General features: G+C 39.6%; 2 protein-coding genes and 1 long non-coding RNA gene across 6 annotated transcripts; all 3 read left to right on the forward strand.

Annotated features, from left to right (window-relative positions):
- The first annotated feature begins 27264 nt into the window (after window positions 1-27264).
- ZNF875 (zinc finger protein 875) lies at window positions 27265-53258 on the forward strand. Of its 2 annotated transcripts, XM_043600607.1 has the most exons (5): window positions 27265-27404; window positions 27799-27887; window positions 40549-40675; window positions 41356-41451; window positions 50062-53258. In XM_043600607.1, the coding sequence occupies exons 2-5, from the start codon at window positions 27855-27857 to the stop codon at window positions 51822-51824; spliced, it is 2019 nt and encodes a 672-aa protein (XP_043456542.1). In that variant the 5' UTR covers window positions 27265-27404; window positions 27799-27854; the 3' UTR covers window positions 51825-53258. The 2 variants fall into 2 exon arrangements, with proteins under 2 accessions (XP_043456542.1, XP_043456543.1); XM_043600608.1 differs by lacking the exon at window positions 27799-27887.
- Window positions 53259-66366: 13108 nt separating this feature from the next.
- ZNF527 (zinc finger protein 527) lies at window positions 66367-98919 on the forward strand. 3 transcript variants are annotated; one of them, XM_043600637.1, is made up of 5 exons: window positions 66367-66598; window positions 70041-70115; window positions 74844-74970; window positions 76537-76632; window positions 96753-98919. In XM_043600637.1, exons 2-5 carry the CDS (start codon window positions 70083-70085, stop codon window positions 98324-98326), a joined length of 1830 nt encoding a protein of 609 aa, XP_043456572.1. In that variant the 5' UTR covers window positions 66367-66598; window positions 70041-70082; the 3' UTR covers window positions 98327-98919. The 3 variants fall into 3 exon arrangements, with proteins under 3 accessions (XP_043456572.1, XP_043456573.1, XP_043456574.1); XM_043600638.1 differs by lacking the exon at window positions 66367-66598 and having other exon boundaries at window positions 74844-74960; XM_043600639.1 differs by lacking the exons at window positions 66367-66598; window positions 70041-70115; window positions 74844-74970 and adding an exon at window positions 93512-93624.
- A 13310-nt stretch (window positions 98920-112229) lies between these two features.
- On the forward strand, window positions 112230-139970 carry LOC122495078. Its single transcript, XR_006300329.1, has 2 exons — window positions 112230-113919; window positions 138260-139970. It is a non-coding gene; the product is annotated as an uncharacterized LOC122495078 (long non-coding RNA).
- The last annotated feature ends 4209 nt before the right edge of the window (window positions 139971-144179 follow it).

The following is a 144179-nucleotide window of genomic DNA, read 5'->3' on the forward strand; positions in this document are numbered from 1 at the left end:
CCATTATCTGAGCTGTCCGCACAGAACCTGACAAGGACTGTATCTCATGAACCATGAGATCATGACCTGAGCTGAAATCAAGAGTCAGAGTTGGACACCCAACTGACTGAGCCACCCAGGTGCCTGAAGTATTCTTTATTTCTTCATGTGGATTGAGTTATTGTGTAGTGACATTTTGGTTAAGCCTAAAGGACTTCTCCCCTTATAATTTTTCGTTAAAAACCAGAACTCCTGACTATTATGACAACGCTAGAGATTATATTTGCCCCGTTCCCCAGGTTTACTTTGGTTGCTTGTTATAGTTGTTGATATTTGTTCATTTACTGGCTTTTCTGAACTAATTTTGTAAAGTCTAAATTCATTGTTGTATGGGGCCATAGAAGTCTCTTGTTCTACTGGTGAACTAGTGATTCAATAGAAATTTTCTTTCCCTGGAACCAGAAATAATGCCCTAGTCTTTGCAGATGGTGTGTGTGTGTGTGTGTGTGTGTGTGTGTGTGTGTGTGTGTGTGTTGTGGCACACTTTCAACACTTAGGCATTTGGCAACTATGCCTTTACCTTCACTTCCTGGTTGGATAGAGCCTGAAGGTAAATCAGAGGTGAATCTTAGGGCCTTCTCTAGTAAAAACTCATAAAGGGGTGCCTGGGTGGCTCAGTCGGTTAAGCGTCTGATTTTGGCTCAGGTCGTGATCTCACAGTTTGTGGGTGTGAGCCCCACATCGGGCTCTGTGCTGACAGCTCAGAGCCTGGAGCCTGCTTTGGATTCTGTGTCTCCCTCGCTCTCTGCCCCTCCCCCACTCACGCTCTGTCTCTCTCTGCCTCTCAAAAATAAAGAAACGTAGTAAAAAATTAAAAAAAAAACAAAACTCATAAAGATACAAGTAAAAATAATTTATTGAAGCTTTAGTTTTAGTGACAAAAGTATTTCAACATCTTAAATTATTATTATCCTATTATAGCCTATCATATAATGGAGGATACTTTAACTCTTACAAGGGATGAGTTTGCTCATTATCTACTGTTCTTTTTGTTTGTTTGTTTTATCTACTGTTCTGAAGTGATAGCCACGGTAAATTATTATATGAAAAAACTGAAATCATTTATAATAAAATAATGAAAACACAAAACTTTATGTATACTTTTGAATGTTTTCAAATACTTATATGAATCCTGGAGAACATTGTGGAAAGATGTTCATCATCTTGTTAACATTGGAATTGAGTTAGAGGATGAAGTGGAGGGGAAATACTGACTTTTCCATATATAATTAAACAGGGAAAGGTGAAGAAAACTGATTAAAAATGCCCAAAGGGAGAGGGAAAAATACAGCAAAATTTTAAAAAGAGTATAAAAGTAGCAGTATAGGGGCACCTGGGTGGCTCAGTCATTTAAGTAGCTGACTCTTTATTTCAGCTCAGGTCATGATCTCAATGGTTCATGAGTTCAAGCCCCACATCAGACTCTGCGCTGACAGTGCTGAGCCTGCTTGGGATTCCCTCTCCTCTCTCTCTGCCGCTCCTCCTGCTCGCACACGTGCTCTCTCTCTCAAATAAATAAACTTAAAAAAAAATTAAAAATGTAGCAGTATATCATGGTGACCAAGCTTGTGGACTCAGAAGCCAGTCTTTGTGGGTACAAATCCATTCTTTCCATTTGTTGTGTTACATGAGGCAAATTCTTCTAATGCCTTTTCTGGTCTTATTTTATACATTTAAATAATAGGAGTAATTGTATCTCTCTCTCTCTCTCTCTCTCTCTCTCTATATATATATATATATATGTATATATAGAACATATATGTTCTCTCTCTCATATATATATAATATATGTTTATTTATTTATTTAAGTGATCTCTACACCCAACATGGGGCTCAAACTTATGACCCCGAGATCAGGAGTCACACACCCTTCTGACTGAGCCGGCCAGGTGCCCCTATATATATATTTTAGCATGGAATGGCATAGTCCTTTTTTTTTTTTTTACAATCCATGTAAAATCTGTACATGAGCCTGCTGTGTAGTAATAGCTTAACATTGCTTTAAAAAAAAACTATTACTTTTGATTCCTTAGAAGAATGTTGAATTATTGGATGAAAAGAGAAAGACTCTAACATTGGAAAAGAAATTTCCAGCTACATCGTGTTTATAAGAGACAGCCAAAACAGATTCATACACGCTGAAAATAAAAAGATGTTTTAAAATGGTATCACAAGAAAGTGTTAACAAAATAGTTTCAAGTGTAGCAATAATATCAGACAAATAGGAAGCAAGGAATAATATTAAATAAGGCAAAGGGATTAAAATTCTGTATCACTATATGGGAAGAAACTAAAATGAGTGGAACAAAAGTCAGGAATAAAAGAACAAGAAAGCAAAATAAATAGGATTTCTTGAATATGAAGGGAGCAGTGAGTTTATTTTTTTTTTTTAATTTTTTTTTCAACGTTTATTTATTTTTGGGACAGAGAGAGACAGAGCATGAACGGGGGAGGGGCAGAGAGAGAGGGAGACACAGAACCGGAAACAGGCTCCAGGCTCTGAGCCATCAGCCCAGAGCCTGACGCGGGGCTCGAACTCCCGGACCGCGAGATCGTGACCTGGCTGAAGTCGGACGCTTAACCGACTGCGCCACCCAGGCGCCCCAGGAGCAGTGAGTTTAAATATTAAGCATACAAATATGTTAAACATAAATACCCTAATAGGAAAAAGCTACTTATTGTTGTACAATGTTAATTTTTTGGTTTTGATAATTATACCGAGATTCTATAAGATGTTAATATTTAGGGGAAGATGTTAACACACAGAAGGTCTCTATACTATTTTTGCGTCTTCTATGGTAGATTGTAGTTAAAAAGTTAAGCACTTACAGAACCAAGGCAGATGGCTAATAAAGAAAACAGGGCAGAATATTAGAATGAGTCTAATTACTCTGATCAGTGAAATATGAGAAGTTACTACTTTAAAATAACTTGGAAAATAAAAATGAACTTGTTGAAATTAAAAGCGTAATAAATGGGCTGGATGGAAGAATGAATACAGTTTATTTAAAAATTTTTTTTAATGTTTATTTATTTTTGAGAGAGAGACAGAATGCAAGCGGGGGAAGGGCAGAGAGAGAGGGAGACACAGAATCTGAAGCAGGCTCCAGTCTCTGAGCTGTCAACACAGAGCCCCATGAGGGATTTGAACCCATGGACCACGAACCCATGGACTGCGAGACCATGACCTGAGCCTAGATTGTGACCTGAGCTGAAGTAAGCTGCTTAACAGACTGAGGCACCCAGGCTCCCCAAAATGAATACAGTTTAAATGCATATGTTGAACAGGAAGATAGATCTGAGGAATTTTTCTGGATTCAGTGCAATTGACAGCTATGAAGCAACAAATGAAGGGCATGGAGGATTCTGAAGGTCTACTATGTTCTCAGAGAAATTCCAGAAGGAAAGAGCAGCCAACACAAGGGGAGGAAAACACAGAAGCCTGTTCTTCATCCCCCGCCCCCCCACCTCTGTCCCCAGCTACAGACCAATGGGAGTCCACTAGTCCAAGGTGCCACAAATGCTCCTGAGTGGTCATGTTGGCAGCTGTGGTAGAAACAGACACCCTAATAGGTGGCTTCTGGGAAAGAATATTTGACCAGACAGTCTCACAGTGCCTATGAAAAGTCAAAATGCACAGACTCTTTGGTGAGCAATTCCAACCTAAAGCAAAAGTCACATCACATAAATGAAAAAAGGTAACACTTTAAAAATACTCATTACAGTGTTGCAGTGAAATCAAAACACTGAAAATAATTTAAATATCCACCAGTAGGGAATGGGTAAATAACCATGGCTCATCTTTACTGTGAAACTAAGCAGTTTAAAACAAATTTTTTAATGTTTATGAGAGAGAGAAAGCGCGTGCAGGTGGGGGAGGGGCAGAGAGAGGGGGGAGACAGAATCTGAAGCAGGTTCCAGGCTCCTGAGCTGTGAGCACAGAGCCCCACACGGGCTCAAATTCACAAACTGCAAGATCATGACCTGAGACCAAGTCGGATGCTTAACCAACTGAACCACCCAGGCGCCCCCAAACTAACCAGTTTAAAAAAAAACTGAAATACTTGTATGTACTAAGATGGAAAAATTCCCAAGAAATAATGTTAACTAACTAAAACAAGTACAAAACAGTATGTGTAATTTATTTAAGCAAAGCAAAACTACGTATTTCTTTTATTTATTTATTTATTTATTTATTTATTTAATTCCTTTATTTATTTTAGAGAGTGAGAGTGTGGGAGCAGGGGAGAGGGGCAGAGGGAGAGAGAGAGAGAGAGAGAGAGAAAGAGAGAGAATCTTAAGCAGGCCTCACACTCAACACGGAGCCTGACATAGAGCTCAGTCCCACAACCCTGGGATCATGACCTGAGCCAAAATCAAGAGTCAGGCGCTCAACCGCCTGAGCCACCCAGGCCACCCCCAAAACTACCTATTTCTACATGTTTTATACTCAATATAAATAAGTTCAACTCTTAAAAATGTACACACTAGTAACAATCACTTAGAAAATGTAGTATATAATCACAATATAAACTATCATACAAATAAGACCTTAGACAGGTCTAAAAATAAGTCTTGGAATAAAGCCTGAGAAAAGTCTAGAAAGAATAATGGTAGACCTGTATAAATAAAAGTATAAAATTTTACTGAAGGACATAAAAGACCTGAATAAAGGGAAAGAGATATCCCAATTCTAGATAGGTAGGTTTAGTGTTAAAATGTCAGTTCTTTCTAAGGTAATCTTTAAATTCTAGGCCATCGCAATCAGAATGCCAGCATCAATTTTTAAAAATAGAATTCACTAGGGGCGCCTGGGTGGCGCAGTCGGTTAAGCGTCCGACTTCAGCCAGGTCACGATCTCGCGGTCCGGGAGTTCGAGCCCCGCGTCGGGCTCTGGGCTGATGATGGCTCGGAGCCTGGAGACTGTTTCCGATTCTGTGTCTCCCTCTCTCTCTGCCCCTCCCCGGTTCATGCTCTGTCTCTCTCTGTCCCAAAAATAAATAAACGTTGAAACAAAAAAAAAAAAATTAAAAAAAAAAATAGAATTCACTAGCTCATACCAGTTCTCAGTTGGAAGACAAAATGGGCCAGAAGAGCCAGAAACGTTTTGGAAGGTAATTACATTAATGGAAAGACTTGCCCTATCAGGAGCCAAATATTCCATAAAGCTTCAGAGTGGTATTGGGATAGGAACACAAACATAAAGAGAGCTGGAAAGAATGGCTGTTCTGTAAATGGTGTGTGGACAGTTGTTTATCTGGGGAAAAAAAAGTTACATCTCTACCTCACACTGTGCTCACTTCAGCAGCACATAACTAAAATTGGAATGTCAGGCTCCGTAGCTCAGGAGTTAGAACACTGGTCTCATAAAATTGGAATGACAGAGATCAGCATGGCCCCTGCTCAAGGATGACACCCAATTTCATCTCTACCTCACATGGTACCCCAAAATCAACTCCAAAAGAAATTTAAGAATCAGAACGCTAACATAATTAGAAGAAAATAAAGGGTTTTAAAAAAATTTTTTATTTAATGTTTATTTATTTTTGAGAGAGAGGGAGATACAGAATCTGAAGCAGGCTCCAGGCTCTGAGCTGTCAGCACAGAGACCCACAGGGGGCTAGAACTCATGAATGAGGAGGGGCTCATGACCATGAGCTACCCAGGCGCCCCTAAAGGTGTTTTTTTTTTTTAAACGAAGGATGAAAATACCTTTGCATGTAAGAAGCGAAATTCAGAATCCATAAAGGAAGAGAGTGATAAATATAACAGCAAAAACTGAATATTTTAAAAGTTCAAAGACGCCACCCCTTCCACCCAAGATGTGTAAATTGAGATTGAAACCTCTGGGATCAATTCCAATCCAGTCAAGGGAGGAGAGACTGGGGACTAATATCCCCCTCAGATCCCCGTAGAAGAGAGAGGTGTGCCTAGTACAGACTGGGAAACCTGACTAGGCAAAGGTATGGTGTAAAATAAAGATAGCGGAATAAAGACACCGCCTTAGTTGGCGCATCTCCCACCCTTCCATGCTCCCTCCTCCCCAGTTCCTACTAGGCTCCAATTCTGCCCTCTCCCCAGGTATCTCATATTTAAAACCTTCCGGAAAAGACAATGATTCTTCTGTCACAGCCTGGGGATCCTGCGTGGGCAAAGGTGTGGAGAAGCCCGTTCCCCCTCCTCCCCTCCTCCCCCACAACAGGTACCCCGGACCTGCCCCCTCTTCCAAAATCCCTCTGAGAAGCGAGCGAAACAGCCAATCTAGCTGGGACAAGAGCCAGCACGCGACAAATACTTGCGGTAATCAGAGGCAGACGAGTGAGATTAGCGCAGTGATTTAGGAAATAGTCCCGAGACTAGAGAAAACTCCACTGCGGAAATCGGCACACTGGGACCTCATAGGGAGATGAGCCAGTAACAGAAAAATTCTGGGAGAAAGGATCTAATCAAGACCTGAAAGGCCCTTGGTTCCCAAAGCAACGCTTCAGCGTCCCTTGGTGCGGTGGATTCCTCCCAGGGACCTTTTGCTGTTGCGAAGACCTGCCCCCACCGGTCATTCACAGCCTGATTGGCCCGGCTTCGCAGGACTCCCCTTAGCGCCTTTGTTGTTGGAAGGTCCAGCCTTAGGAGCGCTGGTCTGTCAATCATGGTCTCTTTCCGTCCTCCTGTCCCTCAAAACCACCGTCCACGTGCATGGCACTGTCTGGGCTTGAACGCAAATGCCCAGATCAGAACCAGAGAGCCAGTCTGCATAATACTGTTCCCTCTATTTGGAAAACAGTCGCGGAGCAGAATAGGGCTCTGAATTCTGTGGGTGGAGATTGGAGTCGACTGGCTCGCGGGTCCCAGGGGAGGAAACAAACAAACGCAAGAAGGCTACAGACCCTTCGAAATGGAAATTTTAAACTGTTCCCTCCAAAGAGAGTTCCAGATACCTACATAAGAGGAGTTTGCTGAAATTAAACCCGTTGGTCATGGCTTCCTATAAGCGAAGCGCAGCGCCCAGAACTGAGGCAAACTGGAGAACATTTAAAATGGCTGCAAACCCTGGGACTTTACTGACAAGTTATTTGAATCAAATGCAAAGCCCTGCTACCTGCGCCCTCTGTACTCTGATTGCTGGTTAGAAACCTGCAACTTGCCCCTGGATTTGGTTTTTGCAGAGAAGGGGCCCTTCACCGCAATAGTCTGATTTTATTCATTAATATCTTCTCTGTCCATTTCCTTTATTATTTATGATTTATTAGTCCATTGGTAAAGAGACCTGCCGTGTACCAAGTCGAGTCTCGGAGTTTACGGGTCGTAACAAGGCCAGAGGGTCTCCTGCGCCGAGTGCAAATCTCCGAGAAGATGAAGCCAAAAGCGCGAAACATGATTGCAAGCCGAGATGCTGCGCCCAGGGCAAGCGTTCCTGCCCAGGGTCCCGCAAGAAACTTTTGTTATTGTTTGTAGGTGGGCGTCCGCAAACGCTTTTTATTTGTCAAGAAGAGGAGAACCCCTCTTCCCTTGCACATCCATTGGCTAAGGACTCTTATGTTTGAGATACCTTCATTCTTCCCTTCTTCGGTGTTGCCTTGAAACCGAGTACAGTTATTAACATTTAATCGGGTTTCCCTTTGACCACCGTTTCCGAAAGCCCGTCCCCACGCGAAGGCACAGGCGAGCGCGGGGCCGGAAGAAGCCGTACTGGCAGATGGCGCTGAGCGTTGTTCCACATTTTTGCGTTGTCCCGGCAAGAGACCGCCCGACGAGGGACGCAGCCACCCTGAAGTCCTCCGGGTGCGTAGTGCGTGCCTAGGATTTCAGCAGTCGCTAGGGTTCCAAATCCCAGAGGTAAACCTTCAGCTCTGCCTGCTCCAACCGGATTTGGGCGCCGTCGCAGGGACTGCTCCACGTGGTTTCCCGACCACCGACTGGCAGGGTCTTGATATTAAAGGTAAAAGCGAGCATTTTTCAGTCCACCCGGGTAAAGGATGCTTTTATTTTTCGGCAGGTGTTTTTTGCAGGACACCCTTCAGGAACAGTTGGCTAGTGGGTTCAAGTTTATTAAACAAATTCCTGGTTTAGAATGTATTGATACTATAGCGCCCAACCTTTAAAAAAATTCCATTCTCGTTAGCTCTATTATTTAGTGGAATGTCTGTGATAAGGACAGCCAGTTATAGCGGCTTGGGGGATTTTATGTTAAAACCAACTCTTAGTTTTGGGGCGCCAGGGTGGCTCCTTCGGTTAAGCGTCCAACTTTGGCTCAGGTCATGATCTCGAGGTTTTGTGAGTTCGAGCCCCGCGTCCAGCTCTGTGCTGACAGCTCAAAGCCTGGAGCCTGCTTCCGATTCTGTGTCTCCCCGTCTCCCCGTCTCTCGGCCCTTCCCCTGCTCGTGCTCTGTCTCTCTCTGTCTCTCAATAATAAATAAATGTCAAAAAAATTTTTTTAAACCCAACTTTTAGTTTTGACTGTCCTAGGCTTCATAACATTTATTTTGAGAAATTGCTGTGAAAGGCACAGCAAGTTACTCTGGAATTTTGTTTGTTTGTTTTAAGGGAAAATAAGTTACTGATTTTTATATTTTAGTAATAATTCCCCAATTTCTTTAAAACCTTATTTTTTGGGAAGAGATATATAGAGTGGTTTTTGTAAAAGGAACAGCTAGTTAAGGAGGTTTAGAGATTTTTGTTTTGTTTAAAAAACAAAAACAAAAACCCCTGGTTTGACTCTTTTAATAATAGGTAATAGCACTACCTTCCCAAATTGACCTTCCCACTACCTTCCTTTAAAATATTACTCAGTGGATCTCTTATTTTGGTAGGATTTATTTCATGACTTTGGGTGAGAGACCTCATATATTAGGTCCCTATGCCAAATGAAATTTTTTCCTTGGGAATATTGCATTTTCTTCTTTGACCATGCATCAGTTTAGAAATGTGTTTACTGAGTTTTCATTTTCTCCTTTTTCTTCTGCCTTGTCTAGCTCACAAAGCAAATACTAACCAAAAAGAATAACTTGATGGATTTGGAGAGATATTTTGATTGTACTTATCACTATGCGAGGCTGATTTTTACTCATTGAGCATTGGGCACAGTCCTGGGAGGCCAACAGCCTCATTCAGATCGCTTATCCAGTCTTTATTACCTGTCTGACCTTGAACCTACCAATGAACCTCTCTGTGGCTTTGATTTGTCATAGGGAAAATGGTAGCATTCAGAGTGACTGGCTGCCAGGTTCACATTGATGATCCAGGGGAAGTGCCTGCTCCTTGCTGCCCCAACCTTTGCCCTGTTAATTGAAGAAATACTGCTATAAACACTTCCTGGAGGTGCATTTACTCTCCTAATGGCTTATGGAGAAACCCCTTCACATTTTCAGTTGCTTCCTCTGCTTTTTGTCATTCTTAACCCACCTCACTTGACCTCGTGTGATCTTAATTGTGTGTGTTTGCACTGATAGAATTTTGGCTTACCTTTCTCTTCAAAGCCTGATTGCCCACCTCCTACCTCTGCCAGAATGTGGAATTTCTCAGGACCCACTTGCAGCCCATCCCTAGAGTCTTGTATGACTCCTCCCCCATCCCCATCACTGCAACTTTATTGATTTAATATTTCATGGTGGGCATCCCTTCCTGACTTTGTATTATGTTAAATTATATTGAGTTTCTGTGCTGTGTTACAGTTCATGGAGGTAGGTGGGCCTGGGTAAGATTTTGCCTTCTGCTCCTGAAGGAGGGTCACAAGAGTTGTTGAGAGAGATGGGAAGACACTGGACTGATATTTATTTATTTATTTAAATTCCAGTTAGTTAACATATAGTGTAGTTGGTTTCAGGAATAGAACCCAGTGACTCATCACTAGCATATAACACCCAGGGCTCATCCCAAAAAGTGCCCTCCTTAATGCCCATCACCCATTTAGCCCATCCTCCCACCAACATCCCCTCCAGCAACCCTCAGTTTGTTCTCTATTTAAGAGTCTCTTATGGTTTGCCCTCTTCTCTGTTTTTATCTTATTTTTCCTTCCTTCCCCTATGTTCATCTATTGTGTTTCTTAAATTCCACATATGAGTGAAATCATCTGATACTTGTCTTTCTCTGACTGACTTATTTCGCTTAGCATAATACACTCTAGTTCCATCCACATTATTGCAAATGGCAAGATTTCATTCTTTTTGATGACTGAGTGGTATTCCATTCTATATATATACATCTTCTTTATCCATTCATAGTCGATGGACATTTGGGCTCTTTCCATAGTTTAGCTATTTTTGATAGTGCTGCTATAAACATTGGGGTGTATATGCCCCTTTGAATAAGCATTTTTGTATCCTTTGAATAAACACCTAGTAATGCAATTGCTGGATCGTAGGGTAGTTCTATTTTTACATTTTTGAGGAACCTCCATATTGTTTTCCAGAGTGGCTGCATCAGTTTGCCTTCCTACCAGCGGTGCAAAAGAGATCCTCTTTTTCCGCATTGTCACCAACATCTGTTGTTGTCTGAGTTGTTAATGTTAGCCATTCTGACAGGTGTGAGGTGGTATCTCATTGTGGTTTTGATTTGTATTTCTCTGATGATGGGTGATGTTGAACATCTTTTCATGTGTCCATAAGTCATCTGGTTATCTTCTTTGGAAAAGTGTTTATTTGTGTCCTCTGCCCATTTCTTCACTGGATTGTTTGTTTTTGGGGTGTTGACTTTGGTAAGTTATTTATAGATTTTGGGTAACCCTTTATCCGATATATCATTTGCTAATATCTTCTCCCATTCCGTCAGTTGGCTTTTAGTTTTGTTGTTCACTTTGCAGTGCAGAAGCTTTTTATCTTGATGAGCTCCCAATAGTTCTTTGCTTTTGTTTCCCTTGCCTCTGGAGACATGCCTTGTAAAAAGTTGCTGCAGCTGAGGTCAAAGAGATTGTTGCCTGTTTTCTCCTCTAGGATTTTGATGGTTTCCTGTCTTACATTTAGGTTTTTCATTCATTTTGAATTTGTTTTTGTGCATTGTGTAAGAAAGTGGTCCAGTTTCATTCTTCTCTATGTCACCATCCAGTTGTCCCAGCACCATTTGCTGAAGAGACTGTCTTTTTTCCATTGGATACTCTTTCCTGCTTTGTCAAAGATTAGTTGGCCATACGTTTGTGGGTCCGTTTCTGGGTTCTGTATTCTGCTCCGTAGATCTATGTGTCTGTTTTTGTGCCAGTACCATCCTGTCTTGATGATTATAGCTTTGTAGTACAGCTTTAAAGTCCAGAATGTGATGCCTCCAGCTTTGGTTTTCTTTTTACTTTGGCTATTCGGGGTCTTTCCTGGTTCCATACTAATTTTAGGATTGTTTGTTCTGGTTCTGTAAAGAATCCTAGTATTATTTTTAAAATTTTTTAAATGTTTATTTATTTTTTTTTTAATTTTTTTTTTCAACGTTTATTTATTTTTGGGACAGAGAGAGACAGAGCATGAACGGGGGAGGGGCAGAGAGAGAGGGAGACACAGAATCGGAAACAGGCTCCAGGCTCTGAGCCATCAGCCCAGAGCCCAACGCGGGGCTCGAACTCCCGGACCGCGAGATCGTGACCTGGCTGAAGTCGGACGCTTAACCGACTGCGCCACCCAGGCGCCCCTAAATGTTTATTTATTTTTGAGAGAGAGAGACAGAGCGTGAACAGGGGGAGGAGCGGAGAGATAAGGAGGCAGAATCAGAAGCAGACTCCAGGCTCTGAGCTGTCAGCACAGAGCTGGATGTGAGGCTCAAACTCACAAACTGTGAGATCATGACCTGAGCTGAAGTTGGACGCTTAACCGACTAAACCACCCCACCTAGGTGCCCTTTGAATGCTAGTATTACTTTGATAGGGATTGCATTAAATGTGTAGATTGCTTTGGATAATATAGACATTTTAACAATATTTGTTCTTCCAGTCCATGAGCATGGGATGCTTTTCCATTTCTTTGTGTTTTCTTTCATTTCTTTCATAAGCTTTCTATAGTTTTCAGCGTACAGATCTTTTACCTCTTTGGTTAGGTTTATTCCTAGGTATCTTATGATTTTTGGTACATTTGTAAATGGGATTTATTCCTCAATTTCCCTTCCTGTTGTTTCATTATTGGTGTATAGAAATGAATCTGGTTTCTGTACATTGATATTATATCCTGTGACTTTGCTGAATTTATGTATCAGTTCTAGCAGTTTTTTGGTGGAGTGTTTCAGGTTTTCCATGTAGAGTATCATGTGACCTGCAAAAAGTGAAAGTTTGACTTATTTGCCAATTTGTATGCCTTGTATTTCTTTTTGTTGTCTGATTGCTGAGATTAGGAATTCCAGTACTATGTTGAACTAAGTGGTGAGAGTGGACATCCCTGTCATGTTCTTGACCTTAGGGGGAAAGCTCTGTTTTTCCCCATTGAGGATGATATTAGTTGTGGGCCTTTCATATATGACTTTTATGATGTTGATGTATGTTCCTTTTATCCCTACCTTCTTGAGGGTTTTTACCAAGAAAGGATGCTGTATTTTGTCAAATACTTTTTCTGCATCTATTGAAAGGATCATATGGTTCTTATCCTTTCTTTTATTAATGTGGTTTATCATATTGATTGATTTGTGAATATTGAACCAGCCCTGCAGCCCAGGGCATGATCAGGATCCCACTTAATCATGATGAATAATTATTTTAATGTACTGTTGAATTCAATTTGCTAGTATCTTGTTGAGAATTTTGCATCCAGGTTCATCAGGGACTGTAATTCTCCTTTTTGGTGGGGTCTTTGATTTTGGAATCAAGATAAATCTGGCTTCATAATATGAGTTTGGAAGCTTTCCATCCATTTTTATTTTTTAAGAACAGTTTGAGAAGAATAGGTATTAACTCTTTTTTAAATATCTGGTAGAATCCCCCTGGGAGCCATCTGGCCCAGGACTCCTATTTGCTGGGAGATTTTTGATAACTGATTCAATTTCTTTGTTGGTTATGGGCCTGCTCAAATTTTCTATTTCTTACTGTTTATGTTTGGTAGTGTGTGAGTTTCTAGGAATTGTCTATTTCTTCCAGATTGTCCAGTTTGTTGGCATATAATTTTTCATACAATTGTTTGTATTTTTGTGGTGTTGGTTGTGATCTCTTTCATTGTGATTTTTATCTATTTGGGTCCTCTCTTTTCTTTTTGAGAAGTCTGGCTAGGGGGTTATCATTTTATTTATTCTTTAAAAAACCCAGCATTTTAGTTTCATTGATCTGTGGTATTTTTTGTTTGTTTGTTTCTATATTGTTTATTTTTTGCTCTAATCTTTATCATTTCCCTTCTTCTGCTGGCCGTGGGCTTTATTTGCTGCTCCTTTTCTAACTCCTTTAAGTGTAAGGTTAGGTTGTGTATTTGGAACCTTTCTTGCTTCATGAGATAGACCTGAGTTGCAATGTACTTTCCTCTTAGGACTGTCTTTGCTGCATCCTAAAGGGTTTGGACTGTCATGTTTTCATCTTCTTTTGCTTCCATTTTCTTCCTTAATTTCCTGGCTAACCCATTCATTCTTTAGTAGGATGTCCTTTAACCTCCATGTATTTGGGGGCTTTCCAAATTTTTTTGTGTAATTGATTTCAAGTTTCATAGTGTTGTGATCTGAAAATGTGCATGAAATGATCTCGATCTTTTTGTACCTGTTGAGGGCTGATTTGTGACCCAGTATGTGATCTGCTCTGGAGAATAATCCATATACACTCGAGAAGAATGTGTATACTACTGCTTTAGGATGAAATATTCTGAATATATCTGTTAAGTCCATCCAGTCCAGTATGTCATTCAAAGCCATTGTTTCCTTGTTGATTTTCTGCTTAGATGATCTGTCCATTGTTGTAAGTGGGGTATTAAAGTCTTCTACTATTATGGTATTATTATCAATGAGTTTCTTTGTGATTAATTGATTTATATATTGGGTTCTTCCAAGTTGGGAGCATAAATATTTACAATTGTTAGCTCTTCTGGATGGATAGACCACTTAATTATGATATAATGCCCTTCTTCACCTCTTGTCACAGCCTTTGTTTTAAAATCTAGTTTGTCTGATATAAATATAGCTACTCCATCTGTCTTTTGACCTCCATTACCATGATAGATGGTTCTCCATCTCCTCATTTTCAATCTGCAGGTGCCCTTAGGTCTAAAACAAGTCTCTTGTAGGTGGCATATAAATGAATCTTACTTTTTATCCATTCTGATACCCTATGTCTTTTTTTTAACGTTTATTTATTTTTGAGAGAGAGGCAGAGTGTGAGTGGGGGAGGGGCAGTGAGAGAGAGGGAGACAGAATCTGAAGCAGGCTCCAGGCTCTGAGCTGTCAGCACAGAGCCCGACACAGGGCTCAAATTCACACACTGCAAGATCAGGACCTGAGCCAAAGTCAGCCGCTCAACCAATTGAGCCACCCAGGTGCCTCCCTTCCCCCCCCCCCCCCCGCCCCGGTCTTTCAATTGGAGCATTTAGTCCATTTACATTCAGAGTGGTTATTGACAGATATGAATTTAGTGCCATTGTGTTACCCGTGGAGTTGGTGTTTGAGGTGGCGTTCTCTGGTCCTTTGTATTCTTTCATTGCCTTAGCCTTCTTTTTTTTCCTCCACTCAGTCCCCCTTAAAATTTCTTACAGGGCTGACTTAATGGTCATTAATTACTTTAGTTTTTGTTTGTCTGGGAAAGTCTATATCTCTCCTTCTATTCTGAACGATAGCCTTGCTGGATAAAGCGGTCTTGGCTACATATTTTTCGTATTCAGCACATTGAGTCTTTCCTGCCACTTCCTTCTGGCCTGCCAAGTTTTCAGTGGACAGGTCTGCTGCTACCCTTATGTGTCTACCCTTCTAGGTTAAGGACCTTTTGTCCCTAGCTGCTTTCAGAATTCTCTCTTTATCTTTGTATTTTGAGGGGAGTTGATTTTGAAGAGAGTTCTCTGTGCCTCTTGGACTTGAATGACTGTTTCTTTCCCCAGATTAGGGAAGTTCTCTGCTATAATTTGCTCCAATAAACCTTCTTCCCCCATTTCCTGCCCTTCTTCTAGAATTCCTATGATACGGATATTATTTTGTTTCATGGAATCACTTAGTTCTCTAAGTCTCCCCTCATGATCTAATAATCTGCGTTCCCTCTTTTTTTCAGCTTCATTATTTTCCATAATTTTATCTTTTTTCACACATTCTCTCCTCTGTTTCTTCAGTCCTTGTTGTCAACTGTGTCCAGTTTATTTTGCATCACAGTTACAGCATTTTTTAATTCATTCTGACTAGTTCTTAGGTCTTTGATCTCTGCATCACGGGTGTCTTCTATGCTTTTTCCAAGCCCAGCTAGTAGTGTTATGACTATTGTTCTGAATTCTTGTTCAGATATATTGCTTATATCTGCTTTGAGCAAATCCCTGGCTGTGATTTCTTCTTGACTTTTCTTCTGGGGAGAATTCCTCCCTCTTGTCATTTTGGCTAAGTTTCTGTCTTTTGCATATTTTAAAGGTTTGTTATGTGTCCTGCACCTGAGAGTACTACCATATTAAAAAGCGGTCATACACTGTCCAGGGCCTGGCACTTCAAGAAGGGTTTCTGGTGTATGTTGCATGCACTCTGCTGTTGCATTTTTGGCTTCTCTTCCCCACTGGTGAGTCCCCTGCAAAACTCCTCCTTGCTTGTAGTGATGGAATGTTTGGACCTTAAAGCAGGTGTGCTTTGATTTGTTTGTTGAAATAACCCTGGAAACAAAGGAAAAAGGGGGTCAGGGAGACTGATCCCATATAAAGAGAAAAATGAAAGGGGAGAAAAGAAGACCAAACAGAGAATCGAAAAACTATAAAACTGATTCCAAAAAAACAGAAAGGGAAAAAAAAGTACAAGGAAAGAAAAAGAAGGAAAAATAAAAGAATAAAAAAGACTGATCTGCCCCCCAAAAAAGAGAAAAGAAAAATGAAAAAAATAAAAAAACAGATAAGAAACTATGAGCCTGAAACCAAAAGAAAAAAAGGAGCAGGAGACAAAAAAAGAGTTGTCTTTTGGCGCATGTGGAGTGCTGGCTGTGATGGTCTGTAGGAGAGGCTGGCTGTGTTGGCTCAGAGTCAGTCTTGCCCCAGTAAATAAACAGTTGCCAGGCACAGAGTGGCAGGGTTTGGTGTTAAGCGATCCCGCCTCCACTGGGGGCTTCTGTGTTGCTCTCTGAGGTCCCACAGTGTTGATTTGGGGGGGGGAAATGGCACCACGCAATGTCTCGTCCCTGCCCAGGGATCTCAACCCCTGCTTATTCATACAGCCCTAAAGGAATAGCGAGGGCAGTTAGCTTGCCCTGCACCACAGTTCTGCAATTTTTTATTTGGTGTGTGGCTGGGATTCAAAACCCAAAGTGTTTCTTAAAAATTTTTAATATTTATTTATTTATTTTGAGAGGGGGGTGCAGACAGAAAGAGAGAGAGGGAGGGAGGGAGGGAGAATCCCAAGCAGGTTCTGCACTGTTGTGTAGAGCCCGACACAGGGCTCGATCCCATGAACCATGAGATCATGACCTGAGCCAAAACCAAGATCTGGAGGCTTGACTGACTGAGCCACCCAGGCACCACCAAAACCCAAAGTCTTAAAGGACCCAGTAAGGCACGGATCTGCTCCCCTTATCTGGAGTAGAGCCTCTCCACCCTGCTCATGAAAGGCCTTTGGCTGGCACCTCCAGGGTCTCTTGTCCTTGGGGAGGCAATATATCCTTTTCCAAAAATACTCCAGGAAGGGGACTGTTCTCTCCCAGTGCACCCTGGAGATCTCTACACCACACTATGCACTGTGGGGGCAGCTCCCTCCTCCCCAGGAGCACCCGCCACAGCTCTGCTCTGGAGAAAATCATGCACTTTCTTTTTTTTTTTTTTTCAACGTTTATTTATTTTTGGGACAGAGAGAGACAGAGCATGAACGGGGGAGGGGCAGAGAGAGAGGGAGACACAGAATCGGAAACAGGCTCCAGGCTCTGAGCCATCAGCCCAGAGCCCGACGCGGGGCTCGAACTCACAGACCGCGAGATCGTGACCTGGCTGAAGTCGGACGCTTAACTGACTGCGCCACCCAGGCGCCCCAATCATGCACTTTCAAAACCCCAGAGTTTGAGCTCCAAAAGCTGTTTGTAAAAAAGATCTGGGACACTCAGTACTTCTTTCTCCCCAGTCTGTGGTCCAGAAAAGTTTGCCTGTTGTGCTAACTTGATGCCACACTAACTCAACTCTTTCTCTCTTTTTTGACTTTCCATGGAAAGGGTTCCTTCCCCCTCTGTGGCACTGCCATTTTTTTCTCCCAGTTCACATCCACGCACTTCACATCTGCCAAGCTGTCTCCCTCCAACTGTGGAGATCTTTCTGCCACTTTCAGTTCAATTTCTTGAGTGTTCCAAGTGATCTGACCTCAATAGAGCTATATTTGAGAGACAAGGAAAGCCTAGGGTGCCCCTACTACTCCGCCATGTCAACTCCTTGGACTAATAGTTCTTTAAAGGTTCCTCTAAGAAGGAAGAGACTGAACCTTCTCAAGCAAATCTTGTTTTTTATTCTTTCAGGTCGGAATTTTGGGCAAATCTTGTAGAGATTGAAGAGGTAAGGCTAAGCTTTCAAAATTCACACCAAGAAAGGCCCAGGAGATTACTTGGGCTGTAGTTCGGGGTGGCAAAATGGTAGATGAGTGGACAACAGGAGGATTTAAACATAACCCAGAGGGAGAAGAGAAAATGCCCTTCAGAAATCAGGGCAAAATTCCAAAGTATCTCTTTCCCCATGGTATTGCTAGGATGTGGATTTCCCTCCCAGCTCCACCCTTGCAGTGCCAGTGAGGGACAGAGGAGCTGTGGGGTGAGAGTTTGATCCTTCTGTTCAAATGCACACCTAGATGCATGTGTGGCACCTCCTGGTGTGCTGCCCCAGTGGATAAGTTCAGTTGCCTCATCAGGCACAGCATATATTTATTTCAGTTGGGACATCCAGTTTATATGGCACCTGCTGATTTGGTTTTGATCTCAGGTCATGGTGATAATCGAGACAATGACCCTACCAGTTTAAAATTCTTCAGCTTGTGGGTAGGTGAGTGGGAGATAGTTTTTATGTCTTAGTCACCTGTGATAGTTGTTATTTTTTACACAAACTATTGAGAATGTTTTTATAACTATAGATAATAAAGAAAGCACTAATCATGTTAAAATTCTCCCATTTTTTGGTCCAGAGCTGGGACTGGACCCCTCATCAGTGAGGAGCCCTGAAAGTTGGAGTAAAAAAGCAAGTGTTCCTTTAAACCTCTCATCTGTCTTTCTCTCCCAATGCCTTCTTTAATTTTATTCACATCATTTTAAGGGGTTATATTTGGCTTGTTTAGACTCCAGGATAGAAAATGTCCCAGCTGAAGACTTCATTTTTTTTTTAAGTTCATTTATTTATTTTGAGAGAAAGAGAGCAGGGGAGGGCCAGAAAGATAGGGAGAGAGAAAATCTCAAGCATTCATAGTGGAGAGCCATAATGGGGCTTGAACTCATGAATTGAGATCATGACCAGAGCCAAAATCAAGAATCAGACGCTCAACAGATTGAGCCACCCAGGCACCTCTGAAGACCTCAGATTCTAACCATATTACAAGAGTTGTCTGGTTTTGTTTTGTTTTGTTTTGTTTTGTTTTATTGTTATTGCTAGGTTCCCATTGTGGGTATGCCATGAAGGAGCAATACAGATTCCTTGAGTAGTTTCCAGATCTGTAGGCCTCTTCTGTTCTCAGGAGCAGTTCTATCAGAGTAGGAAAACCTGATCTTGGATATTTAGTTTCAATCTTTTGTGAGAAGTTATAAAGATAATTTTCCACCTCTAGCTGTAAAGTGCTCTTGGTGCGTAGGAAATTAAGTCCTTCAGGGGGATTAAAATCTCATCTGGGTTACCCTAATTCCAAAAGTTTCGGTTGTTAGAATTTTCTTGAATTTTCATGAAAAAGTATTTCATATTTCCCATGAAGATTCATTCTCCTTAGCAGTGAATTTTGAACTTTGTTTTCTTAAACATCCAAATTAGGTTTTCCCCTAGTTTTTCTGTTACTGATTTCTAACTCAACATTAGCGGTAACTTCGTCAAAAGGGCACAGTGCAGAGATCACAGTAGAAGGCACCTTCAACGCCACTGGGGAAGTGAGATTCCTGCTCCAAACAGAAACATTCTCACAATCTCAGCTTATTGGTTTGGAGCTTCAATTCTCTTATAATTTAATTGAATTGGAGGGGGGCGGTGTGGAGAAGTGGGACTCTGTTTTTACCCAGATAGTTTTGATGCTGTGTATGTATATATTATTTATCCTAAGTATTTCTTGTTTCAATTATAATTTTTTCTGTGAGCTGTCATTGATATAACAGTATTTTTTAAAAAGTTTTGTAAAACTAGGTAGTTTCGTATGTCAGCCTAGCACCCATAGGTGCCACCCATGCTAACCCTGCTGCTATGCATAAATGAGGCATGTCCACACCTGAATCGCCAGTGTCCCCCAGTGCCAGCAAGTGAAGCTGCTTCCCAGGGGTGTCTCTGTCACTTCCCTCCACCCACCTCTCCTATGTCCCTATGACCCTACCCTGCTAGAGACCATTTCTCTCCAGAACAGTACTTATAAATAGATATATAATGCAAGCTGCATATGTATTTTTAAATTTTCTAGTAGCTACTTTTGGGAGATTAAGAAGAAACAGGTGAAATTAATTTTAACATTTGAATAACCCAATGTTTCCAAAATAGTATGGTCTCAACATTTAATTGATATAAAACTTATTAATGAGTTAATTGACTTTTTTTTGAGATTTTATTTTTAAGTAACACGCAACGTGGGCTCAAACTCACAACTCCAAGATCAAGAGTTGCACACTCCACGGACTGAGCCAGCCACGTGCCCCTTAATTAGCATCCTTTTGTGTCTTCAACATCTGGAGTGTATTTTGTACCTATACCATTTCTCAATTCGGCCTAGCCATGTTCAAGTGCTCAGTAGCCACGTGTGATGAGTGGCTACATTATTGGACAGCACAGCTCTAGAGAATGATTCTATGTACACACTCCACCTCTCTTGCAGTGTCCGTTATTCTCATGGACCTCTACATCCCTGGAGTCTGTGAGCAACATCCCTGTTTCTCCCTCTTTTCTCTCTTTTCATTTGTCGTGTTTCTTTTCTGATCTGGAGACTCATTTCCAGTTCCTTAACATTTTGGCCTGATTTATTCTGTCTTGCTTTTCTTTGAGGGTCATAGTTTTTTCCTGTAACCCTCATTTCAGCCTTTTCCCATAGGAGGTGACATGCTTTTTTATCTTGGTTGGGTATTTATTTGCAGTTACTTACTAATGATTATTTTCTTTGCCCCATTAGTTGAGTTAGACACTTTCCCCATTTTTTTTCAATATATGAAGTTTATTGTCAAATTGGTTTCCATACAACACCCAGCGTTCATCCCAAAAGGTGCCCTCCTTAATACTCATCACCCACCCACCCCTCCCTCCCACCCCCCGCATCAACCCTCAGTTTGTTCTCAGTTTTTAAGAGTCTCTTATGCTTTGGCTCTCTCCCACTCTAACCTCCTTTTTTATTTTTCCTTCCCCTCCCCCCATGGGTTTCTGTTAAGTTTCTCAGGATCCACCTAAGAGTGAACACATATGGTATCTGTCTTTCTCTGTATGGCTTATTTCACTTAGCATCACACTCTCCAGTTCCATCCACGTTGCTACAAAGGGCCGTATTTCATTCTTTCTCATTGCCACGTAGTACTCCATTGTGTATATAAACCACAATTTCTTTATCCATTCATCAGTTGATGGACATTTAGGCTCTTTCCATAATTTGGCTATTGTTGAGAGTGCTGCTATAAACATTGGGCTACAAGTGCCCCTATGCATCAGTACTCCTGTATCCCTTGGGTAAATTCCTAGCAGTGCTACTGCTGGGTCATAGGGTAGGTCTATTTTTAATGTTTTGAGGAACCTCCACACTGTTTTCCAGAGTGGCTGCACCAATTTGCATTCCCACCAACAGTGCAAGAGGGTTCCCATTTCCCCATTTTTTTTAATGTATCTTTCTTGACAGATCTCCAAATTAACTAGCGTTAAACTGGACAACTGGAATGCATAAATTTAGAGGTGTGTAGCACCCCTTATGTTTTTGCCTTGATTAAAAAAATTTTTTTAATGTTTATTTATTTTTGAGAGAGAGAGACACACAGAGTGTGAGCAGGGGAGAGGCAGAGAGAGAGGGAGACACAGAATCTGAAGCAGGTTCCAGGCTCTGAGCTGTCAGCACAGAGCCAACATGGGGCTTGAACTCACAAGCCGTGAGATCATGACCTGAGCCAAAGTCAGATGCTTAACCGACTGAGCCACCCAGGCGCCCCTGCCTTGATTTTTAAAATATCATATGTAGCTATATATAATTTAGGATGTATAAGACCTCACTCTTAAGTACTGCTTTGCCTCGTTGAGTATTTTTGATAATCATTTTTATATCTTTTCTATGTATTTTAGGATTTCCATTAAACTGATATGAAATTTTGTATTCTTTTATATGAAAAAGAAAATTTTATTTTTAAAAATTTCTACATGAGTGGTATTTTTACCTAAGAAAGTCCATAAATACCATAAAATGGGCATATCAATGATGTTCTTTCCTGTGCTGTGATGGGATGTTATCAGCGAACAGAGTATCAGATCTCAATGAGAGAGGGTGGAAAGTAGGATTTCTCAGAGCACCAGGGTCACAGGTTTTGGGGAAGGTTTACATAGGTACATTGCTTGGGCCTGTCACTCTACCTGACAGAGCACTCCCTCCATGGTACCTTTTATTGTAGACATGATGCTGTAAATGCTCTTTCAGCGTCTTAAAGGTTTTTACGTTTGAGGAGTTTACAGAGAAGCCCCTCCACGTAGTCTTTAAGTTCCTTCTGTTGCTTCTTTTATCTTTAGTACCTCCTCCTGACCTGGTGTTAGACTAGATCTATTTTTTTTAATGTTTATTTATTTATTTTTGAAAGAGAGAGAGAGAGCAGTAGCGGGGATGGGGCAGATAGAGATAGAAAGAGGGAGATACAGAATCCGAAGCAGGCTGCAGGCTCTGAGCTGTCAGCATAGATCCAGATTTGGGGCTCAAACTCACAAACCGTGAGATCATGACTTGAGCTGAAGTCGGACACTTAACTGACCAACTGAGCCACTCAGGTGCCCCTAGTGTTAGACTAGATCTTAGTATGGTCCTTGGACCAGCAACATCAGTGTCATCTGGAAACATGTTAGAAAAGCAGATTTTTAGGCCCCACACAGACCAGTGAATTAGAAACTCCGGGTGAGGCCCAGCAATCTGTGTTTAACAAACCCTCCGGGTGGATCTGTTGCACCGACATTTGAGAAGCACTATAATTAGATGATGTTTGAGTTCATGCTCACGTACTAGTCACATATGTCTGCTCACTGCTTGGCCCTTGCACAGGCATCTGGATCCTCTTGGAATCACTACTCCCCAGTGCCTTCTCCTGGACTTTGTAGTCCCTCTTACTTGAAGTCTGTCTTCCGCAGTCTCTGCACTTCCTGGCTTTAGTTTCTAGTGAGGTCTGTGGTATGTATATCCATGTTTATGACATTGTAGAAGTAGCCCGGGCTGGAATTGGCCTCTAGTGCTGCAGGCAGTAGTGGTGTTCAGAAGGCAGGTGAGAAGCTGTGTTTGTGTGTGTCTCACAAAATAGACTGATGCTCTCTAACCGCTTTGCTTTTACTTCATCTTCTGTTGACTTCACAGTGTGAGTGCAGTTTGTGTGAACATCTCTACTGGTTTATGCATCTCTGTGGTGCATAAATATAAGTATTTATGAACATATAAAGCCTGCATATGTGGATAAACTCTCCTTACATATAATTTATTTATCCATCATTACACATCTGTGGTGTCTGATTCCTCTGTCTTATTTTCTGCCACTGTACCCACCTCTACTTGAATGTGTATGAAATATTTTATTATAAAAATATACAAATTCTGTGTTTACTTCGTGTTTTTTCTCTCACTGTGGAGCCTCCTCCCCGCTGGGGAGTCACTGTGGCACCAGCGGGTCTCCAAGCCCTTTGGGAGGCCCTGGCTTCTCCCTGACTTCTGCTCTAACTGCCTTCTCTGGCCAACTCTGTTGGAACAGAAGGTGTTGCCTGCTAGCCTGTGGCTGCAGGGACATAGCAGAGGTGTGGGCAGCCATCTCTTACCCTCGAACCCCAGAGTTCCCACATGAGTATTTTACTGGTGTTTCTTTCCGAGGACAGGATTGTGCACATTTTCCTCATCTCACTCTTTCTTTTTAAGAGTTTATTTATTTATTTTGAGAGAGACGGAGATGGTACAAATGGGGGAGGGGCAGAGAAAGAGAATCCCAAGCAGGCTCCTCACCATCAATGCAGAGCCCAACATAGGGCTTGAACCCATGAAGAAGCTGTGAGGTCATGCCCTGAGCTGAAACCAAGAGTTGGACATTTAACCCACTGAGCCACTCAGGTGCCCCCCTCATCTCACTCTTGAAGGCTGTTTCCTCTACTTATTTATTTACCCCATTTGCCCATCATGTGCTGATGTCACTCATGCCACCCTCCCATCTGTGCATAGGATGGGAAAGGCTCTACACTTGACTCTTTCGTAGGTTGTTTTTTTTTTTTTTTTAACAATCTGATATCAACCCCTGAATATACCTTCCAGGGGTAACTGTCATCTTCCACATCTAGTATGATCCTTTGTGTACCCCCCCCCCCCAAGGACTGTCTCTGTAATGACTTTACGCACAAACTGCACTTCTGCCTCCTACATTCCCATAAGTGCCCCCACCCACCCTCATCTGATTATTTCTTCACTCTCTCATATCCTTGTTTTCCTGTTCATTTTCTGACCTAAGAGGTGATTGCTAGCTCCTTAGTTTTCTGCCTCTGCCTTAATGTCTAAGTCATAGATTACTTTCAGGCTAAAAACTTCCCTCTAACCATCATTTTTACTCATGATCATTCACTGGAAATTAATTTTTAATGATTTGACTTTTTGGTGATTTAGACTCACCCACACCCCCTCACTGTCCAGTTATGGAGTTTTGTCCTTCCCTTTTTGTGATCAGTTTTATTTAAACTTTCTGAGTTTATTCCAACTAGAAATTCCTCCTATAGTGCTTTTGGGGAGGCACTGTTTTTAAGATCTCTGGGTGCCAAAGTAGCCTTATTCTAGTATTTTCACCATTGTTTCTTCCAGTGATTTAATAGATTGCAGGTCAATTTCTTCTTTGTCATCAGTGACACAGTAGTTTGTCTGGCTTTTAATTTCAAAGAATATTTCTTCAATTTTTTTCTTCTTAATTGATTTTCCTAGATGGGCATGACTAGTTTTTTTTTCCCCCACTGTGTTTATAATTTAAATGGATTTTCACATCTCTGAGCCTCAGAGTGCAATTAGGAGTATGGGAAATAGGACTCCTCAAAGCACAGAGATTAAATCTCAAAGCTCTGAGATTTATTAAGGAAACTCAGGTTCAAGATAAAGGGGTCCTGCAAACTGAGGGTTGATGGGGGGTGGGAGGGAGGGGAGGGTGGGCGATGGGTATCGAGGAGGGCACCTTTTGGGATGAGAACTGGGTGTCGTATGGAAACCAATTTGACAATAAATTTCATATATTGAAAAATTTTTTAAAAAATTAAAAAATAAATAAAGGGGTTCTGCACCTTAATTCCAACTGTGGGTCCCCCCCCACACACACACATTCAAGAAAGTCTCAGACACCAGCTGGGTGTCCTACATTTCAACTCCATTCTGACATTGCCTTCCTGGAGACAGTATCACATGGCACAGGTTAAGGGCTCAGTCCTACAAGACTCCCTCCCATCCCCCCATTTAAGATGCCAATTACAAGTCCACGTTGTCACCTGGGCTTTGACCAACTGGCTATAGATTGGAGGCTCCCACAACTCCCTCTTCAGGTTTATTTAATTTGATAGAAGGCTCACAGATTTCAGAGAAACATTTTACTTACTGGATTACCAGTTCATTATAGAAGGATATAGCTCAAGAACAGCTAGATGGAACAGCCACAGGGCAAGGTATGGATAAGGGTCACAGAGCTTTCATGCTCTGAGTGACCACTCTTCCTGAATCTCCACCAACCTGGAAGCTCTCTGAACTCCGTCTTTTTGGCTTTTTATGAAGGCTTTTTGGGTTTTTGCACAGGCAGGCATGATTGATTAAGTCATTGGCCACTGGCGATTGATTCAACCTCCAACCCCTTTCCCCTCCCTGAAGGAGAGAAAGGGGTATGAGTAAGTTTGCAGAGTCACATCATCACCTGACCTGCTTTTTTTTTTTTTTAATGTTTATTTATTTTGACAGAGAGAGAGAGAGAAGAGAGAGCAGTGTTCATCTGATCAGGGGAGGGGCAGAGAGAGGAAGAGATAATCCCAAACAGGCTCCACACTGTCATTGCAGAGCCCAACAGGGGGGTTCAAACTCATGCATCGTGAGATCATGACCTGAGTAAAATCAAGAGTCAGATCCTTAACTGACTGAGCCACCCAAGTGCCCCTCACCTGACCTGCTGTGTTATATTATGTTTGACTTATTACAGGTAGCCTATCAGCCTAGGTTTCTCTTCACTGACTGTGTACACACATGTCTACACATAGGGATCTGGATAATCTCAGAATCTTACCTCCAGTCACCTCCCCCCACCAGCACCCCAATCCTTTCTCTAAAGCTTTCAGTCCCTCCATTTCATGTATGCTCTTCACAGCCCCATGCCTGACTTTGGTTCGTAGTGAGTTGTTAGCAAGCATTTCACATTCATGGATACGAAACTCTTGGTGAGGTATGCCACCAGGACTGGAATAGGTCACTGGGCCGATCCTCATTCCTAAACACCATCCAATGGGGAAGGCTGATACTAACATGCAAACTTTGTTCTTTTACTCCTTCAGGTAAAGAGATATTGGAAGATATTCTGGAGTAGGGTGTGAAGATTCAAGAGTAGTCTTCGAATACGTGCACCATGATAGGTCGTGGAGGTGTTTTGTGGGTGGGGCTTTGGAAGGTTCAGTTATCAGGAAATTGTAGATACTAAGGAAATCAAGAAAGAGAAGATAACCCAACTCAACCATTCAGGGTAAGCTCCCAAAGGGCTCTTTCTGGCTACTTAATGCCCAGAAGCCAGGCCTTCATCTCCTATCAACTCTACAAGCCAGTTAGGTGCCAATGAGGTTCATATAGTGTCAGATCTATTCATGCCTTTCCCTACAGCCAGGACTTTGGGGGAAAAATATAAGGGGCACCATAAAAGTTCAGTATTCAAGATAAATATTTTAAGGTAGTATCTTTGAAAATCAGAATTCATGCAAAAAAATCATGATGAACAAAACTGTCAAATTATGCTTCCTCTTCACTCCTCATCCCCCTCGACCTCCCAACCACAACCCCTGTAAATTTATTCTAAGTGTCACCTGTCACCTAGCTACCAATTAAAAAACAAACAAACACCAAAAACAAACAAACAAACAAAAACAAAAAAACCCAGGGACTACGTCTACCACCAGGGGGCCTTGTGCTCTTGGCCTCAAGTCCGGCCTCCCTATCTACCAAAACCCCGGGGACACAAGACCAAAGCTTGGAGTTAGCCCAGCCAATCCCGCTCTCCTCAAAAATAGCCTTGGCGTTCCCTGTCCATACTGGCGCCCCTCCTACCTCCGGGGACCAAGGCGGTGTCGCTCTTATCCCCGAGTCCCAACAAAGCATCACTCCACTGCTTCATCCCTCAAGTGCTCTGCCGTGACCGGCGCCCACTCGCGCCAATCTGGACCCTGGTTTCTGCTACGGGAAGGGCACACGGGGCGGCGCCTTGGCATGAGTTACCCCAGTTCGTCCGCGCCGCTGACCGTCAGTGCACAGCCTGGCCACCCGCCTCCGTAGCACCGGCGGGAAGCCAGGATCACATATCCTAAAATCCTCGGGCACTTCTGCGACTCTCTCGTGGTCCGCAAGATCTCACTGCCCTTCGGAGGAGAAATATGTGCACCTTGCGGTCTGGGCATCTTAACAGTGGGCTCCTAAACTTGGTTGTATGAGAGGTGCAGAAGTCAAAGTCACCTTGCAGTTAGCAAGCCTACTCACCCACCACCTCTCTGTCTCAAAGACTACACAGTCCAGAAGCCCCTGCGGCCACTTCCGCCCTCCCTTCCGCTCCCCCTGTTTTTGAGTTGACGTAGCAGGAGCATTTCCGGTCCGTGGGATCCGCCACTCGCTGTTTGGAAGTGGCGTCGGCACTTCATTCGGGATTTTCCCGTAGTTCTGCACTTCGTTCCCGAGTCTCAGCCTCAGGATCGGCAACGTGCACCCCGCGTTCCGTGAGTGCCCTATAACCATTGCCTCGTCCAGTCAGCGCATCCCTCTGCTTGTCCCTGTTTTACTCGTGGGGGAACAGGCTGCCTCTGTACTCGGGCGTTCTTCTGTAGGCACCTCCAGGCCTTTATATTTTCATTCCAGCCCATAAGGTTAGAGACGGACCCCCCACGCCTCTGCAGGGGGCCATGGGCTCCACTCCCTGGCCAGAGCTTGGGGCTGAACGTGAGGGTGCTCGGTCACCCTGGACCCTTTTCCCAGGGCTCTGGATGGGAATTGGGTTGTGCTGGTGATTTCTGGACACTCTCAACCCGCAGTTGTGGGGCTCCGGAGCCGACCCCCCCCCCCGACTCTTGGGGAGGGGTTTCTCCATAGGGGCATTTCTCTTCACATCCCCAGATCTGTCTTCTGAGACTTTGCCCTTCTCCAGAGAGAGCATTCAGGAGACCAGGAAAATGGCCACGGGGCTCCTGAAAGCCAAAAAAGAGGTGAGAATTTTCATCAAATTCCATGCTGGCTGCCAACAGAATGGCTCTGTTCCTTTTTCTTGCACTGCAGACTGCCTTGTTGGTATTGGGCCAAGTTCGCTCCTGTTCGTGGAGGCGTGGTGGCTCATCTTACATAGAATCCCCCCTTCACCATTCCTTTCTGTTTCTTCCATACCTCGGCCATCCTCGAAATGGTCAGTTTGAACAGCACAGGTAGAACAGTTTAAATAAAAATACAGGAACATCCAAGCTTAATTGTCCAGTGATAAGGATGAAGGGTAGGGACAGCAGAGATGCTTGTGACCTGAGGTGGTTAGGGAGGGTTTCCAGAAGAAGGGCTGTCAGAACTGCCCCTGAGGGTTTGGCAAGTTGGAGAGTTGGCAGAGCAGGGAGGAGAGCAGGAAGCATGGTTAGTCTGAGGCAGGGCACACTGCCCTCGCCACAGTGTGGCAAGGTTGTAGTGGTTAATGGAATGCTTTCAGGTTGATTTTTATGTGCTGGTGAAGATACAGACGTATGGAACAGAGAGGAGTTTGATGGTCTGACCTGAATTTTACATTGAGAGCCTTTTCAGCATTTGGAGATTTCACCAAAAATTCTGGATTGCCTGCGTCTCTGAAAATAAACTGCACTTAACTCTGGTGTCAGGTAATTCACACTGAACAGTGTCTTCATCATTTGGACAGGTCCTGCCGAGTTTATTTGCTGCACTTTTCACAATATCTTCCAAACTGAGGTTGAAACTATTGACCAGCTATCATTTTGCCTGCCTCTCTCATTTATTACCTATCTTGCCCCTGAAGGATTTTCATTTTTCACCTCTGAGTCTGGGTGTCTAGGTTGAGTGCCAGACTGAGGCGTGTAGATTTTGTCTTTGAGTAAGCTAGGTTTTGAAGGATGTTGAGAAGGAATTTGACATACAGAAATCAAAGGCATGGATGTATAGGGATTTAAGGGGAAACTTTCTAACCCCTGTCAATGGTAGCTATGATGACCTTCCCTTAATTGAATGTGATTAACATTTATCGAGCACCAACACAGTTGCCAGGCTGGTTTACTGTGATTTTCGACACACATTACTTGGTTATTTCAGATCTGCTTTGACTATCCATATAAAAACAAATCAGGAAAATTTAAACAGAAAATGAGATGTTGATTTAATCCTGAGCTTCTGTGGTAGTGATTTACAATTTCCTGGATGTGATCAGAACAACTATGAGAGTTCTGTGTTTCTCATTTGTAAAATATTTCATTCATTTGAAAGTGTTAGTACCAAGAATGCATAATAAATCTAACTGAGGACATTACCTAATGTAACATTGAGTCTTTTGTGTGTATTTTCTTCACCACTCGTAATGTTAATAGGAAAGCGTTATGATTTCTGGGAAAAGCTAGATATTTGTGTGGGCTGATTTTTCCTGCCCCTAATACTTAAAAAAAAAAAAAAGTATTAGGAAAAATTGATCAAAGGGTACAAGCATTTGAATGGATAAGTTGTTTAAGATGAAACTTCTGTGCCTAGAGGAGTACCTGACACATAAATGTTTGGTGCATAGAGGAACCACAAATTTAAATAAATTTATTTGAAGGAACTAAGTAACAAAGGAGTTTCTGTTGTTTGTATTGTTATGTTATTTGGGGCGCATAATTAACTACATGTTTCAGGGGGTTTGGGTAGACCATGCAGGTACTCCGATATGCATGACATCTGAATTATGCAAACCAATTTAAACAAATATGCAGCAGGATATTGGGTGTCACTGCCAGGGACCTTTGCCTGAGAGAACAAATGAGAATTTGTAACAAATGAGATGGGCTGGCAGGCACAGGGTATTGCTAAGCTTCAGCATTTTTTCGTTGATTTCATTGAACAAATTTGCTGAATGTCTGCTGTGTGCAGAGTACTTGGTGGACAACATTCAGTAATGTGGAGGGGCACAGCCTGCACACTAATGAGTCTTCCATTTTGTTTTGGGATTCTGTTACCATTGGGGTTTTTGTTTAGTTTTACACACACACACACGCACGCACACACGCTCGCACATACACATTTTGATAGACCTTAATGATAAAATCACTATATTAAAGCTAGTACAGTGTATCTATCCAGACGAATTTTTCATAGGTGGAGGGTTAGGGTTACCAACACTTATCCCACTGGATGTGATTTATATAATAGTGCAATGAGTGGATGAACCCATCCACTATTAACCAAGTTGGGGGAACGTTTTTATTATTATTTTTTAATTGTAGTATAGTTAACATACAGTGTTACCTTAGTTTCAGGTGTACAATATAGAGGTTTAACAATTCCATACATCACCCAGTGCTCACCACCAGTGCAGTCCTTAATCTCCATCACCTAGTTTACCCATCCTGCCACCCACCTCCCCTCTGGTAATTATCAGTCTGTTCTCAGTAGTTAAGATTGTGTTTCTCGGTTTCTCTCTCTCTCTCACTCTCTCCTTTGCTTGTTTGTTTTGTTTCTTAAATTCCACATATGAGTGAATCATACGGTATTTGTCTTTCTCTGACTTATTTTGCTTAGCATTATACGCCCTAGTTCCATCCATGTTGTTGGAAATGGTGTGATTTCATTCTTTTTATGGCTGAATAATATTCCATTATATATTTATACCACATTTTCTTTATCCATTCATCTATGATGGATACTTGGGCTGCTTCCATTATTTGGCTCTTGTAAATAATGCTGCTATAAACATAGGAGTGTTTGTATTCCTTTGAGTTCATGTTTTTGTTTTGTTTTATTTTGTTTTGTTTTGTTTTGGGTAAATACCCAGTAGTGTGATTACTGGATGGCATGGTAGTTCCTATTTTAACTTTTTGAGGAACCTCCATATTGTCTTCCACAATGGCTGCACCAGCTTGCTTTCCCACCAACAGTATAAGAGGGTTCCGTCCACTTTGGGGGAACATTTAACTTGTTCGCAGTTATTTTAATTATTGTAAATTTTGCTTCTATGATCAATCTTGTGCATGCAGTTCTTTTTATAGATTTGTATTTACTCTCATAACAAGAATATGATAAGGTAAATGGAAATGACTGTTTTGAAGCAGTGGGGACTCACACCAGTTGGAGCTTTGGAACTTTGCCTGTTCTAAAACATTTGATACTGTGGATTATTTCTTCCATTTTTGAGGCCCCCTTCTTCCATCACGAGGTCTGCTTCATGTTGTGCAGTTTTCTTGTTTTTGTTTTTATTGTTATACTGTGTAGTTTTACATCCCCAGGGTAGACCTGCTAGTGCAGATCTTTTTTCTCATGTGAATGTTCAGAGTCGTGTCCCAATTTGTTTCCGCGTGTTGATATAGTCCTTTGCTACCCACTGTGTGTTTCTATGATTCTCATTTTCCCCAAACATTACGGTAACATCAGTTTTCTGTTCAGAAACCCTCCTTCAGTGGCTCATGACAGTGTCTTAGATATTCAGGACACTCTTCATTTCAAATGTGTGGTCCTTTTCTGACATGTTCTGATTATTAGTTCTGTAAGTGTGTTTATTGTCAACACAGTGGAGCCATCATATATACTTTTAACTTAGATTAATTCATTTTTTAGGCACTTGGCTGAAGAAAGGGAAAAAAATAACTGTTCAGGTCATTCAGATGAATCTGTCCTCTTTTCCAAGTAATGACTTCATGCTCCAGGGTGAGAGAAAAACAGGAGGACTGAATCTATTCCTTGCCAAATCTAAGGAGTTTCTGACAGCGTTAGCATCACAGCAAGTCAAGGATGATATTAGTTGTAAAGTATTTTTCATCTAACATGACATTCCTTTATCAGGTTATCAGTGAGCCTTTGCTGCGTAACAGACCACCCCAAAGCTTATGGACTTAAGACAAAATAATTTATTTGCACACAATTTTCTAGGTCAGCATTTTGAACTGGGCACAGATGGGTGTTTTGCAGGTTTCACCTGGGCTTGCTCATGTTGCTGCAGGCGGGGGGCAGTTTGGGACTGGAGACCATCCATGCATGACCGTTACCAGGCTAGTTGATTAGGGTGCTCGGTTTGTTTTTTCCCCACGGGTCTGTATTTTCTCTATGTTATACTTATAAACTGCTTAGTTGCTTCTTTAGCTCTTCTCTTTCTATAGGTTATCGTATGTAGCTAGGAACATCCAACGGAAGCCTATAATGGGGTTCCCAGAGATCTCTTTAGCCAGATCTGAAAATCATGAAGTGTTTTTTTCTATTTTCCAAACTAGCACAGGTGACATCTTTGCCAGCATGTAGAATGCATTCCCTTTCTCAAGCCGCCATAGTGGTTTCCTCGCTACGTTTCTAGTCTGCACTAACAGTTTGTTTACTACTTTTCCAACTTTTGCTAATAGCCTGGTTTTTTTTATATTAAAAATTTTTTTTTAATTTTATTTTTTTAATTTACATCCAAATTAGTTAGTATATACTGCAACAATGATTTCAGGAGTAGATTCCTTAATGCCCCTTACCCATTTAGCCCATCCCCCCTCCCACAACCCCTCCAGTAACCCTGTTTGTTCTCCATATTTAAGAGTCTTATGTTTTGTCCCCCTCCCTGTTTTTATATTATTTTTGCTTCCCTTCCCTTATGTTCATCTGTTCTGTGTCTTAAAGTCCTCATATGAGTGAAGTCATATGATATTTGTCTTTCTCTGACTAATTTCACTTAGCATAATACCCTCTAGTTCCATCCACATAGTTGCAAATGGCAAGGTTTCATTCCTTTTGATTGCCAAGTAATACTCCATTGTGTGTATATATACCACATCTTCTTTATACATTCATCCATTGATGGACATTTGGGCTCTCTCCATACTTTGGCTACTGTTGACAGTGCTGCTATAAACATTGGGGCACATGTGCCCCTTCGAAACAGCATACCTGTATCCCTTGGATAAATGCCTAGTAGTGCAACTGCTGGGTCGTAGGGTAGTTCTATTTTTAGTTTTTTGAGGAGCCTCCATACTGTTTTTCAGAGTGGCTGCACCAGTTTGCATTCCCACCATCAGTGCAAAAAGATCCTCTTTCTTCGCATCCTCGCCAACATCTGTTGTTGCCTGAGTTGTTAATGTTAGCCATTCTGACAGGTGTGAGGTGGTATCTGTGGTTTTGATTTGTATTTCCCAGATGATGAGTGATGTTGAGCATTTTTTCATGTGTCGGTTGGCCATCTGGATGTCTTCTTTGGAGAAGTGTCTATTCATGTCTTTTGCCCATTTCTTCACTGGATTATTTGTTTTTTGGGTGTTGAGTTTGATAAGTTCTTTATAGATTTTGGATACTAACCCTTTATCTGATATGTCATTTGCAAATATCTTCTCCCATTCTGTCAGTTGCCTTTTAGTTTTGCTGATTGTTTCCTTTGCTGTGCAGAAGCTTTAAAAACAATTTTTTTAATGTTTATTTATTTTTTGAAAGAGAGAGACAGAGGATGAGCGGGGGAGGGGCAGAGAGAGAGGGAGTCACAGATTCCGAAGTGGGCTCCAGGCTCCGAGCTGTCAGCACAGATCCTGACACGGGGCTCTCAAACTCAGGAACCATGAGATCATGACCTGAGCTGAAGTCGGATGCTTAACCAACTGAGCTACCCAGGTGGCCCTGCTAATAGCCTCTGTTGTTCCTGTTCCCAAAGCTAATGCCATGTGTTTTCGGTATTTGTTATGGTAGTTCATTTCTATCTATTGGTTCTTCATTTCTTCATTTCTATGGGGCTTAAAACAAAAATCATTTGTTAGCTCACAATTCTGTGGGTAGCCATTAGGCTTGGCACAGATGAGTGGCTCTTCTGTTGATTTACCTGGCCTTACTCATGTGGCTGTGGTCAGCCGGCTGCTCAGCTAGAGCTGAATGGCCTTCCATGTCTGGTGGTTGACAAGCTGAGGTACCTGAGTTCTTGGTTCTCTCTGTGGTCTCATTAGCAGGCAAGCTCAGTTTATTTACATGGTAGCCTCAAGGTTTACTGCAGAGAGAGAAACAAAGCTAACCCTGAACCCAAATGCTTTTCAAACCTCTACTTACATCATGTTTGCTAATGTCTCATTGGCTAAAGCATGTCACATGGCCAAGCCTAGAACTAGTTCAGGCTGAAAATGCATAAAGGTTAGAAAAAGAGAGGCATGAGTGAGTAGGGGGCCATCCATACAAGATAGGATGTTATACCTTTTTGGCTCTAGGCAACAGGAAACCCTACTTAACTATTCTAAACAATAACTGAGCCCACCTAAAATAAAACCCAGGGGTAGGGGCACCTGGGTGGCTCAGTCAGTTAAGTGTCCGAATTTGGCTCAGGTCATGATCTCACAGTCTGTGAGTTCAAGCCCTGTGTCAGGCTCTGTGCTGACAGCTCAGAGCCTGGAGCCTGCTTCAGATTCTGTGTCTCCCTCCCTCTCTCTCTGCCCTCTCCCACTCGTGCTCTGTCTGTCTCTCTCTTTCTCTCCCTCAAAAATAAATAAACATTAGAAAAAAAAAAAAGAAAGTCCAGGGGCGCCTGGGTGGCTCAATTGTTTGAACCTCTGACACTTGATTTTGGCTCAGGTCATGATCCCAGGGTCGTGCAATCCAGCCCCATCGGGCTCTGCACTGAGCGTGGAGCCTGCTTAAGATTGTCTCTCTCACCCTGTCTCTCTCTGCTCCTCTGTCTCTCTCTGCTCATGCACTTGCACACACTCTCTCTCTCCCTCTCTCTCTCAAAATAAAAAATAAAAAGAAAGTTCAGAGCCAGGGTACACTTGGAGGGGTTGGTTCTCTCGCTTCATAAGCTTATCAAGGACTAGGAGTCTTTCATTCCTCTCGTCAACTCTGCTCACAGTGTCAGCCTCATCCAGGCTGGTTCCCCTCACAGTCATAGGATGTTTATTAATAGCAACTTTAAACTTCACGACAACCCTAAAAGTAATATTATTTAAATACCCATTTTTAGAAAATTGAGACACAGAAATGTCATGTTACTGGTACAAAGTCATGGGAGAAGGAGGGCTGTCATTTAAACATGGTTGTCTCCAAAGTGTGCTTGTAGCTACTATTTCTCAAACTTTTCTGTGAATCAGAGTCACTGAAAAGGCTTGTGAAAGCAGATTGCTGGGCCCCACACCCTAGAATTTTTGATTCAGTGGTTCTGATGGGGCCTAGGAATTTGTATTTCTAACAAGTTCCTCAGGGGTGCTGGTGCTGTGGGTTCAGGGACCACACTTAAAGCCAGTGCACTTATCTCTACTGCCTCAGTTGGGTCATCTGTGCCCACCTTTGTGAGCATCACGAAAAGGATGGACTCCCCGTCACTCCATCTGAAAAATGAAGTCTGCTAGGATCCAGCAGCAGGCTACTTGTGTCTTGTCAGGTAGCATCAGCCTCAGATCCATTTTCCAGCTGACAAAGGGACAGATTGCTTTTACACCAGTCTGGCCTCCCCTTGATTTGGCTTTAGTGCCCCACGCTGCCAGCTGAGTTGCTAGCCAGTGAGAGAGGTTTGGAATAGGTCATGGAGTGTCATCCATTTAGAGTTAGCACACTCCCTATGTGTATGGTTCTCCGACAGAGAAACCACGAATTTTTCCAGGGTTGCAGGAATACCAGTTGTGTTAAACTTGTTGAAAAAAATGTGAGTTGGTCTCCAGTGTAGCTACTTTATCGGAGATTTCAAAGTATTTGTGTGTGTATGTGCGTGTGTGTGTGTGTGTGTGTGTGTGTTCATTCTAAGAAGGGGTTGTAAAATCGAATCACCAGAAGGACTAGGCAGGTATCTGAAGGAGTGAGTAGTCTTTTTCTTTCCAATATTTAATTATGAAAAGTTTCAAATCTACAGAAAAAATACAAAGACTTTAACATTGACTCACACACCCACCACCTACATTCAATAGTATTTTTTTTTAACGTTTCATTTTTGAGAGACACAGAAAGACAGAGCATGAATGGGGGAAGGGCAGAGAGAGAGGGAGACACAGAATCCCAAGCAGGATCCAGGTTCTGAGCTTTCAGCACAGAGCCTGACATGGGGCTCGAACTCATGAACCATGAGATCGTGACCTGAGCCGAAGTTGGATGCTTAACTGACTGAGCCACCTAGGCACCTCTAGATTCAATAGTATTTTGCTAAATGTACGTTACCACCTGTCTATCCACATGTACACTCCTCTACCATCAGTTCAAGGGTATTACTCAAATACTACCTTAAATGCACAGTACAGGATAGGATTTTATATTCCTTTGGCCTTTCAAACCCTCTGTAGTCTGTTACAAACTACCCACTGTCTTTTCCAGCTAGCCACTTTTCTTTTTTTTTCTTTAATTTTTGTTTTAAATTTATTTTTGAGAGAGAGACAGAGCGTGAGCAGGTGAGGGGCAGAGAGAGAGACAGAAACACAGGATCCGAAGCAGTCTCCAGGCTCTGAGCTGTCAGCACAGAGCCCAGTGTGGGGCTCGAACTCGTGAACTGCGAGATCATGACCTCATCCGAAGTCAGATGCTTAACTGACTGAGCCACCCAGGAGCCCCATAGCTAGTCACTTTTCATTCTTTATTTCCTCCCATCCTATATGTCTTTTCTGGAGTGCCCACCTCTGTTCTTTCTCTTTGACCCTTCAAAATACTGTGTGCCCTTTAAGACCAAGATCATACCTTCCTCTCATAAAACCTGGTCTCATCTCTCTATCCTGAGATTCCTCTGCCCCAGTGATTTTAAGCCATGGCTGTACTTAAGATCCTTTATTCATTCATTCATTCATTCATTCATTCATTCATTTTTAAGTTTATTTATCCATTTGAAAGAGAGAGAGAGCAGGGGAGGAGCTGAGAGAGATGATCCTAAGCAGGCTCCATAACACCAGCACAGAGCCTGACAGTGAGATTCAGACTCATGAACCTTGAGATCATGAGACCTGAGCCAAAACCAAGAGTCAGACACTTAACTGACTGAGCTACCCAGGTGCCCTTACTTAGGCACCCCTATGGAACTGGGTGAGTCAATCGGTTGAGCGTCTGACTCTTGATTTGGGCTCAGTTCATGGTCCCAGGGTCTTGGGATCAAGTCCCACATTGGGCTCCATGCTGAGCATGGAGCCTGCTTAAGATTCTCTCTCTCTTTCCCTCTGCCACTCTCCCCTTACTCACACTCTGAAGGAAGGAAGGAAGGAAGGAAGGAAGGAAGGAAGGAAGGAAAGAAGGAAAGAAGGAAAGAAGGAATGGAGGGAAGGAGAGAGAGGGAGAAAGGGAGGAAGGAGGGAAGAAAGGAAGAAGGGAGGGAGGGAATGAAGGAAGGAAGAGCTAGGGATGAGGGGTAAGAACCATGGCTCTCATTCATCCTGTCTGTGTTTTATTTATAATCATTAGTTTGGTGGAGGGCTGGTTCTGGGATTACTGTAGGTGGGGGACAAAGTGGGGTCCTGTCTTAAAGCCATTCTACAACCAGTATAGAACAGTTGCACTGATAGGGGACAGGAAATTTGGGGAAGGGTCCCCTGAGAGGGGAGAGACACAGTATCATCCCTCAAGGAGTGATGATGTTCTGAGAAAGGATGCAAAGTCAAATCACCAAAGGGAACAGGCAGGTAGCTAAATGAAACAGATAAGGTAGGAGTTGCAGCAACCTGCCAATAACATGCCTAGGGTAATGGACCCCCAGTGTGAGTCACGTTCAGCCAACTGTGGCCCTGCAGCAGTGCAAAGCCCAGAGTAGTCAGATTTATGAATTTTTTTTTAACAGGACTCATAAGTTGATATTTTCATGTGAAATCATCCATTATATAAGTAATCTAAATAAAACTTTTAATGCTTTGTATGGCTCAAACTAACCCTATCTGTGGACTGCAGGTTTTGCCCTCTTTTAAATATTTATTTTAGGGGCGCCTGGGTGGCTCAGTCGATAAAGCATCTGACTTCAGCTCGGGTCAGGATCTTGTGGTCTATGGGCTCAAGCCCCACGTCGGGCTCTGTGCTGACAGCTCTGAGCCTGGAGCCTGCTTCAGATTCTATGTCTCCCTTTCTCTATGCCCCTCCTCTGCTTGTGCTTGGTTTCTCTCTCTCAAAAATGAATAAACATTTAAAAATTTTTTAAATAATAATAATAAATAAATATTTATTTTAGAGAGAGAGCATGAACGCTGATGGGGGTGGGGCAGAGAGAAAGGGAGACAAAGGATCCAAAGCCAGCTTGAGCTGACAACAGAGAGTCTGATGGGAGACTCATGCCCCGAGCCAAAGTTGGATGCTTAACTCACTGAGCCACTCAGGCATCCCTTGCCATTTTTTAAAAGACAGAAAAACTGATGGGGTAGGAAGAATCTCAGAACTGGATACCTAGGCTCCTTGGAGCTTGGTTTCTGCACACCTCCAAGCCAAGACACCTCACCAGTACTTTCATGCCAAGGGCCATTATATATTCCCACTTTCCAAAGTACAGCGTTCTAGGTAGTAGAAGGCCATTTGAAACTTTGTTCAGGGAATAATAATAATAAATGCACATTCAGTCATCTAAAAATATTTGACTGCTTAGTGTTTGCAGGCTCTGTTCTGGGCACCAGGGCAATAGCCCTGTGAACAATGCATATGGAACTTAGAGTCTAGCACAGAGTCAGAAAATAAATATGAGTAACATGTGCGTTATCTAGAGTGAAGGGGATACATTAAAGCAGGAGAGGGGAATAAGAACCTGAATGAGAAGGAAGAATTTTCATAGAATGGCCAGGGAATTCCTCTCTGAGCACTCACTGTGTGCAGCAGACATTTGTCTTGAATCCTTACATTTACCAACTTCTCTGATCCTCAGCATAATCCAGTAAGATAAATGCTGTTTTTCTTGGTTCACAGAAGAAACGGAAGTGCTGATAGGTTAACTAATTGGCTGAAGAGTACTCTAGTTGGGGACAGGTGAGTTCCAAATCTAGTTGGGGACAGTGTGATCTGAGTCCACAGTCTTCCCAACCACCCACTTGCACTCTTCAGGCCACATCAGGGCAGTGGCAGTGTGAGGGAGAGGGAGGGATGGGTCCTGCTACAAATACCCAACCAATACCCCTGTTGGTTGGTATTCACCCCCTCAAGACACTCAGCTGCTTCAAGCAGGTAGAACATAAATGCTTAGATCAAGTAGTCTCTAATATCCTTCAAACTCAGTAAGATGATTATTTTTTATTGTTTAAGTTTGTGCCTGTGATGGCTTCCTCTTCTTTCTACCTAGATTTAAAGCTCTCAATGTGGGGCGCCTGGGTGGCGCAGTTGGTTGAGCGTCTGACTTCAGCCAGGTCATGATCTCGCGGTCCGTGAGTTCGAGCCCCGCGTCAGGCTCTGGGCTGATGGCTCGGAGCCTGGAGCCTGTTTCCGATTCTGTGTCTCCCTCTCTCTCTGCCCCTCCCCCGTTCATGCTCTGTCTCTCTCTGTCCCAAAAATAAATAAAAACGTTGAAAAAAAAATAAAGCTCTCAATGTGAAGGGACTTGTGTTTTACTTTTATTCCCCATAGCAGCTAGTCTAAGATGTTGGCAGTAATAGGTGCACAAATGGTGCCAGCTGGATAAAGATAGGAGAATAATGGTCTTTTATTTATTTATTTTGAGAGAGAGAGAGAGCACAAGCAGGCGAGGAACAGAGAAAGAGGGAGAGAGAGAGAATCCCAAGCAGGCTCCACACTGTTAGTGCAGAGCCTGATGTGGAGCTCGAATTCACAAACCGTGAGATCATGACCTGAGCCAAAATCTAGAGTCAGAAGCTTAGCTGAGCCACCCAGGTGTCCCCAGAATAATGGTCTTTTAACCCTTGGCACTAAGGTCATATAGGGGAAGAAAAAAAAAATCAGTTTTCCTCTACCTGTTTTGAGTTCATTGGCCAGGGCCTTGTAAATTACACTGACAAAAAGACAGATTAACAAGAGAAAAACAGAAGTTTACTAATATGTACCTCATACCTACCATGGGAATTTCAGTGTTGAGTAACTCAAAGGGGTGGTTAGAACTTGGGCTCATATAGCATCTTAACAAAAGAACAGTAACTTTTTAGAGATGTGACAAGACAAAGGAAAAGGATTTTGAGTTTCCAAGGTGGCAAGTTGTGGGGAGGTAAATACATGGGAGAACTGATGGAAGGTAGGGGCTAGTTAGTAGGGTTTGTTGTATAAATTCCTCCGGTGCCATCTCCTGGCTGATAAATTGTTTCCAGTGACTAACTTCTATTCTTCCTGGTTGAAGGGAGGGAGGGGAATACCCTCACAAATTTATGTTCTTCTTTTAGGCAGATAGGAGGAGTGCAGAGAACTTTTCTTGTGTCTGCTTCTGCTCAGTTTCCTTCAGCTCAAAATAATACTTATTTCAGGGGCTCCTGGGTGGCTCAGTCGGTTGAGCACCCGACTTCGGCTCAAGTCACGATCTCACAGTGGGTTTGAGCCATGCATCCGGCTCTGTGCTGACAGCTTGGAGTCTGGAGCCTGCTTCGGATTCTGTCTCCTTCTCTCTCTGCCCCTCTGCTCACATTCTGTCTCCCTCTCTCTCAAAAATAAACATTAATAAAAAATAATACTTAGGTCAAAATGGCGTAGTGGCATATCCTGTTACCCTTCATTTACAAAGTAGGGTTTAGAAATGTCTGCCTCCCACAGGGAAGCCTTTTCATTCCTCATCCTGAGTTGTGAGCAAGGCGAACTCCTGGATGAGCAGCAGTGTGTTTTGTGTTAAAGGCATTCGTGGCATTCAGGGATGTGGCTGTGGACTTCACCCGAGAGGAATGGAGTTTGCTGAGCCCTGCCCAGAGGACCCTGCACAGGGAAGTGATGCTGGAGACCTACAACCACCTGGTCTCACTAGGTAAGGATGGCTTCCCTTAGCACTTAAAATCTGTCCCACAGAGTATTTTCTACACACCATGAGGAAAGCCTACCATGAAGCAACTGGCCTAGGGTTGGGCTTAAAAACAATAATTTACATTTTCCCTCAGGGTAAATCTGGATTTATTAGAATTAGAAACAGGCGGATTTACTCATGTTGCATATAATACTGTGTTTCCAGTCCTCTTTCTCAAGTCTGGGGGCTCTCCTCTCTTTTTACTTTACCTTGTTTGAAACCTAGGAGATTTTCATTCACCAAGTATTAATATGCTGATTTTCTGATTAGAGTCACCTTTACTTACTCAACTCTTCTTCTGTAGAGAGTTCACTATTTTTTTAATGGGTTTTTTTAATGTTTGTTTATTTTTGAGAGAGGGGGAGCAGGGGAGGGGCAGAGAGAGAGGGAGACAGAGAATCCCAACCAGGCTGTCAGTGCAAAGCCCAATGTGGGGCTTGAACTCACGAACCGTGAGATCGTGACCTGAGCCGAAGTTCGATGCTCAAACAACTGAGCCACCCAGGCACCCTGAGAGTTCACTGTTATAGGTCCTTTGTACCACCCTTTGGGTTTCCCTCCCCATTTTGGCTCTGAGTTCTGGAATGGCCCCTTGAACCCATAACCAAAAATCTCCTTGTTTGTTTTTTTCCCCCTATGAACAGAAATTCCATTTTCCAAACCAAAACTCATTTCTCAGCTGGAGCAAGGAGAAGAGCCCTGGATTGAGGAGAAACGATGTCCGCTGGTCCTCTGTCCAGGTAAGTATGACACAGGGAAGATGGGACCATCTGCAGCTTGACAGATAGGGAAGGAGGACGCATCTCTCAGGTACAGGAAAGAAGCTCTTCTCGGGTCTCCTAGGTCGTTGGTAAGTCTGCCTGGCATGAGTTCCCTTCCAGAATATCATTTTCAGTTGAGGGAGGGACTTTCTTGGTTTCCTTGTCTCTTTCCTCTACCAGGAAGCCTCCCTTCCTCTTACTTGGCTTGCCTTCTTCATCATGTTTAGTCTTTCCTCATGCGTGGGCTTCTTTCTCTCATCGTGATCTTAAAAACTGTACCTGCCCCATGGATATGAAGTCTGCTACTCTTCAGATACTTTCCAGTTTCTCTTAGGCAAAACATAATCGATTATCTCTACATGTCCAATTCCCATAGTTTAAAAAATGCATTACTCAGTAATGAAGATTAAGTTCCCATGAGCCAACATCCAAGCTTAAAAAATAAAACATTACTTAAACAATTGAAGTTCCTATTTCCCTTTCCCAGATTCTACCCTATACCTTCCCACACCTCTGCCCAAAGAGTAGTGTTTTTCAAAATTAGGGATTTATAATTTTATGCATGGCTTTTTGTTTTGCTTCATAAATATGAATCCCTCAACTATCTATAGTTGTTTGGCATATTTTTAAACTTTACATTAACGTCATCATAATATGTATATCCTTCTGTAGTTTGCTCTCTTGACTGACACTGAGTTTATAAGATTCATCCATGTTGATATAGGTTGTTCTGGTTCATTCATTTGCACTACTATATCGTGTTTATTGTAGTCTATGCATAATTAAAATACAAAATTCATTTATCCATTTTCTTTTGTTGGACATCTGTGGTTTTACCAATTTTGGCTATTAAAGAATGCAACTATAAACATTATCATACAGGTGTCCTTGGGCATAGAAGCATTTGTGTCTTTAAGATATGTGCCCAGGAGTAGAGTAGCTGAGTCAGAGAGCATGCACTTGTCCATCTGGCCTAGGCAATGCCAGCTGGCCCTCAACAATTGTTTCATTAGTCTGCAGGGTTGCCATCACAAAAGGTTTTAGTTTTTGACCATCCTTTGGGTATGAAATGGCCTCTCACACTAGTTTTAATTTGCTTAGCACGGAGTTTGAGCATCTTTTCAAACGTTCATAGGTTGATTAGCATTGAATTCTGTGAATTGCCTGTTCAAATCTTTTGCCTGCTTTTCTCTTTTCTTGTCCATTGGCAGAAGTATTTAAATAAATCCTGGAAATGAATCCTTGGTTAAATGTATTATGTCCATCTTCTTCCAGTCTGTGGGCTGCCTACATGCTTTTCAAAAAGCTGTTTAATTTTGAAATAATAGAAGTCTCAATCTAAAAATAATGCAGAAAGTTCCCATCTACTCTTCTCTCCGCTTTCTCCGATTTCAAAACCCAAGAAGTTGACATTGGTACAGTACTATTAAATAAACTGCAGACTTTAATCAGATTCAGATTTTGTCAGTTTTTACAGGTACTCTTTTTTTTTTAAGTTTATTTATTTATTTACTTAGAGAGTGTGCAGGGGAGGGGCAGAGAGAGAGAGGGAGAGAAAGAATCACAAGCAGGCTCTGTACTGTCACTGTCAGCCTGGAGTCCGACATGAGATCATGACCTGAGCCAAAATCAAGAGTCAAATGTTCAACCAACTCAGCCACCCAGGTGCCCCTCATTTCCTACAGCTTTACAGTAAGTCTTAGTGTTTGGTAGGTTAAGTCCTCCCATCTTATTCTTCACGTGTCTTTGTAGCTTTACCCATTGAACTTTTACAATCAACTTGTCAGATTTCATAAAGTATCCTGTCAGGATTTTGTTGTAGTTGCATTGAATTTATATATTAATTAATATACATGTATTAATATATTAATTTGGAGAAAATTGACCTCTTTTACAATATTAAGTCTTTCTCTTAGTGTGGTATATTCCTTCACTTATTTATTAATACATCTTTATTGCTACCTTTTGGTAGGTTTTATAACTTTCTGTAAATGTACGTCTTTAAATTTATACATAGGCTTATTTTTTTTTTTTTAAAGACTTTTTTTTTTAATGTTTATTTATTTTTGAGACAGAGAGAGACAGAGCATGAATGGGGGAGGGGCAGAGAGAGAGGGAGACACAGAATTGGAAGCAGGCTCCAGGCTCTGAGCCATCATCCCAGAGCCTGACGCGGGGCTCGAACTCACGAACTATGAGATCGTGACCTGAGCCGAAGTCGGACGCTCAACCGACTGAGCCACCCAGGCGCCCCTACATAGGCTTATTTTTTTGGAGAGTTATATTTTTACAAACTAAATTTGTATAATTTATTTGTTAAAATATGTAACTAAAATTCATTTCATCATAATGATCATATACCCAGTGGCCTTGTTGAGTGGTTTAATTAATTCAATAATTTGTCCTGTGTATATTCTTTGGAGTTTCATACGTAGACAACTGTTTTACCTGTTTATTTTGCCTTTTGTTGTTGTTTTTTTTTGTCTTTGTTGATCATGTCTATTGTATGTTTTATGTCTGAACTTCTGTTTAATATTTCTCTTCTTACTTTGGGCTTATTTTATTATTCTTTTTCTGTTTTTGAGATAGATGCTTAACATTATTACGTTTCAGCCTTCCTTCTTGTCTAGTATAAGGATTTAAGACTATAGATGTCCTTGTATCCCTAACACATATTTGCAGCTTCTGTTCCACCTCTGAATCCTTACCTCTGGTACCTTGAGCCCATAAGGCTTTGGTGTTTCATCACTATTTCTCCACTGCTGTGGTTGTGTGTGTCAGGAGTGCTCTTTAGCAAGAAACTCACAAATGAAATTCTTACCCTTCCCTTTCCATTGCTTTTTTAGTGTAAACTCTCTCCTCCAACCAGTTTCTGGTTGCTTTTGAGTGTTTTCCAGTGACTTTAAGTAATTATTTCTTGTATTTATCCAGTTTCATCATTGTTTTCTGTAGGGGATTCTTGTGACCAATTCAATATATATATATTTTGGACTTGAGATTTGGAAATTACTTCAAAATTACAGAAAATTTGCAAAAATAAAATTAGTACAGGGGCACCTGCGTGACTCAGTTGGCTAAGTATCCAACTCTTGATTTCGGCTCAAGTCATGGTCTCACAGCTTGTGAGATCGAGCCCCACATCAGGCTTGCTGATAGTGCAGAGCCTGCTTAGGATTCTTTGTTTCCCTCTCTCTCTGCCACTCTCTCTCTCTCTCAAAATTAAATAAAAATTAAAAAATAAAATTAGTACAAAGAATACCTTATATCCTCTACACACACATATGTGTAAATATATATGGCATATATGTTATAAAATAGCATCATAAAATTACCTATTAATATTTTACATTTGCTTGTGTGCTATCTTATGTACTTGTTCTCCCATCGCCTTCTCCCCTCTCCAGATGTATGTGGATATATTTATGTATATATATGTGTGCATGTAGGTTCATATGTGCATTTTGTTAAAAGATTTTTTTAAGGAGGGCAATGTTGTCATATAACCATGGTAGTTATCAACGTCAATAAATTTAACTTTGATACAGTAATGTTATCTACTATCTACTTCTCATATTATAATTTTGTCAGTAGAAGCAGTAATATCTTTTTTTACTCTCCAGAACATCCAATCCAGGTTTAGGTAGCACATTGACATGTCATGTCTATTTAATCTCCCTTAATACAGATCATTTCAGTAACCTTTCCTGTCTTTTGGATACTGACATTTTAGAAATACACAGTCTTACAGTTCCTGTTTTTTTTAAACTTCATTGAGATATAATTTATATACCATAAAATCTACTTACTGTAAGTTGCATTATTTTTGGTAAACGTTTATTGTTGTATGATCATTTCTTCCATTTAACTTTAGAATAGTCCATTGTTCCAAAAAGTTCCTTTCTGCCCATTTGCATCTATTCTTCCAGTGGTTCCTCCTAGGGAACCACTGATATGCTGTCTCTCTAGATTTGCTGTTTCTGGACTTTTTCTATAAATGGTATCATAAAATATATAGCTTTTTGTATCTGGCATAATGTTTTTGAGTTCATCCGGGTTGTGGCATGTATCAGTAATCCATTCCTTTTTATTTCCATATAATATTCCATTGTGTGAATAGAGCAATTTTGTTTACCCATTCACAGATTGATGGATATATGGGTGGTGTCTACTTCTGACTATTGTGAATAGTGCTGCTAAGAACAATCATGTACCAGTCTCGATGTGGGCATACATTTTCATTTTGGGGTAGATAAGTAGCTATAAAATTTCTGGATTGTATGCTTTGTTCACATTTAACTTTTTAAGAAGCTGCAAATTGTTTTCCAAAGTGGCTGTACATTTCTATTAGCATTTCTATGTTACATTTCCGTTTTCTATTTTTACATTTTCTGTTAGCAGGATGTTAGAGTTTCACTTTCTCTGCATCCTTGTCAGCACTTGGAATTGTCTCTAATTGTGATTATAAACATTCTGGTGGATGTGTAGTGGTATTTCACTGTGGTTTTAATTTGCATTTCCCTAGTATTGATGATGTTGATCTTTTCATGTGCTTAGAACCATTACATATCTTCTTTAATGAAATAGCTATTCAGTTCTTTTGCCCATTTTTCAATTGGATTGTTTTGTCTTCTTTTTCACTTGTAAGAGTTGTTCATATATTTTAGACACAGTCCTATATCAGATATACGATTTTCACATACTTTCCACTCTGTAAAATGAAGTTTCAGAAGACAAGTCTGTGGCTTGGCTTTTCACTCTCTTTAATGGTGTCTTTTCTTTCTTTAAAAAAAAATTTTTTTTAATGTTTATTTATTTCTGAGACAGAGACAGAGCATGAGTGGGGGAGGGGCAGAGAGAGAGAGGGAGACACAGAATCCGAAGCAAGCTCCAGACTCTGAGCTGTCAGCACAGAGCCCGACATGGGGCTCGAACTCACAAACCATGAGATCATGACCTGAGCCGAAGTCGGTTGCTCAACTGACGGAGCCACCCAGGCACCCCAATGGTGTCTTTTCAAGCATAAGTTTTACACTTTAGTGATGTCCAGTTTTTAAATGGATTGTGCTTTTGGTGGTGTAACTAAGAACTTTTTTGCCTTTTGTTTGGAGTGTTCGGTTTGTTCATATTTAATACAGTTATTGATTGCATTAAGTCTGCCATTTAGCTATTTTTTTTTTTACATGTCTCATGGTTTTTTTTATTCCTCTCCCTTCCTTTTGGCACAAATATGGAGTTTTTGCAGTTATTTTCTTAGTGCAGCTCTAGGAATTAAAATATGCATCTAATTTATCACAATCTAGTTAATAGTTTCAGTAAAATAGATATTTTTTAAAGCCCACAATATGGTGTTATAGGCCTTTTATGATAATCTTAGGCACTTTAGAGAAGTTAAGAGAAGAAAAGAGAAAAATATACAGACATAGTCTTTTATATTCACTTACATATTTACCAGTGTTGATGGTCCTCATTTGTTCCTGTGGATTTGAGTTAGTGTCTGGTGTCATTTCTTTTCAGCCTGGAGGACTTACTTAGTATTTCTTGTAAGGCACATTTGCCAGCAATAGATACTTTCTGAGTACTTTTTAATCTGTGAATATCTTTGTATCAATTTTTTTCTTCTTTTTTTTAAATTTAAATTTTATTTTTAAGAGAGAGAGAGAGCGAGCATGCACATGAGTGGGGGAGGGGCAGAGAGAGAGGGAGACACAGAATCCGAAGCAGGCTCCAGGCTCCCAGCTGTCAGCACAGAGTCCGATGCAGGAGTTGAACTCATGAACCGTGAAGTCATGACCTAAGCTGAAGTCGGACACTGAACCCACTGAGCCACCCAGGCACCCCTATCAATTTCATTTTTGAGGGATACTTTTGTAAGAATAGAATTCTCCCTGGCTAGCTTTTCTTTCTTTCTTTTTTTTTTTAAATTTATTTTGATAGACAGTGTGCACATACATGCACGTGGGGTAGGGGCAGAGAGAGAGGGAGAGAAAGAATCCCAAGCAGGCCCCTATACTGTTAGCTCAGAGCCCAATGCAGGCTCGAACTTATGAACCATGAGATCATGGCCTGAGCAGAAATTGGAAGCTTAACCAACTGAGCCACCCAGGTGTCCCCTTCCTTGTTAACTTTTTAACCTTTATTTCAGCACTTTGAATAAATCACTCCACTGCTTTTTGGTCTCCATTACTCTGATGAAAAGTTAGCACTAATCATACTGTTTCTTCCTGTGCATGTTGAATCATTTTCCTTTTACTGGTTTTAAGATTTTCTCTTTGTCTTTTTTTTCTGATAGTCAACCATCTGGCTATGATGTGTCTCTCTAGGACTTTATGTTTTTCTTGGGGTTTGTTGAGCTTCTTGGATTTGCAGATTAATGTTTTTCATCAAATTTCAGACTTTTTAGTTACTATTTCTTTGGACATTTTTTTCCTGTTCTTTCTCTCTCTTGTCTCCTTCATGTGTCCTCGTTGTGCGTAGATTGGTTTATTGGATGGTGTCCCACAGGTTTCTGGGGCTCTTTGCTTTTCTTCGATCTTTCTTTCACCTGTTCTTCAGTTTAGGTAATTTCTATAGATTTATCTTCAACTTCATTGTTTCTGTTACCAACTCAAATATGCTGTTGGATCTCTCTAGTAATTTTGTAATTTCAGTTATTTGACTTTTTAATTCCAGAATTTCCTTTTACTCCTTTTTAATAGTTTTTATTCTTTATTGAGATTTTCTATTTCTTAAGTGGTCATACTTTCCTTTAAGTTTTTACACACTGTTTCTTTTAGTTCTTTAATTATATTCATAATACCAGCCTTGAATGCTCTTTTTCCCTCATACATCAACATCTGGGCCACCCAGCAGAGTTTCTGTTGGCTACATTTTTTCCTCCACATAGGTCACTCTTTCCTGTTTCTTTGAAAACTGGATATTTTAGATACTGCATTGTATCCCTTCTGGTATCTCATGTTTCCTGCCTAGATGTTGTTGCTGTTTTTGGTTTAGAAACATTTCTAACCTTAATACAAGGAATATGCTTTTTCTGTGAAGATGATGTTTCTGTGTGATTTGTTATTTTATTCTTGTGTTTATTTTTAATCCTGGCTTCCTGTTTTCAACCTTGTGTCTGCAGAGCTTAGTGAACTGTGTGACATTAGCAATAGGTTGTGTTCAAAGATTTTGAGCCAGTAAGGCTTCCTGCCTCTGCCACTGGATGAGTGTGTGGGGTGGGGAGCTCAAAGTTCAGATAGCTTTCAAGCCTTTTCTGGCCTTTTACTTTCCACTGACCCCTCTGATGTTTTCCTCTTTACTTGGTTGTAGCCTCTGTATCAGGAGGGTTATGTGCATCAGTCACATCAGTCTTCCCTGCTTTTGCAAACAGCCTTTCAGTCAGCCAGGATTGTGTGGAGAGTTTATCAAGCCCTTCCCTGGCTCTCTCACTTTCAGGTTTCCCTTGCTACATTTCTGGATGGTCTACCAGTCTTTTTTTTTGTTGTTGTTCCCAACCAAGACTGAACCTCAGACAGCAGTCCCTGGTGGCCTTCCACCTAGATCACATTTATGGACAGTTCCACTGGGCATTGGTTTTTCACCTCCCGCTCAAATCAAGTGACTGCCCCTCTGGCAGCAGCAGCACTGATCCTTCTATGGCCTGTCCTAGTATAACGACCACACCAACCAAGCTGGGGGATTGGAAGGGTGAGAGCAGCTCCAGGCAACAGTGCTGCAGATTCCCACTTTTCTTATCTGGAGTTCAGTATTTTTCGTGAATAAACACTTCTCAAGTTATTGTAGGTTTTTGATTGATTTCTGGAATTAAACTTTGTAGTCTGTCAGGTATTGTGAAAATAAGTTTTTAGTATGAGTTTTCCACATTGCCATAGAACAAGGGTCAAAAACTTTTTCTGTAAGGGGCTACATTAGTAAATATTTTAAGCTTTCCAAGTTATGTGCCCCATTGGTTGGTTGGTTGGCTTGCTTTTCTTTCTTTCCTTTCCTTTCCCCTTCCCTCTCCTCCTCTCTTCTCTCCTCTCCTCCCCTTGCCCCTCCCCTTCCCCTCCCTTGCCCCTCCCCTTCCTTCTCTCTTCTTTCTTTCTTTTTTCTTTTCTTTCTTTCTTTCTTTCTTTTTCTTTTTCTTTTATCCTTCCTTCCTCTTTCTTTCTTTCCTTCTTTCCTTCCTTCTTTTTCTTCCTTTCTCCCTCCCTCTCTCTCCCTGCCTCCCTCACTCTCTCCCTCTTTCCCTCTCTCCCTCACTCCCTCTCTCCCTCTCTTTTTCTTTCCCCTTCCTTCCTTCCTTCCTTCCTTCCTTCCTTCCTTCCTTCCTTCCTTCCCCTAGAAAGGTAAAATCCATTTTTAGCTGGTGGGTCATACCAAAACAGGTTGCAGGCTGAATCTGGCTTACTAGACAAGTTTGCTAACTCCTGTACTTAAAAATGTAATGTTTAAATTCAAATGAAAAATAGCCATTTTTTATGGATGCAAGGATGTCTGAGTGGGAGACATGCTGTGATATAAACATATTATGAATGACCAACAGGCAGAGTAAAATGGCCCAGGCAACCCTATCTATGGCTACTCTGACTAAATATATTCTTTTTTCACCAGGATCAAAGCTAGAAATTCAACCTTATCCCCCCTGTCCGCTGGCATTCTCTAGTCAGCGAGGCCTCAGCCAACATGTGTGGCTCAGGCATCTTCCTCAGCTCTTCTCAAGTTACTGTGCAGGAAATCATCTCCGTCCGGGGAAACCCTATCCAGAAGATCAGAAACAGCAGCAGAAACAACTCTTTGATCAAGCCTGCTTGAATGACAAAGCAGAAATTCAAGAGACAGAAGACTCCAAGCCCTTGTTCAGGAGAGTAAGCAGAAGAGGCACTTGGGAGGTGTTGTCCAGCCCACTGCAAGAACAGCCAGTCAGGTCCAGGGAAGACAACACGGTGCTGGATATAGGGCCCAGCCTAGGCCAGAGGACAGACCTTGAGGAATCAGACAAAGGATCGCGTGGTGTAGAAGTCTCAAGATTTGGGGCAGTCAAATGTGGGGAGTTTGGGCGAGGCTTTTTGAGGGAGTCAAACCTGCTCAGCCTCCAGAAGATGCATACAGGGGAGACACCTTACATGTACACTGAGTGGGGACAGGGCTTTAGCAACATGTCAATCCTCATCAAAAACCAGAAGAAACACTCTGGGGAAAAACCTTATGTGTGCAAGGAGTGTGGACGAGGCTTTACCTGGAGGTCAAACCTCATCACACACCAGAGGACACACTCAGGGGAGAAGCCTTATGTGTGCGAGGAGTGTGGACGAGGCTTCACCTGGAAGTCAAACCTCATCACACACCACAGGACACATTCAGGGGAGAAACCTTATGTGTGCGAGGAGTGTGGACGAGGCTTTACTTGGAAGTCAAACCTCTTCACACATCAAAGGACACATTCAGGGGTCAAGCCTTATATGTGCAAGGAATGTGGGCAGAGTTTTAGCCTGAAGTCAAACCTTATCACACACCAGAGGGCACACTCTGGGGAGAAGCCTTATATTTGCAAGGAATGTGGGCGTGGCTTTCGCCAGCATTCACATCTCATCAGACATAAGAGGACACATTCGGGAGAGAAGCCTTATGTGTGCAGGGAGTGTGAGCAGTGCTTTACCCAGAAGTCACATCTCAGTAGACACTTAAGGACACACACAGGAGAGAAGCCTTACGCGTGCGCGGAATGTGGGCGCCGTTTTAGTTGGAAATCAAACCTCAAGACACACCAGAGGACTCACTCCGGGGTTAAACCTTATGTATGCCTGGAGTGTGGGCAGTGCTTTAGCCTGAAGTCAAACCTCAACAAACACCAGAGGTCACACACGGGGGAGAAGCCATTTGTGTGCAGAGAATGTGGGCGAGGCTTTACCCGGAAGTCAACCCTTATCACACACCAGAGGACACACTCAGGGGAAAAGCCATTTTCGTGCAGGGAGTGTGGACGAGGCTTCAACGATAAGTCAACCCTCATCTCACACCAGAGAACACATTCAGGGGAAAAGCCTTTTGTGTGCAGGGAGTGTGGTAGAAGGTTTAGCCAGAAGCCAAACCTCTTTAGGCACAGGAGGGCACACTCGGGTCATATGCCCTTTGTGTGCAAAGAGTGTGGGCAGGGCTTCTGTGATAAGTTAACTCTCGTCACACACCAGAAGGCACACTCCGGGGGAAAGCCTCACGTGTGCAGGGAGTGTGGGCAAGGCTTTAGCCGGCAGTCACACCTCGTTAGACATCAGAGGATACATTCAGGAGAGAAGCCTTACATTTGTAGGAAGTGTGGGCGAGGCTTTAGTCGGAAATCAAACCTCATCAGACATCAGAGGACACACTCAGGATAGACACCTTGGGTGTACAGCGAGTGTAGTGAAATCTTCAGTCAAGAGTCCTATTTCACAAGATGCCAGAAGTCACACCTAGTGGTTTTAGTAAGAAGTCAGCCATTACCAGACACCAAAGTGGAGACAGCTACTTACGTGTGACAGGAATGTTCACGAGCCCAATGGGAAGAGTCAACCTCTCCAGTCCGCCTGAAGGAGAACTACTGGCTCATTTTCAGGAGCTCTGGCTTCCCCTAGTGGGGATGGTGGGTTGTGGAAGATCAGGTAACTTGATGGAGGGAGCACTTAGAAGTAGATTGAAATAAAGGAATGGAGACTATTCTAATGTCATTTCCTGAGAATATTTAAACCCTCCTTACACAGTAGCCTGGATGTTAGAGATAACAGCAATAATAGAGCTCGCCCCTTAAAATCTGTCCGACTTTCTGAGAACAAGGGACGTGACAGAGACCATTGCTGATTTAATCTTGCTTTCCCAGAGCAGGACCCAGCAGCAGTCAGCTTCAGGGAAGTTTGGGAAATGATGAATTCATGGAGACAGAGGTAGTACGTGGGTAGAAGAAGGTTTTATTATGCAAAAGGGCTTACAAGTGAGGAAGACCATGACTGTCCTAGCTCTAGGTTTTGGGAGGAAGTATCCATTTTTGCTTGCTTCCAGGGGCTGTCTCTGGTTTCCAGGTTGAATCCATACTGAAGATATTCTTATTTACCGATGTATTTAGACTAGAAATGTATTATATGCTTTTATGAAGAAAACTGGTAGTAATTTTTGTGAATTTGACTTTCAAACCAAAAGTTAGAATATTGAAAAACAACTGTCGCCATGAACTTGACAGCTTTCCACTACTTAGTCTTTTGTGACAAGATTGCTGATGATATTAATGAATGTGATTTTGTAATACCATATAATGAAATACGTAAACATTTGGAAGATCTGCCTAACTATTGAACAAGTATTTTCCAAATGATTAGTGTGTGATGCTACAAAATCATCCATGGTGATATTAAAGTATAAGATAGGCAAATGGATTTCAGTTTAAAAGATAAAGGTACCTGGCTGGCTCCGTCAGTAGAGCATGCAGCTCTTGATCTTGGAGTTGTGAGTTCGAGCCCCACCTTTAGGGATAGAGTTTACTTTAAAAAAGAAAAGAAAAACCAAAACCAAAAATTAAAATTAATACCAATCTTTAAAAAAAAAAAAGAGAGATAAAGGCCAGATTCCACATTACAGTAACCTTTAAAAAATTATCACTTGTTGACTTTTGGTATACTTTGGTATAGTCAAAGAATAATATTAACAAATATCTGAAAAGGTCATTAAGATACATCTCCATTTTTTAAATTTGTACATGTGAGGTCATATTATTTATCTCAGCAAATTAAATGCAAGAGTACATATAAAATACTAGCTATATTAAGATTAAAGAGATTTTCTTTTTTTTTTTTTTAATTTTTTTTTTTCAACGTTTATTTATTTTTGGGACAGAGAGAGACAGAGCATGAATGGGGGAGGGGCAGAGAGAGAGGGAGACACAGAATCGGAAACAGGCTCCAGGCTCTGAGCCATCAGCCCAGAGCCCGACGCGGGGCTCGAACTCCCGGACCGCGAGATCGTGACCTGGCTGAAGTCGGACGCTTAACCGACTGCGCCACCCAGGCGCCCCAAGAGATTTTCAAAAATACAAGATAATGCCACTCTTCTCACTGATCTATTTTTTTTTTTTTTTTGGTGGAAAATATTCAAACCCAAGTGAAAGTGAAGCACTTTACTTCTCATTTAAAGTGCATTGTTTCTAGATGTTTATGGTTTTGGGGTACCTGGCTGGCTCAGTCGGTGGAGCATGTGATTCTTGATCTCAGGGTTGTGAGTTCAAACCCCACACTGGGTGTAGAGATTACTTAAAAATAAAGGTTTTTAAAAAAAACCAAACAGGTTTGGGGTTGCCTGGCTGGCTCAGTTGGTGGAGCATGCGACTCTTGATCTCAGGGTCATGAGTTCAAGTCCTGTGTTGGGTGTGGAGCTTAACAACAAAACGTTTAGATGTTTATGGTCTATATCTCACAGCAAAAAATACTTCACACACACTTAAACACCAAAAAAAAAACAAAAACAAAAACGTTACCTAACATACTATTATACTTAATATAATTTAAACTAGGCATGGGGCACCTGGCTGGCTCAGTTGGTGGAGCATGAGAATATTCATCTCTGCATCATGATTTCGTCCCCATGTTGGGTGTAGAGATTACTGAAAAAAAAATAATAAACTTAAAAAAATTTAAACTAGACATAGAAGAAAATTACCAAATAACACAAATGCAAAGGAAATGCTTGTTAACACCCACTGGCAGATGTAAACCTACAATTGAAGTATGCTGCTCTATCTAGACAAAACACACAAATCTTGGGGAATGCTCATTGCTAGAACTAAATTATATAATTACTTAATCTCTGTGCCTGTCGCTATGTCTCTTCCTAAATATTCTTGCCAATTTTTCTATTTTTTATTAAAATCTATTCTTTTAATCTTTTCAATGTGTTTTTAACTTATATTTTGTTAATTTTTGTTAATATTTACTAATATCTTGAAGCTAGTTTTTATTAATTGCTTTTTGAAGCTTATTTAATCATACTTCAGGGTTTTTTTACCTTTTCCTTTTTATTTTCTTCTGAAAGTCAAATCAGTTATAATTTTTATCTTTATTTTCTCTTTTAGCCAAGAATTACTATTTCTACAAATGGCTAGATGGATGTATTCATTTTTACACTCTCCTAGTATTTAGGTTTTTTTTTAATGTTGTAGCATTATAGTCAATATATTTTTGTAGTTTCTTCCATTTATTTTATTAATGTATTTATTTAAATTCAAGTTAGTTAACATACGATGTAGTATTGGCTTCAGGAGTAGAACCCAGTGATTCACACTTCATATGACACCTAGTGCTCATCCCAACAAATGCCCTCCTTAATGCCCATCACCCATTTAGCCCATCCTCAACCCACCTCCCCTCCAGCAACCCTGTTTGTTCTCTGTATTTAAAAGTCTCTTATGGTTTGCCTCCCTCTCTGTTTTTGTCTTATTTTTCCTTCCCTTCTCCTATGTTTATTTGTTTGGTTTCTTAAATTCCACATATGAGTGAAACCACATGGTATTTGTTTTTCTCTGACTTATTTTGCTTAGCATAATACACTCTAGTTCCATCCACATTGTTGCAAATGGCAAGATTTGATTCTTTTTGATCGCCAAGTAGTATTCCATTGTATGTATGTATGTATCTTCTCTATGCATTCATCTGTGGATGGACATTTGGGGTCTTTCCATACTTTGGCTATTGTGGATAGCGCTGCTTTATAAACATTGGGTGGGGTATGTGTGTCCCTTCAAATCAGCGTTTTTGATTCCTTTGGATAAATACCTAATAGTGCAATTGCTGGGTCATAGGGTAGTTCTATTTTTAATTTTTCGAGGAACCTCCATGCTGTTTTCCAGAGTGGACTTCCAGTTTAATTCATAAAGTTTAGTTTTGAATCTAATCAAGCTCTGAATTTTCATGTATATCTTTTTTTTTTTTTTAGTTTATTTATTTTGAGAGAGAATAGGGGAGGGTCAGAGAGACAGTGAGAGAGAGAATCCCAAGCAGGCTCCACACTGTCAGTGCAGAGCCCAATACAGGGCTTGAACTCACAAAATGAGATTATGACCTGAGCTGAAACTGAGAGTCAGATGCTTAACTGACTGAGCCACCCAGGCACCCCAGTTTTCATGAGTATCTTAAAAAGCAAGTATGTAACATGAGTATGTGTATTTTAACAATATTATACCAAAATTAACACAAAAGGTTATAAATGTTGATGTTTTCCTATATCGTTACCTTATTCTCCTGTTGTTTTGTATTAATTTCATATTTATTTCTATGTTAACATGTGAAATTAGATTTGTAATGTAAATATAGATACAAGTAATATTAACAGAATAAGCACCATTGTACTCACCCCAGAAGAAGTAGTAAGCCTTAATTATTTTTAAAAACTTAGCACTTCCATTTCTGTAAGTGAAATAGTCAATAAATTTATGATCATGTTAAGAAACATTTCTCCATGTATTGCCATCAAATTTTGCTTAATACATTTCAAGGCTATTTTATTTAGATCTATAGAAATTAATAAAATTTCTTCTTGATGGGTTTTCTCTTTTAAAACCATTGAGCAACCCCAGGTCCCATTCAGTGCTTCTAATTAGTCCGTTCTCAATACTGTTTGCATTTGCCTTTTTTGGTAGTATTTGCTATACTCACTTTTTCATTTTCATCTTGATATTCTTGTTTTGTGAATAGAGCATCCTATTCAAGTACTGGAAGCCACAGTCAGAACAATTAGGTAAGAAAGATAAATAAATACAAAGCATCTAAATTGGAAAGGAATAAGTGAAACCATCTCTATTTACAGACATCATTTTATATATAGAAAATCCAAGTGAACTCAAACTGATAAAGCTAGTCAACAAATTGAGCAAAGTTATAAAGTACAAGATCAACAAACAAAAATCTGAGAAAATAGAGAATTCTGTTTTCTTTAAAAAAATTTTTTTTTCAACGTTTATTTATTTTTGGGACAGAGAGAGACAGAGCATGAACGGGGGAGGGGCAGAGAGAGAGGGAGACACAGAATCGGAAACAGGCTCCAGGCTCTGAGCCATCAGCCCAGAGCCCGACACGGGGCTCGAACTCGCGGACCGCGAGATCATGACCTGGCTGAAGTCGGACGCTTAACCGACTGTGCCACCCAGGCGCCCCTGAGAATTCTGTTTTCTTGAGGGATCTTGGCTGATGGGTTGCCACTGAGTAATGAATTGGGTGACCATGGAGGTATGAGTACTATATACCCTTTAACTCAAAGTTTCTCAGATTTGGCCAATGGGAGCCCCTTCAAGCTGGCCTCTTGTGTCTTTCTGACATGTCTCCATTCATTAAGCATCTCCTTAATTTCTGACAGATAGTAAAGGCTCATTTTGTACTTTCTCAGCCCCGGCCCTGGAATTCACCATTTCTCTAAGAAATTATAGTTGCTTTCAGTGGAGAATGATATTTAGGAACCAAGACCTAGGTAATAGGTGTGCTCATTGGTCTTAGACCATCTCTGCTGACAGAGCTAGGAAATTTACGTGTGTGTGTGTGTGTGTGTGTGTACACAAATACCTGTTTATATCTGAAAAAAAAAATCAGTTCATATGGATACTTCCAATTTCAATCCAACATCACAATGTTTATTCTAACCTTCCTTTCCACATCTGTAACTCCCTTTTCTTTCTTTTTTAACGTTTGTTTATTTTTGAGAGAGACAGCATGAGCGGGGGAGGGGTAGGGAGAGGGGGAGACACAGAATCTGAAGCAGGTTCCAGGGTCCTAGCTGTCAACACAGAGCCCAATGCAGGACTCAAACCCACAAACCATGAGATCATGACCTGAACCGAAGTTGGATGCTTAACCGACTGAGCCACCCAGGTGCCCCTGTAACTCCATTTTCTTATAGTGAAAAACCTGGTTCTCATTATCCATCATATATTTACTTATTTGCTCATTCTTGGAATACATATTAAGTAGTTTCAGAATTGCTAATGCATACAATTGTGATAAGCATACCTACTCATTGGAGTTCATTATTTTTGTAGATCTTTTTGTCTTTGGCCTGAGGACAAATTACTTACTACATTTGAATTACTTGGGTTAGTTCTTTTTCCACCCTTCACTGTGGTTATGTTATTCATTTGATTTCTGTTTGTGTTTAGTTTTAGGGTTCTCTTCATCTTTGCTGTTGTGAACACATTTAGGGTGTCTCCCATGATTCTCACTCCTAATAACCACACTGTTGAGTAATCCCCTCCCCTTGAGTGTGGGTGGGACTATGAGCAGCTTCTAACCAAAAGAATATGGTAAAGATTATGGGATATCACTCTTGTTTTTATGTTAAATTGTATGGCAAAAGTGAAGGGATTTTGCAAGTGTAATTAAGGTTCCTAATCAGTTGACTATGTAGGAGAAAGGGAAATTATACTAGGTGGCTCACCTAATCTGGTAAACACTTTAAGAGGGCCTCAGTCAGGGCACCTGGTGTCTCAATCAGTTAATCGTCCAACTTCTGGCTCAGGTCATAATCTCATTGTACATGAGTTCAAGCCCCACTTTGCTGACAATGCAGAGCCTGCTTGGGATTCTCCCCCTCTCTCTACCCCTTCCCCACTCACTCTTTCTCTCTTTCTTAATAAATAAAAACTTAAAGAAAAGAGCCCTGAGTTGGGCTCTGTGCTGACAGTGTGGAGCCTGCTTGGGATTCTCTCTCTCCCTTTTTTCTGTCCCTTCCCCCACTCTCTCTCAAAATAAATAAGCATTTAAAAATTAAAAAAAAAGACTCTGAGAATCAAAGATTTTCTCCTTATTGCTAGCTCTGAAGAAACAAACTGCCATAAATTATTTTTTCTTTTCTATTCTTTTTAAAAGTAGGTTTCACATCCAGCACAGAGCCCAATGTGGGGCTTGAACTCACGACCCTGAGATCAACACCTGAGCTGAGATCGAGTCAGATGCTTAACCGACCGAGCCACACAGGCACTCCAAACAGACTGCCCTGAATTCTATAGTCACAAAGAAACTATTTCTGCCAACTACCTAAAAGAGCTTGGAAGCTAACCCTTTACTTGTCAAGTCTACTGATGAGACTGCAGCCCACCTGACAGCTTAACTTCAGCTTTGTAAGACCCTGAGTAGAAGAGCCAGCTAAGCCCAGATTCCTGACCCACAGAAATTGAGATAATAAATGGGTCTGTAGTAATTGGTTGTATAAGAACAGAAAACTAATATTTGTTAATTTTATCTACTCTTTTAATATGTGAAACACTAACATTTCTAAAAGTCTAAACTACCCAAAACAGTTCACTCAGGGAAGTATAACTCCCTCAATCACTTCTATTCTCTCCCCTCCCCATATGCTCTTCCCCTTCTGGATTTGGACTCAAGGCATCAGAATGTCTGGCTGTGGGCTGATGTGCCAAAGCCAACAAGAAATAGATACTGCAAGAATTAGGTTCTCTCAGCCAACATGCAGAAGCTGCAATGAAAATTAGGTTAAAAAAAGCTGGAAGGCTCTTGAGAGAAGAAGAAAGTCATATAAATTCCTTGTGATACATCAAAATACAGGTAAATGAATATGCATTTAAATATTTTAGGATAGGGGCGCCTGGGTGGCACAGTCGGTTAAGCGTCCAACTTCGGCCAGGTCACGATCTCACGGTCTGGGAGTTCAAGCCCCGCGTCAGGCTCTGGGCTGATGGCTCAGAGCCTGGAGCCTGTTTCCGATTCTGTGTCTCCCTCTCTCTCTGCCCCTCCCCTGTTCATGCTCTGTCTCTGTCCCAAAAATAAATAAACGTTGAAAACAAAATTTAAATATTTTAGGATAAAACTCAAATGGTTTTGGCATGTATCATTTTTTTCATGATTTCACACTAAAGCCAAATTTTTGCAATTACTCAACCAACTGCATTTGATAAAAGGTATCTACTATGAAAATAAATGACATAAAATACTTTTGATATAATCATTCAGCTGCTAAGCTAACTGAACGTTTTGCCAAGTGGAGAAATAAATACCTTTATTGTAAAAGCCACTTCCACTTGGGCATTATATAACTTCCAGCTAAAAGCATCTTAATTGAAATTCCCACATTCTTACTCCAACTGCCAACCTTTCCACTGAGCTACATCCACGTCTAAATGCCTACTTGATATCACCTCTTTAACATTCAACAAGTATCTCAAACTTAACATGACCTCACCCTACATAGTCACTGTTTACCATCTTAGTAAATGAAACTACCATTCATGTAGATGTTCAGGATGAAAATTTAAGCATTGCATTTAACTTCTTTCCTTCCTATTCACATCCAAGCATCAGCCAGCCACTCCTGTTACTTCTACACTCAAATTGTATCATTTTGACCATTTTTCATTGCCTCCAACATTTACTTCCCTAATTCAAAGCACCCTATCTTAACAAAATCAGTGGTGTCCAAACAGATTGTAGAGGAAGCAAATCTGCCACTGACATTTAGAGACCTGGGTCAACATACAAGTAGAAGTCGCCAGCCAGCTCCCTTCTCTTAACCATCTCCACTTTTGTCCCACACCAAAAAGGGGCCTCATGTTCACATTTGTGGGCACTCCAGATTGTTTGTCTAAGCTGTCTAGTCTCACCATGTAGCTACCACTTGGCCACCTTGTGCACATAGGCAGCACATTGACCTTCCAGAGGACAGATGGAGGGAGGGAGCTTTGGACACAGAAGAGGCACAGACTCTGGTAGCAGCCTTGAAGCTACTTGAGTGGAAAATTCGCAGATACCCTGAGCATGGTCTAAAGGAGGTTTCACGCTCTGGACACGAATGTGTCTTTGCATCTCGATTTCTCACCAGGAAGGAAAGGGGCTTGGCCAAATGAGGGCCAAACTGTGACCCTTTGTATGTTTAATAATTATTAAAATGTAAAATATATTTGTTACTAGATACTGATAATTGTATTAACCGAATCTTTAAAAATCATTTTGACACTTATAGAGTGTTTTGGTCACAGGGAAAAATTAAAATTTCATTTTTGCTGCAGAGAAGTAAATCAAGATGATTAGTAAAAGATTTTTAAGGATAGGCAATTACTGCATTAAGACAAAATTCAGTGATGAAAGTTGAATGGAAATGATTTCAAGACAAAGGCACAGTGCACACTTTCCAAACGTTAAAAAAGCTTATGTATGTTTAATTGATATTGGTATAGAAAATATGCTACAATGGTATCTTTGAATCATTTAAACTTATAAAGAAAATACTGTAGATGTCAATAATGTAAAAGGGGATACATTAGTTTTTGAAACTGTTGTAAGGGGAAGGTAGCAAAACATTTGAAAGACCACTACTCTGATAAAAGAAGATCAGGTTTAGTAAATGATGTATCAAGGTGTACCATCACAGACACGTGATGCTAAAGAGAAGTAAATGAGGTTGACTCCTATCTCATACCAGCTATCTCAACTTTTACAAGTTGTCACACTCCTGAGTCCCCCAACTGAAAAATTGCATAGGAATATTTATTTGTACTATTGTGAAGAACAAATGAAATAACATTTATAAAGGAAATTGCACAGTGTTTGGATCTTAGACATTCCCCAGAAGTCAGCCATGGGTTTTTTATTTATCTGGATTTGACATTCATGAATTATGGTGTGAGAAGATTCTTCACTAGCATTAATAGTAGGGTCTGGATTCTTTACAAATGCCCCAATAAGCAGTGCTAAGTAAGCCCTGGTAAAATTGTGCTTTATCCGTCCCTAGGCAGGATTAGAGAAAAACATTCTAGTGTAAAGAATATGGGTGGTCCCTCACGCCAGTCAGAGTGGCCAAAATGAACAAATCAGGAGACTACAGATGCTGGCGAGGATGTGGAGAAACGGGAACCCTCTTGCACTGTTGGTGGGAATGCAAACTGGTGCAGCCACTCTGGAAAACAGTGTGGAGGTTCCCCAAAAAATTAAAAATAGACCTACCCAAAAAATTAAAAATAGACCTGACCCAGCTGTAGCACGGCTAGGAATTTACCCAAGGGATACAGGAGTACTGATGCATAGGGGCACTTGTACCCCAATGTTTATAGCAGCACTCTCAACAATAGCCAAATTATGGAAAGAGCCTAAATGTCCATCAACTGATGAATGGATAAAGAAATTGTGGTTTATATACACAATGGAGTACTACGTGGCAATGAGAAAGGATGAAATACGGCCCTTTGTAGCAACGTGGATGGAACTGGAGAATGTGATGCTAAGTGAAATAAGCCATACAGAGAAAGACAGATACCATATGTGTTCACTCTTATGTGGATCCTGAGAAACTTAACAGAAACCCATGGGGGAGGGGAAGGGAAAAAAAAAAGAAGTTAGAGTGGGAGAGAGCCAAAGCATAAGAGACTCTTAAAAACTGAGAACAAACTGAGGGTTGATGGGGGGTGGGAGGGAGGGAAGGGTAGGTGATGGGCATTGAAGAGGGCATCTTTTGGGATGAGCACTGGGTGTTGTATGGAAACCAATTTGACAATAAATTTCATATATTAAAAAAAAAAGAATATGGGTGGTCAATCAAAATAACTAACACAAGAAATCTTTCTTGGCTTCTTCATTCTAAATTTGATTTTATTCTCAATTCAGAATGACTGCCTTCAAATAAGAAAAAGCTAAAAAAAGAAAAAAACCTAAACACATCAAAGAGGGGCAGCTGTCTGGCTCAGTAGGTAGAGCATGCAACTCTTGATCTTGGGGTCATGAGTTCAAGCCTCACACTGGGGTTTAAAAATTTTTTTTTAATTAAAAAAAAAAAACACATGAATGATACAGAACAAATTGGTGGTTGCCAGAGGCGGGGTATGCAATCTAGGTGAAATGGGTGAAGGGGCACCTGGCTGGCTCAGTTGGAGAAGCACGCAGATCTTGATTTCGGGTCATAAGTTAGAACCCCATGTGGTTTAGATATTACTTAAGTAAAACTTAAAAAGAAATAGGTGAAGGGGGTCAAAAGGTACAAACTTCCAATTATAAAATAAATAAATCATGGGGATGTAATGTACCGCATGGTGACTATAGTTAATACTGTATTGCATATTTGAAAGTTGCTAAGAGTTAAAAAGTTCTTATCACAAGAAAAAAAACTTTTGTAACCATGTATAGTGATGGATGTTGACTAGACTTATTGTGGTGATCATTTCACAATATATACAAATATTGAATCATTATGTTGTACACCTGAAAATGATATTATATATCAATTATATCTCAAAAAAGAAATAACTAATATAATCTAAGTTTATTTTAAAAAATCACATACCATGAATTTCACACTTATTAGGATATTGTGAACTGTTAAGTCATGGGGGCAATTAGTGGTTCACCATGAAATATTTATATTAGATGACACAAAGTTAGAAAATGTATAAATCAATATTTATTATCAAAATCACAACAAAATAGGTAAAAACATGAGTTCATCCAAATAGCTACATGTTATATACTGATAGCTATTTCAGAATTTGAATTGCTTTGTTATTAAGATACTATTACTAAATATGCACCATTTTTTTGTTATTTAATAGGATTCCTTTATAAGGAAGTAGTGACAATGTTAAGAAAGTTTCTAAGAAGAAAAAGTAACATGAAAAATTATATGAATTAATTTATTTTCCAGAAAATTTAAAAAGGATCATAGACTGATCATTTCCCTGTCATAGTTTTGGCTTCAAGCATGCCTTTCTCTATTCTGAGATGCTGGAGCTGGGACTTTGACAAAGATGTCCCAGTCTCCCTTGCTACTGTTATAGTTTGCCAATGGAGGCATTAAAGGGAGACTGGAAGGCTCAGTAGGGAGAAGAAAAGGGGAAAGCGAGAAGGAATTCACTTCTGTTTTCCAGTTCTTTCAGTATCTCTAGCAGTAGAGGAGAGCTATAGCTTGCCTGCAAATTCTTTTTGCTTTCTCAGCACCAGACTGCTAAACCCAGTTAACAGCCATGTTAACAGACTCCTCTTCCAAACTCTTAGGTTCTGGTAAATCCTTCCTCTCTCCTTTGTTCCCTAAGCTCTATGGTGTTAGCTGTTTCTTGAAGTTACAAATCTGTCCCCTTTTTGCTCTTTCAGTCATCCAACATTGTATAATCAATTTCCTGTAATTAAATATTGTTTGAAATTACCAGTATAGTTCTTTTTTTTTACTATATCCTGATGGACATAGTCCTAACCACAATTTGTTTTAGCAGTACAACTGCTTACTTGTGGGAATACTTTGAGGACCACTGTCCTACACTACTGGAGATGACTAGAGTCAAACCAGTGTTGGACTTGGTGGTATGACATAAGAAAAATAAATAAGGGACAAAAAGTCTTCCTATGATCAATTACTGACATTTGAAGAGATAGTCGTACACAAACTTCCTCTTTTAAAAAAAATTGTTTTTAATGCTTATTTTTTGAGACACACACACACACACACACACACACGCACAGAGTGCGAGTGGGGGAGGGGCTGAGAGAGACTGGGAGACACAGAATCCAAAGCAGGCTCCAGGTTCTGAGATGTCAGCACAGAGGCCGACATGGGGCTTGAACTAAAGAACCGCGAGGGGCGCCTGGGTGGTGCAGTCGGTTAAGCATCCGACTTCAGCCAGGTCACGATCTCGCGGTCCCTGAGTTCGAGCCCCGCGTCAGGCTCTGGGCTGATGGCTCAGAGCCTGGAGCCTGTTTCCGATTCTGTGTCTCCCTCTCTCTCTGCCCCTCCCCCGTTCATGCTCTGTCTCTCTCTGTCCCAAAAATAAATAAACGTTGAAAAAAAAAATTAAAAAAAAAAAAAAAAAAAAAAAGAACCGCAAGATCATGACCTAGGCCAAAGTCTGATGTTTAACTGACTGAGCCACACAGGTGCCCTCAAAGTTTCTCTTGAAGGTATATTATGCCAGTCAAGAATGGAGTATCTTAAATTTCTAGCATTTAGTATGAAATGTCCAAGATGATCTCTATCCTGCACTGATAATCAGATCCAGGGAAGAGCTGTTTGATGTATTGGTCAAGTAGCCAATCACAGTTATCCAAAGAACACTTACCTAGTACATTCCCCACTGAAGCAACCCAATTATTAAATGTTCTAGAGCCTTAAAAAAAAAAGGGGGGCTTGACTTCTTCTGAAAGTAACAGTGCCCAATTTCACATTATAAACAGCAAATCGCTCAACCCTACTAGCCACACTCCTTTTGTCCAACTCTCCAGCCTTAGCTATTAGAGGTTTCTTGATGGGATGGGGATCGGAGGATTTATTCTCCAAAGATTGGTTCTCATTTCAGGAACTTCCCCCCTTGTTTCCACATACCTCTATTTACCAAGATCTTGACTTGGGTGCACCTTCCAGATCTTCCAGGGTCTGGGGGTGGGGAAGAATGCTGCTTTGTTCAGAATTTTGACTGTTGGAGCACCTGGGTGGCTCAGTTGCTGAAGCGTCTGACTTCGGCTCAGGTCGTGATCTCAGGGTTTGTGAGTTCAAGCCCCGCGTGGGGCTCTGTGCTGACAGCTCAGAGCCTGGAGCCTGCTTCGGATTCTGTGTCTCCTTCTCTCTCTGCCCCTCCCCCACTTGTGCTCTGTCTCTCTCTGTCTCTTAAAAATAAGTAAATGTAAAAAAAAAAAAAGAAAAGAAAAAAATATATTGACTGTCAAATACTCCCTCCTTGACCAAATTTTAGTTAGGCTCCTCTGGACTCTCTTCTCAACTAGGATTCAACTTTTGGCTTCAGTGTTTGTCTTTGCATTACCCAGTTTTAGCAAGAATTCTGTCAACTCAGTTTAGCCAGAGCTCTTGATATCTCATTACTCTTAATGTCTAATTAAAGTCTTCATCCACCCGGGCGATATCTGATATCAAGAACTCTCTTGGTCAGTCCAGCAAGAATTTCCCCTTACCTTTGATGTCTCCTCTTAATTTTCCATCCACTGACTTCCCCCCACTCCCACCAACTTGCTATTACATATAAACCCTATTTGTTCTTTCTGTATTTGGAACTGAGCCTGGTTCTATGCTGAAGTTTCTTCTCCCCTATTGCAGTGTTCCTGAATAAAATCTATTTTTGAACTTCTTTAACTACTGTTCAGTTTTGGTTTTCTTTATCATCACTCAGGGCCTCGCTTTCTTGTCTTCCTGACTGTGGATGGTTTTCTTGAAGCTGGACCCTAATTGAAGTTGCAAGGTAAAAAGGTGGAAGCAGCATCAGGAGAACCCCCAGAGCTACTGGCTATCACATTATAAAGGGCTCTGGTGCAAATGAGCGTCTCCCTAACAAACGGAATGTAATCACCCTTCTGTGGTATCACGTGAGGTCCTAGTAGAAAAGGGATATAAACATGAAGGTAGCAGCGACCCGGCCCATGGCCAGGGATGAAGGGTGGCGTGGGGGGCTGGGAGAACAGTTAGATCTGGAGACAGTCACACACAAAGGCACACAAAGAAACCTCTTCCACAGGCTCCACACTAAAAGCCAGCCCAGAAACGAATAAAGCTCCACCTCTGGTCACAGGTAAACTCCTTCGACCTCTGGGGTAAGAACACAAAGAAAGGCTCGTCCATTTCAGGCACAGTCCCTCTCACAAACCCACAGGCACCCGCACATTCTCGGCGTCACACATCGACCCACAATCACGGGACGTGATTTTAAATACAGAAGCTGACTGCGCTGACAGAAGGCTTCGCCCCGTGGTGCACAAGCACAAAAGTGTGCAGCGACGGTCACACAGAAATCGCCACATCTGAGAATTCAGTAACGATCACGGACGTGCGCAAATTCACGGTTTCCTCACGCACAGCCGCCCACAGTCACTTGCGTGCCCAAGATCCGCCAGGGTGGCACACAGTTCTCGGGTCAAGACTCCCACGGCTGCGGCCACCTGCGCAGGCGCGGAGTAGAGGCGGGCCTTGGGGCCCTCTGGGAAATGTAGTTCAGCAAATGAAGGCCGCGGCGCAAAGCTCTCTGGGGCTGGTGGTTCGAAGGGTCCTAAGGAAAAGCTGAGCTGCGTCCAGTCCAGCTGGATGTTTCCCCAGAGGAGCTCGGGGTCCCGCACGGCTCAGTCCCTGCTCCGCTTCGCTCCGCGGGGCATTCTGGGAGGGGACGTCGTGGGTCTCGGGTCGCTGGGCGGGTTTCCAGAGCCCGCGGCGCCGGGAGGTGAGTTGGGCCTGGCTGAGCGCGGGAGCCAGAGGTCAGGGCCGGGCTTGAGGTGGACCGTAAGGGACCGGGATGGGGCCAGGGGGGTGCCCTCGGGGGTTCCTGTATAACTGTGTGAGAGGTCGCGATGTGACAGAGTGTGATCTTGTGTGGCACCGTGTGTGTGATTATGAAAGATTATATGTCTCAGGTATAAAACTGTGTGTGTGTCTGTGCGTGTGTCTGTTTCTGCAGGTGTAACTACGTGTTACTGTATATGAGTTTGTGAGAAACAGCGGGTGTGACATTGTGTCGCTGTATGAATATGTGTGATTATGTTTGACTACTTATCAGAGGTGTGATATAGGCTCTTGTCTCTATATGACACATGTAACAGTGTTTGAATGTGTGTGACAGCAGGTGTGATTGCGAACCCATGACCATCTTTCTCTGCAGGTATAAATTTGTATGAGTAACGGTGACCGGATGTGTGACCTTGTGTCCTAAGTCACTGCGAGATTGCGTGGGACTGTCTGTCGGAGTAACTGTGTGTCATCATCTCTGTCTTTGGGTTAATGCCACTGTGTATGTGTTTGACATTACAGGTGAGCTTGTGTGACCATGTGTAGTGTATGTGTGTGACTGGGTGAGAATTTGTATGTGTACGTGAGACTGAAGGCTTGATTGTGTGGGACCTAGTGTGTGATTGTGGGCACAGAGAGATTAAAATTACTTGCCCAAGTTCAGACAGTTAATAAGTGACAGAACAGGGTCTTGAACCTAGGCAGAGTCCTTGCTTTTAATTACTAAACTCTCTTGGTCTTTCCCATACCGTGAGAGTGAAAACTGGGGGCCTTGGATTCTGAGGGTGTTGGAGAGGATTGTCCCTGGTCTTGGACGAGGAACTGTCAGGATACGGCAACTTAATGTGGGTCTCGTCCTTCAGTCCCCTTGTGAGTCACAGAACCCAGTCTAAAGACATTGTAGTGAGACCATCCTCAAACTGACTGCTCTGGGGATGGAAAGCTCAGTCTGAAAGCCGGGTCTGCCTCACCTTAGGCCATGCAGTTTCAGATTTTAGCTTTGTCTCTGTCAAAACTCTTCCACATTCGGTGCTGAGAGAGGCCAATCCATGGCTCTTTTTCTGATATACCAAGTTAGCTAAATTTTGCTTCTGACTTTCTTAGTTAATAAAGAAAAATGGTCTCATTTCCTTTCCAAACAAAGGTAGCACTTCTTTACACCAGCAGTTGGCAGTGAGACAGTGAGGAAAGAAAGGTTCTGAGAGATGGAGTAACTTGCCCAAGGTCATGCAGCCAATGAATGAAGGAGTGGAGTCACCATGCGCCTGGGGGCTATATGAAGCCCAAGGCTTTAACATCACCTTCTTTTGGAGACTGATGGCTTATCTCAAACTTTGGAAATATTACCCCAAGTGATGCACCACTCTTTGCAGACAGAAATATAAAAGACATTTTTTGGGGGCGCCTGAGTGGCTCAACACTTGAGCTTCTGACTCTTGATTTCAGCACAGGTAATGATCCCAGGGTCCCCGGATCAAGCCCCATGTTGGGCTCTGTGCTGAGTGTCGAGCCTGCTTAAGATTCCCTCTCTCTCTCTCTCTCTCTCTCTCTCTCTCTCTCCCCCCCCCGCCCCTCTCCCCTGCTTGCGCTTTCTTTCTCTCTCTCTCTCTATAAAACAATAATAAAAAAGTAAAAGACATTTCTTTTATGCAGATGCTATGTAGGGGCTCCCAGATGCAGAGAAAGCTTCATTGATTCTCCTTTCAGGTTGCAAAAGCTTTTATGGACGATTTCAAGCTGTGTTGCACTAAGGAAATAACTTTCTCAGAGACTGATTGGCCAGTGCAGAGTAGCCCAGATTTAGGAGGTCGTATATCCTGAATTCTAGGTCAAACATGACTATCCTCATTTTCAGATTGAAGAAATGTTGGCTCTGAGAGAACAACGAATATTTCAGGCTGTGCAATTTGTAATTGGTTTGTATTAAAATTTAGCAATGCCTGCCTTAAGCTCTATTTCTGTGAAGTAATAAAGGTAATACCTGCATCTCTGAAAATGCCTCTCTAGTAGATATATGGCTTTGATTCCCCAGGTTATGTTAAATAATTCCCATTCAGACGTTGTAGGCTCTTGAAAGAGGACCAGTTTTGAGTCTCGTTGCAGTTGATTCTTATGACTTTGAGTTGGTTGCTTTAGCTTTTGGAACCTTAGTTTTACTTGTTGGCAAGATAAGGATAATAATATTTACCTTTGCGTTTTGTGAAGAATAAAGAAAAATTGTGCCTGGGTGGCTCAATCAGTTGAGCACATCTGACTGTTGGTTTCAGCTCAGGTCATGATCTCAGGGGTCGCTGACAGCGCAGAGCCTGCTTGGGATTCTCTCTTTCCTTCTCCCTCTGCCCCTTCTCTGCTCAGGTGCGCGCGTGCTCTCTCAAATAAATGTTAAAAAAAAAGATAATGACATGTACATCATGTGTAACATCGCTATTTATATTACAGGAGGCCCAGTAGGATTGATTTATTCATTTAATAAATATTTTTTAAGCTTTTATTTTGAGAGAGAGAGAGAGAGAGAGAGAGAGAATGGGGGAAGGAGGGGCGGAAAGAGATGGAGAGAGAGAATCACAAGCAAGCTCCATGCTGTCAGTTGGGAACCCAATGCAGGGCTTGATCCCACGAACCGTGAAATCGTGACCTGAACCAAAATCAAGAGTTGGATGCTTAACCCTACTGAGCCACTCAGGCGCCTCCATTTAACAAATAATTTTTGAGTGCCTGCAAAGGTTCTGGCATTATTCTAACACTAGAGATACAATCAGTGAACCAAACAAATCCTAGTTCTATTAGATCCCACACTGTTTGGGGAGACAACAATAAACAGAGAAAAAAAGTAACATGTCCAATGGTGTCAAAAGCTACGAAGAAAAATCACAATAAGGAAAAAGAGACTGGAAGGGAAGTTATCTTTAGATAGAATTTTCAGGAAAGTGCCTCTCATGTGGTAACAACTGAGCACAAACAAGAATGAAGAGAGGGAGTGAGCCATGTCCAGGCAGAAGGAAAATCAAAGGTAACAGCCCTGCATGTGGACTGTGCACAGTGTTTGAGGAACTGTAAGAAACTGTGTGCCTGGAGTGGGGTGAGCAAGCAGAATGAGGGTAGGAAATGAAGTCTAAGGGGCATCCAGGCGCCAGATCATAAACGACCTTGTTGGCCGTTTAGATTTTGTTGAGTTCAAGCTATATGTTCTTAATACCAGTGAGGACTTCAGGGGTTAAATTAATCTGTGGCCTTTTCTCAGATCTTAGAAGGCTTAGGGCTGGCCTATGTAAGGAGGCTGTGGAGACCATAAAGGGACAAGAGTTCTATCTTTGTGAATCTGAGATCAGCAATCTGGGGCTGGTTTGCCATTTTTCCCCCCTTTAATTCTCGTTTCTCAGGACATTGTGCTCCAAAAGAGAAGATTAAAGAAGAAAGGAAGAATGGCTGTTGGATTTTGTAAAGCCATGTCTCAAGTAAGTTGGTGTTTTCACTTTGTTTCCAGAAATTCTACTTCTTTTTTTAGGACTTTGTGACTTCAGAAAGTCGCAAATAGCCCAGTGAGCACTCTCACAGTTGTCTCTCTCAACTACTTCATATAATCTCTCTATAAATCATTTAGTATCTTTTTTACTCAGTGCTGTGCTCAAATATGTGATGGAAGAGAACTATCCTTTTTAGATAGCTCATGATTTGTTATGCTGGAGATTAGTGCAAGTGGAATAAAGGACAGAGGTGTGATTATTGAGCGCCCTATTAAATAGGGAAGTCAAGGATGGCCTCTCTGAGGAAGTGACATTTAAGCAAAGAAAAACCTCAGTGAAAGTAGGGATTAGGTTTCGTGGAGATTTGGAGAAGAGCTTTAAAAGTAGAAGGAATAGCAAATATGAAGTTATTATGGTGGGAACATGTTTGATGAGCTCTAGGAATATCATTGAGCCAGTATCCTCAGAGGGAAATGAGCACTATGAGATCAGAGGAGTAGCTGGGGAACAAGTTATATAGGCCCTTGAAACTCATGACCAGAACTTTGAGGTTTGTTCTAAGGGTGAAGGAGAGTCATTGGAGTGTTTGTAATGTAATTTGATTTATATTAAAAAAATTTTTTTAATGTTTATTTTTGAGAGAGAGAGAGACACAGAGCACAAGCAGGGGAGGGGCAGAGAGAGAGGGAGACACAGAATCTGAAGCAGGCTCCAGGCTCTGAGCTGGTAGCATAGAGCCCCATGCGGGGCTCCAACCCACAAACCATGAGATCATGACCTGAGCCAAAGTCAGATGCTTAACGAACTGAGCCACCCAGGCACCCCAATTTGATTTATATTTTAAAAGGAAAATAGAAAGGAATTAAGGGTGGAGTGGGCGATCAGTTAGGAGACTATCACAATAATCTAGGTGGAAGGTGATAGCTGCCTGGACCGTGGTGGTATCATTGGAGCTGCTGGGATTGGGGTATATGTTGGAGATAGAAAATGTGGGATTTGGTCAGGGGTTGGTTGTGGAATGTGAGAGGAAGAAAGAAGTCAAGGATAACTACAAAGATTTTTGACCTGGGCAACTGTACAAATGGTTGTGCCATTTACTGAGATGGAAAGACAGGGCAGAATGAGATGGGAACAAAAATTGAGTTCTAGATATATTAAGTTTGTGAGATTGGGTATCCAAGTGCAATATTGATTATACACTGGAATCATGATTGGGGGTGTGAATTTGAGAATGATTAGTGTATTTAAAGCCATAGGACAGGATAGGATTATCTGATTGTGAGTGTCTATAGGAAAGGTGCCCAAGGACTCAATTTGGGTATTCAGTATCTAGAGGCTGACAAGAAGAAGAGGAACCAGCAAGAGAGACTGAGAAGGACTGATGTAGAAGGAAAACCAGAAGAGTGGGGAAGTCAAAAGTACTGAGTATTTCATAGAGGATATGACCAACAGAATTAAATTCTTCTGAGGAAGATGCAGACTGAGAACTGACCATTGGATTTGGTAACTTGGAAACTACTGATATTCTTGACAAGAGCTACTTCATAGAGGGTTTGAGATGAAAGCATCATTACAGTGGGTTCATGAGGGAATACTGGCCTAAAAGGTGAGAATAGAGATGAGTCTAGACCTAAACTGCCCAGTAATGTACCCCGTAGCCACATAAGACTGCTCTGAATTAAGATGTGCTATAACATATATACCAGATTTTTAATTTTTATTAGTATTGTTATTTTTTTATTTTAGAAAGAGAAAGAGAGAGAGAGAGAACAAGTCAGGGAGAGGGACCAAGGGAGAGAGAGAGAGAATTTTAAGCATGCTCCAAGGAGCCTGATGTGGGGCTTGATCCCAGGACCCAGGGATAATGACTTGAGGTGAAATCAAGAGTCAGACATTCAACCAACTGAACCACCCAAGTGCACCAAATATATACCAGATTTTGAAGATTTAGTACAAAAAAAGAATGTAAAACATCTTATTAATAATTTTTAGATTGGGTATATGTTGAAATAATATTTTAGATATAATGGGTTAAATTAAGTATATTATTAAATTTACCTATTTCTGTTTACCTTTTTTTCCTTTTTTGCAATATAACCTAGTGATTCAGCATGACATTTGGTCTTAAACATCTATAAAATGTGTTTTATACTTTTTTCTTACTTTTTTAAAATAAGTTTTACAGTGAGATTAAATAAGATAATAACTGTAAAATGCTTATTAGGGTGTCTGAAATGTAGTAATTGGTCAATAAATAGCAGAATATAAATAGCAGTTATTCTTATTTTTTCCATTATTAAATCTATTTGCTTTGTTGATGTAGCTACTAAAAAATTTTTAACATTTTTTCATTTTTGAGAGAGAGAGACAGAGTGTGAGTGAGGGAGAAACAGAGAGAGAGGGAGACACAGAATCTGAAGCAGCTTCCGGGCTCCAAGTTGTCAGCACAGAGCCTGACGCAGGGCTTGAACCCATGAACTGTGAGATCATGACCTGAGCAGAAGTGGGACATTTAACTGAGCCACCCAGACGCCCCCTAAAAAAATTTATTATGTGGCTTAGATTGTATTTCTATTGGATATTGCTGGTGTAAACAACTCTTTGGAAGAGTTTTCTTATTTTTTTAAAAGTTTCATTTAAGTAATCTGCACACCCAACATGGAGCTCGAACTCACGATCCCAAGATCAAGAGTTGAATGTTTCTCTGACTGAGCCAGTCAGGCACCCCTGGAAGAGTTTTGTTAAGAGGAGTAAGGAAATGGGACAATAACTACAGTGAGATTGTGGAAGGGACTTTATCTATTTATAAGATGAAAGGTATTGCATCAGTTTGTATACTGATAGAAATAATCTAGTAAAGTGAGAAAATACCGATAAGGGAGATATCTTATATTTTCCTGATAATTACAAGGGAGAGAGGTGACAGTGTCTTTGTATGGACAAGTGAAGGGATTGGTCATAGATAGGAGCCTAGAGTTTTATGCATTGAAACAGAGGGAAGACAGAATATATGAGTACGGATACAGGGCAGCAAGGACTTGTAATGAACAAGAAGATGAGGAAGTTCAAAGTGAGAACAGAGTTGGTGGTAGTTTGAGAAAGAGAGAGAGACAGAAACTATGAGAGTTGGAAAGTGAATTTATTAGGGAAGTGTAGTGGTGCTTTTGTGGAATCTCTGGTCATATCCTAGAAGTACATTGGGTTAACATTTTATCAGTCAGGGTTCCAGCAAGAAACTCAAAAGGGGACTCTTTATAAGCTATGATCAGTATATAAAGAAACCACAGAGGATAGTGCTATACCCTGGGACTCATAACAATAAAACTTGGGCCTGAACCCAGAGACAGAGAGATCTGAGTGCAGAGGGCCACTGACAGACATTGTGACCTAGGAGTGAAGGACAGGGACCACACAGGGCGGAGCTGCAAGGAGGGTGCCAGCAGAGTAAAAATTGTGCTTCGCTTGCCTCTCTCTCATCTCTTGTCTGTGGCTGAACCCAACTGAAGATGGGGTCGGGAAAGGGAGTCTATTAATGCAATTAATACAGGTCAACCTCACAGGACATAGAGAAGTGTAGAGGGGCACACGGAAGTTATACAACAGTATGTATTTGTCTGATGTTTTTTCTCTGGCCACATTCACCCACATTTCTACTATGTAGAATAACCATATTTAATATTTATTTATTTTTGCAATTTGATGGACAACAATAGAACATTTAATTTGAAAGCACTAGCAAAAGAGATTATTTTCTCCATAAATTTAAAATATAAAAACCAGCTCAAAAAATAGAAAACTAAATAGAGCAATGTGCAAGAAAGAGTTAACATAGCAGGCCCGAAGCTGCTGTGTTTAGAAGAACCCACTTGCAGGTTGGATTTGGCTGGCGTCTGAGATCTTGGCACTAGATTCATTCTCGGCACTGATATTTTATTATTTTTAATAAAAAATGAGATCATACTCTGCAAAACGGAACTTAAAATGTCATTTTAAGCATTGAGTACTCTTCCTTCCTATGGATATATACTATAGGAAACTACCGTTTATTCACTGAGTGGCAAATATTTACTGTTTACAATGTGACCGGTTTTATAATAGACACTGGATAATCAAGAGATTGTAAAACAGATATCCTTCCCTCATACAGGTTATAGTTCAGTGGTGTAGGCTAAACTCTTATTTTTTGATATGTAAGTTTTTTTCCAGATGTAACCTTCCAATGAAAATTCTATCTAAATATCTTCACATATACTTTATTATGTCTTCAGGACACATTTTTGGAAGTTTTTCCTTACATACAGAGTCTAAGTTTCAGACCATACCCTTTAATTAAAGCCCAATTTAAGGCCTTTCTTCACTTCTCTGACCCATGTAATATCCCAGTTTGGGGAATATAAAGGAATCATCCCTATAAGAATTTCCTGATACATAGTGTATGTAACATAAAACAGCCTTGTTCACATACTTTCATGTTATAAACTCATGTTTCATGCCATAAGCTATTTTTTTCCTGTGTATAGGTCTTTTTTTATTTACAAAAATGTGAAATACTTTTCTCTCAAAATATTTGACAAACCTGGACATGTACTTGCTCCCCAATAATCAGTTTCCTTGGACCACTTAGAGAACTCTGGCAGAAGTCATCTTTTCTGCCAGGACCATATGGGAGCACTTGGCAAATGAGATTTTTTTTTCTTTTTTCTTTTTTTTTAATTTCAGGGTTTGGTGACCTTCCGAGATGTGGCTCTAGATTTTTCCCAAGAGGAATGGGAATGGCTGGACCCATCTCAGAAGGATTTATACAGAGATGTCATGTTGGAGAACTACAGGAACTTGGTATGGCTTGGTAAGGATGTCTCCCCCATAATTCAGAATCTTCCCTCGGGTGTTTTTGCTTCCTCCATTAGGAATATTTAGGTCATCTTGAGTGCTTAGCTGAATTTCTTCTTCCTGTTCCCAGGAAATAATTTGAAGTAGTTTCAAAGAGTTAGAAATGAATAGTTCCCATTGTTGGAGAAGGATGGTTTGGAATAGCAGCATCAGTATGGCGTAGGAATTTGTTAAATTGAAAATTATAGGATCCCACTATAGACCTACAAAATCAGAAACTCTGGGAATAGGCCTAGTAATTTGGGTTTTTTTTTTTTTTTAACGTTTATTTATTTTTGAGACAGAAAGAGATAGAGCATGAACGGGGGAGGGTCAAAGAGAGAGGGAGCCACAGAATCTGAAACAGGCTCCAGGCTCTGAGCTGTCCGCACAGAGCCTGACACGGGGCTCGAACCCATGAACTGTGAGATCGTGACCTGAGCTGAAGTCGGACGCTTAGCCAACTGAGCCACCCAGGCGCCCCAAGTAATTTGGGTTTTAATGAGCCCTCCTAATGATTCTGATGCCCATTAAAGTTTGAGAACCACTGTGGTTTCTGATTCAGTAGGTCTGGGTTGAGGCCTGAGAATTTGCTTTTTTTTTTTTTAATGTTTATTTATTTATTTTGAGAGAGAGAGAGAACACATGTGTGCTGAGCAAGCAGGAAAGGGGCAGAGAGAGAGAGACTCCTAAGCAGGCTTCTATCTGTCAGGGTGAAGCCCAGCTTGGGGCTTGAACTCACAAACCATAAGATCATGACCCGAGCTGAAATCGAGAGTAGGACTCTTTTTTTTCAACGTTTTTTTTTTTTTTTTTTTTGGGGGACAGAGAGAGACAGAGCATGAACAGGGGAGGGGCAGAGAGAGAGGGAGACACAGAATCGGAAACAGGCTCCAGGCTCTGAGCCATCAGCCCAGAGCCCGACGCGGGGCTCGAACTCACGGACTGTGAGATCATGACCTGGCTGAAGTCGGACGCTTAACCGACTGCGCCACCCAGGCGCCCCGAGAGTAGGACTCTTTTTTTTTTTTTTAATTGTTTTTCAATGTTTTTATTTATTTTTGGGACAGAGAGAGACAGAGCATGAACGGGGGAGGGGCAGAGAGAGAGGGAGACACAGAATCGGAAACAGGCTCCAGGCTCGGAGCCATCAGCCCAGACAGAGCCTGACGCGGGGCTCGAACTCACGGACCGCGAGATCGTGACCTGGCTGAAGTCGGACGCCTAACCGACTGCGCCACCCAGGCGCCCCCCGAGAGTAGGACTCTTAACTGACTGAGCCACTCAGGCGCCCTGAGAATTTGCATTTCTAGTAAGTTCCTAGGTGGTGGTGCTTCTGCTCTAGCACTTTGAGAACCACTGCTACGGAAAGAGTTTCATCTTCATCCTTCATACCAACATCATTCCCTTCTCTGGCCCTTCCTCTAATTGCCTTTCTTGCTTAATGACCAAAAGATTGCGTTTGAGTCCTAGAAAGGCTAAAGCAAGTTGATTGTCTCTGTTTGTCTCTTTCTTGCTCTCATTTTTCTTCTCCTGTAAACAGGACTCTCCATTTCTAAGCCCAACATGATCTCCTTATTGGAGCAAGGGAAGGAACCTTGGATGGTGGAGAAAGAGATGTCAGATGGTCAATATGCTGGTGAGTGACAGGGAACTGGACAAGGAGTGTTGTTGTAAGGTGCCAGCCCAACTGGTCATGAGAATGCTTCCCTGCACTTGAGGAGGCTACCCTGGGCTTGGTGGGGCTGGGTTTCTCTCTATTTCTATCAAAGTATATGCTCTATGATTCGTCTAGAAATAACCCAAATCTCAGTCCTTGCCAGCTCTTTTCCTTTTAGGATCGGAAATGTGTACATTTCCAGATTTCATTTTAGAGTTTTTATTTTTATCCAAGTTATTATAAAAGTTATACATGCACATTTCTTAACGAGTCAAGTAGGTTTAAAAGGCATATTCCCTTTAAAAAGGCAGTCTTTTGTTCACCTCCCTAGTTTCCCTCTCCTTAAATGGACCAACTTTCTTTACTTTTGCAACTTTTTTGATGTTTTCTTCATTTCTTTAACAAATACGTATATGTTGCTATTTCTTAATTACTTTTTCAGGTTTAGTCCTCAACCAATATCTTCTAAGAAAATAAGAATTTTGTTTTTGAAAATAAGAATTTAATACTTTCTTATCCTAAATCAAATACATGTATGTGCTCACACAGATACACACACACACACACACACACACACACACACACACACTTCCCATCTCCTCAGTATCATAATTTTGATTGAATCACTGTTCAGGGTTTATATTATTGTGGCTATTTTTTTTTTTAACGTTTATTTATTTTTGAGACAGAGAGAGACAGAGCATGAACGGGGGAGGGGCAGAGAGAGAGGGACACACAGAATCGGAAGCAGGCTCCAGGCTCTGAGCCATCAGCCCAGAGCCTGACGCGGGGCTCGAACTCACGGACCGTGAGATCGTGACCTGAGCTGAAGTCGGACGCTTAACCGACTGAGCCACCCAGGCGCCCCTATATTATTGTGGCTATTAAGTGCTAGTCATAGCCATTCTGTGTATATACCAAGATTACTTTTCCTACACAACTTTTTTTTTAATGTTTATTTATTTTTGAGAGAGAGAGAGAGAAAGAGACACAGCATGAGTGGGGAAGGGGCAGAGAGAGAGGGAGACAGAGAATCCGAAACAGGCTCCAGGCTATGAGCTGTCAGCACAGAGCCTGATGTAGGGCTCGATCTCAGAACTGTGAGATCATGACCTGAGCCGAAGTCAGATGCTTAACCAACTGAGCCACCCAGGTGCCCCTCCATACAACTTTTTATTTTTCCTGGAGTTAATAATTTCTGGGGTGGGGGTGGGGTTGTCTATTTGTTTTTTTTTTTTCCTCTTGATTTTCTGTATACCTATTCCTCACTCAATTCCCAACTCTCCATCAACTATCTAAATCTCTTAAGACAGTCAGACACATTAGGTAATCTATTGATTTTATCATCTTGGAGAAATCTCTCCCAGACTCTTCAGATATACTTCAGTCTGGACAAATTGCTCATTACATCTCCTTGTGCTCAGTTTCGGTTTATCTGATGTTTTCTCGTGATTAGATTGAGGTAACGCATTTTTGGAAAAAGTGCAACAGAAATAATGTTAAGTTCCACTCAGTGCAACATACTGGATTCATAATATTGATATGTCTTTGATCACTTGGTAAGGTAGTGTCTGTCTGGTTTCTCCAATGTAAAGTTACTATTTTTCTATTTGTAATTAATAAGTATCTTAGGGGAGATACTTTGAGGCTATTCAGTTTCTTTGAAATTTTTGCCCACTAATTTTAGCGTTCATTGCCCCATTGGATCTTGTCTGCAATAGTTATTACTGTGATATTGACCTAATGTTGATTTTTCCATTTTCCTCCTTTACATATATTAATTAGGATTGTCTTAGAGAGAAAAACTGTTTCTTTTCTCCCATTTGTTTATTTATTCAATTATTTCTTTATGGAATCATGGATTTTTATTTTTTCTGGGGGAGATAAATCCAATACATCATTATTTTGTTGCTCAAATTGCCCTAGCTTTGACCATTGGGATTTCATTCCAGTTGGTTTCTTTGACCTTTTAACATGCTCCTATCCATTTTCGAGCACTTCCTTCTTCCCCAGCTCTGGGTGTTCCCGGTTCATCTTGTTTTCCTTGCCCCAGCCTTGAATCAGGTCCTGCTCCTAGGAGCTCTGGTTCCTTTTATTGGGAAGTGATGTTTAGAAACCAAGGTGTAGGTGCTATGAGTGCTCATTGCTACTGGGATGTCTTTGCTCCTAGACCCTCACAGCAGATTGAGCTGGCATATATATGTATATATACCAACACACACAGGTACACAGACACTTCTATATTTATTTCTGTCTCAGTCTTTTTTATATATATTAAAATTACCAGTTTATTTTGATATCTTGATTCTAGTTTTACTCCATAGGGCTTATTGTAGCCTTCTTCCTTATCTGTAATTTGTTGTTCTAACAATAAGAAACAATGTATTTACTTATTTACTCAATTTTAGCATACACAAAATTTCAGAATTTCCAAGATACTCCTCTGTTGGAAACAAATTTACTAACTAGATTACATTATTCATATATGGTTCCTTTTGTCTTTAGTCTTATAGTATTCAGCCAAAATACTATTTTTCAAAGTTACTTAGGTTAGGGGCGCCTGGGTGACTCAGTCTGTTGAGCGACCAACTTCGGCTGAGGTCATGGTCTCATGGTTTGTGAGTTCGAGCCCTGCGTTGGGCTCTGTGCTGACAGCTCAGAGCCTGGAGCCTGCTTCGGATTCTGTGTCTCCCTCTCTCTCTGCCCCTCCCCCACTCATGCTCTGTCTCTCTCTGTCTCAGAAATAAATAAACATTTAAAAAAAAAGTTAGGTTAGTTCTTTTAGGTTCATTTGTTACTGTTTGTATTCTGTTTGGGTTCTTACCACATCCTGGTTGATTTTAATTACTTATTTTTTTGGTATCTGAAACATTATTATGCTTTTAAGAATCAGAGCTATACAAAAATACATCCTCAGAAATGTGTTACTCTCTCCTCATCCCCACTATCCTATTTTTATCTCCTTAACTTCTTCCTATCTCTTTCTTATCTGCTTCTTGTAGATACCAATCTCTGTATTTTCAGGTTTGTCCTTTTTTATGTTTCATTTGTACAAATGAGCCAACATATGTGTAGTTTCTTGTAAGTCTTTGTACGTTACATGAAGGGTAGCATACTGTAGATACACTTTGCATTTTACTTTTCTCACTTAACTATATACACAGGCAATCACTCCATATTATTCATGGAGATCTTCCTCATTTTTTTAACAGCTGCAAAATACTTCATTATGTGGGTGTTATGGTAATTTATTTAACTACTTTCTGATGTGTGGACTTTTAGCTGTTTGCACTATTTTGCAGTTATAACCAGTGCTTCAGTAAATAACCATGTTCATACGTATTTTCATAATGTCAAGGCTATGTTTTCAGGAGAGATTATTGGAAATGGGATTCCTGAGTAAGTGCATATGTAGTTTTGTTAGGAGTTGCCACATTCCCCTCCAGAAAGGTTGTGCCAGGCTACTTCTGTATTAATTTTGTATTGCTGCTATAACAAAGTACCACAAATTTAGTGGCTGAAAACAACAGGAATTTATTATCTTATAGCTCTAGAGGTTAGAAGTAGAAAGTGGGTCTTACAGGACTAAAATCAAGATGTCAGCCAAAAAAAAAAAAAAAAAAAGATGTCAGCAGCCTGCCTTTTTTGTGAATGCCTTAGGGAAGAATTTGTTTCTTGCCTTTTTATGCTTTTTTTAAGGACCTTTACTCAGACTTTTATTTTTAATTTTTAAAAATCACTTTATTTTAGGGGCACCTGGGTGGTTCAGTCAGTTAAGCATCTGACTTCAGTTCAGGTCATGATCTTGTAGTTCGTGAGTTCGAGCCCTGTGTCGGGCTCTGTGCTGACAGAGCCTGGAACCTGCTTTGAATTCTGTGTCTTTCTCTCTCTGCCCCTCCCCTGCTCACACTCTGTTTCTCTTTCTCTCTGGAAAATAAATAAACATTAAAAAAAAAAAACACTTTATTTTACATGTGGCATTTACATACAGTATAGAATTGAGTCTTGCTTTGTGAACCAATCTAAGTATCATTTCAATTTAATAGGTGAAAATCCAGGTACATTTTTGATATGTTTGGGCTTAACTCTGTATATTGTTTTATGTGATGTTTTCTGGTATTTACAGTTTTTAAAAAAGACTTTACTTGTCTGTTTTCCTAGGCTTTAATTTGGTCATCTAATACTATAGCTTTTATAATAATGAGGAAGATTTTTTGTTGTGTTGTTCTAGTGTTGTCTTTGAATTTTTTTTTTTTTTTTTTTTTTTGGTGGGGGAAGAGAGACAGCAGGAGAAGGGCAGAGTTAGAGAATCCTAAGCAGGCCCCATGCCCAGTGCAGAGCCTGTCTCAATGGGGCTTCATCTCTTGACCCTGAGATCATGACCTGAGCCAAAATCAAGAGTTGGACGTTTAACTGACTGAGCCACTCAGGCATCCCCTTTTGTTCTAGTGTTATTGTGCTGTTTCTATATACAATATTTATTCTTTCTATTACTTAATAAGTTGGCTTTAAATAAACTAGCCCTTGGGGCGCCTGGGTGGCGCAGTCGGTTAAGCGTCCGACTTCAGCCAGGTCACGATCTCGCGGTCCGTGAGTTCGAGCCCCGCGTCGGGCTCTGGGCTGATGGCTCAGAGCCTGGAGCCTGTTTCTGATTCTGTGTCTCCCTCTCTCTCTGCCCCTCCCCCGTTCATGCTCTGTCTCTCTCTGTCCCAAAAATAAATAAACGTTGAAAAAAAAAAAATAAATAAATAAACTAGCCCTTGATTTTTTAATCTATTACAGATGAGTCAATAAGTAGGTTTATGTCACACCTTCTCTTCCCAAATTGTTAGTTGTATGTTTTTTATATTGTCACAGCATATTATATTTACATGCTGTTCTGTCACATTTATTCCAGCCTTTCATTTTGTCTTTTATGGCTAAATATATTCAGTGTTTTTCACTAGATCCTTTTGCTAAAATTTCTCTGGAAATTTCTCTAGATTGTCCTCTAGCAGTTTCCTCAAAAAGAGCTCATGAAAATAATGTCCCCTCCCCCAAGTTCTATCTTGTTCATAATTGGCCATTCTTTCCTTAAATTTATTATAGCATAGTATTAATGTTGAATATTGTTTATGAAGAAGTCTGACGCCAACTTGATATTTTCCCTTTAAGTATATAATTAGCTTTATATTTTGTTCTGGTCTCCTAGATGGTTCTTTAATTAAAAAAAATTTTTTTTTTGTCGTTTATTCATTATTGAAAGATAGAGAGAGACAGAGCATGAGCGGGGGAGGGGCAGAGAGAGAGACACACACACAGAATCCAAAGCAGGCTCCAGGCTCTGAGCTGTCAGCACAGAGCCCAACGCGGGTTTTGAACTCACAAATCATGAGATCATGACCTGAGCCGAAGTCGGACGCCTAACCGACTGAGCCACCCAGGCACCCCGATGGTTCTTTAATTTTGAAGTTATTTAATTAGATACGTCTCAGTCTGACCATTTTGGATCACTTTTTCCTGAAATGTGTGTTGTCTTTCAGGATGTAGAATCGAGTTTTTATTTCAGGACATATTTTTATTTCTTTTTATAGACAAAGTGAAGAATACAGGAAAGTACAGTGACTAATACAATAAATGGCTACCACCTGGAATTGATCATTGTTAATGTTTTGACATATTTTCATTTTTTGATGAAGAGATAAACTGTCTTAAGTACAAGTTCTCTTTGTTTCTCATTCTCAGTTCATTTTTCCTCATCTGCTTCTTGCTCTGAGAAGCAACGTCATGAGTTCAGCATATGTCCTTCTAATTCATTTCGTAAACATATTTTGTAAATATCTATGCATTTGTTGAAAAACGTTATTTTCTTTAATGTTTATTTATTTTGAGAGAGAAAAAATGTGTGCATGCACACACAAGCCAGGTAGAAGCAGAGAGAGAGGGCGAGAGAGAATCCCAAGCAGGCTCTGCACTGACGTGGGGCTCAATCCCACAACTGTGAGATCATGACATGAGTCGAAACCAAGAGTCAGTTGCTTAACTGACTGAGCTACCCAGGCACTCCAAAAGTGTTTTTTATTTTCATAGGTAGTATTCTTTACATTTTCTTCTACAACTTGCTTGTATTACTCAACATTTTTCTGAGATTTATCCTTGGTAAATCTATGTGTAATATATTTCCATTTTTTAAACTGTTGTATACTATTGCATGTTTTGAATTTGCCACATTTTATGTAACTCTTTCCCTATAGATGGCCATTTAGGTTGTTTCTATTTTTTGCTAACTCACATAGTAGCAGGGTATGTTTCTATGCACATGCACGTAAGAGTTTGTCAAGGGTTTGTACATAGTAGTAAAATTGCTGGAGCATAGGAGTGCACACTTTGTTTTACTTGATACTCAAACTGCTCTTGAACATGATGGTATTATTTATACCTCTACTAACAATATCTGAGAGTTCTAGTTTCCTTATTCCCTTGATATTCTCCAACTTAAGTTTGTGATAATTGCCCTTGATAAATTTTTACCAGTATGATGAAAGAGAAATGCTCTTGAAGTTGTTTTAATTTGCTTAGTAAGACTGAGCATTTTCCCGGAAATGCACTGTCCATTCAGAATTTCTGTTCTGTGAATTACCTTCTCATATTTTTAACCCATTCTTTGAGGTAAGGTTATTTGGCTTTTTCTTACTGACTTTTAGAATTTCTTTTTGTTAAAAAAAAATTTTTTTTTTTATTTTAGAGAGAGAGAAAGCGCATGTGAGTGGAGTGGGGTGGGGAAAGGGAGAGAGAGAGAATTTAAGCTGGCTCCATGCTGAATGTGGAGCCTGACCTGGGGCTCGATCCTGCAATCCTGGGATCATGACCCGAGTCAAAATGACCTCAGTCAACTGACTGAGCCACCCACCCCTAGAACTTTTTTTTAACATATTCTGAGTATTAATCATTTTTCTATGATACGTGTTTTTGTCGTCTTTTCCAGACTCTCCCTTGCCTTTTACCATTGTGGTGCCTTCTCTCACCCAGTTTTTTTTTTTTTTAATGTTTATTTATTTTTGAGAGAGAGAGACAGCACGAAATGGGGAGAGGCAGAGAGAAAGGGAGACAGAGGATTGGACCCTTAACCTACTGAGTCACCCAGGTGCCCTGACTCACCCAGAGGTTTTTTTGTGTGTGGTTTTTTTTTTTTTTAATTTTTTTTAATTTTCTTTTTTATTTTTTAAAATTTACATCCAAATCAGTTAGCATATACTGCAACAATGATTTCAGGAGTAGATTCCTTAGTGCCCCTTACCCATTTAGCCCATCCCCCCTCCCACAACCCCTCCAGCAACCCTCAGTTTGTTCTCCATATTTATGAGTCTCTTCTGTTTTGTCCCCCTCCCTGTTTTTATATTATTTCTGTTTCCTTTCCCTTATTTTCATCTGTTTTGTCTCTTAAAGTCCTCCTATGAGTGAAGTCATATGATTTTTGTCTTTCTCTGACCAATTTCACTTAGCATAATACCCTCTAGTCCCACATAGTTGAAAGATTTCATTCTTTTTGATTGCCGAGTAATACTCCATTGTATATATATACCACATCTTCTTTATCCATTCATCCATCATTGGACATTTGGGCTCTTTCCATACTTTTACAGTCTTCTCCTATAATCCATCTGAGCTTTAATTTTAAAATATGATGTATTAGGCCTTTTTTTCCACATGGAGTTTTCCCAGTACTGTTTATTTGTCCATTTCTTCTCTATTAATTATAATGTCACCTCTGAAATATGCTAAGTCCTTATGTTTGTATGAATCTTGTTTCTGTCCTCTGTTTTTTTTGTTACATTGATCTATTTACTTATTCCTAAGCCAATGCTATACTATTTTCCTTACTATGTAGCATTATATACCTTTAGATGTTTGGTTATTGTTGGTATATAGAAAAAGTATTAATTTGCATTATTGTATCATCTATCTAGCCAGTTCAATATACTCTTTTTTGTAGTAGGTTTTCAACAATTCTCTGAGTGTATTAGTCAACATAAATCTAATTATTTTAACAAAGCCTCAGTGAATAAAAACAATAGGGATTGTTTCTTGCACATGTTACAGTCCAGTGTGAGGTTATCCTGGGCCTCTGCTGCATGCTGTCATTCAGCTATACAGCTCTATTTCATCTGTTGGCTGTGTCATCTCTTAGGACTCACCATTGCCTGGAAGTCCTCTGCGCAATCCTCTGAAGCCAGCCACTGAGAAAGAAAGGGGGAGATAGAAACACACGCACACACACACAAATGGATGAAGGATCTCTCAGGATGTTTTTGATGGACTGGTCTGGAAGTACCATTTGTGGCATCTATCACTTCTGATTAGCCAGAATTCAGTCACTCGGTTGCAAGGGAGTCTGGGAGATGTTTCTATGGACTTAAGAGGAAAAGGCAAACTATTTGCTGGATGTAATAATACCTTTCCAGTGTATATGTTCCCTTTTCCCTTTTCTTATTTTAATTCTACTTTATCAACCACAGTTTCCATATTTGTAATGAACAATTGCTATAATTTTTTTCTTTCTGATATGATGGGACATTTTTAGGGGTTTCAAACTAAATGTGCCTATTTTTTTCTATCCCTAGCACTATGTATTGTATGTACGGATGTATATATTTTAAGCATGAGAGGCTTTTGAATTTTATATATTTTCAGCATCTTTCAAGGCAATTATTTTTTTCTCTTTTACTATTTTTTCTTCTATAAAAGTTATAGAAGAAAAATTCTATAAGAATTTATAATAGGGGCACTTGGGTGGCTCATTTGGTTAAGCGTCCAACTCTTGATTTTGGCTGAGGTCATGATCTCATGAGCATGAGATTAAGCCCTGCGTTGGGCTCCATGCTGAGCATGGATCCTGCTTAAGATTCTCTGTCTCCCCCACTCATGCTCTCTCTCTGTCTCTCTGTCTCTCTCTCAAAATAAATAAATAAACATTAAAAAAAAGAATTTATATAGTAAAGATTTCCTCTTGCTGAACTATTTTTATATTTCTGGATTGCATACTTGCTTCTGTGTATTATTCATTCAATATAGTGGTTGATTCAATTTTTAATATTTAAAGTTTTGCCTGTTATCTATGGGGGAGAATAGTCTGATACCAAGGCAGTGAAATAGATCAGTGGAACAACAGAGAAAGTACAGAAATATACCCATGTACACATGAGAACTTAGTATTTGATAAAGGTAGCTTTTCAAATCAGCAGCATGGAGAGATTTTTTTTAAAGTTAAGGATGGTATTTTTATAATACTGGATTTTGGAAAGTCTTTCTTAAAATGACATCAAGGCAAGACTCTATAATGGAAAACTGGGAGATTTGACTTCATAACATGTTTTCAAAATTTTTATCGAAAGCACTATAAATGAAGATGACATGTGACAATAAAAAATGATGTGACAATAAAAAATGGCAATTTGAGGGAAAAAAATACTATAAAGCCTTAATGCCATAAATGTATAAATGACTTCTTTAAACCACTTAAAAGAAAATGCTAGTGCAATTAAAATATGTGTGAAGGATATGAATAAAGAATTCACCAAAGATGAAACCACAAAATACATAGTCAGTACATGTATTTTATATCAATATATAAAAATCCTCTTTTCTATAATCAGAAATTTGGAAATTATAAAATAATGAGGTACTCTTTCCTTACAGGGGCAAAGATTTTAGAATGATGTTAGGATAGATGAGTTTGATGACATGTACTTTATGTTCTGGTAGTAATGCAAATTGATAAGAATTATTTTGGAGGGCAGTTTGACAATGGATATTAATAGTTAAAATATGTATCTATATAGTGTTATTTAATTCTTTTATAAATCTATAGAAATATAAAATTGTGCAAAACAGACTGCTGTTTATTTGATTTGTAAGTAATTACTTTTTTAAAAAGTTGGTTATGAGGAATCATGAAAAATACACACGTGAGACATTTTATTTTAACTGTATAACATATATAAATATTCATTAATTTTCTGATAAAGTTATAAAGCCTTTATTTGAATATGATCTGTTGGAGTTTAATACTGTCCTCCTTATATAAGCCACACTCATGATGCACTATCTACAATATCTATTGCTCATTTTTTTTTAAGCAAAGCATAACATTTCAAACCAGTGTGAATAAAGAATCTTTGTAGAGATTTTAACGTTTTTAATAGGCTTTCACAATTCTTTTCCACATGGAATACAAAAGCAAGTTTTTAAGTGACACACTTTTAGCCTATTTTTCTAAAAACTTTCAACTTAGTTTTCATTAAAAAACAACTTTCTTAGTCTTTCTCAGTCTGAGTTATTTCACTTAGCATAATTCCCTTTAGGTCCGTATGTTTTCACTCATATCTGGAATCTAAAAGAAACAAAACAAATGAAACAAACTCAAAGTAGAATCAGAGAACTCAAGTAGAATGGAGAACAAACTGACATTTGCCAGAGGGAAGGAAGTGGAAGGATGGGCAAAATGGGTGAAGGGGAGTGGGAGATACAGGCTTCCAGTTATGGAATGAGCAAGTCATGGGAGGGAATAAAACACACAGCATAGGGAATCCAGTCGTTGATATTATAATAGCATTGTATGGTGACAGATAGTAAGTACACTTGTGGGGAGCATAGCATAAGGTATACAGAATTTGGATCACTGTGTTGTATACCTGAAACTAATTAACATTGTATTTAAAAATTATTTTTCTCCAAATTTTTATTTAAATTCCAGTTAGTTAACAAACAGTGTAATATTAGTGTCAAGTGTAGAATTTAGTGATTAATCACATACATACAAACCCAGTGCTCATTACAAGTACCCTCCTTAATACCTATCACCTATTTAATCCATCCCTCTGCCCACCTCCCTCCAGTAACCATCAGTTTGTTCTCTGTAGTTAAGAGTCTGTTTCTTAGTTTGCTTCTCTCTTTTTTGCCCCTGCTATATTCATTTGTTTTTGTTTCTTAAATTCCACATGAGTGAAATCATATGGTCTGTGTCTCTCTCTGACTGACTTATTTTGCTTAGCATAATACTCTACAGCTCCATCCACAGCATTGCAAATGGGAACATTTCATTCATTTTTTATGGCTGAGTAATAATCCATTGTATATATGTACCACATCTTTATCCATTCATCAGTCAATGGACATTTGGGATGTTTTCATAATTTGGCTATTGTTGGTACCTCTGCCGTAAACATCAGGGTGCATGTATCCCTTCACATCAGTATTTTTGTATCCTTTGGGTAAATTCCTAGTAGTGCAGTTGCTGATTTGTAGGGTAGTTCTATTTTTAACTTTTTGAGAAACCTTCATACTGTTTTCCATAATGGCTGCAACAGTTTATATTACCACCAATAGTGTAAGAGCATTCCCCTTTCTCCCCATCTTTGTTAATACTTGTTTCCTGAGTTGTTCATTTTAGCCATTCTGACTAGTGTGAGGTGATATTGGAGTTTTGATTTGTATTTCCTTGATGATGAGTGATGATAAGCATCTTTTCATGTGTTAGTTGGCCATCTGTATGTCTTCTTTGGGAAAATGTCTATTTATGTCTTCTGCCCATCTCTTCACTGGATTATTTGATTTCTGGGTGTTGAGTTTGATAAGTTCTTTATATATTTTGGATACTAACCCTTTATTAGATACATCATTTGCAAATATCTTCTCCCATTTTGTAGGTTGCCTTTTAGTTAGTTTTGTTGATTGTTTCCTTCTCTGTGCAGAAGTTTTTTATTTTGATTAAGCCCAATAGTTTATTTTTGCTTTTGTTTTCCTTGCCTCAGGAGACATATCTAGTAAGAAGTGGCTATGGTCGATGTCTAAGAGGTTACTGCCTATATTCTCCTCTAGGATTTTGATGGTTTCAGGTTTCACATTTAACAAATATTGAATTTATTTTTGTGTATGGTAGAGAAACTAGTCCAGTTTCATTCTTTTGCATGTTGCTGTCCAGTTTCCCCAACACCATTTGTTGAAGAGACTGTCTTTTTCCATTAATATTCTTTCCTGCTTTGTTGAAGATGAATTGACCATATACTTGTGAGTTCATTTCTGGGTTTTCTATTCTGTTTCATTGATCTATGTATCTGTTTTTGTGCCAGTAACCATACTGTCTTGATGATTACAGCTTTATAATATAACTTGAAGTCTGGAATTGTGATGCCTCTAGCTTTGCTTTTCTTTTTCAAGATTACTTTGGCTATTCGGGGTCTTTTGTGGTTCCATACAAATTTTAGGATTGTTTTTTCTAGCTCTGTGAAAAATGCTGTTGGTGTTTTGATATGGATTGCATTAAATGTGTAGATTGCTTTGGGTAATAATAGACATTTTAACAACATTTGTTATTCTTCTGTGGCTCCTGTAATATGAATGTTACTACTTTTGATGGAGTCACTGAGTTTTCAAAGTCTATTCTTTGATCCATAATTCTTTCTCTCTTTTGTTCAGCTTCATTATTTTCCATTATTCTATCTTTAATATCACTTATTTGTTCCTATGCTTTTTCCATCCTTGTGGTCATTACATCCATTCTGTTTGAATCTCAGTTATTGTATTTTTCATTTCCCACTGATTGTTTTTTAACTCTTTTATCTCTGTGGTAAGGGCCTCCCTGAAGTCTTCCATTTTTTTTCTCAAGCCCAGTAAGTATTCTTATGATTGTTTCTTTAAATTTTCCATCAGGCATATTACTTATGTCTGTTTCCATTAGATCTCTGGCTCTGACCTTGTTCTTTCTTTTGGGATGAATTCCTACACCTTGACATTCTGTCTCTGACTTCTTCTGTATGTTAGAAAAGCCTGTTATGTTTCCTGCTCCTGAGAGTAATGGCTTTATGAAGAAGAGCTCATCTAGTGTCCAGGGCATGGTGCTTCAAGGAATGTCTCTGGTGTGTACTATGTGCCCTGTGTTATGTTTTTTGGCTGCTCTTTCAGGCCAGTCATCTGCAGAGGCTCTCCTTGCCTGCAGTGGGCAGTGTTTGGTCCTTGGCCAGAATGTAGTGAGTTTTTTTTTTCTTTTTTAAACGTTTATTTATTTTTGAGACAGAGAGAGACAGAGCATGAATGGGGAAGGGGCAGAGAGAGAGGGAGACACAGAATCGGAAGCAGGCTCCAGGCTCTGAGCCATCAGCCCAGAGCCCGACGCGGGGCTCGAACTCACGGACTGTGAGATCGTGACCTGAGCCGAAGTCGGACGCTCAACCGACTGAGCCACCCAGGCGCCCCCTTTTTTTTTTTTAAACGTTTATTTATTTTTGAGACAGAGAGACACAGAGCATGAATGGGGAAGGGGCAGAGAGAGAGGGAGACACAGAATCAGAAGCAAGAATGTAGTGAGTTTTAACTAGATGTGGTTATGTACCTGAAACTATGTAACATTATGTGTCAGCTATACTCAAAAACATTTTTTTGTAATCTCTTTCAACACTCATTAAAATTTTTTTTGAAAAATGTTTATTTATTGCAACTACATGGATGGAACTAGAGGGTATTATGCTAAGCGAAATTAGAGAAAGACAAATATCATGTGACTTCACTCATATGAGGACTTTAAGACATAGAACAGATGAACATAAGGGAAGGGAAGCAAAAATAATATAAAAACAGGGATGGAGACAAAACATAAGAGATTCCTAAATATAGAGAACAAACAGAGGGTTGCTGGAGGGATTATGGGAGGGGGGATGGGTTAAATAGGTAAGGGGCATTAAGGAATCTACTCCTGAAATCATTGTTGCACTATATGCTAACTAATCTGGATGTAAATTTAAAAAATAAAGTAACAATAAGAAGATGTTTATTTTTGAGACAGAGAGAGCATGAGCAGGGAAGGGGCAGAGACAGGGGAAGACACAGAATCCTTAGCAGGCTCCAGGCTTGGAGCTGTCAGCACAGAGCCCAATGCAGGGCTCAAACTCACAAACCGTGAGATCATGACCTTAGCTGAAGTTGGACACCCAACCAACTGAGCCACCCATCCACCCCAACAGTATTTTAATTTTTTTAAAAAATATATTTTTTTATTTGAGTAAACTCCATCATCCTGAACACACTTAGTTGAAGGGAATCTTATGGAAAAAACACATGGAAGGATTCCATATCTATCTGAATATGTATGAGAGGTGCAGCTAAGGACCAGCTAACATTTTCCTTTTTTTTTTTTTTTAAGTAATCTCTACACCCCATGTGGGGTTTGAATTTACAATCCCAAGATGAAGAGTCACATGCTCTACTGACTGAGCCAACCAGGCACCCTTTTCCTTTTTTCTTTTATTAAAAAGAATTTTTTTAATGTTTAGTTTTGAGAGAGAGACAGAGACAGAATGTGAGTGGGGGAGTGGCAGAGGGAGAAGGAGACACAGAAGCTGAAGTAGGTTCCAGGCTTAGAGCTGTCAGCACAGAGCCTGATGCAGGGCTCAAACCCAAAGACCGTAAGATCATGACCTGAGCTGAAATTGGATGCTTAACTGATTGAGCCACCCAGGCGCCCCTCCTTTTTTCTTTTAAATAGAAATAATATTTATTAGAAAATATTCAAGCAATTAACAAATGTATAAAGTAGAAAGTATACTCTCTCAAGATACCATCCAAAGACCACTCCTATTCATGGTTGGATCTGTATTTTTCTACAGTGTCTCTTGCACAGATACACACACACACACACACACACACACACACACACAATTTTTATATGCATCTATTTTCAACTTGCTTAAAAAAACTTTTTTAACTTAAAACATTGTATTGATGAGGATGTGGAGAAAAAGCAACCCTAGTGTACTGCCAGTGGGAATGTAAACTGGTACAGCCACTGTGGAAAACAGTATACAAGCCCCCCCGCCCCAAATTAAAAGTAGAAATACCATATGTTACAATAATTCCACCAGTGAGTATTTACCTGAAGAAAATGAAAACACTAATTCAAAAAGATACATGCACCCATATATTTATTGCAGCATCATTTGTAATAGTCAAGATATAGAAGTAACCTAAGTGTCCATCAATAGACAAATGGAGAAGTAAGATACGGTGTATATATGCACAATGGAATATTACGAAACCATAAAAAGACACAATCTTGCCATTTGTGACAACACTGATGGACCTCTACGGGGCATTAGGCTAAGTGAAATAAGACTGAGAAAGACAGGGGCGCCTGGGTGGCGCAGTCAGTTAAGCGTCCGACTTCAGCCAGGTCACGATCTCGCGGTCCGGGAGTTCGAGCCCCGCGTCGGGCTCTGGGCTGATGGCTCAGAGCCTGGAGCCTGTTTCCGATTCTGTGTCTCCCTCTCTCTCTGCCCCTCCCCCGTTCATGCTCTGTCTCTCTCTGTCCCCAAAATAAATAAACGTTGAAAAAAAAATTAAAAAAAAAAAAAAAAGACTGAGAAAGACAAATACCATATGATTTTACTCAGAAGTGGAATCTAAAGAAACTAAAACAAAAAGCAGAATCAGACTTATAAATATGGCGAACAAACTTATGGTTGTGAGAGAGAAGTGGGGAAGGGGATGAACTACAGAGCTCTTTGCTCTGATATCTACATCCCATAAGCTTGCATGCTTCAGGTGTTTCTCTTGACATTTCCCTATAATATTAGAGAATTTTACAAGTCACCCTGGTTGAGTCCTTTCCTAGGGATTTTAATGAAATGAAGGTATAAAATGCAATGCTTAGGTCATATTATTGGTCCGGAAACTTTTTTTCTTCAGAATTTTTTTTATATTATTGCTCATTTTTTGCCATGAATCCTTTAAAATAATTTCATAAGTTCAGAAATAAAATCCTTGATTTTATAAAAATAAAATTCTGATTGAAACTGACCTGATACAAATTAAGTTGGGGTAAACAAGCATGTGTATCCATTTTTTTTCTTTTGGTACAGTTATATCTTACATTTTTATTTACTTAAATCTTCTTTGAAAAAATCTTTGAAATAATTTCATACCATTTTATGGGACCTTTTTGGTGTTTCTATATACCATATTCCCTTCTCTCTTCCAGTCACTTCTGTACCAATTGTAATCTCATTTCCTTTACTTCAAATTCTCTTGCACTGTCTTACCACTTGCAGTCTGGCTTCTACCCCTCTAATTTTGCTAAATCCAGGTATCTTTATTTTTTACTTGTCAGCATACTGAGATGTATAAGATAGTTCTGCTATCCTTTTTCTCTGTCCAAAGTTCTGTTCTGTTTCTCTCTCCCTTTAACCTACTCCTGTCCCTATTTTTCTGTCTTTTCCTCGTTCAAACATAAGATCTTTGTCATGTTACTTTGGATCTCTATCCAGTGCTGTCTAGTAGAACATTCTGTGAGGATGGTTATGATCTGTGTTTGTGCTTTCCAGTATTGTAGCCACTAGCCATATTTGGCTGTTGAGCACTTGAAATATGACGAGGCATTACTGAAAAACTGAATTAAAATTTTTTTATTTTAATGAATTTAAATATGTGTTGAATTGCCATATGTGGTTAGTGGCTACCATATTGGACAGCATAGCTCCATACAGGTTTTGTTTTTGCTTTTTGGTTTTATTTTTGGAGAGAGACAGAGCACAACTAGGAGAGAGGGACAGAGAGAGAGAATCCCAGGTAGGCTCCATGCTCAGTGTGGAGCCTGATGCGGAGCTCAGTCTTATTACCCTGGGATCATGACCTGAGCTGAAATCAAGAGTCAGATGCTCAACTGACTGAGCCACCTAGGTTCCCCTCTATATGGCTTTTTAAAGGTGAAGATCCAATCTCTAAGTCTATGGGTCATTGGTCAAGCTATTCACTGGAACATGAATTCTGGGCTTTAGCAGTAAACTTTCTCCTTCTTCAGACTTCCCCTTAGGTCCTGTCCTTTTTTCCCCAGATTTCCTACTAGAATCTTCTGGGTTTCATGCCAGGAGATTACTTACTTCATCAGGATATCTACCAGTTTGTCTACTGCTCATCAGTTCAGCATGTGGGAGACTCTACAGTCTAGTAAGAAAGAACTTTTCCTCTTCCAACAATAAATAACTATGCTTAATACTTTTTGTGCAGTTCTAATTGGATTCCAAAGTTGATCATACTTTGATTTTTAATTTCATCCATTTATAGATTATAATTAGTTGGAAATCACACATCTCTAATTGCCTGGATATATTTTAACCCCAAAGGGTTTACTTCTCCCATTCTGTGTCTTGCCACTTGACCATCAGTCTATTTCATAATCCCTTTTCAGACATAGTGGTGTACGTATAAGAATAACTGAATGAATACATATTAATTTGTTTCATTGTGCGATAAGTGTCACTGAATACCTATAATGAACCAGATACTCCTAGATATTTTCTAAATTTATTATCCTTTATTCTTATACCATACTAGTAAGGTCACCTCATTTTGCCTGCTGTGAAACTGAGGCTTAAGAGGTGGGTTAATCAATTTGTTAAAGGTAGAATAACTAGCTAGCTAGATGCAGAAGTAGGATTAAACTCGCCTATGACCCCAAACCCTATGTTGTTTCCATTGTGACACATGGATGCCCATTTGGCTCTCTCCCAATTTACCTGAATCCATAACTTCCCTTTTCCCCTCAATCACTGATATGAGTGAGTTGTCTTCTCTCTTTTGCTGAATGTCACCATAGTATCTTAATACCACTGATTTCTAAGTATTTCTTTACTCCAAGCATAATGAATATGTCTTCCTTCGTACTTACTTCTTGCTGTATACTTTCCCTAGGCTATACTCTATACTTTCCCCTGGAGTGCCCTATATGGAGTTCCTTCCCCTATAGTATTCATTTGCCTAAGTACAGAATATCTTTTTTTTTTTTTTTCCACAAAAAAGCTTGGAGCTCTAGGCATCTGGTTGGAGCTCTAGGCATCTGATGTTGGAAAATGTTTGTAATCTTCTCCCATCAGTCTTCTTTTACTCAGCATTACAGTAGGTATTGTATAAAGCTTCTGGAATAGAGAAAAGGTTTATTCTTGGTAAGAGGAAATGTAGTGACCCTAGGTGATGAATATAGGAAAGGTGGTTCTAGGAGAGTTGGTGAGGGAACAGAATGAGTTTCTGCCAAAAAAAAGAAAAAAAAAAGAAAGAAGAAAGAAAGAAAGAAAAGAACAATAGTGTAGACCTAACAGAGGATAAGTGAACAAATTCCTCTCAGGCCTTGGTTGAGATAGAGCCCCAAGTATGAGAAAATCTGTGGCTGTGCATAGGAGGGATAGGTAGGGATGGGGCTTTCCTTGAGTGGAGGCTGTATTGGAAAGAAGAAAGATACAGATGCATAATGTGTTCTTTGCTTTTTAATTTGTGCTGACCTGGCCTGGAAGCAGCTTTTCTTTCAATAGATGGGATGCTGTTCTGGAAAAGACTATAATTAACTAAAAAAAAAAAAAAATGCTAACATGTACAGTTCTAAAATAATCCCTGTGAATATCAAAACATGAAAGTGACTGTTAATAAAATAATCACTGCATTTTGGAAGCTTGATCATAGCCTTGAAAATAAAGCTCAGATTCTCCAGGAATTATTCCTTAACTAAACTAGTGAGTTTTGATCTCTCTTTTCTGACACTTATATTACTAATAATCTGTATCATATTAGCTAGTCCTTCATTATGTGTCATGTTGAATTTTTGTATGCACAAGTTTCACCTCCTTAGAGTTTAAAAAAGGGAGAAGCACCTGTGTGTGTCTCAGACTTTTTTTTCTCTACTGGATGCTGGGCACATAGTAGTAGATTCTGTACAGTTGAATATATTGGCTGATTATTGTGTGTGACATGAAAAGGACTTTCTCAGGGCGCCTGGGTGACTCAGTTGATTGAACATCCAACTTCAGCTCAGGCCATGATCTCACGGTTCATAAGTTCGAGCCCTGAGTCGGGCTCTGTGCTGGCAGCTCAGAGTCTGGAGCCTGCTTTGGATTCTGTGTCTCCCTCTCTCTCTCTGCCTCTCCCCTGCTCATGCTCTGTCTCTCTCTCTCAAAAATGGATAAACTTTAAAAAAAAAAAGACAAGGACTTTTTCATTTTCCTTTTTTTAAATGTTTATTTATTTTTGATAGAGAGAGAGAGACAGACAGAGCACAAGCAGGGGAGGGGCAGAGAGAGAGGGAGATACAGAATATGAAGCAGGCTCCAGGCTCTGAGCTGTCAGCACAGAGCCCTGACACGGGGTTTGAACTCAAGAACTGTGAGATCATGACCTGAGCCGAAGTCAGATGCTAAGTCACCCAGGCACCCCTCCTTTTTTTTTAAGATTTTATTTTTAAGTAATCTCCACACCCAACATAGGGCTCAGACATACAACACCAAGATCAAGAGTTCAAGATCAAGAGTATGCTCCATGCTCCACCAACTTAGCCAGCCAGGCTCCCCTCATTTTCCTTTTTTTGTTGAGGTCATCTTTTAAAAACAGTTTTCTTTCCATCTTGTCTCAACCAACATCCTCTCCTGAAAATATCAAGTGTCTGTTCTGTAGGTAGCATTTTTCTCTCAATGATGAGAAAAGCTGACCTCCAGATTTATTCTAGACACCTAAAAAAAAAAACAAACCCAAAACCATGATAATTTTTTTCTGGTCCTTGATAAAATCTTAGAAGTTGTTGAGCTTTTTGTTAGCATTCATTCATTCAACAAAATGCTACCATTGTCCTAGGCACTAAATGCAGCAGTAAGAAGAAAAAGAAGTAAACATTAGTCACTGACTCATGGAGCTTTTAGTCTTATGAATAGGACTAGATAGTGAATAGGACTTGAGACTTCAAGGCAGGGAAACTGATTATGATCTAATCAGTTGTTTTCAATTTCTCATTTTCTCAGCCTTTACCTTTGTCTGCATCTAAGTACCCTACATTTTATCTGTATATAAATGTGCTTTGTGCCCTACGTTTCCTCTATCACCTCGTCACCATCACCAACACATATATCTTCCTTTATCAGCTCTCTTCGTTCTTCTTTCTTTGTGTTTTGTTCATATTGCATGGCCATATTTGAAAGGTGTCAAAACCATGTGCTTTCTCCCCTCCATCCCCCCAAATAAATTCTTATTTCTTCTATAACAGTTTTCTCCTTGCAAAGGAAAAAAAAGGACACATTTGCTTTCTTGATATTTTTCAGACTGGGAGTCTTGGTATGAAATCAAGGAATTACCTCCAAAATGGTACATTGATGAAGAGGAAATATCCCAGGGCATGGTAATGGAAAGACTTACAAGTTATAACCTTGAATATTCCAGTTTCAGAGAAGCCTGGAAATACGAGGGTGAATTTGAGCGGCATCAACAAAATCAGGAGAGGCATTTCAGGCAAGTGACAACTCTTAGGGAAATCCCTGCTGTGAAAAGAGACAATAAATATAACAATTCTGAGAGAAGTGTTCTCTTGAAGTCAGTACTTTCGACACAAGAGAGAGTTCCCACAGTAGAGCAAATGCATAAATTTGATATTTATGATAAAATGTTTCCCCCAAATTCCATCCTAATTGAACATAAAAGATTACCTGCTGAGAAAGAATCTTTGATAGATAATGAATGTGAAGAATTCAACCAGAATACATACCTTAGTAAAGATATAAGAAGTCCTCCTGGGGAGAAACCTTATGAAAGTAATGATTTTTCAAATCTCTTAAGTTTCCATTCATTACTTACTCAACATCAGACGACTCATTTTGGAAAATTACCACATGGATTCAATGAATGTGATGATGCCTTTAGCTGTTACTCATTCTTTACTCAACCTCAGAGAATTCACAGTGGAGAGAAACCATACGCATGCAATGACTGTGGAAAAGCCTTTAGCCATGACTTCTTTCTCAGTGAACATCAAAGAACTCATATTGGAGAGAAACCCTATGAGTGTAAGGAATGTAACAAAGCTTTCAGACAGAGTGCACACCTTGCTCAACATCAGAGAATCCACACCGGAGAGAAACCCTTTGCATGCAATGAATGTGGGAAGGCCTTTAGCCGTTATGCCTTCCTTGTTGAACATCAGAGAATTCACACAGGGGAGAAACCATATGAATGTAAGGAATGTAACAAAGCCTTCAGACAGAGCGCACACCTCAATCAACATCAGAGAATTCACACTGGAGAGAAACCCTATGAATGTAATCAATGTGGAAAAGCCTTCAGCAGACGCATTGCCCTTACTCTGCATCAAAGGATTCATACAGGAGAGAAACCCTTTAAATGTAATGAATGTGGGAAGACTTTTGGCTATCGCTCACACCTTAATCAACATCAGAGAATTCATACAGGTGAAAAGCCCTATGAATGCATCAAATGTGGGAAGTTTTTTAGGACTGACTCACAACTTAATCGACATCATAGAATACATACTGGAGAGAGACCTTTTGAATGCAGTAAATGTGGGAAAGCCTTCAGTGATGCTTTAGTTCTAATTCATCATAAGAGAAGTCATGCAGGAGAGAAACCCTATGAATGTAACAAATGTGGGAAGGCCTTCAGTTGTGGCTCATACCTTAATCAACATCAGAGAATTCATACTGGAGAGAAACCCTATGAATGTAATGAATGTGGGAAGGCTTTCCATCAGATCTTGTCCCTTAGGCTACACCAGAGAATTCATGCTGGAGACAAACCCTATAACTGCAGTGAATGTGGGACTAATTTTAGCTGTGCCTCAGCCCTTAGACGACATCAGAAAATTCATAATAAAGAAACTCTCTGATTATAACAAGTATAAGGAAGAAAACAGTCACCACTCAGTCCTTATTAAATAAATATCAGTCAATTAATTCTTTGGTTAATGATTCTATGAATGTAGTAAATATGGAAAAAGCCTTCAGTTTATGAGCATCCCTTATTTGAAATAGCCTGAATAGTAGACATCTGTTACTTTTGGATCTGTTCTATGCCCCGTTTGAAATTTACCTCACCCTCATTGCGTATCATTCTGATGAAACTATTAATCAGGGAAAGCAGTGGATTGGTCATGGGCTGGCCACAAGCTAGTTAATAAGGGATTGGCAGATGGCCTTGTCTGGACCACTAGAACCCTATAACAGGGTATTGTTATGGATAGTCAGAGAAGATAATGTTTTTCCTGGAATTGCAAGCTGCAAGGACTTTTTTTCAAGGTTAAAAACTCACCAGTAGCCTTTTTGCCACTACATGAGGAAAGCCTTCCCAGGATCAGTCCAACACAGAGAGACAGAAATCTGATGACATTGTTTTATCTTCTCAATTCAATCATGCCTGAAGTCTATACCATCTTTTACTTTTTCATTTTTGTGATACAATAAATTTCCTTGTTTTGCTTAAGTTAATTTGAATTGGATTTTTGCCTCTTGGAATTATAGTACTGATTCATGCACCCTGTATTTGCTACATGTGAGAAAGCCTTAATATTTTATATGGTGTAATTATCCTGAGAAACCTTTTGCTGAAACAAGTTTATGGAAGTTCAATATACAGCCTTCACAAAGCTGAGAGAATTTTTACATTGTTGATAAAAGTTAGTATTTATTAGACTGCTTCATAATAAGGATAATTTTTTTAAAAATTCACTTAGTAAAACTCCTTAACAGGCTTTCCCATAAGGAATTAAAATCATCTGTGGTAATGACTCACCATAGGCCTTTAAAGAAAGAATGACAAGCTGAGAGAAAAGTTCATGAATGGCTCTTAAAGGAATTATTTGATTTTCTGTTTACAGTATGGATTTAAATATACTGTGTAATAGAATATAATAGAATTGTAAATGAGGTCTTCTTTTGTGGGTAGATTATAATTTTGGTTTAAGAAATTTTTATCTTGTTTGGAACTAGAGATTCAGACAGACATTACTGGCAGAAAGGATGCGACATTTTCAACTCATGGCGAAGGTAAAACAGTTGGAGCGTAAAATTTTGAGGGCATAAATTATTACCATTCTTCAGAGTAATAAGGAATATGAGGGTATAGGGCAGTATATTCCTATTTTATTTGAGTGGATGTAGGGAAGTAAACTTTGATGATATGGTAATGGGGCCACCTTGAACAGTTAGAACCATTAGAATTTTGGACATTGTCTGGACAGCATCTATGAAAACAACAGAACAAAGGAATTATGAAAGAATAAAGGATTTATATATGTGCATGGAGTGAAACAATGACTACTACTCTTAAAAGTTCTTTATTAGCCAACTTATTCTTATATCTAATACAAATCTGAAAATTTCCCAAATATTAAGACAAATGGCCTTGAAACAACTTAAACCATAGATTTAGTATGACTTAATACTTCAAACCTTGAACAGAAAAAAATGATTATAAAACGCTGCCAAACATACCACATCTAACCTAAAATGTCAATATCATATGCTAAAAATCCATGTCACTTCTTTATTCTTTCTTATATTTCCTAGGTGTATAGAAATACTTATTTTAATACTTTCTAAGAGTTGAGTAATAACTTATTTTGGAACACTCCCCAAGGTTACAGTAAACTTAACAGGCCTAAAAGAAAAAGAATAATGACTCAGACCAAACAAGAGTTTGAGTTATTCACTAATTGATTCTGATCTAAGTATGGCACCTGATTTCTTCCTCTGATTGATTGTTTGTTTTTTCAATTAAACTTCACTTGTAATGTTGTAAAATCTTTTACACCCATGCCTTTTGCATAGGTGTTTGTACTTATATCTGGTGTTTTACCTCACAGTGAGGTATTAAATTTTATTTATCTGCAACTATACAACCCACTGTCTTATTGTGATATAGTGACTTGATCTTTTAGCATTATTAAAAACTTATGCATTATTGGGATGCCTCGGTGGCTCAGTTAAGTGTCTGACTTCGGCCTGGGTCATGATCTCATGGTTTATGGGTTCAAGCCCTGTGTCGGGCTCTGTGCTGACAGCTTGGAGCCTGGAGCCTGCTTCAGATTCTGTGTCTCCCTCTCTCTCTGCCCCTCCCTTCCTCATGCTCTGTCTCTCTCTGTCTCTCAAAAATAAATAAACGTTGAAAAAAATAAAAAAAATTATGCATTATTAGTATCTTAGAGTTATTAGGGTCATCTAGAGATTTCTTGTCCAAAGAGATGTGGTTTGAGTTTGTTCAGTTAATTCTCTTTAGAACATGGACTAATTGATTTAAACACAATGGCAAAACCCTTTCCACTTGGTTATTCGATATGATCAATGGTGATAGAACTATTGGATTCCTTTTTTAATCTGGTTATTATGCTGAACATATCTTTCTGCCTCGTCAGTTTATGCAATTTTTGCTTCTCATATTTAAAATTTTTCTTTTATTTACTCTTGATTAAACAGGAGGGGTGTGTGCCTGTGTGTGTGTTTTATTGAAAAACTTTGTATAGAGTACCTACTGTGTGCCAGGCTTTGTTCTAACCTAGGCATTGGAGATACAGTAGTGAACTACACAGACAAAAATCACTGCTTTTTTTATAGAGCTAATTTCTAGTGAGGAAGACCAACAATAAATAAATAAATAAATAAATAAATACACACACACACACACACACACACATATATATGTATATATATATATGAAAAAATATAATATGTAAGAGAGAAAATTCTAAGGAGAAGAAGATGAAAGAAGAGGTAGGGGACTGGGTTGATATTTTAGATTGTATGGCCAGGGAAGGAAGCCACCTTTGAAGTTGACTTTTGATTAAAGACCTGGGAAAGGTAAGAGATCTGTCTACCTATATTGTACACACACACACACACACACACACACACACACACACAGAGTTATATGCCTGTTGGAAAGATAATCCATATAGATATATATATATGTAATCCATGTATGTAAATATTACACTTTATACTTAACCAAATTCATTCTCATATTTTATTATGCCTCTGTATTTGCATATTGCATTTTAACATTTTTCTTTTTAGTTTCATGCATTCATGGTCTTTTAAAATCCTAATACATTTCAATTGATTATGTATATTTTTTGATGCTCATTGTCAGAATGAGCCATTGGGGGACGCTTTAGGCTAACTCTTGCTCCCTTCAGCACTGCTCTGACATTGTTGCAATCCTTACTTTCTGGCAATAATAGGATGTTCCAGGCCCATCATCATTGTTTCCTGCCTAAAGTCATGAAGTTAGCTACCTTGCAAGGAATTTAGGGAGGGAGAAAACAAGCATGCATTCAAAAGGGGATATGAAATCAGAAAGATAAATTTCCCTCTTTTTTAAAAATTTAAATCCAAGTTAACATATAGTGTAATAATGATTTTGGGAATAGAATTTAGTGATTCATCACTTACATTTAACACCCAGCGCTCATCCCGACAAGTGTCCTTAATACCCTTCGCCCATTCAGCCCATCCCCCCCCACCCAACACCCCACTAGCAACCCTTAGTTTGTTCCCTGTATTTAAGAGTCTCATGGTTTGTCTCCCTCTCTATTTTTATCTTATTTTTGCTTCTCTTCCCTTATGTTCATCTGTTTTGTATTTTAAAGTCCTCATATGAGTGAAATCATATGATATTTGTCTTTCTCTGGACTGACTTATTTCTCTCAACATAATACACTCTAGTTCCATCCACGTTGTTGCAAATGGCAAGATTTCATTCTTGGTTGCGGAGTGATACTCCATTATATATATATTTACACACATCTTCTTTATCCATTCACATGTCAATGGATATTTGGCTCTTTCTAAATTTTGGCTATTGTCGATAGCGCTGCTATAAACATTGGGATGCATGTGCCCCTTTTGAATCAGCACTCCTGTATCCTTTGGATAAATATCTAGTAGTGCAATTGCTGGGTCATTCTGTTTTTAATTTTTTGAGGAACCTCCGTACTGTTTTCCAGAGTGGCTGTACCAGTTTGCATTCCCACCAGCAGCGCAAAATGTTCCTCTTTCTCTGCATCCTCACCAACATCTGTTGTTGCCTGAGTTGTTAATTTTAGTCATTCTTACAGGTGTGAAGTGATATCTCATGGTTTTGATTTGTATTTCCCTAATGATGAGTGATGTTGAGCATCTATTCATGTGTCTGTTAGCCATCTGGATGTCGTTTCCCCCCTTATGAAAGGAAATAATGTTCTTCAGTTAAAGGTATTGCTAGCTAGACTTGGGGACCTAAGAAAGAGTGTAAAGTAAGATTGCATTTGCCATACATACTGTATTTTCTATTATTCCTGTTGCCCAACAAGAAAAATCCCAATTTCATGGTAGAACTTACTTTAAATAAGTATATACTAAGCTCACACTAATAAGAACTATGTATTAATTACCTTTTATAAAACTTGAAGTTGTTTCAGAATTTTTGAAACACTGTTTTAAGTTAAAAATTACCAATTTAAAATTAATGATAATTTAAAATTACCTCAACTGTTGTAAATGAGTCAAAAGGAAATGTGGCTAAGCTTCTTCAGGTGTGTTATGATTCCACTTGTTCTCTTTTGCACACAGACGTGTTCCATTCTTTTCTAAAGTTTTCCAGATCTCTCTTCCTGAGCAAACACAATACAAAACTTTGATATATAAGTAAATTTCCCACAGAGTCCTGTACCTTTTTGTAGTTACTATATTTGTATGCTAGGACTTTGCGTGAATTTAGGGCAAAATTGCTGTCATTATGATAGGGCCTCTTTTAGAGACAGCTGGAAAAATGTTTCCTTTTTTGAATATAATTTCATATTGATTTTGAGTTCCTACCTAGCATGTTAATTTGCTGTATCCTACTAAGATTTTCTACTTTGTCCATAAAGCTCAAAAGAGAGACAATGGGTTATATGGTGGAGAAAAGCAGATTCCTTGAGGCCATGAGGTGAGGATACATTAGTGACAGAGAACTGACTGGTCAGCTTTCTTAAAGGCATTTGCATGATCATTCATCACATATTCTTCCAGAAAAGATCTGCTCTTTTGTTTATTGGCACAAGTAGAGGTGTTGGAGTTAGACCTTCATATGGATGTCAACTCTTTTAGGAAAAACTGAAAAGTGATTATACTTCTTTCTTTCTTTTTTTTTTATGTTTATTTTCAGAGAGAGAGAGAGAGAGAGAGAGAGAGAGAGAGAGAGAGAGAGAGAAACAGAGCAAGCAAGCACAGGGGGAGGGTCAGAGAGAGAGAGAGGGAGAGGGAGAGAGAATCCCAAGCAGACTCCATGTTCAGTGCAGAGCCCCATGACCGTGAGATCATGGCTTCAGCCATGAAACCAAGAATCAGACACATGGGGCGCCTGAGTGGCTCTGTCGGTTAAGTGTCCAACTTTGGCTCAGGTCATCATCTCATGGTTTGTGAGTTCAAGCCCCGTGTCAGGTTCTGGGCTGATAGCTCAGAACCTGGAGCCTGCTTTGGATTCTGTGTCTCCCTCTGTCTGCCCCTCTGCTGCTTGCACTCTGTCTCTCATATTGTCTCAAAAATAAATAAACGTTAAAAAATTTTTTTAATTAAAAAAAAAAATCAGACGCTTAATCAACTGAGCCTCCCACATGTCCCTGACTACTTCTTTCAAGCTCAACTTAGTTAACTATAAAACTGAAGTGATAATTCTAGCCTTTCAAGTTTTTGTAAGGATTACTTGAAAGAATGTAATATGTGTAAACAGTTAAGATGGGATTTATTAATCATGAAATCAAGCAGAAAGTTGAATTGCATGCCTGAGAGCCAGCTGCTCATGTGAGACAGAACTGTAAATTCAGCCCCTGTGAATTTGCAGCTCCAGAGTCTCGGAGTTCCCTCTGTTTGGATATTTGAGGCTGTTAGGACTCTGCCTTCTATTAAGATAGAGGCCAAGAAGGTATGGCCCTTGGTTATTTAAATTTCCATTTATATTTTTGGACTTCATAGTACATTATCAAAATTGTTTAGTCCAACACTCATTTCTTGGTTTATTTTTTCCCTCATAATTCCCAATTCCTATTCTCCTCCATAGGCATGCACCCAGGCATGCATCCTTAAGTGTGTATAAATCGCTTATAAAATCAGTCACATGTATGCTTGAAATTTATACCAATGGTATTATGCTATAAAAGTGTCATTTTTTCCTATTCACTGTTTTTGTTTGTTTGTGGTGTGTGTGTGTGTGTGTGTGTGTGTGTGTATGTGTGTGTTTAAAGTTTTCATTTTAATTTCAGTATAGTTAACATGTAATATTATATTAGTTTTAGGTGTACAATACAGTGATTCAGCAATTTTATACATTACTCAGTGTTCATCATGATAAATGTACTTTTTAATTCCCATCACCTATTTCACCCATTCCCCTACCCCCTTCTCCCCTCTGGTAATCATCAGTTTGTTCTCTATAGTGAAGAGTATTTTTCTTGGTTTCTCTTTTTTTCCCCTTTGCTCATTTGTTTTGTTTCTTAATTTCCACAAATGAGTGAAATCATATAGTATTTTTTCTCTGACTTACTTTGCTTCGCATTATACTCTCTAGCTCTATTCCTATTGTTGCAAATGGCAAGATTTCATTCTTTTTATGGCTGAATAATATTGTTTTATATATATACCACATATTCTTTATCCATTCATCTATCAATGGATACTTGAACTGCTTCCATATTTTGGTTATTGTAAATAGTGCTGTGATAAACATAGGGGTGCATGTATCCCTTTGAATTAGTGTTTTTGTATTTTGGAGGTAAATACCTAGTAGTGTGATTATTAGATCATAGGGTAGTTCTATTTTTAATTTTTTTATGAAACTCCATAATGTTTTCCACAGTGGCTGCATTGGTTGGCATTCCTAGAAACAGTGTACAAAGATTCCTTTTTCTCTACATCATTGCCAATACCTGTTGTTTTTTGTGTTGTTGATTTTAGCCATTCTGACAGGGGTGAAATGACATCTTATTGTAGTTTTGATGTGCATTTTCCTGAGTATCTGATGATCCTCATGGGTCTGTTGGCCATCTGTATGTCTTCTTTGGAGAAATGTCTGTTCATGTCTTTTGTGCATTTTTAATTGTATTATTTGCTTTTTGGGTGTTGAGTTGTATCAGTTCTTTATATATTTTGGATACTAACCCCTTATTGGATAGTCATTTGCAAATGTGTTCTCCCAGGTTTTTCTTTTTTAATTTTAAGGAGGCTTCATGCCCAATGTGGGGCTCGAACTCACACCCTAAGGTCAAGAGTCATACTCTGCTGACTGAGGCAGCCAGGCCTCCCTTATCTTCTCCTATTCAGTAGGTTGCCTTTTAGTTTTTGTGATTTTTGTTGTTGTTGTTGTTGTGCAGAAGTGTTTTATTTTGACATAGTCCCAGGAGTTTATTTTTGCTTTTATTTCCCTTGCCTCAGGTAACATATCTAGAAAAATGCTATGGCTGATATCAAAGGTTACTGACTATGCTCTCTTGTACGATTTTTATGGTTTTGGTTTCAGGTGTCACATTTAAGTCTTTAATCCATTTTGAGTTTATTTTTGTGCATAGTGTAAGAAAGTGGTCCAGTTTCGTTCTTTTGCATGTAGCTGTCCAGTTTTCCCAACACCATTTGTTGAAGAGACTGTCTTTTTCCCATTGCATACTCTTGCCTCCTTTGTTGAAGATTAATTAACCAATAATTGTGAGTTTATTTCTGGGACTTCTATTCTGGTCAATAGAAATTGATCTATGTAGTTTTTTTTAATGCCAGTACCATAGTATTTTGATTACTACAGCTTTGTAATATAACTTAGAGTCTGGAATTGTGGTACTACCAGCTTTGTTCTTTTTCAGGATTGCTTTGGCTATTTGGGTCTTTTGTGGTTCCATACACATTTTAGGATTGTTTGTTCTAGTTCTATGAAAAATGCTGTTGGTATTTTGATAGGGATCGCATTAAATCTGTAGATTGCTTTGGGTAATGTGGACATTTTAACAATATTTGTTTTTCCAGTCCATGAGTGTGGATTGTCTTTCCATTTCTTTGTGTCATCCTGAATTTCTTTCATCAATGTTTTTTATATATAGTTTTCAGAGTATAGGTATTTCACCTAGATATTTTATTATTTTTGATACAATTATAAATGAGATTGTTTTCTTAATTTCTTTTTCTGCTACTTCATTGTTAGTGTATAGAAATGCAACAGTTTTCTATACATTGGTTTTGTATCCTGTGACATTACTGAATTTATCAATTCTAGTAGTGTGTGTGTGGGGGAGAGACTCTTTAGGTTTTTCTATATGTAGTATCATGTCACCTGCAAATAGTGAAACTTTTACTTCTTCCTTGCCAATCTGGATGTCTTTAATTCCTTTTTGTTGTCTGATTGCTGTGGCTAGGACTTCCAGTACTATGTTGAATAAAAGTGGTGAGAGAGTATATCCTTGTCTTGTTCCTGACCTTACGGGAAAAGCGCAGTTTTTCCCTGTTGAATATGATGTTTGCTGTGGGTTTTTCATATAAGGCCTTTATTATGTTGAGGTATGTTCTCTCTAAACCTCCTTTTTAGAGGTTTTTTTTTTTTTTAGTCATTAATGGATGTTGTACTTTGTCAAATGCTTTTTCTGTGTCGATTGAAATGATCATATGGTTTTTATTCTAGTTTACTGATGTGAGGTATCATGTTGATTGATTTCTGAGTATTAAACCACCCTTGAATCCTGGGAATAAATCTCACTTACTTGTGGTGAATGATTTTTTAACATATTGTTGGATTCGGTTTGCTAGTATTTTGTTGAGAATTTTTTCATCTATATTTATTGAGATATTGGCCTGTAGTTTTCTTTTTTTGGTGTTGTCTTCATCTGGTTTTGGTATCAGAGTAAAGCTAGCCTCATATAATGAATTTGGAAGTTTTCCTTTCTCTTCTATTTTTTGTTTTTGTTTGTTTGTTTGTTGTTTTTTGGAATATTTTGAGAAGAATAGGTATTAACTCTTCTTTAAATGTTTGGTAAAATTCCCCTGTGAAGCTGGCTGGTCCTGGACATCTGTTTGTTGGAGTTTTTTGATTACTGAGTCAATTTCTTTGCTGGTAATTGGTCTGTTCAAATTTTCAATTTCTTCCTGCTCCAATTTTGGGAGGTTATTTGTTTCTAGGACCTTATCCATTTCTTCTAGATTGTCCAATTTGTCGGCATATAATTGTTCATAATATTCTCTTTTAATTGTTTGTATTTCTATAGTGTTGGTTGTTATTTCTCCTTTTTCATTAGTGATTTTATTTATTTTCATTCCCCCTCTTTCTTTTTTTTAATGTGTCTGGCCAAAGGTTTATTAATTTTTAAAAAAAATTTTTTTTTCAACGTTTTTTATTTATTTTTGGGACAGAGAGAGACAGAGCATGAACAGGGGAGGGGCAGAGAGAGAGGGAGACACAGAATCGGAAACAGGCTCCAGGCTCTGAGCCATCAGCCCAGAGCCCGACGCGGGGCTCGAACTCACGGACCGCGAGATCGTGACCTGGCTGAAGTCGGACGCTTAACCGACTGTGCCACCTAGGCGCCCCAAGGTTTATTAATTTTGTTGATCTTTTCAAAGAACTAGCTCCTGGTTTAATTGATCTGTTCTATTGTTTTTTTAAATTTCTAAATCATTTATTTCTGCTTTAATCTTTATTATTTTCTTCCTTCTGCTAGTTTTGGGTTTTGATCTTTTCTAGCTCATTGAGGTGTAAGGTTAGGTTGTTTATTTGAGATTTTTTCTTGCTTCTTGAGGGAGACCTATATTGCTATAAGCTTTGCACTTAGAACTGCTTTTTGCTGAAGCCCAAATATTTTGGACCATTGTATTTTCATTTTCAAGTTCCAAAATGTGGAAATGAGTAACAGTGAAAACACTAAATGCTAAATTGTAGGACACAACTTATATAGTAGAGGGAAATGCAGCAGGGGCACCTGGGTGGCTCAATCAGTTAAGGGATTGACTTTGGCTCCAGTCATGATCTCACTCTTCCCAAGCTGTTCGAGCCCTGTGTTGGGCTCTGTGCTGACAGCTCAGAGCCTGAAGTCTGTTTCAGATTTTGTGTCTCCCTCTCTCTCTGCCCCTCCTGCTCATGTTCTGTCTCTGTCTCTCTCAAAAATAAACATTAAAAAAAAAAATTTTTTTTAAAGAAGAACAAAAAAATCTAAATCCGCAACTCAAAAATGTAGGGACAGAGCACACTCAAACAAAGAATTAAATTATAAACATAAAGGGCAGAAATCAATAGAGAATTAGAAGAAGTAAGAGAAAGGAATAGCAAACCAAGAGATAGGTTTTTAAAAGATCAATGATCAATAGGTTATATAAACCTCTGTCAAGGATGATAAAAAGTACAAAGATGCAAATAAGAAAATGAGGAAGATGGGAATGCAAACTGGTGCAGCTACTCTGGAAAACAGTATGGAAATTCCTTAAAAAATTAAAAATAGAACTACCCTATGACCCAGCAATTGCACTACTAGGTATTTATCCAAGGGATACAGGTATGCTGTTTCAAAGGGGCACATGCACCCCAATGTTTATAGTAGCACTATCAACAATAGCCAAAGTATGGAAAGAGCCCAAATGTCCATTGATGGATGACTGGATAAAGAAGATGTGGTATATATATAAAATGGAGTATTACTCGGCAATTAAAAAGAATGAAATCTTGCCATTTGCAACTATGTGGACGGGACTAGAGGGTATTATGCTAAGCGAAATTAGAGAAAGACAAATATCATATGACTTCAGTCATATGAGGACTTTAAGATACAAAACAGATGAACATAAGGGAAGGGAAGCAAAAATAATATAAAAACAGGAAGGGGGACAAAACATAAGAGACTCTTAAATATGGAGAACAAACAGAGGGTTGCTGGGGGGGGGGAGGTTGTGGGAGGGGGGATGGGCTAAATGGGTAAGAGACATTAAAGAATCTACTCCTGATGTAATTGTTGCACTATATGCTAACTAACTTGGATATACATTTAAAAATAAATAATTAAAAAAAGAAAATTAATAAGAAACCAAATGAAGTTAGAAGAATAATAAAAGAATCTTATGAATGACTATTTACAAATTTTATACCTTAGACAAATGAATATATTTCTAAAAAAAATACCAAAATTGGCATAAGAAACAGAAAATTTGAATAAACCTGATAAGTTGAAATGGTATACAAACAGTTCCTCAAAGGAAAACACCTTAAGCCCAGATAGATTTACAAGTAAATTTTAACCAAACTTTTATGAATGCAGTTGTTTACATATTTGATAGGAGACAAACAAGGTAAGAAACAACATTTGATAGAGTCCAAATGACTTAGAAGTATATGAAGATATGCTCCAACTCACCAGTAGTCAATAATAATGCAAACTAAACAAACAAACAAACAAACAAACAAAAACAACCAAGGAAGATATTATCAAGTTTTACCAGGACATAGAAAAAGGTGCTGCTGGTGAGAATGTAAACAGATGCAGCCACTATAGAAAGTAAGCTGGTTTTACCTACAAAAATTGTGTTGAAAAAAATCAAAAACAAAAACAAAAAAACAAAAAAGCAGATGCAATACTCCTGGGTAAATATTCTAAACTAGTTCAGATCTGCAAGGGGATACACTCTGGAATGTTCTTTGTTGCAGCCAGGAGTTGTATCCTTCACTTCAGCCAGAAAAGAATAAATAAAACGCAATAGATATATACTATTAACTACTATGCAAGTGTTAGAAGTGATGAATGGCATTAGGTGACTGTCCATAGAGGAACATGATATATCTAAAAACAGTGCTGAGTAAATGGATGTCAAAAGAAAGCCAGGATAGCATTAATTATATTGGACAAAATAGAATTTAAAACAAAGACTATATGTAACAAGAGACAAAGAAGGACACTATATAATCATAAAGGGGACAATCCAATAAGAAGATACAAAAATTGTAAATAATTATGCACCCAATATGAGCGCACCCAAATACATAAGACAAATAATAACAACATAAAGGAAATAATCGATAGTAATACAATAATGGTAGGGGACTTTGACATCCCACTTACATCAATGGACGTATCATCTAAACAGAAAATCAAAAAGGAAACCATGGCTTTGAATGATACACTAGACCAGATGGATCTACATATATATTCAGAACATTCCATCCTAAAACAGCAGAATACATATTCTTGTCAAATGCACATGGAATATTCTCCAGAATATATCACATATTATGCACAAAACATTCTCAAAAAATTTAAAGCATTGAAGTCAAACCATGCATCTTTTCTAACCACAGCGCTATGAAACTAAAAATCAACTACGAGAAAAAATGTGGAAGAAGCACAGATACATGAAGGTTAAAAAAAAAAAAAGGAACACGTAAAGTGTGATCTATCTATTTTGGATATTCCATATAGATGGAATCATATAATATGTGACCTTCTGTATCTGACTTCTTTAGCATAATGGCTTGCAGGTTCGTTCATGTAAGCCTTATCTGTTACTTCTGTACTCCTTTTTTATGGTTGAATAATACTCCACTGTATGTATATGCCACATTTTGTTTATCTGTTAATATTTTGGTAGAGATTCGGGATAGTTACACCTTTAGGCTATTGTGAATAGTGTAGTGCTGCTATGAACATGCATGTACATGTTCAGTTCTTTGAGATATATACCTAGGAGAACTGTTGGCTCATATGGTTATTCTGTGCTTAATTTTTTGAGGACCTGCTAACTGTTTTTCTACAGTGGCTGAAGCATTTTGCATTCCCAGCAGCACTGTACAAGGTTTCCAGCTTCTCCATACCCTAACACTTATTTTCCTTTTTAAAATTATAGCCAGAGTAATGGATGTGAAGTGGTACCTCATGTGGTTTTGATTTGCATTTCCCTAATGACCGATGATGTTAAACAACTTTTCCTGTATATCTTTTTTGGAGAAATGTCTTTTCAAGTCCTTTGCCCAAATTTTAACTGGGTCATTTATCTTTTTTGTTGTTGGGTCATAAAGAGTTCTTTATATATATTGGATTCTAGATCCTATCGTCTGTAAAAGATTTGCAAAGATTTTCTCCCATTCTGTATGTTATCTTTTCATTTTCTTGATGATGTCCAATAGTGCACAGTAGTTTTAAATTTTTATCAAGCCAAATTTACTTGAACAATGAGATGGAAGCAAAGGGGATGATTGTCGTTTCTGTGCCTGCTTTCTCTGACCTTCCTCTGCCCTACTGGCTGGGAGATACTGAGAATTTTAACATCCCCTTTTGCCCCAAAGATGGAAATTACTTGGTTAGGAAAAGCAGAGCAATTCCACCAGTCGTGGACTGCTCTTACCTAGACTCTCATATGAGGGAGGAAGAAAATATATATTTAAGCATCCAACTCTTGATTTCTGCTCAGGTCATGATCTTATGGTTTGAGTCCCACATCAGGCTCCACGCTGATGGTGCGGAGCCTGCTTGGGATTCTTTCCCTCTCCCTCTCTCTCTGCCCCTCGCCTGGTTGTGTTTTCTCTTTCTCAAAAATAAATAAACTTTGGGGGCACCGGCGTGGCTCAGTCGGTTGAGCATCAGACTTCGGCTTAGGTCATGATCTCATGGTTTGTGAGTTCGAGCCGTGCGATGGGCTCTGTGCTGACAGTTCAGAGCCTGGAGCCTGCTTTGGATTCTGTGTCTCCCTCTCTCTCTGCCCCTCCCCCACTCGTACGGGTTTTCTCTCTCTCTCTCTCTCTCTTTCAAAAGTAAACATTAAAAAAATAAACTTAAAAAATATATCATATATGTATTATATGATATATATTTTTTAGATCACTGTGTTTTGGGGTCTTTGTTATATCAGCTTAATCTAGACCCTAGCTTATACTGCCTCAGTGTGCCATACAAATATTCATTTTGTTTCTGTTTGTGCCGTGATGAAGGTTGGGAATCACCATGACCTGGACCATTTCTTCTTTGTCCCTTTTGCTAACTCCTCCTCCCCAGTGTCATCAAGGGGGAAATCCTTTCCCTCCTACCCATTCAGGTATGTAGCTTATTCTGGTCCCAAGACAGAGATTGGATACCCCCAATTCTTGCAGAAAAATTGGGCATATGGGGGTGTTGACCATTACCTTGCTTTGGGTAGCACCTGGAGTAAAGCTTGGTGAGCCTCGATGCTGGAAGTCCCCAGGATGTCCGCATCCACAATCCCCCCCAGGAGCCCAGCACCCGTGAAAAGACTGTACCTGCATCATGAGTTGCCCTGGCATAGTGTTTCCTCATGGGTTCCTTTCCTATCTGGGAGACAGTAGTTCCGCCTCCTCCAAGAAAGACACTTTCATTGTTGTTTCCGCAGCTCTCACAAGTCTTTCTTCTGCTCTGCCCGGTCTGAGTCGAACAGTGACACCAGGAAAACCAAGCCTCCCAAAGTTTATCTCCATGCTTCTGAGCTAGGTCATAAGGCAAGAAGCTGCCAAAATTAATATGAACTTCGGGCTCCTTGGCTTACTGGTACCTTTGGACGAGCCCCACTAGAGCGCTCCTCTCCCAGGAGGAGCCTCACACTTCCAGGGCTTCTTGACAACAGCACCTGGGGGCTGCGCTGGTGGGCAGGGGTCCATAGAACTGTCCTTCCTCCACCCTTCAGAGTTGACTCCTTTCCACCTCTGACTTCGGTGCCCTTCATCCGCCCCCCGCCAGTACCCCTTCTCTTGTGCAAGAACCCCACTTGAGGCCCTAGCCCTAGCTTGGCTGGCTGGAACCGGAAGCCGAGGGGATTTGGCTCTGGGGCGCACCAGTGCCCGCCAGTTGTGCGGGTTAGATCACTCGGAGCACCTACTTCTCCCTCCTAAACTACGAGCCCCAACGTCCTTCGAGACGGATCGTTTCCAGCCTTCCCCCAACTACATTTCCCAGAGTCCACCGGGGCCCTTTTGGGCCCTCTGAAGCGCGTGGCAGCCTGCGTGCCTGGCCTTTCTTTAAGGTGAGAGGAGGGGGCGGGGTGTGTGTGTTTCCGTATGATTTTCGCAAAGGCGTTGGGCGCTGCTTCTCTCCTGCTGCACGTGAGGTGGTGCCGCCTCCTGCCCCTCTTCCTCCCTCCCACTCCCCGTCAGGGAAAAAAAGTTGTGAACTCAAACTCCCAGAGCCTAGGGCAAGTTCTGTGGAAGAATGCAGCCGTTTTGACCCGGATGCAGGCCCTCTTTGGTGTTTGAGTGACTCAAAACCAGACTTTTGGGTTTTTTTTTTTTTTTTTTTTTTTGCGGGGGGTGGGGGGCGTGAAGAATCTTAATGTGTATCAGGGGCCAGAGAAGGAAGCGGAATGAGTTTGAAATCATACATGTTTGGAAGCTGCGAGACAGGTGTGGAGTCTTCTGTCTCCTTTTTCTTCCTCCAGACTTCTAGAACTCTAGTCCTAACAAGAGGAGCCTGAGGGAAGAAGTTTGCACTACTTAAAGCCTTAAAGTCTTGGCCAGGTGAGTTGTATCTTCCCTCTTTCTTCAAACACCGTCTTATTTTTCATGATTTATGCTCCATATTTTGTCTAAAGGTTGCTATCCTGACAGGCTTCTCTGGACAGTTGGTCCTCAGTCCTCTCACCACTGTGGGTGAGAGGGCTAAAGATATGCTCGCAATTAGCCCACTCCCCACTCTGATTGTTCCTTCCTCCCCACCCTGTCTTCATGTAATTCGGAAATTATTCCACACATCCAGGGAACTCGGTGCTCTGCACAGCTCTGATGGTGCAGAAATACATACCCTGGAGAGAATTAGCTTTGCAACTTGTGGGGTCATCTGGAGTATTTACCAGCCTATGAAGCACAGGCACTACCCAGCCAGAAAGACACAGGTCCCGGATGAAGCAAGGCCTTGGAAGCCGCCTGCTAGATCTGATGTTAACCTTTAGTTTCAAGATTGGGGAAATTGGGGAAGGGGATTTGAATAGCTCAGTTGGGAGGGTGGTTGGTGCAGCAGCTGTTTACCAACCATTTTATCAATCTGTAAGGCTCTAAGACTGACACATTCTCATTGCATTTTAACATTTCTGAAGTTGGGATGCTTGTTTTTCAGTCAATTCAGTTTAATGAAATAACAGTAACCTTGCCAGCATCATGCATTGCAGTTTTTAAAGCCACAAAGGAGATAGTCCTGACACCTGACAGGGGCCACCTGCTTTAGGAGGGATTTAAAAGGTTTGTGATTGAGGCCTTTAGCACAGATGTGGGTCAACAGGTAAGTTTGGGCAGAGAATTGATGGGAGATGAAGCACAGAGTTCATTATTATTTCTGAAGGGTCCGGTTAAAGTTGAAGGTTTGGGCAGTGAACATGTATGTGCAACTCTGGGTCAGCCTCCCCAGTTCGTCAGGGTGTGGTGGTGTCCAGTGGACAGTTACAAGTCACAAGTAAGGAGATGATCTCCTTAACCTGAAGTTTGGGGACTCCCTAGACAAGTTCCTGGAGGCCCATGAACTCTCGATGTATGCACAGTGAGTTGTATATATTGCATGTTGGGGCCTAGCTGTATTTTTCTAGGCACCAGGTCTGAAATTTGGCTTAGATTCCTAAAGAGATATATAATTCCTGTCTTAGTTCAGGCTCCTATAACAGAATACCATAAACTGGGTGACTTACATAACATTCATTTCTCACAGTTTTGGAGTCTAGAAGCCAGATTCAGAGTGTTAGCATGGTTGGGTTCTGGTAGGGACCCTATTCCAGGCTGCAGACTGGCAACTTCTTATATCCTCACATCGCCCAAAGAATCCCTTTGGGCGCTCTGGTCCCTTTTTTGTCTTATATAAAGCACCGCCCCCCCCCCCATTCATGAGGGCTTTATCCCCAAGGCCTAATTGCCTCCGAAAAGCCCCACCTCCAAATACCATCATATTGGGTATTAGATTTCAACATGTGAATTTTGGGAAGATGTGTTCAGTCCATAACAACCCCCAAAGTGTTAAGAACCCCTAGACTATACTGTAAGAACTGGCAAGGGTGTTTGCAATAATCTTGTCCTAAATTGGTATATAATAGTGAATGTATAGCTAAGTAATTTATACATACCATAAACATGTAGCTAAGTAATTTGTACATACCATAGAACTTTGTACAGCCATAAATCATATTTGATTGTTCACAATTACAGCTGAATATAGACTGGATATTAGGTGATGTGAAGACTTATTGTTAATTTTGTTAGTGTGGTGCCATTTTGTGAGATGCTATTTTTTAGAGATGTAACCTTAAACTATTTAGAGCTGAAATGTAGTCATATCTAATTTAAAATAGTTTAGCAATATACATAAATAAAATATGGCACTATGTGAACAATCATTAAATATAAGTGATGATTATGAGCCTGTTCATTGCTTTCCTTTGTATATGAGAAAAATTTCACAATAAAACCATTTTAAAAAATTATTTTAAAAAGATTTTATTTTTATTTTATTTTTTAAAATTTTGTTTCATTTATTATTAAATTTACATTCAAGTCAGTTATCATACAGTGCAACAATGACTTTAGGAATAGATTCCCTAATGCCCCTCACCCATTTAGCCCATCCCCCCTCCCACAACCCCTCCAGTAACCCTCTGTTTGTTCTCCACATTCAAGAGTCTCCTATGTTTTGTCTCTCTCCCTGTTTTTATATTATTTTTGCTTCCCTTCCCTTATATTCGTCTGTTTTGTATCTTAAAGTCCTCATATGAGTGAAGTCATATATTTGTCTTTCTCTGACTAATTTCGCTTAGCATAATACCCTCTAGTCCCATCCACGTAGTTGCAAATGGCAAGATTTCATTCTTTTTGATTGCTGAGTAATACTCCATTGTATATATATACCACATCTTTTTTTTAATGTTTTTTTTTAATTTATTTTTGAGACAGAGACAGAGCATGAGCAGAGGAGGGGCAGAGAGAGGGGAGACATAGAATCAGAAGCAGGCTCCAGGCTCTGAGCTGTCAGCACAGAGCCTGACGCGGGGCTCGAACTCACAGGCTGTGAGATCATGACCTGAGCTGAAGTCGGACGCTTAACCGACTGAGCCACCCAGGCGCCCCGACATCTTCTTTATCCATTCATCCATCGATGGACATTTGGGCTCTTTCCATACTTTGGCTATTGTTGATAGTGCTACTATAAACACTGGAGTGCATATGCCCCTTTGAAACAGCATACCTGTATTCCTTGGATAAATACCTAATAGTGTAATTGCTGGGTCTTAGGGTAGTTCTATGTTTAACTTTTTTGAGGAGCCTCCATACTGTTTTCCAGAGTGGCTGCACCAGTTTGCCTTCCTACCAGCAGTGCAAAAGAGATTCTCTCTTTCTGCATCCTCACCAACATCTGTTGTCAGAGTTGTTAATGTTAGCCATTCTGACCTGTGTGTATCTCATTGTAGTTTTGATTTGTATTTCCCTGATGATGAGTGATGTTGAGCATTTTTTCATGTGTTGGTTGACCATCTGGATGTCTTCTTTGGAAAGGTATCTATTCATGTCTTTTGCCCATTTCTTCACTGGATTATTTGTTTCTTGGGTATTGAGTTGATAAGTTCTTTATAGATTTTGGATACTAACCCTTTATCTGATATGTTGTTTGCGAATATCTTCTCCCATTCCATTGGTTGCCTTTTAGTTTTGCTGATTGTTTCCTTCACTGTTCATAAGTCTTTTATTTTGATGAGGTCCCAATGGTTCATTTTTGCTTTTGTTTCCCTTGCCTCTGGAAACGTGTTGAGTAAGAAGTTGCTGCGGCCAAGGTCAAAGAGGTTTTTGCCTGCTTTCTTCTCGAGGATTTTGATGGCTTCCTGTTTTACATTTAGGTCTTTCATCCATTTTGAGTTTATTTTTGTGTATGGTATAAGAAAATAGTCCAGGTTCATTTTTCTGCGTGTTGCTGTCCAGTTTTCCTAGCACCACTTGCTGAAAAGATAGTCTTTATTCCATTGGATATTCTTTCCTGCTTTGTCAAAGATTAGTTGGCCATGTTTATGGGTCCATTTCTGGGTTTTTTATTCTGTTCCATTGATCTGAGTGTCTGTTCTTGTGACAGTACCATACTGTCTTGATGATGACAACTTTGTAGTACAGCTTGAAGTCCGGGATTGTGATGCCTCCAGCTTTGGTTTTATTTTTCAAGATTGCTTTGGCTATTCAGGGTCTTTTCTGGCTCCATACAAATTTTAGGATTGTTTGTTCTAGCTCTGTGAAGAATGTGGTGTTATTTTGCTAGGTATTATATTGAATATGTAGATTGTCTTGGGTAGTATTGACAATATTTGTTCTTTCTATCCAGGAGCATGGAATCTTTTTCCATTTTTTGGTATCTTTTTCAATTTCTTTCATAAGCTTTCTACAGTTTTCAGCATATAGATTTTTCACCTCTTTGGTTAGATTTATTCCTAGGTATTTTATAGTTTTGGTGCAATTGCAAATGGGATAAATTCATTGATTTCTCTTTCTATTGCTTCATTATTGGTGTATAGGAATGCAACTGATTTCTGTGCATTGATTTTATATCCTGCCACTTTGCTGAATTCATGGATCAGTTCTAGCAGTTTTTTTGTGGAATCTTTTGGGTTTTCCATATAGAGTATCATGTCATCTGCAAAGAGTGAAAGTTTGACCTCCTCCTGGCTGATTTGGATGCCTTTTATTTCTTTGTGTTGTCTGATTGCTGAGGCTAAGACTTCCAATACCATGTTGAGTAACTGTGGCAACAGTGAACATCGCTGTCTTGTTCCTGACCTTAGGGGGAAAGCTCTCAGTTTTTCTCCATTGAGGATGATATTAGCGTTGGGTCTTTCATATATGGCTTTTATGATCTTGAGGTGTGATCCCTCTATCCTTACTTTCTTGAGGGTTTTTATCAAGAAAGGATGCCGTATTTTGTCAAATGCTTTCTCTGCATCTATTGAGACGATCATGTAGTTCTTTTCCTTTCTTTTATTGATGTGATGAATCACATTGATTGTTTTGTGGATATTGAACCAGCCCTGCATCCCAGGTATAAATCCCACTTGGTTGTGGTGAATAATTTTTTTAATGTATTGTTGAATCCGGTTCACTAATGTCTTGTTGAGGATTTTTGCATCCATGTTCATCAGGGAAACTGGTTTTCCTTTTTAGTGGGGTCTTTGTCTGGTTTTGGAATCAAGGTAATGCTGGCTTCATAGAAAGAGTTTGGAAGTTTTCCTTCCATTTCTATTTTTTGGAACAGCTTCAAGAGCATAGGTGTTAACTCTTCCTTAAATGTTTGGTAGAATTCCCCTGGAAAGCCATCTGGCCCTTGACTCTTGTTTTTTGGGAGATTTTTGATGACTAATTTGATTTCTTGACTGGTGGGTCTGTTCAAAAGTTCTATTTCTTCCTGTTTCAGTTTTGGTAGTTTATATGTTTCTAGGAATTTGTTCATTTCTTCCAGATTGCCCATTTTATTGGTGTATAATTGCTCATAATATTCTCTTATTATTGTTTTTATTTCTGCTGTGTTGTTGTGATCGTCTCTTTCGTTCCTGATTTTATTCATTTGGGTCCTTTCCTTTTTTCTTTTTGATCAAACTGGCTAGCAGTTTATCAATTTTGTTAACTTTTTCAAAGAACCAGCTTCTGGTTTCATTGATGTGTTTTACTGTTTTCTTGATTTCGATAGCATTGATTTCTGCTTTAATCTTCATTATTTCCTGTCTTCTGCTAGTTTGGGGTTTTATTTGCTGTTCTTTTCCCAGCTCTTTAAGGTGTAAGCTTAGGTTGTGTATCTAAAACCTTTTTTCCTTCTTTAGGAAGGCCTGGATTGCTATATACTTCCCTCTTATGACTGCCTTTGCTGCATCCCAGAGGTTGTGGGCTGTGGTGTTATCATTTTCATTGGCTTCCATGTATTTTTTAATTTCTTCTTTAACTTCTTGGTTAGCCCATTCATTCTTTAGTAGGATGTTCTTCAGTCTCCAAGTATTTGTTATCCTTCTAAATTTTTTCTTGTGGTTGATTTCGAGTTTCACAGCGCTGTGGTCTGAAAGTATGCAAGGTATGATCTCGATCTTTTTGTACTTGTTGAGGGCTGATTTGTATCCCAGTATGTGATGTATTCTGGAGAATGTTCCATGTGCACTGGAGAAGAATATATATTCCACTGCTTTAGGATGAAATGATCTGAATATATCTGATAAGTCCATCTGGTCCAGTGTGTCATTCAAAGCTGTTGTTTCCTTATTGATTTTTCTGTTTAGATTATCTGTCCATTGCTGTAAGTGGGGCGTTAAAATCCCTTAATATTATGGTATTATCAATGAGTTTATTTTCGTTTTTTCAACTTTTTTTTTTTTTTAATTTATTTTTGGGACAGATAGAGACAGAGCATGAACGGGGGAGGGCAGAGAGAGAGGGAGACGCAGAATCGGAAACAGGCTCCAGGCTCCGAGCCATCAGCCCAGAGCCTGACGCGGGGCTCGAACTCACGGACCGCGAGATCGTGACCTGGCTGAAGTCGGACGCTTAACCGACTGCGCCACCCAGGCGCCCCAATGAGTTTATTTTTGAAATTAATTGATTTATATATTTGGGTGTTTCACATTTGGAGCATAAATGTTTACAATTGTTAGGTCCTCTTGGTGGATAGAGCCCTTATTTATGATATAATGCCCTTCTTCATCTCTTGTTACAGTCTTTATTTTAAACTCTAGATTGTCTGATGTAAGTATGGCTACTCCAGCTTTCTTATGTCGACCATTAGCATGATAGATGGTTCTCCATCCCCTTACTTTTTTTTTTTTAATATATGAAATTTATTGTCAAATTGGTTTCCATACAACACCCAGTGCTCATCCCAAAAGGTGCCCTCCTCAATACACATCACCCACCCTCCCCTCCCTCCCACCCCCCGCATCAACCCTCAGTTTGTTCTCAGTTTTTAACAGTCTCTTATGCTTTGGCTCTCTCCCACTCTAACCTCTTTTTTTTTTTTTTTCCTTCCCCTCCCCCATGGGTTTCTGTTAAGTTTCTCAGGATCCACATAAGAGTGAACACATATGGTATTTGTCTTTCTCTGTATGGCTTATTTCACTTAGCATCACACTCTCCAGTTCCATCCACGTTGCTACAAAAGGCCATATTTCATTCTTTCTCATTGCCACGTAGTATTCCATTGTGTATATAAACCACAATTTCTTTATCCATTCATCAGTTGATGGACATTTAGGCTCTTTCCATAATTTGGCTATTGTTGAGAGTGCTGCTATAAACATTGGGGTACAAGTGCCCCTATACATCAGTACTCCTGTATCCCTTGGGTAAATTCCTAGCAGTGCTATTGCTGGGTCATAGGGTAGGTCTATTTTTAATTTTCCGAGGAACCTCCACACTGCTTTCCAGAGCGGCTGCACCAATTTGCATTCCCACCAACAGTGCAAGAGGGTTCCCGTTTCTCCATATCCTCTCCAGCATCTATAGTCTCCTGATTTGTTCATTTTGGCCACTCTGACTGGCGTGAGGTGATGTCTGAGTGTGGTTTTGATTTGTATTTCCCTGATAAGGAGCGATGTTGAACATCTTTTCATGTGCCTGTTGGCCATCCGGATGTCTTCTTTAGAGAAGTGTCTATTCCTGTTTTCTGCCCATTTCTTCACTGGGTTATTTGTTTTTCGGGTGTGGAGTTTGGTGAGCTCTTTATAGATTTTGTCCATCCCCTTACTTTCAATCTGAAGGTGTCTTTAGGTCTAAAGTGGGTTTCTTGTAAACAGCATATAGATGGATCTTGTTTTCTTATCCATTCTGTTATGCTATGTCTTTTGATTGGAGCATTTAGTCCATTGACGTTTAGAGTGAGTACTGAAAGGTATGAGTTTATTGCCATTGTGTTTCTTGTAGAGTTGGAGTTTCTGGTGATATTCTCTGGTCCTTTCTGGTCTTTGTTGCTTTTGGTCTCCCCCCCCCAATCTTTTCTCCCCTCAGAGAATCTCCCCTTAAAATTTCTTGCAGCGCTGGGTCAGTGGTCACAAACTCCTTTAATTTTTGTTTGGGAAACTTTTTATCTCTCCTTCTGTTTTGAATGATAGCCTTGCTGGATAAAGAATTCTTGGCTGCATATTTTTTCCTATTCAGCACATTGAATATATCCTGCCACTCCTTTCTGGCCTGCCAAGTTTCTGTGGATAGGTCTGCTGCAAACCCCATCTGTCTTCCCTTGTAGATTAAGGACTGTTTTTCCCTTGATGCTTTCATGATTCTCTCCTTGCCTGAGTATTTTGGGAATTTGACTATGATATGCCTTGTTGATGGTTGGCTTTTGTTGAATCTAATGGGAGTCCTCTGTGTTTCCTGGATTTTGATGTCTGTGTCTTTCCCCAGGTTAGGAAAGTTTTCCGCTCTGATTTGCTCACATAACCCTTCTATCCCTTTTTCTCTCTCTTCATCTTCTGGGACCCCTATGATTCTGATGTTGTACCTTTTTAATGAGTCACTGATTTCTCTAATTCTTAAATCGTGCTTTTTTGCCTTAGTCTCCCTCTTTTTTTCTGCTTCATTATTCTCCCTAAATTTGTCCTCTATATCGCTGATTTGCTGTTCTGTCTCATCCATCCTTGCCGCTGTGGCATCCATCTGAGATGGCAGCTCAGCTACATTTTTATTTCATCCTGACTAGCTTTTACTTTTTATCTCCACAGAGAGGGATTCTAATCTGTTTTCAATCCCAGCTAGTATTCTTATTATCGTGATTCCAAATTCTGGTTCAGACATCTTGCTTGTATCTGTGTTCATTAAGTCCCTGGCTGTAGTTTCTTCCTACTCTTTCTTTTGGGGTGAATTCCTTCATTTTGTCATTTTGAAGGGAGAAAGAAGTTAATAAGGTAAAAAAATTAAAATTAAAAAATTAAAAACAACACACACACACACACACACACACACACACAAATCAAATAAATGATGCTAGATCCTAGGTGTGTTTTGGTCTGGTTGTTGAAAGGAGCTTGACAGATTAGAGAAAAAGGGGAAAAAAGAAAAAAAAAGTTTGAAAATTTGAAAAAATGAACACAATGAAATAGAATAAAATGAAATGATGGAAGTAAAATAGAATTTGAAAAATTTACAAAAAAATAAGAAAATATAGTAGAATTAAGGGAAAACATTTTTAATAAAAATTGAAAATAAAAATAAAGTTTTTCTTTCTGTATTCAAGAAAAAAGAAATGAAAAAGAGAAAAAAAAGAAAACAAAAAAAAAGAATATTGAATAGGTGGACCAGCAAACAGAGTGAAATACAATTGAAATTATATCATTTTCCCCTACAAGTCAAACTATGAAGCAATTTATAGTCCATAAACTAAGCAGGCAGAGAGACTTGCGGTGTTCCTGAAGAGCGAGGTTGGCCCAGTTGGGCGAGGCTTAGTGTAATGGCTCCATTCTCCACTAGGTAGCACTGCTGAGCTTACTGGGGTGGATGGTTGTGGCGCTTGTAGGTGTGTATGTGTATGCGTGGGAGGGGTGAAAATGGCATCACCCAGCTACCCAGTCTTTAGTGTCAGAACTCTGTTCTCCCTGATCAGCAATTGCGCACCCGTCCTTTGTCTCCGGCTTCTGTCACTCCCTGCTTTTACACTGTCACCGAGCCATCAGGTTGCCAGGCGGCACCTCCCTCCTGAGTTTTATCTCAGATGTGGCTGTGTTTCCCAGCCCCTCACTTCTGAGAGAGTGCAGCTTTGTCCCACTCAGACTTCTGGGGGGGGGGTCTCACTGAGCAATGGCTGGGTGCCGACCACACCCAGGAACGTTTGAGGGACTGTGCTGCTGCCAATGCCCAGAGACTGCAGCTGGGTGCCAGTCTGCCCCAGAAAACATTCACGCAACTGTGTAGCAGCAGCATTTCAGGATTATGGAAAATCATAACACACATCTGGCACCAGGCTTCACCCTTAGTGACCTTGTTCCAGCACCAGCTAATGTGGTTTTCCTCTGGGGTCTGCTGGCACCTTTGCCTGTAGGGGGGGCACACAGCTTCTACCAAATGTCCTCCCAGCAGGGGAACCGCCTCTCCCCGTGTTGCCCGAGGACTACCTGGACTTCACTCTGCTCTTGGGGATTCGCCCTTCCTACCAGCACACCTCCAGGTATTGAGCTGCGGAGTTTCAGACTCTGTGCTCCCCCTGTTTATACAGTCTTAGTGGAATTTAAACCCTCTTCTTTCTCCTTTCTCCTTTCTCCCTTTTTAGTTCAGTCCCTGTGGCTGTTTCCACTTTTCCACTTTCTCTCCAGCTGCTTTTTGGGGGAGTGCTTTTCCCATACTCTCCTCCAGTCTCTGTCCTCTCTCTGCAAGCAAAAACAACTCCCTGCCCTCCGCGGCTACTCTCTCCCCCAGTTTACCTCTCCATGCCGTGTACCTGCTGAGATCTGTGGCTCAGGTTGTGCAAATTGTTGTGTGAATCCTCAAATCAATTTTCTAGGTGTGCAGGATGGTTTAGTGTTGATCTGACTGTATTTCATGGATGCAAGATGCAACAAAACCTTCCGTGCTGTTCCACCGTCTTGGCTTCTCCAAGACTTTATTTTTTAGAATGGTTTTAGGTACATTGCAAAGTTAAGAAGAAGGTACAGAGATTTCCCATATTTATCTTGTCCCAACACGTGCATAGCTTTCCCTATTACTAACATCACCCACCAGAGTGGTACACAGTTGATGAACTTACACTACCACATCATGTCACCCAAGTCCCTGGTTTACATTAGGGTTCACTCTTTGTGTTGTACAGTCGTTGGGTTTGGACAAGTGTATAGTGACATGTATCCATTATTATAGTATCATACAGAGTATTTTCACAGCCCTAAAAATACTCTGTGCATCCCTCACCACCCCTCCCCCCCCAATCTCTGGCAACTACTGATCTTTTTACTGTAGTTTTGTTTTCTCCACAATGTCATATGGTTGGAATCATATTGTATATAAACTTTTAAGATTGACTTCTTTCAGTTAGTAATATGCATTTAAGCTTCTTGCATGTCTTTTTATGGCTTATTAATACATTTTTTTAGTGCTGAATGATATTCTGTTGTCTGCATGTACCACAATTTATTTATCCATTTACCTACTCAAGGATATCTTGGTTATTTCCAAGTTTTGGCAGTTGTGAATAAAGCTGCTATAAACATCTGTGTACAGATTTTTGTGTGGACATAAGTTTTTAGCTCATTGGGTAAATACCAAGGAGTGTGACTGCTTGATCAGATCGTTAAGAGTAAGTTTAGTTTTAGGGCACCTGGGTGGCTCAGTTGGTTAAGCATTTGACTTCAGCTTAGGTCATGACCTCGTGGTTCATGAGTTCGAGCCCCGCATCAGGCTCTGTGCTGACCACTCAGAGCCTGGAGCCTGCTTTGGATTCTGTGTCTCCTTCTCTATCTGCCTCTTCCATGTTCACACTCTTTCTCTCTCTCTCAAATATATAAACAGTAAAAAATGGAAAAAGAGTATGTTTAGTTTTGTAAGAAACTGCCAAACTTCTAAATGGCTGTACCATTTTGCATTCCCACCATTAATGTATGAGAGTTCCTATTCCACATCCTTTTAGCATTTGTTGTCAGTGTTCTGGATTTTGGCCATTTTAATAGGTATGTGGTGGTATCTTGTTTTAATTTCATTTCCCTGATGACATGATATGGAGCATCTTTTCATATGCTTATTTATCATCTGTATGTCTTTTTTGGTGAGGTGTCCTGGTCTTTTGCCCATTTTTAAATCAGGTTATTTGTTTTCTTATTGTGTTTTAAGAGGTCTTTATATATTTTGTTTAACTCCTTTATCAGATATATCTTCTGCAAAAATTTTCTTGCAATCTGTTGCTTTTTTTCTCATTCTCTTGACGTAGGTAGATATTTAAAAAATTCCTACTTTTTGAAATAAATCACAGAAAAATTAAACAAAAAATGTCACTAGGAAAAATATTAGCTAATATTCACCACGATGAACAGAATACTCCAGAAATTAAATTGTATTTAAATAATATTTGTAGTAAAAAAAAATTTTTTTTAAAAATTTTAAATGTTTATTTATTTTTGAGAGACAGAGAGAGACAGAGAATGAGCAGGGGAGGGGTAGAGAGAGCGAGGGAGACACAATATGAAGCAGGCTCCAGGCTCCAAGCTGTCAGCACAGAGCCCAATGAGGGACTTGAACCCACGAGCCATGAGGTAATGACCTGAAACAAAGTCGGATGCTTAACCGACTGAGACACCCAGCCTCCCTTATTATTATTATTTTTTTAATTGAAGTGTAGCTGACATAATTAGTTTCAGGTGTACAACATAGCGATTTGGCAATAATGTGCATTATGAAATACCACAATAAGTGGTTACCATCTGTCACCATACAAAGCTATTACAGTATTATTGACTATATTCTCTATACTTTTCATTTTTGTGACTTATGTTATAACTGGAAGTTTATACCTCTTTTTTAAAAATATTTTTTAAGTTTTATTTATTTATCCAAGTAATCTCTACCCCCAATGTGGGACTTGAACTCATGACCCCAAGATCAAGAGTTATATGCTCTTCCAACTAAGCCAGACAGGCACCCTGGAAGTTTTTGTATCTCTTAATCTCCTTCACCTATTTTGCCTAGCCCTTTTCCCTTTCTCCTCTGGCAACCACCAGTTGTTCTCTGTATTTATGAGTCTGCTTCTATTTTTTGTTTGTTTTGTTTTTAGATTCCACAGATCAGTGAAATAATATGGTATTTGTCTCTGACTTATTTCACTTAGCATGATGTTGCCAAGGTCCATCCATGTTGTTGCAAATGGTTTCTTTTTTTATGGCTAACATTCCTTTGTGTATATATACCGCATCTTTTTTTTTTTAAGTTTTTATTTAAATTCCAGTTAGTTAACATATGGTGTAATATTAGTTTCAGGTGTACAATTTACTGATTCAACACTTACATACAGCAATTTCCCTCATTAATCCCCATCACCTATTTAAACCCATCCCCCCCACCCACCTCCATTCTGGTAAACATCAGTTCTCTATAGTTAAGAGTCTGTTTCCTGTTTTGCTTCTTTTCACCCCCCCCCCCCCCCCCCCCCCCGTTGCTCATTTGTTTTATTTCTTAAATTCCATATATGAGTGAAATCATATGGTATTTGTCTTTCTCTGATGTATTTCACTTAGCGTGATACTCTATAGCTCCATCTATGTTGTTGCAAATGGCAAGATTTCATTCTTTTTTTATGGCAGAGTAGTATCCCATTATATATATACACACACACACCACATCTTCTTTATCCATTCATCAGTCAATGGACATTCAGCCTCTTTCCATTATTTGGCTGTTGTTGATAACATTGCTATAAACATTGGGGTGCATGTATCCCTTTGAACTAGTATTTTTGTATTCTTTGTATACCACATCTTCTTTATCCATCCATTTATCTATGGACATCTAGGTTGCCTCCATATCCTGGCTATTGTAAATAATGCTGCAATATACATAGTGGTGCATATATCTTTCCAAATTAGTGTTTTTGTTTTCTTCAGTAAATATCCAGAAATGGAATTACTAGGTTGTATGGTATTTTTCTTTTCAATTTTTTTGAAGAACTGTTTTCCATAGTGACTACACCAGTTTCCATTCCTACCAGCAGTGTACAATGGCTGCTTTTTCTCTACATTCTCACCAGCACTTGTTAAATTTCTTGTCTTTTTGATATTAGCCACTCTGACTGGTGTGAGTTGATATCTAATTGTGGTTTTGATTTGCATTTTCATGATGACTAATGATGCTGAGCATGTTTTCATGTGTTTGTTGGCCATCTGTATGTCGTTTTTTGGAAAAATGTCTGTTTAAGTCTTTTGCCCATTTTTTAATCAGATTTTTTTTTTGGTGTTAAACTTCTTTTACCCAGCAAAACTATGTCTAGTTCTTTATTTAACTGCTCCATAACATTGCAATTTTATTTGCCCACTGCCTGCGTGATGGATACTAGATTGCTTCTCTCCCACCATCAAACACCACCCCTTCAACAACACAACAAACAAGACTGATTAAAATTCTTCTATATCTCTCTTAGGGAAATGTAAAAATTTCTTTGGGTTATATACCTGGGAATGGAATTGCTGTATCATAGGGCTCACTTGTGCTTCATTTGACTAAAAACTGCCAGGCCACTTTCCAGAAGAGAAGGGCTGGCTATTCCTGCCAGTAGCATACAGGAGTTCTTCTTTACCACACTACTAATCAACATCTGGCATTTATCTAGCTTTCTAATTCTTCACAATCAGTTAAGTATAATTGGTATCTTGTTTAAGTTTTATTTATCTGACTATTGAAAAGTTCAAATATTGTTTATTTGACTTGTTAACTATTTGGTTTTCCCATTCTATAAATTGACTTCTCATATCTTTTTTTTTTTTTAATTTTTTTTTCAACGTTTATTTATTTTTGGGACAGAGAGAGACAGAGCATGAACGGGGGAGGGGCAGAGAGAGAGGGAGACACAGAATCGGAAACAGGCTCCAGGCTCTGAGCCATCAGCCCAGAGCCCGACGCGGGGCTCGAACTCACGGACCGCGAGATCGTGACCTGGCTGAAGTCGGACGCTTAACCGACTGCGCCACCCAGGCGCCCCTTATCTTTTTTTTTTTAACTGGGATATTTATCTTTTTCTTTTTGGTTTGTATAGCTTAGCTGTGTATTCTACTTCATAGACTAGTTGATATTTATGTTAGTGTTAGATGTTACAAATATCTTCTCTTAGACTGTCATTTTTTTCCTGGTAACTTTGGGGTGCTTTGCTTAATAAACATTAATTTATTAGTAAATTAATTATTAATTATTTTTTGTTATTAACTATTAATTATGTAGTAAAAGCCATTAATTCCTTTTTTTTTTACTTACAATTTCTGCTGTTCTTGGCTCTTGTTTAAGGTCTCCCCAAATTAGGTCACAAAAATATTCTATATGACTTTGTCCCATTAATTTTATCTTTCACAATTAGGAGTTTATTCCACATGGAATCGTTATTTGTATATGGCACATGGTAATAACTCACTTTTATTTTTCTCTGTAATGAGCAGTTTCCTAATACTATTTTCTAAAAGTTTATCATTTCCTCATTGACAAAGAGAGTGTGTGTATTTATTCCATTCCATTGGTCTATGTTTAAGTGTTGGTTCTCAACCTCTATAGTTCCCCATGTGAAATTTGAAATTGGCCCCTATACACAGAGGGCAAGGAGAGACTCAAGAAAGAGGCCCATCACTCCAGATTGGGTAGGTGGCAGGGTTTTGTTGTTTTTGTTTATTTTTATTTATTTTTTTTGTTTTGTTTTTAGGTGGTAGTTTTAATAAGCAAGGGAACTTACATATGAGGCTTGTCTTGGGTGGGTGCAAGACCAGTAGATCCCCGCATCTGCCTGCCAGAATCCTAAAGGTTTATATAGAGACCTTAACAGGATTCAGTCACATATACCATCCAGATGGTCTCAACAACACATGACTCAAGGCTTGTCCTTGAAGTGGCTTCTAGTATGGGAAGAGTGGTGGAATGTACATCCCAAGGACGGGAAGGAGGTAAGGAGCCTCCAAGTGTCTGAGTCCACTCGTGGATCAACTGGAGTCTTGAAGACCTCCTCCTACAGAAAGTAAGCAACTATTAAGTTAGAGGAAAGAGTCCACACAAAATCACACTCACTTCCAATACCAATTGCAAGTTGGTGGGTTCCTAAAACTACCCTCAGTTCTCATAATTTCCTAGGTAGTCTCAGAACTCACTGAAAGCTGTTATATTCACAGGTATGACTTATTACAGGGAAAAGATATAGATTAAAATAAGTCAAGGGAAGAAGTACATAGAAATGTATCCGGGAAAAGGACCAGATGTGAAGCTTCTGTTGTCCTCTCCCTATGAGGTCAAGACAGTGTTTTTCCAACACTGATGTGTAATAATACACAGAGAGTACTGCAATCAGGGAAGTTCACCTGAGCCTTGGTGTTCAGAGTTTATACTGAGGCTCCAGCACATAGGCATGACTGATTGTGCATGTGGTAGATGAGTCTCTTGTCTCCAGCCCCTCCAGAGGTTGATTGAGCCCACATGCCTGAAACTCCCACTTTAAATTACATTGTTAGACTCTCCAGTGTGATCTAAAGCCCCTAAGCAAAGACATTCCTACCATGCATGACATTCAAAGATATGTTGAGAAGCTGGAACTAGTGTATTGAATTAAGAATATGGAGATTATGACCTGATGAATGAGGGGGCACAGGCCACCCACATGGGATTGATAGGTAGTTCTCTCAGCATCCAGGCTCCCCTTCGGGGGAAATGGGACCCACAGGGTAATTTTGATTGAAAGTGTAGTTTCAGTACCCCCACATAAAGGAAGTACAGTCACAAGATTTATTATCACTTATGGATCCCAGAAGTGAAAGGGTGAAGTTGAAAGCCAGGGGGAAGGGGAGTCCTCCATGCCAGGTCAGGAGCAAGCAGGAGGTAATGAGGAGGGTAGTGAGCACCTATTACTTACCAGGTGGTTGGGGTGGAGGTCACTAACTTTTCATAGGCTTACCTCTAAGTGGTTATTTAAAAAGGTGCCTCCAAAAATAAAGTGGGAACTTGTGTTCGGCATCCTAAACTCAAGTCCTTATCTAAATGTTTAGACTCTAGGTGTGAGCAGGGTTATCGTACTATAAAATGCCTAGGCAGCACCTCAGAAAAACAAAGTTGTTTTCCTCAAAGGTTGTTTTCTCATCACACAAGGGCCTAGACACTACCTCCTGGAAGCCAAGAGAAAAGGCCAGAACTCCTTTTGGGCAAGGTTAAATTCTTTACTACACAGTCTATTTGTCTGATCTTATGCTAGTACAATGCCATTTTCATTACTACATACAGCTTTGTAGTTTGTTTTTAATCTGGTAAGGCAAGTCACTTCCTGATATTCTTTTCTGCAGTTGACTTAGCTATTCATGGATTTTATTCCTCTGAATAGATTTTGGAATAAGATATTAAGATAACTCAAAAGTCCCACTGGAATTTTCTTGGGAATCTCACTGGATTTATATATTAATTTAGAAAAAATTGGTATCTTTATTTTGCTATGTCATCTGATCCAAGAACATAGAATATCTTTATTCAAAATTTCTCCTTTAAGAATTCAAAAGGGGGCGCCTGGGTGGCACAGTCGGTTAAGCGTCCGACTTCAGCCAGGTCACGATCTCGCGGTCGGTGAGTTCGAGCCCCGCGTCGGGCTCTGGGCTGATGGCTCGGAGCCTGGACCCTGTTTCCGATGCTGTGTCTCCCTCTCTCTCTGCCCCTCCCCCGTTCATGCTCTGTCTCTCTCTGTCCCAAAAATAAAAATAAACGTTGAAAAAAAAAATTAAAAAAAAAAAAAGAATTCAAAAGTTTTTCCATAGAGGTTTGTGTGTTCTGTGTTAATTCCTAGATACTCAATGCTCATGTAGAGAAATGCTGTTGTTTCTAATAAAATAATCTTGAATCCAGCAAACTAGCTAAATTCTTTTAATTGTCTAATAGTTTACATGTTGATTTGATTGGATTGTCTAAGTAGATGATCTTAGTTTCTTCAAACATTGATAGTTTTATTCCTTCCTTTCTAGTCCTTGCACATCTTACTGTCTTAGAGCATTGTTCAGGAATTCTAGTAATATGTTACAGTAGTGGTCATTCTTGTCCTATATTTATATTTAAAAGACTGACTCTAAAGTTTCTTCATTATGAACTACATTTTGCCATGCGATTTTGGTAAGTTGCATCTAGTTACCAAAGATCTCTTTTATCTGTAATTTGTTAGAGTTTTTTTTTGCTTTTGTTTTTCAGTGACTAGTTCTTGAATTAAATCAATTCAGTATTCACCTATTGAGATAATTGTATTTTTTCCCTTTACACCATTAATGTGGGGAATTATTTAGTTGGCATTTGGTGTGTTGAACCATTCTTATAGTCCTAGAATAAAATTTACCTGAATGAGAAGTAGGCTTTGATTACTATTTAAATTCCTTTAAAGGTTATTGATACATTCTAGTGTTCTATTTCCTCTTGTACCTAGTTTCGTATTATAAATAATTTGTCCAATTCATTTTGGCTTTCAAAGTTAATTGTGTATAGTGGCTCCTAATATTTTATTTCTTTAATGTCTCCTTTGTTGTTAATTATTTCTGATTTTCTTTCCTATTACTATACAATATTCAGAATTTTACTTCTTATTTAATTTCTGTGCCTCCTTGCCCTTGCCACCTAGGCTGGTGTTATCAGTTTCCTTGTGGGTGTAGTTTGTTGGCTTTGTGGATGAGAGCAAACTTGGAAATCTATTTGTTCTGAATATAGATTTGAAACAAACTTCCTATTTTCAGCCTCCTTTTTCTTGCATCTCCTGAGTCTAGGGCTCTGTTGAGGCAAATCATCTCAAATTTCACACTGGTATGTCTTTTTACATGTACTAAATGGCAGAATTTTATGCTATGCTGAATCAGTCATCAGTATTCCATACTTTAATCTTCTTTGAAAAACTATACAGTCTCTATATGCAACATATGCAGTCCTAAAAATCATCATGTTATGCTAAGTTACCTGATAAAAACCATAAGGCTTTTAAACAAGGATAAAGGCACAATGTCCAAAAATTTCACCAGTAACTCATTAGAAAATACAGGAACTTAATAAAAATGGCAGCACAGTTTTAAATGGCTAAGTACATTAAGTATTACAATATATAGTAATTCACCTTGAAAAAGACCTGAAGTTTTGGATGTGGGTATCTACACTCTCAGTGGCCAGCCAATCCCACTGTCACTCCCGCCACCCCATGTGCAAGAAGTAAATGAAAGAGAGAATAACAGTAACAGAAAAGACAGAAATAAGCAAAAGACAGAGGGAAAATACCAAACAGGTTGAGAAGAAAGAAGGGGAAATGAAAGGGAGGTGTGAGGCTGCAAGGCCCTGAGGACCATCTTGTTACTGTGAAGTGGTGGGAGGATGCTTATCTGAAATTGGACGGAAAGTTGTAACACATGCATGAGTGTGACTCATTGTTTTTATGAGGTGTGTGTCTATATGTGGTTAGTGTTCTATATAGCTTGGTTCAGCTGAGTGCACTTTTTGCATTCACTTAGTGTTTCTCAAATGAAATTACACTTAAGCAAATCAAAATCCATAGTAAACTCCAATTATTTCCTTATAATCATGTTAATACATTTTAAAAGGATTATTACAGAACTGACAATATTTGAAATCTTTACCCATGTTTTCTCCTTACTTGTTCTCTTTTTCCATGTGAATTAATTCCTACTGTTATTTTATGTGTTTCCAGGAGGAAGACATGTAGTCAATTTATTATGCTTAACCAGAAGTCCTAAAATGACTGTTCTTAAAATGCTAGCTCTGTATCTTGTGGTGTGGAATTAACTAAGGTATGGAATTAACCTCCATTGAGCTTTGGCTCTTTATTTGTAAAAGGAAGGCAATAACTTTAACCTAATTGTGTATTTTGGAGATTAAAATGCATGCACCTGATGTAGAATAAATAGAAGGAACTAAAAAGGTTGTTACACATACTACTTTTATAGTTGTCAGTTTCTTTATGGAAAATGTAGAATTTATAACAAAAGTCATATGGTGAGAATTATGTCTTTTTAGTCTTTATTGTAGTATAGTTAACAAATATAAACTACACATATTTAAATGTACAAGTCAAAATGTACATTTTGACATATGTATACACATGTGAAACCATCACAATATTGCTAACATATCCATTACCTCTGAGTTTCCTCGTGCCTCTTTGTAATCCTACCCTCCTATCCTCCTGTACCTCCTCTCAAATCCCTGTTCTGTCCCAATAGATGATTTGCATTTCCTAAAGTTTTCTATAAATGGACTCATATGATATGTACTCTCCTTTCATCTGGCTTCTTTTTTTTTTTTCTTCAAGTTTTTTTCAAGTTATCTGGCTTCCTTTGTATATATATGGTGTTTTCTTTCTTTCTTTTTTTAAAATTTATATTCAAGTTAGTTAACATACAGTGTAGTCTTGGCTTCAGGCGTAGAAGCCAGGGATTTATTTCTTACATATGACACCCAGTGCTCATCCCAAAAAGTGCCATCCTTAATGCCTATCACCCAGTTAACCCATTCCCCTGCCTCCAGCAACCCTCAGTTTGTTCTCTGTATTTAAGAGTCTCTTATGGTTTGCCTCCCTCTTTTTTTCCCTTCCCTTCCCCTATGTTCACCTCTTCAGTTTCTCAAATTCCACAAGTGAAATCATATATCTTTGTTTGACTTAAATACCCTCTAGTTCCATCCACATTGTTGCAAATGGCAAGATTTCATTCTTTTTCATCGCTGAGTAGTAGTCCTTTGTGTATTTATGTACACACCACATCTTTATCCATTCATCAGTTGATGGAGGGCTCTTTCCATAATTGACTATTGTTGATAGCGCTGCTATAAATATCTGGATTCTTTTATGCAGCATGATTATTTTGAGATCCATCCATGTGGCAATAATCCATTCCTTTTAATTATTGGTGAATGGAATTCCACTGTGTAGATACTACAATTTATCCGTTTACCTATTGATGCAATTGTGGTTCCTCTTCCCCTTAGGACCTGGCTATTGTAAACCTGGCTATTGTGTATTCTCTTCCCCTTAGGACCTGTTTTGCACATTTGTACAAGTCTTGATATGGATATGTGCCTTCATTTCTCTTGGTAAATATCTAGGAATGGAATGCTTCAGTCATATGGTAGTTACATGTTTAACTTTAAAAATATTTAAAAAGTTTTCTAAACTGTTTTCCAAGGTGGTTTACCATTTTATATTCCCAAAAGTATTATATGAGAACTAGTTCCTCCACATCCTTGCCAACACATGGTATGGTCAGTCTTTTTATACACATTATAATAGGTACATAAAGTATCTCATGTGGTTTTAATTTGCATTTCCCTAATAACTGATGATGTTAGAATGTTGAACATGTTGATGTCTATTTGAAATCTGTATATATTCTTTGATCATATCTAAATGTTTTGCCTTTTTTTGTATATACATTAAAAAATTTTAAGTATAGGGGCACCTCAGTGGCTCACTGTCTGACTTTTGATTTCAGCTCATGATCTCACAGTTCATGGGATCGAACCCTGTGCCAGGCTCTGCTTGGGATTGTCTCACTCTCTCTCACCCCCTTTCCCACTTGGATGCTTCCTCTCTCTCAAAATAAATAAATTAAAAAATTTTTAATTTAAATGTAGTTGACACATGGTATATTAGTTTAAGGTGTACAATATAGTGCTTCAACAACTATATGTTATGTTATGCTTACCACGAGTGTAGCTACCATCTGCCACCACCCAACGATATTACAATACCATTGACTATATTCCTTTCCAATGCTCTTTTATTCCCGTGACTGATTGATTCCATAATTGGAAGCCTGTTATCTCCTCCCTCTCAACATTTTGCCCATCCTCCCTCCCTTTTCCCTTCTGGCAACCATCATTTTGTCCTCAGTATTTATAGATCCGATCCTGCTTTTTGTTTGTTTTGTTTGAAAATGTTTAATGTTTATTTTTGAGAGAGTACATGTGTGAGTGAGGGAGGGACAGAAAGAAAGGGAGACACAGGATCTGAAGTGGGCTTGGTGCTGACAGCAGAGATCCCCTTGTGAGGCTCAAATTCATGATCAGTGAGATCATGATCTGAGCCAAAGTTGGACACTTAACCAACTGAGCCACCCAGGCACCCCATTTGTTTTTTAGATTCTATGTATGAGTGAAATAATATGCTATTTGTCTTTCCCTTGTCTGACTGATTTTACTTAGAATAATATCACTTAGTTCTATGCATGTTATTGCAGATGGCATGATTTCATTCTTTTTATGGCTGGGGAATATTCCATGTGTGCAGGTGTATGTATCTTTATCCATTTATCTATTGATGGATACTTGGGTTGCTTCCATATCTTGGCTATTATAAATAATGCTGCAGTAAACATAAGGGTACATATATCTTCTTGAATTAGTGTTTTGTTCTTGTTGGGTAAATACCCAGTAGTGGAATTACAGGATTGTAAGGCATTTCTATTTTCAATTTTTTGAGGACTCTCCATACTGTTTTCCGGAGTGGCTGTACTAATTTACATTCCCACCAACAGGGCCCAAGGGTTCCTTGTTCTTCAAATGCTTGCCAACAATTGTTATTTCTTGTCCTTTTTATTTTAGCCATTCTGACAGGTGTAAGGTGATATCTTATTGCGGTTTTGATTTGCATTTCCCTGATGATTAGTAATACTGAACATCTTTTCATGTGTCTGTTGGCCATCTGTATTACCTTCTTTGGAAAAATGTCTATTCAGGTCCTCTGCCCATTGTAATTGGATTATTTGTATTTTGGGTTTGGATTAAGTTCTTTATATATTTTGGATATTAACCCCATATCATATATATCATTACAAATATCTTCTCCCATTCAGTAAGTTGCCTTTTTGTTTTGTTGGTTTTCTTCACTGTGAAAAAGCTTTTTATTTTGATATGCTCCCAATAGTTTTTCTGTTTACCTTGCCTTACGAGACATATCTAGAAAAATGTTGCTATGGTCGATGTCAGAGAAATTATTGCCTGTGTTCTCTTCCAGGAGTTTTGTGGTTTCAGTTCTCATATTTAGGTCTTTAATCCATTTTGATCCTTTTATGTATGGTATATAAAACTTGTCTGATTTTTTTTGCAGGTAGCTGTCTAGTTTTCCCAGCACATTAAAATTTTTTTTTTTCATCATTATAACTCTTTAATCCCCATCAACTATTTCACCCATCATCCCACCCACCCCCTCTCTGGTAGCCATCAGTTTGTTCTCTATAGTTGAGTCTATTTATTGGTTTGTCTTTTTTTTCATTGCTTCGTTTCTTAAATTCCACATATGAGTGAAATCATACGGTATTTGTCTTTCTCTATTTCACTTAGCATTATACTCTCTAGCTCCATCTATGTTATTGCAAATGGCAAGATTTCATTCTTTTTTATGGTTTAATAGTATTCTATTGTAAATATATCACATTTTCTTTATCCATTCACCTATTGATGGACACTTGGGCTGCTTTCATAATTTGGCTATTGTAAATACTGCTCTAAACATGGGTGCATGTATCTCATTGAATTAGTGTTTTTGTACTTTTTTTTTGGTAAATACCCAGTAGTGTGATTACTGGATTGTAGGGTAGTTCTATATTTAATTTTTTGAGGAACCTCCATACTGTCTTCCACAGTGGCTCCACCAATTTACATTCCCATCAATAATGTACGAATGTTCCTTTTTCTCTACATCCTCTCCAACACCTTGTTGTTTCTTGTATTATTGATGTTAGTCATTCTGACAGGTTCGAGGGGGATATTTTATTGTAGTTTTGATTTGCATTGCCCTGATGGTAAGTGATGTTGAGTATTTTTTCGTGTGTCTGTTGGCCATCTGTATATCTTATTTGGAGAAATGTCTGTTCATGTTTTCTGCCCATTTTTTAGTGGATTATCTGTGTTTTGGGTGTTGAGTTGTATCAGTTCTTTTTTTATTTTTTAAGTTTGTTTGTTTGTTTGTTTGCTTAGAGAGTGAGCCAGCCAGATACTCCCCTTAGTTGCTCTTTTAAATTGTGGCTTTCTTGGGGCACCTGGGTGGCTCAGTCAGTTAAGAATCCAACTCTTGATTTGCTCAGGGTCATGATCTCACAGTTTGTGAGTTTGAACCCTGCATCATGCTATGCACATTAACAGTGGGGAGTCTGCTTGGGATTCTCTCTTCTCTCTCTCTCAATTAAACTTTAAAAAAATAAAAATAAATTTTGGCTTTTTTTCCATGCCCCAGCGTATCTGGGGTTGGTGTAAGCTAGGAATGTGGGGCTCAGTGAGGTGACAGGCCAGCTACATATCTGGACCCTGCTGCAGTCTGCACTCTCAAGGTGGAAGAGTAGTATAAACCATAGTGCTCACCAACCCCTCTAACCTGGAGAGAGTTAAAGTCACTCTTCTACTGTTCAGTGGGTTCTAGGGCTGGATCTTTTATGTATTAATTGCTCTTTGAAGCCATGGCTTTTTATTTGTGCCCCAGGGCAGATGAATTTGCTTCTGGCCCCCTGTACTATCCCTCCACACTGCAGTTTACTTGTTTGGACATTACCATGTCGCAATCTCTCATGCTATTCTCTGTTGTTTTAGCTTTTGTTTTGCAGAAGCTATTCAGTTATCCATCAGTTTTTCAGGAGGAAATGATCTGTAAATAGGTATTGATTCTGGTCTGTCTGGGGAGTGAGTTCAATGTCTTCCTACATCACCATCTTGGATTGGAGTTTCATGCATTAAATATGTTTAAGTACCTATTTACATCAACAGTGACAGAAGATATATTCCCAGGCAGGGATAATTACCAAAAAATTGCCGAATTAATTATACAGACCATCCTTATGACAAATAGGAGTTTTATTGAGTCTTAAGGACAAAACATTGTATAGTAACTATACTGTGGTGCCAACTAGATATGAAATTGATTCCTTGCTATGCCATTTTCTCCATGTCCTTGGGAAAAACATATCTCTAAGCCTCAATTTCCTTATCTGTAAAATGGGGTAGCTGTGAGAATCAAACTGGAAAAAGACCTAAGCACACTGTACCAAGAATTGGTAGCAATTATTATTAAAGACAGGATGCACAGTATTTGGGTATAGGGGGTGAGTAGGGATTCTTGGTGAAAAGTGAGTTATTCTTCAGAGTAAAATCATTTGACTAAATTAGAAGGTTATTTAACAAGTTATATTTAATAATGTGGTCATGTGTATTCCAGATGGCATGCAGCCTCAATTGCCTCATCCAGAACATTCTCAGACTTACTGACCTACAAGAGTGGCAGGCAGTGTTCTCTCCCCTGAGCCTTCAACACATGGTTGCTTACAGGGTACCTGGAAGGTGAAGGTAAGCCTTGATGATGGAGGCTTTAGCCATATCAGAGGCTCAAATATTCTGACTTCCTAGAGGCTATCCTTACTTTTCCTTTCCCCTTCACACTCCAAGGAGCATCACTGAGGTAGCACTTTTTTCTCTTATCCTGGGGAGACAGGATATTATTTCTTTTTCACCCCTAACTTTCCTGTATCTCTGTCTTTAATGCAGGGCTTGTCCTTCCACTAGTACAGATATAGGACACTCCACATCCTGCCCTTCCCACGCACAAAATGTCAAACCTACCCTTGACATTTCTTTGTCATTTGCTTGCTCTGGAAGCAACTCTCTTAGAATCAACAAGGTATAATGATGGATTAAAAATGAGCCAGGAATCATTTTACATTTTTCTCATTGTGAAGAGATCTCCAGTTCTGCCTCTTGAATCTGGGATGTTCTTAATGGTTTGCTTGACCAGTAGATTATGGTAGAAGTAATACCCTGTGATTTCTGAAGCTAGGTTATAAGAAGCCTATAGCTTCTGCCTAGTTGTCTTGGAACACTCAATCTTGGGATGCTCCACATGGGAACCAAACCACCATTAAAAAAAAAAAAAGCCAAAACCCCCCTGGGGTCGTATGTGAGTGTTGTCAAATGCACCAGTTGAGGTAATCAACCACTGGCATTAACTGCCATCCATATAAGTGAGCCATAGTGAGTGTCCCAGATTATATGAAACTACACATTGAAGAAGCTCACTGAACTCTAAGGTAGATAATCTCAGAGGTCCATGCTGAGACACAGTATAATTGTTGGAATACAAAGAGGATATCTTGAAAGCAGCGAGAGGAGAGACTTGTCACAGACAAGGGATCGCCAATACAATTAATAGCTGATTTCTCATGAGAAACCCATCTGGCCCAGAAGGCAATGGGATAAAAAATTAAAGTGCTGGGGGGAAAAAGCACTTTCAACCAAGTCTCTGTTGGCAAAACTGCCCTTCAGAAATGAAGGAAAAACTAAGATAAACAAAAGGCAAGAGAATTGGCCTCTACGAGACCTCCCTGCAAGAAATGCTAAAGGGAGTTCTAAAGGCTGAAATAAAAGGACATGTGACAGTAATTCCAAGTCATACAAAGAAACATTACCAACAAAGGTAACTGCACAGGTGTATATATGAAAGCTAGTGGTACTGTATTTCTAATTTATCTCACTTTGTTTCCTACATGATTAAGACAAATGCATAAAACAATAATTTGAAACCTGTGTCAATGGGCACGTAATGTGTAATGATGTAATTTGTGAAATTTCAACAAAAATTTGGGATGGAGTTGGACAGGAACAGAGGTACTGTGTTATTGAACTAATTTGGTATCAATTCAATGTAGATTGGTATAAGTTAAGAGTGTTAACTGTAATACCCATAGTAACCCCTAAGAAAATAAAGAATATACTGAAAAGAAATGAGGAATAAAAATGGTACACTAGAAAAAAAAAATATTAGGAGAGTTGAGGAACAAACAGCAGAATGAATCCTGCATTATCAGTAATCATTTTAAATGTAAATGAACTAAACTTACGAATTAAAAAACAGGAATCATAGTGGGTTAAAAAAACCAAAAAAACCAACAATGTAACTGTATGCTGCACACAAGAGACTCATTTTAGAGCCAAAGACACTAGTAGATACAACATTAAGTTATGGAAAAAGAAACTCCATGCAAATAACAACCAAAAGAGATCTGGGGTAGCTCTATTAGTATACAAATGGGTTTTAGGCTTAAATTTTTACACGAAACAAAGAAAATTATATAAGGGTCAATTCATCAAGAAGATATATGCACCAGACACTCAAAATATATGAAGTAAACCTGGACAGAATTGAAGGGAGAAGTAGTTCCACAACAACAACAGGTGGAGACTTAAACACTTCGCTTTCAATAATGGATAAAACACATAGACAGCAGATCAGTAAGTAACTGGAGGACTTGAACACTAAAACCCAGCTAGCCCCAACAGACACATTTGGACACTCCATCAACAACAGCAGCTATACATTCTTCTCAGGTGCACATGAACATTATCCAGTATAGCCTGTGTGTTAGGCCATAAAGCAATTCTCATTTAAAACAACTAAAAGAATACAAAGTATCTTCTCTGACCAATAGAATAAGGGTAGGTTGGGGCGCCTGGGTGGCTCAGTCAGTTAAGCGGCTGACTTTGGCTCAGGTCATGATCTCGCGGTCCGTGAGTTCGAGCCCCGCGTCGGGCTCTGTGCTGACAGCTCAGAGCCTGGAGCCTGTTTCGGATTCTGTGTCTCCCTCTCTCTGACCCTCCCCCATTCATGCTCTGTCTCTCTCTGTCTCACAAATAAATAAACGTTTATTTAAAAAAAAAAAAAAAGAATGAGGGTAGGCATCAATAATAGAAGGAAAACTGTAAAATTCACAGATGTATGGGACTTACAGTCTTAACCAGTTAGTCAAAGAAATCACTGTGTAAACTGGAAAATACTTTGAGATGAAGTACAACAAAAACATCAAAATTTATGAGAGGCAATGAAGGCAGTGCTCAGAAGGGAATTTACAGCTGTAAATACCTACTTAAAAAAGAAAGTCTCAACCTGACTTTACATCTTAATGAACTAGAAAATGAGGAGCAAACTAAACCCAAAGCTGGAAGAAGGAAGAAAATAGATGAAAACAGATAAACAATATGTAGAATAAAAAAACAGAATCAATGAAAATAAATAAAAGGTATCCCAATTGGATAGGATGAAGGAAAACTAACTCTACTTACAGATGACCTGATTCTCATTATAGAAAACCCTAAAATATCCACACACACAAACTATTAGAGCTAATAAACAAATTGAGCAAAATTATAAGGTACAGGGATCAGCACATAAAAATCACTTGTGTTGGGCGCCTGGGTGGCTCAGTTAGTTAAGCGTCCAACTTCAGCTCAGGTCATCTGCATTCTGTGAGTCTGACCCTCACATTGGGCTCTGAGCTGACAGTGCAGACCCTGGAGCCTGCTTCAGATTCTGTGTCTCCCTCTCTCTGCCCCTCTCCTGCTTGTCTCTCTCCCTTCTCTCTCTCAAAAATAATAAACATTAAAAAAAAAACTTTTTAAGTTAATTGTGTTTCTATTCACCAACAACCCCAAAGGAAATTAAGAATATGATTCTATTTATAATAGTGTCCAAAAGAAAATACCTAGGAATGAATTTAAAGAAATGAAAACTTCAAAATATTTCTGAACACAATTGAAAACATAATTAAATGTAAAGACATTTCATTTTCATGGATTGGAAGACAATCTTGTATTAATGTTCTAGGGCTACCATAGCAAAATACCACAGACTGGATGGCTTAAAAAATTTATTTCTACCAGTTCTAGAGGCTGGATATCCAAGATCAAGGTATTGGCAGATTTTTCCTGGGGTCTCTCTCCTTGACCAAAGGCAAATGGCCTTTTCTCTTTATGTGTGTTTTCCTCTTCTTATAAGAAAATTATTCCTATTGGATTAAGGCCCCATCCTTATGCCTTCATCTAACTTTGACTCCTTAAAGGCCCTTTCTCCAAATACAGTCACACTATGGGTTAAGGCTTCAACATATGAATTTTGGGGATACAATTCAGTTTATAACAACTGGTAAGATGGCAACATTCTCCAAAGTAATGTAGAGATTCAGTGCAGTTCCTATCACAATTCACAGTCTTTTTTTTTTTTTTGCAAATTGGAAAAGCTGATCCTCAAAATCAAGTGGAATTTCAAGAGCCCCCAAACAGCCAAAACAACATTGAAAAGGAAAGACAAGTTGGAAGACACACTTCCCAACTTCAGTATTTACTTCTACACTACAGTAATCAAAACAGTGTGGTACTATTATAAGGACAGACATAGAGACCAATGGGGTAGAGTTGAGAGGCTATACACCACCTTAAGAAAATGGGGTATGAAAATCATATGATCATCTCAGGAGATACTGAAAAAAAAAATTTACAAAATTGAACATGCATTCATAATAAAAACAACCAGATTTAGAGGGAATATACCTCAACATAATGAAGGCTATATATGAAAAATCCACAGCTAACATCATACTCAATAGTGAAAATAGGCTTTTCTTCTAGGATCAGGTACAAGAGAAGGATGCCCACTCTCACCACCTTTATTCAACATAGTACTGGAATTTCTAGTCATAGCAATTAGAGAATAAATAAAAGAAATTAAACTGTCACTACTTGCACATGACATGATAGTATACATGAAAACCCCAAAGATGCCACAAAAAAATTACGAGAATAAGTGAATTCAGTAAAGTTGCAGGATACAAAGTTAATACCTGGAAATTGGTTGTGTGTCTATAATGCTCATAACAAAATAGCAGAATGAAAAATTAAGAAAACAATCCCATTTATAGTTGCACCGAAAAGAGTAAAACAAATAACTAGAAAGATGAAAGACTTATACTCTGAAAACCCTAAAACACTGATGAAAGAAATTGAAGATGACACAAACAAATGGAAAGCTATCCCAGGCTCAAGGATTGAAAGAATATTGTTAAAAAGTCCATACTACACAAAGCAAACTACAGATTGAATGTATTCCCTATCAAAATACCAACAGCGTTTTTCACAGAATTAGAAAAATTTATATGGGGCCACAAAAGACTGAGAAAAGCCAAAGCAATCTTGAAAAAGAACAAAGCTGAAGGTATTCCAATCCTGGATTTCAAGATATACTACAAAGCAATGATAGTCAAAACCATATGAAATTGGCACAAAAATAGATCAATGGAACAGAGAGCCCAGAAATAAACCCACACTTATATGGTCAATTAATCTATGATGAACGGGGGGGTGGGGGGGGGAGAGACAATCTCTTCAATAAATGGTGCTAAGAAAACTGGACAGCTGCCTGCAAAAGAATTGTACTTGGACCATTTTCTAAAACCATACATAAAAATAAACTGAAAATGAGTTAAAGACTTAAATGTAAGACTTGGGGCACCTGGATAGCTCAGTTGGTTAAAATTGTCCAACTCTTGGTCTTGGCTCAGGTCATGATCTCACGGCTTTGTGGGTTTGAACCTGTGTTGGGCTCTGTGCTGATGGTGTCGAGCCTGCTTGGGACTCTCTCTCTCTCTCTGTCTCTGGTTATCCTCCACTTGTGTTGTCTCAGTCTCTCTCAAAAAGAAAGTTAAAATAGATGTAAGACTTATAACCATAAAAATTATAGAAAAGCACACAGACAATAATTTTTCTGACATCAGGCATTGTAACATTTTTCTATATATATCTGTTAAGGCAAGGGAAACAAAAGCACAAATAAACAACTGGGAGTACCAAATAAAAGTTTTGTGCAGTGAAGGAAACCATTAACAAAACAAAAAGGCAGCCTAATGAATTGGAGATGATACTTACAAATAATATATCTGATAAGGGGTTTATATCCAAAATATATAAAGGACTTATACAACTCAAAAACCTAAAAACAAATAATATGATGAAAAAATAGGCAGATGACCTGAATAGTTTTCAAAAGAATACACAATCAGGGAAATGCAAATCAAAACCACAATAAGCAATCATCTTACACCTGTCAGAATGGCTGAAATAAAAAAGACAAAAACAAGTGTTGGTAAGGATGTAGAGAAAAGGGAACCCTCATGCACTGCTGTTGGGAATGTAAATTTGTACAGCCACTGTGGAAAACAGTATGGTGGTTCATAAAAAAATTAAAAATAGAAATACCATATGATCCAATATTTCCACTATTGAGTATTTACTGAAAGAAAATAAAAACAGTAATTCAA

Source organism: Prionailurus bengalensis, chromosome E2 (genome assembly GCF_016509475.1).
Source record: "Prionailurus bengalensis isolate Pbe53 chromosome E2, Fcat_Pben_1.1_paternal_pri, whole genome shotgun sequence".
In the NCBI taxonomy this organism is placed as follows: Eukaryota; Metazoa; Chordata; class Mammalia; order Carnivora; family Felidae; genus Prionailurus; species Prionailurus bengalensis.

What these genes read in the sequence shown, in the direction of transcription:
- ZNF875 (XM_043600607.1), top strand. Translation starts at nt 27,855, where the DNA reads ATGGCCACGGGGCTCCTGAAAGCCAAAAAAGAG. An exon ending in TCCTGAAAGCCAAAAAAGAG is followed by an intron (nt 27,888 to 40,548) that starts GTGAGAATTTTC and finishes TTTGTGTTAAAG; the next exon opens with GCATTCGTGGCATTCAGGGA. An exon ending in TCCGCTGGTCCTCTGTCCAG is followed by an intron (nt 41,452 to 50,061) that starts GTAAGTATGACA and finishes TTTTTTCACCAG; the next exon opens with GATCAAAGCTAGAAATTCAA.
- ZNF527 (XM_043600637.1), top strand. Translation starts at nt 70,083, where the DNA reads ATGGCTGTTGGATTTTGTAAAGCCATGTCTCAA. An exon ending in CAGGAACTTGGTATGGCTTG is followed by an intron (nt 74,971 to 76,536) that starts GTAAGGATGTCT and finishes TCCTGTAAACAG; the next exon opens with GACTCTCCATTTCTAAGCCC. An exon ending in GTCAGATGGTCAATATGCTG is followed by an intron (nt 76,633 to 96,752) that starts GTGAGTGACAGG and finishes GATATTTTTCAG; the next exon opens with ACTGGGAGTCTTGGTATGAA.